General features: G+C 48.2%; 1 protein-coding gene and 3 long non-coding RNA genes across 6 annotated transcripts in view; 1 reads left to right on the top strand and 3 right to left on the bottom strand.

Annotated features, from left to right (window-relative positions):
• LOC103887758 overlaps nt 1-1,154 on the bottom strand; it is a 16,301-nt gene extending 15,147 nt beyond the window's left edge. The window contains exon 1 of the long non-coding RNA XR_002524458.2: nt 600-1,154. This is a non-coding gene — a long non-coding RNA (uncharacterized LOC103887758). The remainder of the gene's footprint in view (nt 1-599) is intronic.
• A 19,132-nt stretch (nt 1,155-20,286) lies between these two features.
• Nucleotides 20,287-26,094, bottom strand: LOC108580527. Its single transcript, XR_001891683.3, has 4 exons — nt 25,237-26,094; nt 25,047-25,132; nt 20,599-20,650; nt 20,287-20,503 (listed from the first exon to the last, which is right to left on the bottom strand). It is a non-coding gene; the product is annotated as an uncharacterized LOC108580527 (long non-coding RNA).
• Nucleotides 26,095-57,048: 30,954 nt separating this feature from the next.
• LOC103887761 lies at nt 57,049-111,625 on the bottom strand. 2 transcript variants are annotated; one of them, XR_001891571.3, is made up of 5 exons: nt 111,276-111,625; nt 69,536-69,650; nt 61,615-61,703; nt 59,112-60,480; nt 57,049-57,255 (listed from the first exon to the last, which is right to left on the bottom strand). It is a non-coding gene; the product is annotated as an uncharacterized LOC103887761 (long non-coding RNA). The 2 variants fall into 2 exon arrangements; XR_001891572.3 differs by having other exon boundaries at nt 60,054-60,480.
• EMX2 (empty spiracles homeobox 2) lies at nt 111,545-118,709 on the top strand. Of its 2 annotated transcripts, XM_003904309.4 has the most exons (3): nt 111,624-112,828; nt 114,788-114,972; nt 117,212-118,709. In XM_003904309.4, exons 1-3 carry the CDS (start codon nt 112,423-112,425, stop codon nt 117,377-117,379), a joined length of 759 nt encoding a protein of 252 aa, XP_003904358.1. In that variant the 5' UTR covers nt 111,624-112,422; the 3' UTR covers nt 117,380-118,709. The 2 variants fall into 2 exon arrangements, with proteins under 2 accessions (XP_009213719.1, XP_003904358.1); XM_009215455.3 differs by lacking the exon at nt 114,788-114,972 and having other exon boundaries at nt 111,545-112,828; nt 117,212-117,315.
• Nucleotides 118,710-142,779: the final 24,070 nt, after the last annotated feature.

Below are 142,779 nucleotides of genomic sequence, written 5' to 3'. Positions count from 1 at the left end.
TAAATTAAGCTCAACTAGGAAGACTAAACTTCTTAAAGATCCACCCCCTGCTCCAAGTAGTTTATGAAATCTGTTGGCACAAATTGAAAGAGTCAGAAGTGTGGTCTCTAAGCCTCCAAAATCATCTCTCTACATTTCCTCTGTGTGCACACACCATTTCTCTATCTCTGGTCATCCTATAATTTCATTTAGAACCGCTTTGCAAAACTAGCTTTCCTAGACCAGATGCTAGACCAAATACCAATAGAAACACAATAAAAAAATTATGAGGGAGTGAAAAGTGCGTAGTCTATTCCAATTGATATTAACAATAGCTTCCTTTAACATAGAATGAATGATGACTCACATTTTTCCTTCGGGATAGGATTCTATTCTTTTTTGAGACAGAGTCTTGCTCTGTCACCCAGGCTGGAGTGCAGCGGCATGATCTTGGCTCACTGCAACGTCTGCCTCCCAGGTTCAAGTGATTCTCCTGCTTCAGCCTCCCGAGTAGCTGGGATTAAAGGCACTTGCCACCATGCCCCGCTAACAGGATTCTATTTTTAAAAACCTGTTTGATATGCAATTTTCGAAGTTAAGTGGACTTTGAAGTTACTTACCAATGTTTATGTCAGAGATTTGAGTTCAGAGAAAAATGAGGAATGCCCTTCTCTGATGAGGTCATCCTGACAGTCCACGACAGAATCTCTGAGGCTTGAGAGAAATTGGAAACCAGAAGTGTAATTTGTCATCTGGTCATGCCTCCATCTGGTACTTGGAGGTACCTCCAAGTACCTCCTCACCAGTTCCACTTTGCCCTACCCTATCCATCAACACCCGCATCCCGGCAGCCCCAGCTGTGCAGCACTGTACAGTTTACAAAACTCTTTCGCATATGCATTCCCATTTGGCATCACCACAACCCTATGAGGCTGGCAGAGCAGTGGCATTAACCTCACTTCAAAGAGGACGAAGCTCCCGTGCAGAGAGCTTAAGGGACTTGCTGCAGGTGACACAGAAGCAGCACCAGGTCTAGAGTCAAGGTTTCTAACTCAAAACCCAGTATGTTTTCTAGAAGGCTATGGGGCCACTTGTGTTTTATTCTTTTTTGAAATTTATTTTTATTTTTTATATTTTTAGAGACATCATCTTATTCTGTCACCCAGGCTGGAGTGCAGTGACATGATCACAGCTCACTGCAGCCTAGAAGTCCTGGGCTCAACGGGTCTTCCCACCTCAGCCTCCCGAGTAGCTAGGACTACAGGTGCACATCACCATGCCCAGCTAATTTTGTTTTATTATACTTTAAGTTCTGGGATACATGTGTAGAATGTGCAGGTTTGTTACACAGGTATATATGTGCCATGGTGGTTTGCTGCACCCATCAACCTGTCGTCTACATTAGGTATTTCTCCTAATGCTATCCCTCCCCTAGCCCTCCAACCCTTGACAGGTCCCAGTGTGTTATGTTCCTCTCCCTGTGTCCATGTGTTCTCAGTGTTCAACTCCCACTTATGAGTGAGAACATGCGGTGTTTGATTTTCCGATCTTGCAATAGTTTGCTGAGAATGATGGTTTCCAGCTTCATCCATGTCCCAGCAAAGGACATTAGCTCATCCTTTTTTTGTGACTGCATAGTATTCCATGGTGTATATGTGCCACATTTTCTTAATCTATCTATCATTGATGGGCATTTGGGTTGGTTCCAAGTCTTTGCTACTATAAATAGTGCCACAATAAACATATGTGTGCATGTGTCTTTATAGTAGAGTGATTTATGATCCTTTGGGTATGTACCCAGTAATGGGATTGATGCCCAGCTAATTATTTTTATTTTAATTTTTTGTAGAGATGAGGTCTCACTGTGTTGCCCAGGCTGGTTTTGAATTCCTGGTCTTAAGCGATTTCCCTGCCTTGGCTTCCCAAAGCACTGGAATTACAGGTGTGAGCCACCATGCCTAGTGTGTTTTATTCTTTATGATCGTACCCCCTTACGAGGATGGCCCCCATTTCTCCTCCTGGCTCTTGGGTCAGCATTCAAATAACCATAGACATCTTGCAAACTGGCAAGGCCTTGACCTGTGTTACTTGGTATCTGACTGCAAGTTGCACAGTTCTCCAAAGTTAACAGCATTGGTAGCTGTCATTTTTCGCCACTCCTTTCTCTGTGTGAATGCCCATTCATTTTTGGGAAGAGAAAAATGAAGAGCTTCAGGCAGATAATTCTCTGTGACCACTGGATGTCAGTACTGATCTATGCTTGATAAGTGATCCTCTTCCCAGGCCAGCCAGAGCCATCAGCACTTGGGTTTATGATGAAGCAGGCGCTGTACATTGACTAAAACCAAAATGTACAGTGACTACATATTTTAATTAAACAGCTGGATTCCTCCTGCTCCCTCTCTGACAGGCTGCTGTTCTTGTATTCTTCCTCTAAATTGCTTGATTGAGCTGTTCTGGACCCACTCTCACCAGAGTGAGGGAAGAAACAGCTTTGCAAACACAAGCTTAGATCATCTGTGTTGTCTGATTAATTCCCTTTCCGAGAATGGCACAACTTCTAGAGAGCCTAAGTGGTCCTTTGAGATGGGGAAAATTGGAGCAGGAGCCTTGTAGAACTATGTGATTCATTACACTATGGGAATGTGTAGCTTTAAAAATAGAAACATAGAAGTGTGATAAAACGGCTACTAAATGGGGCAGGAAGAAAAAGGAAGAGTAGGAAGGAAGGGCTTATGGATTGGACACAGTGGCATTGGATGTGAGGATTTTGGGGACCCTGGACTAGAAGCTCTTGTTGCATTAACTCACTCATTCCTCCTTTAGTTCTATAGCAAGCCCATGAGGTGCTACTAGATGAGGAATTGAGGTTTAAAGAGGTTAAGTCCAAGAAGCCAGTGAGTGGTGGGACTGGGCTTCAAACCCAGTCCTCTATGATTCCAGAACTCATGCTCCTGACCGCAGTTATCATGTTTCCTTACACCTTCACCCACGTGGTCTTGGTAACTTGTCTAACATCACACAATGTTTGGGGATACAGGAAGTGGAGTGGGGCAGAGACTAAGTGTTGGGGTTTCCTGATGGTCTCATATGTTCTTCCCATGGCCTCACTGGGCAGAGTCCAAATGTCTGCATCAGAAAAGAGGTAAGGTGAGACCAAAGACCCCGCTCCCTGATTGAGTCTTGGGGAGAGGCCAGATGACTGTGGCAGCCATTTCGGAGAGGGAAGTCAGGCTCAACGCCTGCCCCCCTACCCCCACCCCGCACCCACCAAGCACAGCTCTGAGCAGCCCAGTGGGTAACTCACAATTCCTGGGACCCTCCGGCCTTTCCTCAAGTAACTTGCCCAATCCCCCGACCCTGGACTTATTATGATATTCCCAAACTGGCAGGTGACCCCCGTCTCCCCTATCCCTCCACCTCTGCTCCTGGGAGCTGATATTAGTTCAAGGCAGCCTTCCAGGCCTCTAATCTCTGACATTGTAGGCACATTGTCAGGGGTCTCTTTCTTGTAGACTGAAGCCTAGCGACAGGGTCTGCACATCAAGTACGTACCCTGGTGACTGGCAGCTAATCCAGTCACCCTGGGGCACTGGAAGGTTTCCAGACTGACCCTGGAAGCTTTCTTCAGACTGTTTGGTGGTTCAAGTCAGGGGACTCAAAGGGAAGAGAAGCCCCTCAATCCCCCATTAGTGACAGGCAGAAGCCCCAGACTCTTCATTGTCAAATGGCAGGGCAGAGCTGAGGGAACCTCCACGGCCGTCAGCTCTAAAGTTCCGTGTTTCCAAGGTAAGTTGAGTTTGGAGCATGGCCTGAGGAGTCTCATTGGGCTGATGTCATTCACGATGACAGAGGTGGGCAGAGTCTCGGCTCATCCTCGACAGTGGGTGAGATGTGGGGAGTAGAAAGGTGATTTTTATCTTTAATGAAATGAAAGTTCCTACCCACGTGACAGTTTTGGTTTAGGGGGTGAGAAGGCACCCTTGAGGTGATGACAAGATTGATAGGGAGGTTGGGTACCCTTCTAAATTCATTGCTGTCTCAAGGGAGGCTCCTAGGAACTGGCAAGAGGACTTGATAGGAACCTCATCATGGTGGAAACAGATGTGGCTGAGTGTCAAATTTGTGAAACTGATGGTATTGTGGGAGAGTTGTAGGAATAAGCCCCACGTGTTGAGAAAGACATAAAAGGACATTTAATACCACAGTGTGCACACGTGTGTGTGTGTGTGTGTGTGTGTTTTTAAACTATTATAGTTCCTGGTTTAAAACACACACACATACACGTGCATGCGGTGGCGTTAAATGTCCTTTCTGTCTCAGCCGCCCAGCTGGTCTCCCAGCTTCCCCACTACACCCGTCTTCCTTTCTGCACAGACCGAACAGCCTAATGCTCTGTTTTCAACTCATTACTCCCAGATCTTCTGGGACGAGCTTCCTACCTGCTCAGACTTCAGGCCTCCCATCCCTGGCTGCAGCCTTCCAGCCACCTTTGTTCTTTCCTGCTTCCCATCAGCACCCTACCTGCCACCACGGATTCACGCTCACACAGATCTCACACATTTTTACCCACCGGCAATTCTCTCCACATTCTTGCCTGTCAACCTATCCACATTCTCCCCTTTTGAAAATAGCTTTATTGAGACATAATTGACACACCATATAATTCATCCATTTAAAGTGTAAGATTCAGTGGTTTTTGGTTTTGGTATATTTACAGATATGTTCATTCTTCACCACAGTCAATTTTAGAATATTCTCATCATCTCAAAAATTAACCCTATACCCCTCAGCTATCACCTCCCAGGTCCCCCAGCCCCATGCTGGTGCCCCAGGCAAGCACTAATGTACTGCGGGTCTCTACAGATTTCCGTGTTCTGGACATTTCATATGCACAGAATCATACTTGTGGTATTTTGTGTCTGGCTTCTTTTGCTTAGCATAATGGTTTCAAAGTTCATCCATGTTGTAGCTCTATTGATACTTCATTCCTCTTTATGGCAAATATTCTAATTTCCCCATCTTTCAAGGGTCAGCTTAATCCTCATGTCCTCCAGGATGCTTTCGTTAACTCCTTGGGCCCTCTCGATGGCTCCCCCAGGGATATTTACAGTGTGGTATGGGGTTGTCTGCATCCTCTGTGAAAACCTTTCTTCCCCACTAGACTGTGTCCCAGGACAGTTCCCTGGGAAGCAAGTTCTGAGAAGGAGATCTGTGTTCAAGAAGATTCTTGAGGATAGCGCTTGGGGCCTACATCATGGGGGAGTGACCGATGCAGCAGAGGGCAGAGGGAGAAGCTGAGCTGCCATGCAATCCCAACAAAGGTCTCAGCCACCCTCCAAGTGATCTGGAGCTGGAATGGCCCTCAGAGTTGAGTGAGGGCTAGGTTGTAATACACCCGTATCAACAGTCAACGGTCATTGGATGCAGCTGCTTCAGGAAGGTTGTGTCCTTGGGTTGGTCATCTCATTGCAGCCAAGGACAAGCCCTGGCGGCACTCCCAGCAGCCTGGAGAATGTAGACACCATGGCATTCACTGTGGGCTAGAAGACCCTTGAGGACAGGGGCCATGTCATCCCTCCTGCTTGCCTCTCCCCTTCCCTAGCACCTGCATTTTGCTTGAATTCAGGCCTTGAGGTCAAACAAATGTGAATTCAAATCCTGAGGAACCATAGAAAGTTACCAGATCTTGTGGGTCACACCTGTAATCCCAGCACTTTGGGAGGCTGAGGTGGGCGGATGATTTGAGGTCAGGAGTTCAAGACTAGCCTGGCCAACATGATGAAACCCCATCTTTACTAAAAATACAAAATTAGCTGGGCACGGTGGCAGGCACCTGTAATCCCCGCAACTGGTGTGGCTGAGGCACGAGAATCGCTTGAATCCTGGAGGCAGAGGTTGTAGTGAACTGAGATCGCGCCACTGCACTCTAGCCTGGGTGATAGAGTGAGACTCTGTCTCAAAAAAAAAAAAAAAAAAAAAAAAGAAAGTTTCCATGTCTCTTTAAGCCTTAGTTTCCTTATCTGCAACATGGAGATGATAATAGTCCTCGCCTTATAGAGTTACTGTGAATATGAGGGAGTCAATGAATGTAATGCATTTAACAGTGTCTAGTACACACTAAGCTCTCAATAAAGATTAGCTTTTGTTATTCTTAGTAGAGTCTGGAGGCCATCTGATAAATGACTGATTTAAAGGGGTGGAAGCTAATATAAAGTTAGCCTTGGAAAATTATTTTTCAAATCAAAAAATATGTCAGACATAGAGAAAGACATAAAGAGTGATTTACTGAACACCCATGTTTCTACCATCCAACTGGATTTTTAAAAATACAAATATATTAGAAAACTTCTGTGCATCCCTCCCCTGCTTCTGAGGTGAATTACAAAGGTGATGTTCATCATTCCCAGGAATATCTTGATGCCGTTGCTGTTTGTGTATGAATCTCTAGGTAATACATAATCTTTTATATGTTTTAAAACTTTGTGGGCTGGGCAAGATGACTTATGCCTGTAATCTCAGCACTTTGGGTGGCTGAGGCAGGAGGATCACTTGAGCCCAGGGGTTAGAGACCAGCCTGGGCAATATAGTGAGACCCTGTTTCTACAAAAATAAAAAATTTGCTGCATGTAGTGGTACATGCCTGTAGTCCCAGCTACTTGGGAGGCTGGGGTGGGAGAATCACTTGAGCCTGGGAAGTTGAGGCTGCAGTGAGCTGTGAGTGCTACGGCATTCCAGCCTGGGTGACAGAGCAAGACTCTGTCCAAAAAAATTTTTTTGGGTATGTAAATAACATCATAGTGTATCATTCTTTTGCTTTTTCACTCAACACAATGCTTGATGTCAAATGTGAGATTTGCATGTTTTCACCTGCAACTCAAGTTCATTTATCTCCCTGCAGTGTAAGGCTGAAAATCCTATTCCCAAAATGTAAGAAGTGGAGGGAGAGAGGCTCTTTGTGACTGAACTGCTTGCCCTTGCTTCTTTCCAGCCATCCTCATCTTCTGGAGAGGCAGCGTAGCCTAATGGTGAAAGCCTCTAGAACCGGTTTTTTGGGCTTGAGTCCCAAATCTGCCCCTGGGTGGCTGGGAAACCTTAGGTAAGCTACTTAACCTCTCTGTGCCTCAGTTTCCTTGTCTGTAACACGAGAACAGTAATGCCTTCTACCTACTTCATAGCATTGTTTGTAAAACACTTAGTGCAGTTGCTGGTTTGTAGTGCAGTATCGGTAAGGTTAGCTATTACTCTTTTATTTGAGTTGTTTACAAGCAGATGGTATGGAACACAGCTCCATGAAGTGTGGTCCCAATCTCTAGGGCCTGATCCCTGCCTTGCAGGGAAGGGCAGCTACGTAGCCTGGGATTCTCCACATTTGAGGAAACTGGGAAGCTGACATTAGGAAAGCTGATTGTTCAGTTGTTCTGTTTGATATTTTGCCAGTGGCTTCTGGCGCAGCCATGAAGAGAGGGTTCCCAGTTTCTCATCTATCACCATCTTTGATCTACCCGGCTCCCTCATCTTTATTATTGTTCCCATCACACAGATGAGTAAATGGGCTCAGAGATGTGAGGTGACCTGCCAATAATAGGTGGCATCCCTGAGACGTGAACCAATCTGCTCATTCTTAATCCTGGGGCCTTTAGCCCTAGAGTGGGCCTCTCCAACTGCTACTGATTGTGTTCAGCCTGCTGTTTTCTTGCTTGAGGTCAGGGACAGGACCCTGGAGCTCAGAAAGGAAGAGAAGCACTTTTCAGGGCCTCTCACCCTGCCACAAGTATGATCTGCTGTTGGCCTTGCGTCCCCACCGATCAGATGGTAGAGAGCCAGTTTAGAACTAGAGGGAGCCAGGCACCGTGGCTCACGCCTGTAATCCCAGCACTTTAGGAGGCCGAGACAGGCGGATCACGAGGTCAGGAGATCGAGACTATCCCGGCTAACACAGTGAAACCCCATCTCTACTAAAGGTGCAAGGAATTAGCCAGGTGTGGTTGTGGGCACCTGTAGTCCTAGCTACTTGGGAGGCTGAGGCAGGAGAATGGCGTGAACCTGGGAGGTGGAGCTTGTAGTGAGCTGATATCATGGCACTGCACTGCAGCCTGGGTGACAAAGAGAGACTCCGTCTCAAAAAAAAAAAAAAAAAAAAGAGAGGGGGTTTTATATGTGCTTTTTTTCTCTTTCCTTGAACATTTTAGTCGAGTGGTTTAAGTGTACCTTCTGGCCAGGCGCGGTGGCTCATGCCTGTAATCCCAGCACTTTGAGAGGCTGAGGTGGGCGGATCATGAGGTCAGGAGATCAAGACCATCCTGGCCAACATGGTGAAACCAGGTCTCTACTAAAATACAAAAAATTAGCCGGCCGTGGTGGTGCGCACCTGTAGTCCCAGCTACTTGGGAGGCTGAGGCAGAGGAATTGCTTGAACCCAGGAGGTGGAGGTTTCAGCGAGCTGAGATCGTGCCACTGCACTCCAGTCTGGGTGACAGAGCGAGACTCTGTCTCCAAAAAAAAAAAAAAAAAGTGTACCTTCCAAATTCCTAACAAGCTGCATGGCAAGCAGGGCAGGTGTCAGGGGAATCTTTGGGTAGGTAACGACTGTGGAGGCGGATGGTGGTCAGCCCATGCGGCTTTCATTCATCCAGACATGCAAGTTTCGGCTTGCCTCACCTTGAGCTGGAATTTTCATGGAGGAAAATATGTCAAGGTAGACAGATTCTCTCCTTTATGAGATGTCATATGACCATTCTTGCATGCAGTTATTTCTTTTAAACTAATTCATAATGGCAGAGCTCACCACCATAATCAGTTTCTGTTTCCATTATAAATCCAATTTTGGAGGGTAATGGTGTCTGCCATTTCATCTTGCTTAGGGCTTCAGCTTTATTCTCTCTCTCTCTCTCTCTCTCTCTCTCAAAGGAAGCAGTTGTGTGCATGTTTAAAGAAACTAAAAGCTTGGGCATTTTGAGGATGGTTTAGCAACAGGATTTTAGGCAGGAACAAGGATAACAAATAGGTATCCTTGTGGACTTTAATCGGTTAGTAGTCAATGACTGGAGTGTTGTGTTGAGAAGGATTCTGAGGCCATATCCAGCATCAGTGCAAAAGAGCTGTGACTGACAAGTGATGTCTGTGATGAATCCCTGCAAGTGGGAGTGGAGAGTAGTGGAGAGAACCCTGCAAACAGTCATCCATAAACCAGAGGAAGCACATTAAATTTTCTCTTAATAGCAGCTCCTTACCTCTTTACAGCGTTGAATAGTTTCAAAAGCATTTTTCATGTGCTTTGTTTTCATTTAACCATTGCATCACCTGGGTGAACTCAGTAGGGCTAATCTGTCTTCATATTAATTTATCTGTTAAATGCTTATTGAACAATTACTGTAGTAGTAGGCTGTGGGTGACAATCTCGAAGAATGACTGCCGCCAGTTTCTTCCCTTGTTGTTGGTGCATGCCACCTCTCATTTACAAGTGGAGTAGTGGAGTCTAATTCCCTTCCTCTTTTCCTTTTTTTTTTTTTTTTTTGAGACAGGATCTCGCTCTGCTGCCAAGGTTGGAGTGCAGTGGTGGGATACAACTCACTGCAACCTTGACCTCCTGGGCTCAAGCGATCCTCCTGCCTTAGCCTTTTGAGTAGCTGAGACTACAGGCACATGCCACCATGCCTGGCTAATTTTTTTTTTTTGTAGAGATGGGGTTTTGCCATGTTGCCCAGGCTTGTCTCGAACTCCTGGGCTCAAGCGATCCTCCTGCCTCAGCCTCCCAAATTGCTGGGATTACAAGAGTGAGCCACTGCGTACCTGGCCCCCTTCTTCTTAAAGTTGGGTTGTTCTTAGTGACTTTCTTGGTGAACGGGATAAAGCTGAAACAATGTTCTGGGACTTCCAGTTTAAGGTCTTAAGAAGGCTTTCTGTTTTAGCCTTGGTTTCCTTTAAACATTTGCTTTTGGGGCCCTAATCTGCCACATTCAAAACATGACTGCCCATTTGAAAAGATCACATGGAGAGGCTGTGAGGCCAGAGAGAGGGGCCTGGCTGAGCCTGGACTTCCAGTTGCTCACTAAGGCTCCAGTTGTGTGAGAAGACGTGTTGGACCTCTCAGCCAAGCCTGGTGGCCAGATGAATACCCCTGAGTCACCCCTGTGGAGGCTGTGTGGAACAGAAGAATCACCAAGCCAAGTCCTGCTGAAATTCCAGATTCACAAAATCAGGAGGTGAAAAGATTGTTACTTGAAGTGACTAAGCTTTGGGATGGTTTGCTGGGCAGCATGTTATGTAGCAATAGTGTGTTATGTAACCAGAACATTGACACTGGGCTTTCAGGGATGAGTAAGACCCAGTTTCACTCCATAGAGAACTTCAAGTCTCCTGGGAGAGATGGACAGATGAACAAACAAATCACAATTCAGTGAAAACAAACATGTGCAAGAAAAAATGGTAGCCCAAAGAGCAGATGGAGCAGGAAAGGCTTCCTGAGGGAGGTGACGTCTGTCTGGTCCCTGGCCCCATTGTTCTTGGGACACATGGCCCACAGAAAGTCATTTTTTTTTTCTGGGGACATCCCCAACATGAGAAAAGGGTCCCCAGTGGCCAAGTTTATATTAGGTAACTCTGTTTTCCTGGCCATAGCTGATAGATCTGAAGGTGGATGAGTACTCAAGATGGGCCAATCAAGTTTTCTCTCCCAGTAAACTGAAATCTGGAATGGAGAGTTTCAGAGGCTGGGTGTCATTGGAACTAAATCATGGTGATGGAAGCTCTCTAGAGCAGGGTTTCTTAACCTTAGCACTATTGACATTTGGGCTGGCTCATTCTTTGCTGGGGTGAAGGGCACTGTCCTGTACATTACAGAATGTTGAGCAGCATCCCTGGCCTCCACCCAGTAGATGCCTGTAGCATCCCACTCCTAGTCACGTCTCCATTGCCAAATATCCCCTGGAGGACAAAATCACCCCTAGTTGAGAACTACTTCTCTAGAGTGACAGCTCCAAAATGCATGAGTGGTCCCATCTCTGCCCTCGCTGGGATGTGGCAATTCAACTCTTATACCCGTGAGGCATCCCAGAGCCTTCTGATCATCTAGAGTCAGTTTCTATATCATGCAACCAAAATAACCCTAGTTCATATGGTATTGAAGGTTGGAATGGAGTTTGTTACACAGTTGGGTCTTGGAAGGGCATCCAGGGGAGTAGAAACTGTTTGTAGGGAGCAGGAAACAGCAGTATGATGCTGTTGGGTGTGACTGGAGGGCTGCAGGGGCACAAGGGCCAGCCCATGCTTGGCAGACCACACTTACGTCTGCAGACCAGGGGGTGGTTACTCTGGGGACTGCCATAATGTACCCAAGTCTGTACTCTCCATAGAAGCAAAGGCCTCCCACCATCTCCCATTGTCTCAAGTGGAAGGAAGGTTCTTCTTCTTCATTTTTAAATTTTTTTGATATAGGGTCTTGCTCTGTCCCCCTGGCAGAAATGCAGTGGTGTGATCATGGATCACTGCAACCTCAAACTCCTGGGCTCAAGCAATTCTCCTCCGGAGTAGCTGGGAGTAGCCTCCAGAGTAGCTGGGGCTACACGGGTGAACTGCCATGGCTGGCTAATTTTCGTATTTGTTTTTTAGAGATGGCGGGGGGGAGTCTTGGTATGTTGCCCAGGCTGGTCTTGAATTCCTGGACTCAAGCCATCCTCCTGCCTTGACCTCCCAAAGTGTTGGGATTATAGGTGGGAGCCACTGCATCTGGCAGGAAGGTTCTTAAATGGCTAGCCTTCTAGAGTTTCGGACTCTAGAGGATGATGTTCCACCCATAATATTTCTCCTTGATGAAGAATCAATTGCTGTTAGATTTTATTTTATTGTATTTTATTTTTGGAGATGGAGTCTCACTTAGTCGCCCAGGCTGGAGTGTAGTGGTGTGATCTTGGCTCACTGCAACTTCTGCCTCCCGGGTTCAAGGGATTCTCCTGCCTCAGTCTCTTGAGTAGCTGGGACTACAGGTACCTGCCACCACACTCCAGTAATTTTTTGTTGTTGTTGAATTTTTAGTACAGATGGAGTTTCACCAAGTTGGCCAGGCAGGTCTTGAACTCCTGACCTCAAGTGATCTTCCCACTTCTGCCTCCCAAAATGCTGGGATTATGGGCGTGAGCCACCGCGCCCGACTGCTGTTAGATTTTAACCCTGTTCATGTTTCATAGACAAACTAAAGTGAGTAACTGAAGACATTAAAACAGATTAGGCTGGATCTCCCATATCTCCTCAGTGTGAGGCAAAAGTGGAGCCCTTTAGGCTTGAGTCAGTCAGATAAGTGTCCAATCGCCTCCTTGGCTATGAGTGCACGCGTTTGGATGTGTGACAGGGATATTTTGGGTCTCCAAGAACGGAGACAAATTCAGATGATTTCCAGCTACAGGGCACATTAAGAAGCACCCCTCATTCCTGCCAGCAGCCACGCCACAGCCACCTCATCCTTTCCTCTGCAAATTTAGCTCTTCAGCTTTGGTTTCCACTGTTCTTGCTACTACCTGGTAACAGATTTTATGCAAGTCTCAAGTTTGAGATCTCTGGGAGAAAGTCTCGTTGGTTTCAGCCCTGATCTAGGACAGAGTTTGGCTCTTGGCCAACTATAAACCACTGCTGTTGGGGGCTGTGTCTACCCTTGGTTGAACCAGATACAAAACCTGGCGGGCCCTTTGTGGAAGGACAGTCTCAGAAGAGGGTTTTGAGGAAGTGAGACCTCTCAGCTGCCCCGGAAAGGGAAATGTCCTTGCCAGGCACCATCCTGTGTGCCTGAGTTATGGCTGAGCACTATCAGTCCCCCTTGTAAATTACAGGCTATGGTTCTAGACCCAGAATTCCTGGTTTCTGACCAATCGGCCAAATCCAGGAGCCCTCGACAAGCTGCACCCAGGGGAGGGCACTTCTCAGGAGTGAGCTTCCAGGAATAAATTCCCTTGGGAAACTGCAGGCAGCTTAAACCTCAAGAAAGTGACTCATTAGGAGCTTGGGGAGCTGTTAATTGCCCTGTCCAGCCAAGATCCAGTGCCGCTGTGCCAGCCTGCTGAAAAATAATGAAGTCACTAGAAGTTCCAGCTCAGTCCCGGTCTGCCCAACTTCCCTCCTGTTTCCTCTTCTTCCTCTCATCCCAGACACTGTGTCCCCCTGCTGCTCCACTGCCCAGAGACCCTGACTGTGATGTTGAAACAGAACTGCCCTCTGAGGGACCTATCACTGCGGCAATCACATTCTCAGAAAGAACATCCAGGAAAACAGAACCTGGCAAAGGCTTGTTTTGCTGAACTGTAAATATATTCATTGGAAAGCTGTGTTTACCAAGGTATAAGGACTAAATCACATAGAGCTACTACTTATCCCTTCTTAGAAAAATGTGAAAGCTCAAGAAATTCATCCAGTCTTTGAAAAGCTGTGACTTCTGGTCGCCATGGCAATGCCACGTCTTCCGACTCTGGGTCCTACACTGTCATAGGCCAGTCGCAGGCAGGAGGACATTGGCTCGGGGCAGGGAGACCACTGGAGCGGTAGCTGGGAGGCCTGTGTGCAGCCCTGGCGCCAATACTAACCGGCCCTTCTGTGCTTCTGGATCGTTGAGTGTTGAACTAGTAGGTTTCAAAAGTCTTTTCTAGAAGGAACATTCCACAGTAAATTATCTGAGTGCAGGGAACCTTAGACCCTTTTAAGGGACCTAGCATGTGAAACCACTTGGTACTAGGGCGCATTATTCCACAGAGTGGGTTAGAGTGGGAAGGGCACCCCAGCTGCTGGAGGAAGTGAGAGTGGATTGGGACAGAGGCGGTCTCTGTGCTCTCGGCCACCAGGGGGCAGCACCTAACCTATGCTCCGGCAACTGACGCTTTCTCCTGGTACTTTCAATCCTGAGCGTGACCCAAAGAGGTGAGCTCAGGTAGAGGCTATTCAGGGCAGCAGATGAGGTGCCAATGCAGTGACCGGGGTGGGGAGCCGTGCCAACAGTGTTGCCTCAATCACGCTTTTCCTGTGTCATGAACGTGACTGTTCTCACTGTTAATTTCTACGGTCTTGCCTCTTTTGTCTGCTTCTTGTCAAATTTTGTAAGCAACTCAACGTTTTCAACAGGGATTTAGTGTTTTCTCTTTAGTTGGCCAGGGGTGATTTCTATTGTCTGAAATCAGGAATCTCCTCCAGAACCTTGGTGAACTAATTAACCCAGAGTTTGCTATTTATGATTGAAAGAATTTTAAGGTCTTACCTAATCCCAAAGGTGCTTATGGCTTCAAGGAAGTTGCTGGTATCAGCAATATCTCAACCCGAGGCTGCCATATAGACACCACCTCACCTGCCAGTCCTGCTCAGTTGGCAGTGGCTTTGTGGGGCACTGTGTTGAGGAGGATTCTGAAGCCAAAACTCATTAACAATGTCAGCCAGTGGGAGACAGTTGGCAGAGCCCCTCCTAACTTTCAGGGGGTTGGGAAGATATATGTTGATTTGGTTTGGCTCTGTGTCGCCACCCAAATCTCATGTTGAGTTGTAATCCCCATGTGTCAGGGAGGGGCCTAGTGGGAGGTGGTTGGATCATGGCGGCAGATTTCCCCTTTGCTGTTCTTATGCTAGTGAGTGCATTCTCATGAGATCTGATGGTTTAAAAGTGTGTGGCTTTTTCCGCTCTCTCTCTCTCCTGCTCCACCATGGTAAAGTGCTGGCTTTCCCTTTGCCTTCTAACATGATTGTAAGTTTCCTGAGGCCTCTGAGCCATGCTTCCTGTTAAACTTGTGGAACTGTGAGTCAATTAAACCTCTTTTCTTCATAAATTACCCAGTCCCAGGTAGTTCTTTTTTTAATTTGTTTTTTTTAATTTTTGAGGTGGAGTCTAGCTCTGTTGCTCAGGCTGGAGTGCAGTGGTGTGATCTTGGCTCACTGCAACCTCCACCTCCCAGGTTCAAGCGATTCTCCTGCCTCAGCCTCTCAAGTAGCTAAGATTACAGCGTGCACCACGATGCCCAACTAATTTTGTATTTTTTGTAGAGACGGGGTTTCACCACGTTGGCCAGGCTGGTCTTGCACTCCTGACCTCAAGTGATCCGTCCACCTTGGCCTCTGAGAGTGCTGGGATTATAGAGGTGAGCCACTGGGCCTGGCCTCAGCTAGTTCTTCACAGCAGTGTGAAAATGGACTAATACATATATTATGGGGATGGTGATAGTGGGGTATCCTGGATCCTCTTTACCCTGCTGCCTCTGTGGAAGGCAGCTGAGTGTCCTTTGCCATCATCCTTCAGTAGGGCAGCCTCTCTGACAAACCAAAACAATCAGGTCAGCCTCCCTATGGACCCTGGCAGAGGCAGACCCAGCGTATGCTATTCCAATGACTGCAGCTGCAAAGCCCGAGGAACCAGAGCATCAGAGCTGGTGGATCCCTTAGAGGTCATCGCACCAATGCTCCTATTTCACAGGTGGGAAAACTGAGGCCCAGCAAGGGGAGGGCTGACTTGCCTATGACTGTGCAGTTAAGTTAGTGGTAGTTGGGGTTTCACACATCATTTGACTTTGAGGCCAATGTTCTGCCTACATCGCCGCCATCTCATAGCCACCAGCTTCCTCCTGATATTTAGTCATCCCTATCTTTGTATTGGTTGCCTATCGCTGTTGTAACAAATGACCAAAAATGTAGTGGCTTCAGGCAGCACAGACTTATCTTAGAGTTCTGCAGGTCAGATGTCTGACATGCATCTCACGGGGCTGAAGTCAAGGTGTCTACAGTGTTGCTTTTTCTTCTGGAGGCCCTGGGGTCAAGTCCATTTCCTTGCCTTTTCCAGCTTCTAGAGGCTGTCCACATTCCTCAGCCTGTGACTCCCTTCCTTCATCAGTAAGGCCAGGCTTGGCCAGTTGAGTTTTTCTCAAATCTCACCTCCTGACGTCGACTGTTCTGCCTCCTAGTCATACCTGTAAGGCCCATTGTGATTACACAGGGCCCCCTAGATAACCAGGGATCATCTCCCTATGGTAAGGTCAGCTGATCAGCACCCTTAATTCCACCTGCAATCTGAGGTCCCCTTTGCCATGTAAGGTAATATATTCACAGGTTCTAGGCATTAGGACAGGGACATCTTTGGTGCCACCATTCTGTCCACCACACCTACCTTCTCTCTGAGGTCAGGGTTTCTCATCCTAAAAAATCATTTCCTTGATCTTACTGTTTCCCTCCAGGTATCACCCAGCGCTCCTTTTGGATCCTCTGCCAAGCACCTCCATGGAGGCTCGATTCTTGCTGCTTCCCTTCTACCAGCCCCCACTTGCTTTTGAAACTGAGATCATATTTACATAACGTAATATTTCCCCTTTAAAATGTATACTTTAAGCGGGGCACGATGGCTCATGCCTGTAATCCTGGCACTTTGGGAGGCCAATGTGGTCCGATCACCTGAGGTCAGAAGTTCGAGACCAACCTGGCCAACATGGTGAAACCCTGTGTCTCCTAAAAATACAAAATTTAGCCAGGTGTGGTGCTGGGTGCCTGTAATCCCAGCTGCTTGGGAGGGTGAGGCAGGAGAATCACTTGAACCCAGGAGGTGCAGGCTGCAGTGAGCCCAGATCTTGTCATTGCACTCCAGCCTGGGTGACAGAACAAGACCCTATTTCCAAAAGCAACAATGACAACAACAAAACAACAAAGTACACTTTAGTGGTTTTTAGTGTGCTTGCTGTGTTGTGCAGCCACCACCACTATCTCATTCATCACCCTGAAAAGAAATTTTGTACCTGTTAAGCAGTCACTCCTGATTCCCCCTTCCTCAGCCTCTGGCAATCTCTTTCCTGCCTCTGTGGATTTCCCTATTTGATCCTGGATACTTCATATAAATGTCATCATAAAATATGTGGCCCCTATATCTGGCCTCTTTCACTTAGCATAATGTTTTCAAGGTTCACTCCTTCTTAGGAACCCTCCCTGCAACCTGGCTTCTGTGAGCTGCCCCACACCTTCTTTGCTGAGCTCGCCAAAACATCCATTATGCAGTTCCCAAATTCCACAGCCTTTATCAATGCACTGGTGGGAACTTCCTCTGAGCATCCTTCTTCCTTGGTTTCTACCATGCTGTCCCTTCTTGATTCTCCTTCCATTTATATGATCTTTTCATTCTGGCCCTGGCCCTGGTCTTTCTCCTCTTGTCTCCTAAAAATGACCTGTCTCCCAAGGATCAGCCCAAGTCTCCCTGCTGTTTCCTGTGTCCCAGAGGTTCTAGTATTCCAGGACTGGGCTCTTTGATGAGATTCCCCCATCTTGAACTTGTAGACAACCTTTCCTGCATCCATCCATAGCTTTCCATCAGCTTCTGAAATGTGTATATGGATAGTAAAATGTTCAAAATCAGCTATGTAATCTTTCTGCCTTTGAGAGCTGAGTTAGCTAAGATTCTTTGGAGTGCAAGTGATAGAAACCCAATTCAAGCTGACTTGAAAAGAGAGAATTTAATGACTCTCATGCCTGCAGTAGCTCAACGAACTGAAGGAAGTGCTGTGGAAAGCACAGAAGCTTTGGGAGTTTCTGAGACTGGAATCAGGAACACGTTGCAGTCAGGATTCTCCTTCTCTCTATTTCTCAGCTCTGCTTCCTCTGATTGGCTTTATTCTCTCCAGCAAATTAGCTTCTTCATATTCCACAGAAGATGGCCCCTGGCATGTCTCAATTCCTTCCCACTTGGGGATGCAAAAGACAAAGCCCCTTCTTTAATTCCAAATTGAAAAATCCCCAGGAAGGACTCTGAGTGTCCCATGCTGAGTCATATCTTCCCCACTACAGCAATCACATGGCCAAGGGAGCTGCCTGCTGGGATGACCAGGGGTCCAGGCTTCTTATCTCCCCTTGCATTTTATGGGGACTGTCAGTCCTGCAAACACTCATGACGGCAATGGAGGAGGAGCAGTTGTTTGAAGGTGTATGTTATGTTGGACAGTCAAAAATGGCATGTGTCTCCAACCAGACCTCACCCATGCCCATCGTGTCTTCAACGACCACCTGTGAATGACTCCCACAGTCTCCAGCTGCCAGGTGCCTACTGATGACTACCTGGTTGGCCCACTGGTCTCCCAAACAGAGTATCTTTGGTGTCCCCAGTGGTTGTCAATGGCATCACTGCCCACCAAGTCTCTCAAGCTTCTCCCAGTTCCTTGCCTTCATGAATGGTGATACCCCACCCCTCTGCAAGGAGTTGCCAAGTCCCATTGATCTTAGCACTTTGGCATCTTTCCTAGCCATTGTTCTCATCTGCAATATTTCATTAGTGCCCCTGGCCTAAGCCACTCTCCCAGTCTCTTAGTGGATCTCTCTGCCTCCAAGGCAGATTCAGTTACTGGCTATGGAATCCCATGTAAAAAAAATCCTCATCACAGTTACATGAGTGGGATAGTGTTAGCACCACTTTACAAGTTAGGATAGTGAGCCTCAATAAATTAAGGACTTGCTGAAGAATGAGAGGTGGTGGAAGGATTTGAACTTGGGTCTCTAATTCCGAGTGTAGCATCTATTCTGGTTCTCCTCCATGCCTTAAAATAGTTGCTGAATGAATTTATGAAAGCTGGTTTTATGGTGATTTTTTCTTTTGCATCACACAGCTGTTCTGAAGCCTTTGGAGTTTACAAATAAGAGTCTTCAAGCAGTCTTGGGCCTTGCCCAGTGCTCACAAAGTGAAGGGCTGCTAAGCTCACCCTGGTATCTGGGCTCCTCTGAGAGACTTTTCAGCCCTTGTCTCATTGTGGGCACCTGAGGGTAGGGGGAAAAGCCTGTTTCCAAAAGGAGTTCAGCAGAAGAATCCGAGCCAAACGCTTAACACTGAGCCTGGCCCCTGATAATCACTGAACACTCTGAGAGGCCCCATGAGTTCATCATAGCTGGAAAGCAGAGCCCTGGGGTTGGGATGGGGTGGGGCTGAGGGTAGGGGGGCTCGCATTGTCCCGGCTGCCCCATGGAGGGGGTGCAGTGTGGCCTCCTCTGGGCTGCTTCTCCAGCTGAGGACAACTCTGTCACACGTTCCCTTCTCTGTCCACTCATTTACGTGCTCATTCTCGGGCTCTCTATGCTCCCCTCAAAAAATCTCCAAGCGAGGACCCTGCCTGTTTTCTTCTGCACCAGTGCTGGATACATGAGTAGCTGCTCAAGAAATAATTGTGGAGTGGATGGATGGATAGAATGGAGGGATGAGGAAAAGAGTTTCTAGTGAAAGTCCTGGAATGAGATATTCTGAATTATTATAACATCTAGTTATTCCACTCAAGTGGTGACGTATTTTCTACCAAGTTGACCAATGTGCCCGCATAGGGCAAATCCACAAGGACGGGCTCTGTAAACACTTACTGAAGGCTCCATGATAAAGGCCCTCCCCAGGCCCCTCCCACAGTTAAACTTCCTGCTACAGAACACTGGGCTGCTCTAATTGACCTTGAATGAGATGGTGTTTACAGCTGCGACTTAGCAGCCATTGATCTTGAATTGATTAAGCGAGCATTTTGCAAAGGAGAACTACAAGAACAGGGACAAAGAGCCCCATGCATTGAGGATTTCATGCCACCCATTCGCCCCCTTTGCTTCACACATCTAATGTGTGTGTGCTTTAAAAAAAAATAAACAAACAATGAATGAATTACTATAAAGACAGAAGAGGAACCGGGTCCAACTTTCTCTCAGCAGGAGGGCAAATTGGCTGCCCAGGGCCCTGAAAGGGCATTCCCAGCCCTCATTAGTTTTAACCGGAGGGGCCCTGTCCAATTCCCCTAAGAGCAGGCAGCCCATCAGAGCTTGGTGGGTTGGGACTTCGTCAGCGATTGTAAACTCTTTGGATCGGCTTTTTTTTGTGTGTGGCAGTTCCAGCACTTGGCAGGGCCCCCGGAAAGAGCAGAAAACTTGGGTTCTCCTCTTGGCTTTGCCTGGCTGAGCTTGACTGGCAAGACGTTTTGGGGGCCTCAGATCACTCAGCTGTAAAATGAGGGGGTTGGACAAGAAAAGTGATTTCCAAACCTTTTATTTTTTTTGTCCTGAAATCTGTTCTTTCCGCAAAGCCTAACTGGGCCACCTCTCCTGCTACAGTAAGTTAAAACAAACTTGGAAAAAAGATGAGGTGGGGAGAGGCAGCATCGTCCTTACTCCTCCCATCCCTGATCTCTAGTCTGAGAGGGGGCTTCATAGGATCCCTCAGCTCCTGCAGAATGCAGTTTACAAACCACTTCAGGATCTTATCCAGCTCTGATCGGAGCTGCTCCCCATCAGGAAACTACGCTTGCAGCAGTTAGGAATTGCACATAGCTGCTAATAGGAACCTGACAAGTGGGGGCTTACACAGATTACGGGGTTATTTATTCATTTGTTTGGTTACAAGAAGTCCAAAGGCAGGCGGCCCAGGGCTGGTACGGCAGCTGCACAGCGCCATCTGGGAGGAAAGACTCAGGTTCCTTTTCTCTTTCTCTCTCATCATCCTGGGCACATGACTACCATTTTCAAATTGGGCTCATGGTCCAAATGTGGCTGCTGAAGCTCCAGACATCACATTCACATTCTAAACAGGAAAAAGGAGGAAGGGGAGAAAGGCAGGCAGGAACATGGCAATTCAGTCTGCTCTCTTTACAAAGCTTTTCTGGGTGCACTACTCACGATTCCAGCTGTCATCTCCCTGGCAAGAGCTGTGTCACATGACTTGTTTTGGCTGCAAGGGAAGGCAGAAAAAGCTATTATTTTAAAACTCAGGTTATATTGGAATCCAGCATAAAACAAGGGTTCTGCCAATAATAATGATGAAAAGGATGGAGACTGGGTACACCCAGGAAAAAACACAACAACAAGCTAAAATCTGTCAAGCACTTACCATGTCCCAGGCAGCATGCTAAGAACTTGGTGTGAATGAGCTTATTTAATTCTCATAACTGCCTAGTAAGGTAAACTCTCATTCCCATTTTACAGCTGAGGATGTTGGGACACAGAGAAGTCATGTAACTTGGCCAAGATTCCACAACAAATAAGTGACCAAGCCGGGATTTTAACTCAGACATTCAGATGCTACAGCCCAGACCCTTCACCACCAGATTACTCCTTCATTGTGAGGACCATAAAGTAAATTATGCCCTGGACCTTTCAATGCTGTTTCAGCATCTTAATTTAATTATAATTTTATTTTGTTTTGAGATGGAGTTTCGCTCTTGTCTCCCAGACTGGAGTGTGATAGTGCCATCTTGGCTCACTGCAACCTCCGCCTCCTGGTTCAAGCGATTCTCCTGCCTCAGCCTCCTGAGTAGCTTGGATTACAGGTATGCACCACCACACCTGGCTGATTTTTGTATTTTTAGTAGAGCTGCAGTTTCACCATGTTGGCCAGGCTGGTCTCGAACTCCTGATTTCAAGTGATCTGCCTGCCTTGGCCTCCCAAAGTGCTAGGATTACTAGTGCGTGAGCCATCGCGCCCAGCCATCAGCATCTTTAAAAGAAAGGGGATACAAAGTACCCCACATGGAGTGCCAGAGCCTGCACCCCAGTTTCCTTATTGTCTTTCTCCTGGCACTAAGGCAGCAGTGACAGGCCAAACTGTCCACGTTGCATTTATGAGGAGGTAAGTGTTTCAAATACTGTTTGGAGGGATTTCAGGGGAAACATTTTCAGGGACTTGACTTACAGGAATGATTTAAGAAGAAAGATGAAAAGAGCTAAATATATATGGGCTGGCAAGTATGAAAAGAGCAAGAAAGGAAGGGAGGAAGGCAGCATAAATTAAAACATGCAGACAGCCTGAGTGTTCCAGAAATCCAGGGGAGGAGGGCCGCAATGGGAGGCAAAAGGAGGCATGACTCAGATCCAGTTGTAAAAGGAAAACACAGCAAGCCCTTGGCTCCATCCATGGAATGTGTCTCAGTGCTCACTCCATCATCAGCTCAGGGATGGGAGGTGGGGATGACCTCTGCCTTCATGGCGCTTAGGAGCCAGGAGGCAAGCTCAGTGGAAAGACACACTGTGTAGGTAGAACTCCGTCAAACACTTGGCCTCCTAAGGGGAAGGAAGCAATGTCTACACCGGGCTTTACATTTATTTATTTATTTATTTAATTTATTTATTTTTGAGACGGAGTTTCACTCTTGTTGCCCAGGCTGGAGTGCAGTGGCACAATCTCAGCTCACTGCAACCTCTGCCTCCCGGGTTCAAGTGATTCTCCTGCCTCAGCCTCCAGAGTAGCTGGGATTACAGGCGTGCACCACCACACCCAACGAATTTTGCATTTTTAGTAGAGACGAGGTTTTACCTTGTTGGTCAGGCTGGTCTTGAACTCCTGACCTCAGGTGATCCACCCAACTTGGCCTCCCAAAGGGCTGGGATTACAGACATGAGCCACTGTGCCCGGCCCGAGCTTTATATTTATAGACCACGTTGGCAACATTTTCCTCTTTTAATCATCACTATATTATCCCCATTTGGCAGATGAGAAAACGAAGGCAGAGCCAGCTTAAGTGACTTCAGGTTCAAGTGACATCACACAGCCCTAGTCAGTGACAGATCCAGGAATGGGGACAGCAGTGTTTCCACTGGTTGTATTTTCAAAAGCAGCATCTTCATTTGGCACAGAAGCTGACACAATAGGCGCACAATAAATGCCATCCCTCTTTATTTCATGTTGCTTGTAACTAAATGCATGATATGACCCCCTGTGGGTTGTGATTTTTCTAAAGGGAAATTCACTTTCAGTTTCAGCTCGTTCATCAAGAGAAACACTTACCAGTATTACCAGAAACTGGAAACGTAGTCCTCTAAGAACAAGGAGTGATGCAAACTAAATTCTCATGAACCAACATAGAATGAAACAGCTCCTAAGCTGGGATTTTATTTTCTAATCAGACTCTTGTTTGGCATGAGGTGGCCTTTCTGGGGTGTTGGTTACAGTCTATATCATGATTCATTTATGAGATTTCATTGAGCCCTATCATCTATATCCATTTTTTTTTTTTTGCATATACTAAAAGTTTCTTTTAAAAAAGCAACATCTGGTTGGGCGTGATGGCTCATGCCCGTAATCCCAGCACTTTGGGAGGCCAAGGCGGGCGGATCACCTGAGGTCAGGAGTTTGAGACCAGACTGGCCAACATGGTGAAACTCCGTCTCTACTAAAAATACAAAATTAGCCGGGCATGGTGGTGCATGCCTGTAATCCCAGCTACTCAGGAGGCTGAGGCAGGAGAATCGCTTGAAACAAGGAGGTGGAGGTTGCAGTGAGCCAAGATCACGCCATTGCACTCCAGCCTGGATGACAAGCATGAAACTCCATCTCAAATAAATAAATAAATAAAATTAAAAAAAATTAAAAGGCAACATCTTCAGCAATTTAGTGTCCTACGCCAGCATGTTGGTTAAGACTATGATGTGGCAGAGACCACTAGGGGTCTCCCAATTTTGTTCTCCTTTTCACATAGCCCGTTGGAATAAAAATGACATCTTCTAGCTTCTCCCACAACTGGGTGTGGCCTTGTGACAAGTTCTGGCCAATAGGATGTAAGGGAAGCATAGTGTACAACTTTCAATAAGTCACCTTAAGGCAGGTGACATGCCCTTCTTTCCTTCATTTCTCCTTTTTTGCTGGCTTGAAGTAGATGAGATGGCTGGAGCATGGCAGCTCTCTTGGTCCAGGAGGTAGAAATGGTGCTGCAGGTGGCAGCTTGGAGATGGCTGGTCCTGGGGACTGTGGAGCTCCCACAGAAGCCCTGAACTGCTTCCCTCCAGCTCTCTTGTACCAAGGGTCAGTAAACTTCTAGCTCTCTTGAGTAACTATTTTGGGTTTTCTGTTATTTGTAGTCAAACTTAATACATGTGATAGGCACAAGAGTCAGCTGATTTTGAGGAGGGGGAAGAGAGAATGGATCAGCTTCAACTCCACTGGTAAATGATTTGTTTCTTAAGCTGAATGGTGGGCATGAAGGTATGAATTATGTTATATTTTATGCCTCTTTTGCATATCTAAGAATCACTTATTAGATCTTTTAAAAAGGCAATGGTAGAAGCAGTGTTAGAGCAAGACCATGAGTAGCACAGAAAAGAAACAAATAGTGGCAACTTTTGGCTTCACCCAGGCTCTGCTCTCAGACTGACTTTGGAGTTAGAGTCGGAATATATCCTCTGAATAAGCCTCACGGACAGAAGAAACTAGACTTGAAAGGACAAGGGTGGGTGTATTCGTCTGTTTTAATGCTGTTGATAAAGACATACCCATGACTGGCCCAATTTACAAAAGAAAGAGGTTTAATTGGACTTACAGCTCCATGTGGCCAGAGAAGCCTTACAATCAGGGCAGAAGGCAACAAGGAGCAAGTCACATCTTACATGGATGGCAGCAGGCAAAGAGAGAGCTTGTGCAGGGAAACTCCCCCTTATAATAACCATCAGATCTCATGAGACTTATTCACTATCATGAGAATAGCACAGGAAAGACCTGCCCCCATGATTCAATTACCTCCCACCAGGTCCTTCCCACAACACATGGGAATTCAGGATGAGATTTGGGCGGGGACACAGCCAAACCATATCGGTGGGTTCAGCCTGTGGGTACCAAAGCCAGGGTTTAGAAGCAAGAAGGGACAGGGAAACGACCCAAGGACTGGGCACCACTCTTTCCTCTACCTGCCTCACACAGGATGTTCTTGCTGTAGGCAAGTCCTGGAAGTCTCTTTTGACCCCACCCTCCCACCCCATCCTGTTCTCCACCAATCGCCACCTTCATTTTAAGGGAAAAACAATATTTCAAAGAACACATTTTCATTGCAACCAGGTCAGCCAGATGTGATTAAAGTAAAACATGGACGTACCTCCCGGGCTCGAATCCTACCTCTCAGAGCCAGCCACAGTGAGCAGTAGAGCAAGCATGAGGCCAAATCAAAGGCTGGAACCCTAGAGGGACCAGGCAGACGTCTCCAGCCACTGGTATCCTCTGCTGGGATCTGCCTCAGATGCCAGAGGCTGCACTGGCTGGGGAATGGGCTTCAGCTGTAGTACTAGGGGAAGTACTAGGAACTCCTTGAACCTGTGACTCTGCTAACCTCTGGGATCAGGACATTTCGGGGAGGCTGACCTACCTCTTGCCTTGCCAATCAGGATTTCTTCCTGGGGCCGGGGCTAGGACTGGGGCCCAGGCCGCTGTGGAACACACAGTCCTTGTTTCCTGAACAGAATGGAGTTCTATTCAGCAAGAAAGAGTGTAGAGGCATGGACTGGGGAAGGGGATGGCTGTTGGGTAGGCAGCCAACAACATCTGCTACTCCTTACCTCTCCCTGCTCACGGAGGCAGGGGTTCTGGTGGAGTCAGCACAGTTAGGAAATTTCTTCCTTCCTGGCTTATTATGACGGCTTCAATGATGCAATAACTAGCCAGGGTCACACAGGAAAGGAGAAAGTGAGAGAGGGAGGAAATGGCTCCTTCGCTTCAACACTTTTGTGGCTAATGTGCGACATTTCTGTTTTCTCAAAGTGTGGTCTCTGACCATCTGGGCACCTTAAAAATATCAATTCTTGAGCTCCACACTGACCTACAGAGCTAACACATCTGGAGGTGAGACCTGAAAATGGCATTTAACAAACACAAGTGATTCTTAATATACCCTCGAGCCTAAGAACAATGGAATGAGATGCAACAAAAACGAAGAAATGTGCTCCAAGTTTTCCATTTCTCCAGCAGGGTGAATTTAGTTTTCTTATCATTTTCTTTTGGATCCTAGAGATTTGGGAAGATGGAAAATGCTGGCTTCAAAGTTAGCTCATGGGGCTAAAAAGAAGCAACTCTGCACATGAGTATTCTGTTGCCTGTGGAGCTGCCTGGAGGTGTCCTCACTGGAGGTGTCCTCAGCAAGGCCCTGAATCACCATCTGGGGAAGCTGTATGTGCTGGGCCAAGAGAGGTGGCCTGGGACACCCAGTCTGAGGAAGATGCAGGGCTGGTGTATGGGGTCACTGTGTGGCTCTGTGCATAAGTGCATGAGCGTGCCTGTGTGTATAGATGTTTGTGTGTGGGGGAGGATGCGGGGGTGGTCTTTTAAGGTTCTCTTGCAATACTGTAAGAAATATTAATTGGTCTCTACTCCTCGATAAGTGGATTTTTACTCTGGAACAAGTGACATGAAAACAGGCAGCTGAACACAGTGACTTTCCAGGCCAGGCCAGCTCCAGCCACTGCGCTCCAGCCTCGGGGCCTCAGCCTCCCCTCTGGTTCATGCTGCACGAGTGATGAGTCTGATCGTGTCCTGTCCCTGAGTCCCGGCCTCCCCACGGGCTAAAATACCCACAAGTCCTCTGGGATCTGCTCCCCTGAGTGCTCTGGCTAGTTGCTCATCTGCCTGCCCCTCTGCTCTGCCACACGGAGTATCTCGTAGTTTCCCAAATGTGTGTCATGCCTCTGTGCCACTGCTGACACTGCTTCCTCACCCTGAACTCATCCTCCAGTTCTTAAAATAGGGGCTTCTATCTAAGAAGCCAGTCCTGACCTTCTACCCAATGCAGGGATACCCACTCCCACCTTTGGGCTCCAATCGCATCGATGAAGACTTCTGTAAACCCCAAAGTGACCAAGACTGGTGTCTCAATTGATTAGAGGTTTATTTAGCTAAGATTAATGACCCATGGAGGGTTGGGGGTGGGGGAACAAATCACAGGAGCATCTGTGACCTATTTTTTTTGGGAACTTCATATTTAAAGGAGAAAGACCAAGCAGGAGGGGGTGGGGAAGGGTGGGAAGGTGGGCAGTGAGGCAGACAGATATATCCTTGTGAGGCTCTTATGAGCCTCAATAAATCTACATTTTACATGTGAAAAGAAGGAGTGGAGGAAAAAGTCAATTATGCATTGTCTTGGGCTCAATCTACATTTTACATAAGGTAAAGTAAACATGGGCAGGGCCCAGTAGCTCACACTTGTAATCCCAGCACTTTGGGAGGCTCAGGCAGGTGGATCACCTGAGGGTTCCAGAGCAGCCTGGCCAAGATGGCGAAATCCTGTCTCTACTAAAAATATAAAAATTAGCCAGGTGTGGTGGCATATGCCTGTAATCCCAGCTACTAGGGAGGCTGAAGCAGGAGAATTGGTTGAACCCAGGAGGCAGAGGTTGCAGTGGGCCGAGATTGTGCCACTGCACTCCAGCCTGGGCAAGGGAGTGAGATTCTGTCTTAAATAAATAAAGTAAATGTGCGAGAGGAGGTAGTAGAGGAAATGAGGCTGTGACCCCAGGTTGAGAAATTATAGCTATCTGTTTGGGAACAAAAGGAAGGCAGTGTTGGTGACTCACTTCCCAAGCTTAACTTCCCCTTTGGCACAGTGAGTTTGAGGGCCCAAATCCCTGCAGTTGCAGCCCTTTATTATGGGGCTCTAGGGATGTGTCTCCTCTGGCCCTGAAGAGTCCTTTGAGGAAAAGGCTTATCTCTATATTCCTTGAGCCTTCTGACCAGCAGGGTCCCGTTCAGAGTTTGTAGACTGACTGAATGAAGTGTTTCCTAGACATCTGTTTAGAGCCAGATCTGAAATGTCAGTGTTGTGGGAGAGTCTCTCCACCTCTCTGGGGGCCATAGCCCAGAGGAAGCGAATCCTCCCAATCACCACCGTCCTCTGATTCCAACAGGCGGGTTGAGGGCAGCCTTGTCCTCAGGCGTCTGGAAGCAATTCAGGAGGGGATGAGGCAGGAAGGACCAGGAAGAAAGGGGACATCATGGGACACCAAGGGGACAAAAACTTCACCATGCAGCATCTTCTCATTTAATCTTCACGAAAAACCCTCCAAGCAGAAGTCACTTTTCTCCCCATGTCACAGCGAACACCAGCTCAGTGCCCATGGCTCCACAGCAGGAAAAGGATGCCTGGTGTGGGCTAGTCTCTTTGTTTTTGAATAGGTAGAAGGTTGGGCCGGGGGAAGTTGTGACCACTTCTGAATGCCAGCTTGAAAGGGAAGCTGCTCACCTGTGTGGGGAGACAGGTCCACGTGAGCAGGAGGGCATTCCAGCCATGGGGTCACCTCCAGGATGGATCGGCCAAGGCTCCTGGGCCCCATGCCAGGCTTGCCTTACTGAGTATAGGCCAGCCTGGGGCCAGCCGACTAGTCACCCAGGGCATAGAGTCCAGCTAGGGAGGGAGAAGAATGGCCTGGCTGATTTACGAGCTCATTGTATGTAGATAAGCTGGAAGGAGCCACCTGCCTCCCCTTGGTCCCTGAGCCCTGCTGGCAGCTCTGGGTGGAGAAGGTGCTATAATGTCACCCTCGGTTCCCTCACTCTGATGGCTATTGTCTCAGGTCCGTTGAGCAGAAGAAAGGAGATCAAAGTAATTACGGGCAAAAAAAGAGCTAAATGAGGTCACTTTTCAAAGTCTAAGACTTGTGGGTTTCAATAACCTCTTCTATGCCCCAGCTTCCTTCTGGAAGCCATGTGGCAAATGCCAAACAGGCACAACCTGGGCGCTGTGTTAATACCTGCCCCCAGGCCCAGCTTTAGAGTTCCTGAATCAGCTCCTCAGGGCTGGCCCCCACCCCTCTGGCTGACTTGAGGACACAGAGCCAATTCCATGTCCCTTGGGTTTGAACCCTGGAGCTGCAACTGCCATGGCTTCTTAGAGCGGGGAAGCATCACTCACAGGACCGCTCTCTGGCCTCCTCTTCCCAGAAGTTCTGTGTTTTTCCATCAGCAGCTGCATTCTGGTTCCTCCCTCACGATGGCGGTCCTGGTCATGGCCCTTTCTTCCCTGGGGCAGGGCAGCCTGATACGACTTGAGGCAGGTTTGTTGGAATCATAAGATTCCCCCGATCCAGGAGTTTAGAAAGAAGAGAGGGAGGAGGTGAGAGGGAGGGAGAACAGGAGGATGGGCTGGGACAATGTGTCTGCGGAGGAAACTCCTGGTCGCCTGCAGGGCTCCTGGGAGAAGGGAGACTCCCGTCCAGCCTGCCCATCCCTCCTGTGTTTCCTGTTCTGCCCCTAGTTGCCCCATCACCACCTTGCCTGACTCTGCTCATCACACCCCTGAGCCCTGCCTTGTCCCCTGCCAGGAGCACGTGGGCCCCCGACCTGTGTCTACCCCCATGGAGCTCCCTTTTCCTAACACCCGGCACAAGCATGACCTAGTGAGATGCTCATGGCATCTCTTCGAGATCAGTGGCGTTCTCCTCATTCACTTTTCAGATGGCTAAGCTGAGGCTTAGAAAGTTATGATTTGTAAGGTCATGTTGGCTACTAACAGCTTAGACTGAATTGGAGCCCTGTTTGTCTGCCTCATGTTCTTAACCTTGACACCTCCCATAAACTCTTTTGACCTGTTTTGACTAAAAAAGAGAATGTTTCAATGACTAGGATTTGTTTGATTTGACCCCGGACGGCTGTAGTAACACAGAACATTTGGCTGAGTGCCTGGCACAGAATAAGCATGAAATGATTGTCAGCTATTAGAGTAATGAAAACAACTAATGATATAATAGGAACAACTTCCAATAGGGTCCTGATGTTTGACAAAGGGAAGTTTGGCCTCCACACAGTGGAGCTCTGTGTGGAGGGAAGCAGAGGTCCCCAGGGAGGGTTCTCTGCCTTCCTTCTAGTCACCTTCTGGGGCTATCTTTCCACCTCTCTCAGTGATAACTAGTGAGGTTGAAGTCATAACTCATCCCCACATCATTAGAAAGGTTCCAAACCGCTTTCATGGCCTCTGTCTTATTTGATCCTCACTACAAGCCTGTGAGGTGGGAAGAGTAATAACATTTTGTTCCCAGTTCTTGGATGGGGAAATTGAAGCCCAGATGGGTTAAGTGACTCTCCCAACATCACACAGCCTATTTGAAGCTGAGCTGGGACAAGTACTGCGAAGCCTTCCCCCTCTTTGTCCAAATGGGAGATGTTGACTTAGAGTGGCACAGGTTTTTAGAGCAGGGAAGACCCTCTGGGAAATCACCTCATCCAAGCCCTTCTCTGTTCGGATGAGTGAGCCGGAGAGCAGAGAGCGTCATGATGTGCCCAAGTTCAAAGAGCTGGCTGGCGGGGAAATGCTGAAGAGGGTTTTCCTCCTACTGCTGGTGGTGTGATATGAACAAGGACACGCAACAGCAAAGATGATGCTTGCACACACATCTGCTTTAACTACTGTTATAACAAAGCACAGAGCTCTTTGGTTCTGCTGCTAAAGGTTGCAAAAGGAAACATATACAACATGAGGCCAGGCGCAGTGGCTCATGCCTGTAATCCCAGTACTTTGGGAGGCTGAGGCAGATAGATCACTTGAGCCCAGGAGTTTGAGATGAGACTGGGCAACATGGTGAAACCCTGTCTAACTTAAAAAAAAGAAAAAAAAAGCCTGGCGTGGTGGCACATGCCTGTAGTCCCAGCTACCTGGGAGGCTGAGGCAGGAGGATTGTAGCAGGACAAGCTGCAGACAAAACCCCTCAGACACCAAGTTAAAGAAGGAAGGGCTTTATTTGGCCAGGAGCTTCGGCAAGACTCATGTCTCCAACAACTGAGCTCCCCAAGTGAGCAACTCCTGTCCCTTTTAAGGGCTCACAACTCTAAAGGGGTCCGTGTGAGAGGGTCATGATTGATTGAGCAAGCAGGGGGTACGTGACTAGGGGCTACAGGCACTGGTAATTCAAAGGGAACAGAACAGGCAGGGATCTTCACAGTGATTTTTTTTTTATGCAAATAACCGATTAGGTCAGGGGTCCGATCTGTAACTACCAGGCCCAGGGTGTGGTGTCTGCTTGTGGATTTCATTTCTGCCTTTTAGTTTTTACTTCTTCTTTCTTTGGAGGCAGAAACTGGGCATAATACAATATGAGGAGTGGTCTCCGCCCTTAATGAGGCCATGCACAGTGGCTTATGCCTGTAATCCCAGTAGTTTGGGAGACTGAGGCAGGAGGACCACTTGAGCCCAGGAGTTTGAGATGAGCCTGGGCAACATGGTGAAGCCCTGTCTTTACTTTAAAAAAAAAAAAATAGCCTGGCGTGGTGGCACGTGCCTGTAGTCCCAGCTACTTGGGAGGCTGAGGCAGGAGGATTGCTTGAGCTTGGGAGGCAGAGGTTGCAATGAGCCGAGATTGTGCCACTGCACTCTAGCTTGGGTGACAGAGCAAGATCCTGTCTCAAGAAACTCAGAACAATCCAACAAAACAAACAGACAAAAAACATGAGCATGCTAGAAAATGCAGAAGGAGACCTCTCCTGGAGAGGAGAGGTTTTGAAATCAGATGACCTGTGCTTCTCAGCTGAGTGACTGTGGGTAAATGACTTCATCCCACTGAGTCTCATGGAAATAACAACGCCCACCTCACCTAGCTATTTAAAAGATTTAATGTGCGTAAAGCACTTAGTTCAAGCTTGGGCCATAGTAGGCACTCAGTGAGTGAAGCTATTATTAATGCTGGTTAGTGTTACTATTGATATATATTTTTGCCTCCTCCAAGCATCCTGCAGAGTGCTGAGCCCAGAGAAGGCAGGAACGGTCTCTGTCTCACTCACCTTTGCATCTCTGGTGCTCAGGTATTGCCTGGCACAAAGCCGGCACTTGGTAAAGTTCGTTGGGTTGAACTCAAGACTTGCTATTCTTCATTGTTATGTGTCTCTTTGCACTTTTCCAAATCCTCTGAGTACAGTATCCCATATGAGCCGTGCCAGATGCCTGTGGGGCAGGCAGGACAGATGATGTTGTCCTTCCCATTTTATAGCTAAGGAAAATTGAGGCTCGGGGAGATGATGCTTCCTGTCCAAGTCACAGGACTGAGATGAGATGGGATGAGTCTTCAGACTCTGGGTTATGTGGCCGCTCTGTGTAAATAGCATCCTTGGGAGGGAGCTCCCCAGAGAGACCGTCCCCTTTATTAAATCCAAGGGCTTCTTGCCCATAGATTCAAAAAGGGCTTCAGAGAATGCTTGAGTGAAATTCATCAGGTCACACTGATCTTGGCCCCTCTTCCTACCCTGGCTCAGCCCTGCTGTTGAAACTGCGGTAGAGCTGGACGCTCTCAGCCCAGCAAAAAGGACCTGGGGAGCTATGCAGATTTCAGGCAGGGGCTGCCTAGAACCCTCAAAGGAGCTGGAAGAAAGAGGCCTTGCCCGGCCGCAGAAGACACCCAGGTTCTACATCCAGGCCTGGCTGACAGCCTCACTGACAGGTTTATTATCAAGTTTTACGACTTTCAAGCTTAGTCACTGCTTAAGTCAGCCTGCCCAGAAACAAACACATAGCAAAGCCCTGACCCAGATGCTGACACCAGGAAAGGCGCACCCTGCCCCTGGCAGAGTTGGTTCCTGGGGCCAAGTCTGGGGAGATAGCAAGGCTGTGGCCGGTTGAGATGTATTTTGGTGATCCACATGGCTGTCCTTTGTTTTCCTCGAGTCTCCACTACCGAGCTTGTGGGGTGTAAGAGGCAGAGGCTGTCTGCCTGCAGAGACAGCCTGACACTTACCAAGGGCATCTGATCCCCTGTTCCCCAGGCCTCCCTTGAGAACTAAGCCTCTGACATACAGCTCACACCCCCTCCTGGCTTTCAGATCACGAGTGAAAGATGGAAGCCCAAACCTTGACCCAAAGCCCTTCAATCTCAGATTCCAAGTCCCGTTGTTCCTCTGCCCACCTGCTTTCCCAGCATGTGGCCTCTATTAAAGCCAAAACTTCCCCAGAATCTCTCCAGCCTTGACACAGCACTGCAGTTCTTCCTCCCTGAGGCTGCAGCAGGCCTGGGTGGAGTGGCAACAGCCCCTCTGCCCAGCTGTGTGTGGCAGAGCCCGGGGCAGGGGTGGGGCAGGGCAATGAGGAGCCCTAACAGTGGGGCAGCCTCTCCTGGTGGCTGAGGCTGCAGGGATGTGGGGACTTGCTTCCTGCTGGTTGCTTCTTCCTCTGGTTCATTTAGGGCCCCTACTCAGGCTGGAGAAGAAATGAGGAGCCGAGTTAACTGGAGACGGGCTCTGGGCTGATTAACTGCGAGAATGTCCTCACTGATCTCCCACTGGAGTGAGAGCCGCACTCCAGCCCCTTGAATTGAAGAATAATAATCATTTCTCCTTTTTCTCTTGGGGATGTTTACCTTATCATATATAAACCATTTCCTTCATTCTCTGTCCCAACATACGCTGACATTTTATTCTACAAGTTACTCTTGCTCTCTAACTAATTATAATACAGTAAGATCTACTGTAATGCTATTAAATGGGGACTAAAACTTAACACACATTAAATGTGAGGTGGCATTCTTGAGAAGTTTTGGGGATGACTGGGTGAACCTTGTAGCTGGGCAGCTCTGGGCTCTAGAGGTCTGCTGTCAATTGTATCACATCCAAAGTTACATCATCACAAGTGTGCATCAAGGCAGGGTTTTGTGGGAGCAGCACCAGTACTTACATTTTGGACTTTAGCCCCAGAAAGTCCTAGATGTAAATCCCAATTCTGCCACTTACTAATTTTGTGACACGAGCCTATGTAGAAACCTCAATTCTGTTTTTTTTTTCATCTGTAAAATGGGAGAAATAATACTTGCTTCTTAGAGTTGTGAGGTTTGAAAGTGTATCAGCTAGCTATTGCTGTGTAACAACCAGTCATCACCTTTCAGAGGCAGACAGCAATGAGTATTCATTTCTTATGTTTCTGAGGGTTGGCTAGGACCAAGTCTGCTTCCAGTGGCAAGTCTGGCCGGCTTAGGCAGATTCACGGCTGTCCCTTGAATCTCACTGTGAGCCAGGCCAAGGTGGCAGCAGCTGCATGGGGGAATATCTCCTTATAGCAATGGCAAGACACAAGAAGAGAGCAAACTCCACTGCTGAAGCACATTTCGAGCCCCTGCTTGCATTTTATTTAGCCACATCCTATTGGCTAAAGCAAGTCACATGGCTGAGCTCAAAACCAGGAGTGGGGAAGTACACTATGACCACTGGTAGACCACAGCAAGAGCAAGGATGCAGGGAAGAGTGAGGAATCAGGACTAATAATTCAATCAACCACAGATAGCTCATTCAAAGAATGTCAGCTTCTGGAATGTGGTAGGTGCTTAGGAAACTGCAACTATGATCATCGTATGACTCGTTACAGTTTGTGTAAAGCCACATATCTCAGTCTCATTCTTGCTAAGTAGCAAAGTTAGGAACGGAATCTGGGCCTCAAAACATCTTGCTATCATTCAACATTTTCTAAATTATCCCATCAACAACTTCTCATGTATGACTTGTCACAGCCTCATACATGGATGGAGGGAAGGAGATTTGGAAGTGGGGTTGTAGAAGGGAGAACTTTGGGCTGTAGTACATCCCAAGACATGTAGAGTGAACATCGAAGGGGAAACTGATGAGTTCCCCCATTCAATTCTCCTTTGCGTAGTAAGGGGCACTGGTTGGCATGGGAGAAAGGGTAAGGTCTTGGGCTTGCGTCTGGTTTTGGAACTGGGTGACTGTAGGCTACCCCAGAAGGAAGCTTTCCTTGAGTCCTTACCCACAGTAGACCCCCATGTCATGGCACCCCTGGACCTTTCTTTACTGCGTTTCATGGGGATGTGTAATTGCATGTTTATTTGTGGGCTTGTTTCCTTAATGCCAGACTTGCTCAGCAGACTGCACAGGGCCCACATCTTTTGGGGTCAGTTATCACCCAGGGCCTGGCACGGTGCCTGGCGTGTTCTGGTTGGATGAATGAATGGACCAACTCAAACTCTCTGAGGTTCACCATCCTCATGAAATGTGAGATAAGAATATATTTTTTAAAGAGTTTAAAAAAACAAATTTAAAGCGAAATGTTATGAAACACCTTCCACAGGAGCTGGCCTGGTCCACGGTATGTATATCTTTAATTCTTACCATTGAGTGGTTAAGAACACTAAGTGTAGAAGATGTCCAAAACAGATCTGTGCTCCTAGCTTCTCTTGGCAGCTCATTCCCAATCTCCTCAGTGGGCATGAGAGGCCTTGGTTCTAGCCTCCTGGGGCTGTTCCACTTAGCTGCTGCTCTCCAGCCAGTAGGAAGAACCCTATGCTTTGGGCCCCTTCTGTCTCCCCTCCTTCCTATTACTGCTCAGCCCCTCGGACTCGGGGCTGCTCTTCAATGAGAACATACTATTAAGGCCTCATTGTGATTAGAAGATTGAAACCCTCTTATACCAGGTGGCAAAATGCATGACTTAATGAGACTATCAGCTACCAAATAACACTGCCCACAGCAGCCCCGGGGAAGTCACCAGGCGTGAGAGTGGTGCTAGAGAGGATGGTGGCAGCCGTGGGAGGTGCCATGTGGGCAGAGGCAGTGAGGGTAAATGCCATACCTGCCCACCACTCCAGGGCAGCCAGCATTGGTGGGTGTGACACAGCAGGAGGTGGATCAGGAGGCCACTGTGCCCGAGGCTCTCTGTGTCCAGACCATGTGGTAGGTGTGTGTTCCCAGGCAAGATGTGTGGACAAGGCACTGTGCAGCTCTGGCTGCAACAGAGCACCAGGTGCCAGGGACTTAGTGACCATCATTCTACTGGGAATGTCCTTGGAAGAGTTTGAGGCAGTCGCCATAGTCAGCCATGGCTCAGACAGGAACTTCCCACATATCAGTTGGTAATTATTACAAGGATTCAATGAATAATTTGTGCTGCAGTGTTTATCACTAACAAGCAGTTTCAGCATATAGTTTCATTTAGAGTATAGGAGGTAAGATCCTTTAAAATTCTGATTGATATGTTAATGAATTAATTACTACCCAGGTTGTAAATACTTTGCACATCCCCTGACCCTGGGGTGCTCCTGGGAACCCTCTCCATGGGGCTTTTCTTACTTTGCTGTCACTCAGGGACACCTGCCTGGGCACCTGCTTTGGCCTCAAGCTGGGACACTGGCAAGACAATCAGGCCTTTGTCTGTGGCTGTCTCTTGCATAGCATTTATGTGTTTTTATGCTAAGTGGCCCATTGTCCCTTCTTTTTCCATCTCAAGCCCTGTGGTGGCTGATTTCTTCTTCTTCTTTTTTTTTTTTTGAGATGGAGTTTCACTGTTGCCCAGGCTGGAGTGCAGTGGTGCAATCTTGGCTCACTGCAAACTCTCTCGCCTGAGTTCAAGTGATTCTCCTGCCTCAGCCTCCAAAATAGCTGGGATTACAGCCATGTGCCATCATGCCTGGCTAATTGTTGTATTTTTAGCAGAGACAGGGTTTTGCCATGTTGGCCAGGCTGGTCTCAAACTCCTGACCTCAGGTGATTCACCTGCCTTGGCCTCCCAAAGTGCTGGGATTACAGGTGTGAACCACCGTGCTGGCCTGATGGCTGTCAACTTGACAGGGCGACAGGGTGCTCAGATACTTGGTCAAACATTATCCTGGGTGTTTGTGTGAGGGTGTTTTGAATGAGAGGGACATGTAAGGCAGCAGACTGAGGAAATCAGGTGGCCCTGATGTGGGTGGGCCTCATCCAATCAGGTGAAGGCCTGAATAGAACAAAAGGTTGACCTTTTCAAGAGAAAGAGGGTCTGTCTGACTGCTTTGAGCTGGGACATGGGTCTTTTCCTGCCTTTACAAGAAAACATCTCTCTTCTTGGGTCTCAAGACTGCTGGCTTTTGGACTGGAACTTTCTACACCATTGGCTTCCCTGGTTCTCAGGCCTTTGAACTCTGGCTGGGTCTACACCTTTGGCTCTGCAGGGCTCTGGCTTGTTGATTGCAGATCTTAGGACCTCTCAGCCTCCAGAGTCACATGAGCCAATTCCTTAATATCTCTCTCTCTCTCCCTCTGTGTATATGCAAATATCTCCTGTTGGTTCTGTTTCTTGGGAGAACCCTGGCTAATCCAAGCCCCGATTCTCCAGGTTCCTAGCTTTGGCATATATATGTTGGTGCCTAGCAAGGGCAGAGAAGAGAACCTTCCCATCTAAGGCAGTTATGGCTGCAGGTATCTTAGCTCTTAGTTCTTCTGTACCCTTCCTCTCTCATTGCCTCCCCACTGTGTTGATGGGTCCGGCTGTGTGGGCAGTGTGTTTCTGAAAAGGTGGCAAATCCTCCCAGAGGCTTCCCCAAAAGCCTTATCAGAGCCACAGGGAGAATTCCACGTGAGCTGGGTTTGATGGGTGCTGATTTAGGTCACTTTTCCCAAAGACTAGAGGCTGAATGTCAGGGCTGCTAATCCGTCTCTGAATAGCTCTGGGCTCAATCCGCATGAAATTCAATCCAGAATTAAAATTCAGAGCTTGTTCTGGACTGGAAGGGCAAATTTAGCTCTTTCCCTCAGGGAAAAAGAAAAGCCCAAGGCTGGCTTGAGAAGGCAGTTCGGATCGGGGGTCTGCTGGGTTGATGGACTGTCTACTGAGTGTGGAGAGGAGACAGAGTCCCTGTCACTGTCACCATAGGGTTTACAAATGCAACAGGGGAGCCTGGAGCGGGGATGGGAGGCTAAAGAACCCTCACATAGGAGGCTAAAGAACCCTCAGATAAGAATCCCAACACAGTGGAGAGGCACCCAGTTCCCACCCGTCAGCTCTTCCTGCAGGCTGGGGTACCCACACTCTGTCCTTATAGCTGCCACCTTCTCCCTAGCCTCACTCTAGTTGGCTGCCTGTTTTCCCCCCATTTGCTGTTTCCCCTTCCAGAGGCTGCCTGTGTCCATGGCAAGAGGAATGCGTGAGCCAGAGAGAACCAGGTGGAAGGATGGTCTGCTTTCTCAGCCAGCAGAAAGCCTGCTTTCCTGCCACTCAGTCATGCCTTAGGCCAGTGTGTAACCCAGGCCTAGGGATCCAGTAGGGGATCCACTTATCAAAGGAGGTGGCACAGTGGAGTTGACTGTTTGGAGGCAAATCCCAGCTTTACCCTTTAGAAGCTCTCTGACCCCAGGCAACATAGTTCACTTCTGTGTGCCTCACTTTCTCCATCTACAAAATGGGAAGGATAATGGTTCCCCTCTTTCAGGGTTGTTCCAGTTAATGTCATTAATGGATTAAAAGAATTCATACCATAAAGCTCAGGGGCAGGCTTATCATAGGCACTTGATTCTGTTGATTATGAAATCATAATTACTTATGAGTAGTTACAGAAAGGCCACCCTGACGTTTCTGGGTTTTCTTTTCTGTTAAATGAGATGATGCTTGTAGGTTGCATTAACATTAGTTCATTTTCACACTGCTGTGAAGAACTGCCTGAGACTGGGTAATTTATAAAGAAAAGAGATTTAATTGACTTACAGTTCTGCATGACTGGGGAGGCCTCAGGAAACTTACAATCATGGCAGAAGGGGAAGCAGGCGTGTCTTACATGGCGCCAGGTGAGACAGTACAGGAGAGCAGGGAACATTGCCTTATAAAACCATCAGATCTTGTGAAAACTCACTATCACAAAACAGCATGGGGGAAACCACGCCCACGAGCCAATCACCTCCCTCCCTCGATACGTGGGGATTCAGGTCCCCCCCTCAACTCGTGGGAATTACAATTCGAGGTGAGATTTGGTTGGCGACACAGAGCCAAACCATTTCACAGGTGTTGCCTTGTACAGGCTCTGGAGCAGGTTCTAATTGAATTCTCATTCTTTCCTTTTCTCCTTTGTCAATGTCTTCTCCTCTTATTGTTGGCTGTTTAGAGACTCAGCGTTAATCGTTTATGCCAAAGAAGTGTCATCAGGAGTGTTGTTGGTCTAAACTGTGGCCTTGTCTTCAAAGTCCCTGCTGCTGGGGGCAGGCCCTGCTTGGTCTCAGGGCTGGCAATGGAAACTGTTGCTCAAATGTCTGCTCTACGAATGGTCACATCCCAGGGCCTGCAGGCCCGACAGAGTTAACTTCTCTGCATGTCATGGTCACCAGCCTGCAGTGAGGCACCCAGTTCTCAGTTCTCCCTTGCTTTGGGGTGAGTGCCACTCTTTCCCTCCTGATTTGGAGATAATCTTTGTCTCCCTTTTCTTTGGGTACTTGGGATGATTAATTTCATATGTCAACTTGACTGAGCCATGGGCTACTCTGATATTCGGTGGACACTGTTCTGGGTGTGTCTGTGGAGGTGTTTCCAGGGGAGATGAACATTTGAATGGGTGAACTGAGGACAGCAGATGGCCCTCCCTAATGTGGGTGGGCTTCATCCAATCAGATGAAGGCCTGACTAGAACACAAAGCCTGCTGCTTCTCCAAGGAAGAGAGAATCCCTCCTGCCTCACTACCTTCGAATGGGGGCAGCAGCATTTTCCTGCTTATCGACTAGAATTGAAACGCTGGCTCTCCCTGGGCATCCTCCAGCCTGCTGGCCTTTGGAACGGAACAACGCCGTTGACTTTCCTGGGTCTCCAGTTTACTGGCTTACCCTGCAGATCCTGGGACTTCTTAGTTTCCATTATTGTGGGGCCAATATCATAAACCTGTCTTCTACATGTTTGTTTATTTATTTTTTTAAGACAGAGTCTCCCTCTGTCACCCAGGCTGGAGTGCAGTGGCACGATCTCGGGTCACTGCAGCCTCCATCTCCCGGGTTCAAACAATTCTCCTGCCCGGCCTCCCGAGTAGCTGGGATTACAGGCGCCTGCCACCACACTCAGCTACTTTTTGTATTTTCAGTAGAGACAGGGTTTCACCATGTTGGCCAAGCTGGTCTTGAACTCCTGACTTCAAGTGATCCACCCGCCTCAGCCTCCCAAAGTGCTGGAATTACAGGCGTGAGCCACAGCATCTGGGCTCTTTTCTATATGTTTACATCCTTTTGGTGCTGCTTCTCTGGAGAACCCTGACTAATTGGGTGCCCTGGAGTAGTCACCTGGGGGCCCTCCTCTCAGGCTCACAGCCTTTCCACCCTTTCTCCCACGAGGTCCAGGAGCCTCCCTGCGTAAGAAGCTCCTCTGGTGTCCCAGGGCTCCCAAAGGGGCATGGATCTGATGCCCCCGTGCCTGTGGCCTCTCCTCACCTTTAAATGCCCAAGTGTTCTGGGAGCTCCGCTGGGCATAGGTGGCAGCACACCGCCAATCCCTGCTCCCTCCTGACTTCACTGACCAGGAGGGAGCCGCAAATCCAATGAATAAAACCCATCAGAGAGTCCTGACCTGAGTCTTGGTCGGAAGCTCACGTGAGAGACAGCAATGTTACAATTAAGTAAATGGATGACCTCAATTCGGAGACCGTGTTTGTCGAATTGAATCTGCAGTGGGTTAACTTTCCTCATATGAGTAAAAATGATATTTGGGATTAAGTTTTCACTGCACTGAATGCATTACTGGATTTCTGCCTCTCGTCATTAGAAAGGGGACGTAACCTTCACTAAGGCGGTCTGCAGGGACCAGGATGGCTGGCATAAGTGCTGAGTGCTGACTGACCACAGGGGATTAGGGCCGAACACAACTCATTTCACACTGTAAATAAGCTGATTTGTTTTTGTTTTTAAATAAGCCTTATTAAAAACTGGCTGCCACTCATGGAGGATCTGCAGCAATATTGCAGGGCAGGGCTTTGACTTTCCTGGCTTGGCAGACACAGCAAAGCCGCTTTCAAACAACTGCTTCTGCCTGCCTCAAGTTTGGGAATAACTCAGAGGGCCTCCCGGCTGTCCAGGGCCCTGGGGAGGTCCTGGAGCCATGGACCTAGGGAGTGGTGGAGTGTGGGCAGCTTTGGGGCAAGCAGCTTAGCGCTTGCCCAGGACACTGTACACAGGTCAGGTGGGCATGGCGGGGTCTCTTGGGTTGTTCTTTCTGTAGCACATCAGCCTTTGCTTAGCTCCTCTACGTGTATTCTGGAAATGTGCGGAAGTTCTTTGGAGTCTTTCAGATCTGTAAAGTCAAAACTATTTTCATAAGAATATAATGATGTTGCCGAGTGCAGTGGCTCACGTCTAATCTCAGCACTTTGGGAGGCTGAGGTGGGAGGATCACTTGATATCAGGAGTTTGAGACCAGTCTGGCCAACATGATGAAACCCCATCTCTACTAAAAATACAAAAAATTAGCCGGGTATGGTGGCACATGCCTGTAATCCCAGCTACTCGGGAGGATGAGGCAGGAGAATAGCTTGAACCTGGGAGGTGGAGGTTGCAGTGAGCCAAGATCGCGCCACTGCACTCCAGCCTGGGTGACAAGAGTAAAACTCCATTTCAAACCAAAAAAAAAAAAAAAAAAAAAGAAAAGAAAAAAGAATATGATGATGTTATTTGCCCTTTTCCCTTTCGTTTTGTCACAAGTGTGCAGTGGAGGTTTTTGGAGCCTATGTGACATGGGATGATGTCATCACTCTGATGATGGATGGAAGTTGCACCTGTGTATTCTTGTTGGTTAAACATTTCTCAGTTTTTATTTAGCATGTGAAAAATATAGATAGCTATAAACCACATAAACATGAACTCTTTGGAGTTCTTAATTATGTTTAAGAGTATAAAGAGGTATTGAAACCAGTAAGTTTGAGAAACTTGTTCCAGATTTTTTCTTTTTTTCTTCAAGATAAAGTGCCATGTGCATTGTGATACTTATATGCTCTCTCACCACTGAACATGTGCAAAACTGTGCTATCATTATTATTAGATTCCTATCTTTTCAAAATACGTAAATGACAGTCTTTGAATGTTACAGATCAACTCTATTATTCCCATGAACCCTGTCATTTTCATTGTGCAATTTAAAAAAATTATTTGTGATGGTGGCAAAATACACCTATTATAAAATTTACTATCCTAACCATTTTTAAGTGTGGAGGTCAGTGGCATTGTGTATCTTCACACTGTTGTGCAACCATGACCACCACCATCTCCAGAAATTTCTTCTTGCAAAACTGAAACTCTTTACCATTAAATGGTAACACCTTCCCCTCACCTCCAGCCTCTGGCAACCAGCATTCTATTTTCTGTCTGTGGATTTTGCTTACCTCATGTAAGTAGAAATAGACAGCATTTGTCTTTCTAGATCTTTCTTGATTCCCTCCCACCTGCAAAACTACCTAGTCTCAGGGTCCTGGGGGGGCGATGCAATACCAGAGCTGAGAGCTCTTGTCCTGTAAAGATGTGTCACCATACTCTTCCTCCATGTCACTTGTGTTGTGGTGGCCAGTCCTGTTGGTATTGGCATGTTGGAAAGATCATAGACCTTAGACAGGCCTAGTTTTAAACCTGGGTCCTCTGCTTTTGAAGCTGTGTGGCCTTTGCATGGGACTTAAATGCTTTGAGCCTTAGTTTCTTCATCTCTACAATTAGGATACAGATCCCCTCATTGGGGTGGTTGTGAGGATTACAAAAATGTGTGGAGGAGAAGGCAGGGGCCTTCTGTGGGTGGTCCGTGGTTGCCAAAACCCTGCAGTGAGGGAGAGGAGGCCACAGGTGGGCGAGGAGATGGCAGAAGCTCAATTTGCCAAGTATAGAGTGGAAGGTGAGGAATTACATCATGGAGGGGCTCATGGCTACTTGGAGAGACTGGACTTTTTTCTGAGGGCAATGGGGAGCCACTGAAGGTTTTAGGTGAAAGAGGACAATCAGATTTGCGTCTCAGGAGGGTCATTCTGCCAGTGTGTGGAGGACGCATTGGTGGGGGACACAGTGGGAGAGCAGTGGAGACGCTGCTGCAGTGGCCTCGGTGAAAGATGGCACAACACAGCAAAACACCAGAGATAGCCCTCGAAATGCCTTTATTCTTTCCTCAAAGTTTCTGTTTCTTGCTTCATTTTTCCTTTCTTTGAATCTACAGTCTCTAGAAACTTCTTTATTATCCCAAGCAATCCCGCTTTTGCTCTCAGCTCTCACCTCTGCTCAATGTCAGCGAAACGATTAGCTGGATAGAAACCATCTCTTGCACCTCACACATGGCCCCCTGGGGGTGTCTCCCCAAGCCCATACCCTCCACTCCAAGAACTTATCAAAGCATTCACCCAAAGCAGTCAGCTATTGTGAGGAGGTCTCTGACAAGAGACGGGGAGCTGATATATTCGTTCCACATTTGCTTCTGGTTTTGCCTGTTATCAGTAATGTTCCCTGCATTTTGGCACATGGATCATCACCTCGAGAGAGGATCATTAGAGCACAATGCAGAGAACGAGAGCTAAATGTTTGGCTTTGAGTATTGAAAGCCAAGATCCAAGTATGGGAATAAAAGATCTGGAAAACTGTGATTGCCCTGAGCCAGTTCCCCCTGCTCTTGGAGAGGAGATCAGGTATGCCTCAGCAAGGGGTAGGTGGAGGGCAGGGCGTGGGAACACAAGGCTGTAGCTATCTGAGGGCTCCTCCTCTGTGGGCTGGGCCCCTGTGTATTTTTTTTGAGCAGGGGGATTCAATGGGACCTCGAGATAGGTTTGGGGAGCTGAGGGGCAGAACCCCAGAATGAGCCTCTGTTCAGCGTGATGTGAAGTGGAAGAAATATTTGTATAGTTAATGATAACAGTACCAGATGCCCCTCATTGTGACCCCCTTGAAGACGAATGGAACAGAAAATAATTTCGTGTATTCTTTGGGATGTTTCTTTTGCAAGTAACAGAAAACACTCCTCCTGTTGACTTAAATGAGAAAGAGAGGTTATTGGCTCATGTAAATGAAAAACGCAGTGATAGGGCGGTCTTCAGGTGCAGTTTGATTGAGATGTTTCACAGCATCAGTGTGTGGCTCCATTTCTCTCCCATTCTCCTGGTTTTGCACTTTTCCCCATGTAGGCTTTGTCTTCAGCTCATGCTAGCAAGATGCCACACGTTTCCTTGCTCGTATCTTGGTGGAAACAGGAGAGAAAAATATTGCATTTCTCTCTCTCTAATTATCGGACAAAAGTCCTGAATTTTGCTCTAGTTGGACCAACCTAGGTCACAGGACTTGAGCGAGTGTGAGTATGGCCTACCATGAATGAAGGGGAGAGGTTGAGGGGGGTGAGTTCCTGGAGGTGGGCAGGGGCCATATCTGGGGCGGCAGGGACTGGAAAGCCAGAGTAGGGCCTGGACTCTATTCCAATGGCTTGGAGGAGCCAGTGGGGATGGAGCAGGGGTGTAATATAATCTAATTTACATCTTTAAAAGAACACTGTGCTAAGAGTGGAGAATGGATTAAATGAATGAACCTTTTTGGTGTGGAAAGAAGTGAAAACTTTTTGCTACTTACAACCCCTGCTTCTTTTTAAGGAGAGTAGAGTCCATTGTATGAAAGACCCTTTTGTCTTGCTCTGGCAAAATCTGGGAGTAAGGGCTGGGCAGAACTGAACTTCACTGTGCAAGAAAACGGAATCCTTTTTTTTGTTTTTTGAGATGGAGTTTCATTCTGTTGCCTGGGCTGGAGTGCAATAGTGTGATCTTGGCTCACTGCAACCTTCTCCTCTCAGGTTCCAGAGATTCTCCTGCCTCAGCTGCCTGAGTAACTGGGACTACAGTTGCATGCTACCACACCTGGCTAATTATTATTATTTTTTTTGTATTTTTAGTAGAGTCAGGGTTTTACCATGTTGACCAGGCTCGTCTTGAACTCCTGACCTCATGTGATCCGTCCACCTTGGCCTCCCAAAGTGCTGGGATTACAAGCATGAACCACCATGCCTGATGGGAAATAATTATTATTGGTAGTTGTTCTTCTGAGAGAGAGGACAGAGTTGTGGGGAAAGAGATGAGGCCAGGTATGATGGCTCACACCTGTAATCCCAGCACTTTGGGAGGCCAAAGTGGGTGGGTCACCTGAGATTAGGAGTTCAAGATCAGCCTGGCCAACATGGTGAAACCCCCGTCTCTACTAAAAGTACAAAAGAGTTAGTTGGGCGTGGGGGCGGGCCTCTTAATCCCAGCTACTGAGGAGGCAGAGGCAGAATAATTGCTTGAACCTGGGAGGCCGAGATTGCAGTGAGCCGATATCGTGTCACTGCACTCCAGCCTGGGCAACAGAGTGAGACTCTGTCTTCAAAAAGAAAAAAAAAAAAAAAAAAAAAAAGATGGATCTAGTTAAGATCAGAAATCTAGAGCTTCCATTTCAGAAATGTTTGGGAAGGGGCCATAGGAGATGGAGGATGGGAGTGGATCCCTAATGAATAGATTAATGCCATCCTGAGGGAGTGAGTGAGTTCTCAGTCTTCCACGAATGGATTAGTTCCTACAAGAGCAAGTAGTTAAAGAATGTGGCTTCCCCAATTTCATTCTCTTTCTTGTCTTGTGATCTCTTTGCACGTTTCCTTCCCTTCTTTCCACCAAGAGTGGAAGCTGCCTAAGGTCCTCACCAGATGCAGCAACCCAATCTTGGACTTTCTAGGCATCAGAATTGGGAGCCAAATAAACCTCTTTTCTTAATAAATTACCCATCTTCAGCTATTCTGTGATAGCAACACTAAAAGGACTAAGACAGGGCAGTTTTAGAAACTGGTTTATTGAACTTTGAATTTTAAGTTGTTTGTGTCCTAAGATGATGTCCTTCCAGGTCCTCTAAAGCTTCAGTAGTCTGTACACTATGAATAACTGTATGCGAGGAGGGTGTGTGCATATGTGTGTTATAGAAAAGGGCACAGACCCAAGTCTAGGTTAATGTGGCATGGACAACCACAGCATGTGTGGGATTATGAAATGAACCCAAATGGAATGATTTCAGGCCCCTGCCCACCTCCAGGAACTCACCCTCCTCAACCTCTCCCCCTTATTCATGGCAGGCCATACTCACATTGGCTCAAATCCTGTGACCTAGGTTGGTCCAATTAGAGCAAAATTTAGGACTTTTTTCCAATAATTAGAGGGAGAGAAATACAATCTCTTTCTCTTCTGTTTGGAGCTACAGTGAGGAGCTAGAAGCGACTTTAAAACTATCAACTCCCCCACTTCTCACCCTGCATCAGGAACTTCCACAACGTTGGGTGAGGCAATGGCTTAGGGAAATTCTGTAGAATGGAGATTGGAAGTGCTATTGCTTAGAATTTAAGGAGTAAGTCATCACTGGCTGACATCTCAGTTGTAAATGCTTTAGAGTTTATAAACTAATTTCATATGTTTTATCTAAATATAAAGCGAAATCCAAAAAAGGCCTTCCCTGAGAAATTACCACCCTCTGGTTTGGGAGTTGAAGACTTATTCTGAAGGGGTGTGAATTGCAGGATCTTTCTGAGATTTCTATCTGGCAATGTCTACTGCAATTTGAACTCACGTTTCCTCTGACGCATAAATCTTCTAGACCACTTTTAGAACTTTGTCCTACAAAATAAAACTCCCAGTACAGCAGGAGAGATGCATGGTAATTATTACAGGGTCATTTATAATAGTAGAAAACAAACCAACAAACCAATACAAATCCCCAAACCTGAAACAATTTGAATGTCCATTAACAGAAGACTGGTTAATAAAATTATGGCACATCCACACAATAGGATGCTATGCAGCTGTTAAAAAAGAGTCAGAGTCATATCTCCTGAGCTGGAACAATGGCCAGGATATATTGTTAAATTTTTCAAAAGCTAATTGCTTGTCCCAGTTTTGTTTGGGGGAGAAAAGCTAACAGGGGAATGTGTATTCATAAGCAATTCATTAAAAAAGCATAAATAATAAAATTAATGATACACATTAAAATAGTTATCCTGAGAGTGGTGGGATTAGAAGGAAAGAGGAGAAGACCATGAACTTTAAAATCTATATATTCCTGTATAAAACTCTACATAGTATGTGATTTGGTTCTATATTTATACAATAAAGCAGAGAAATTTCCAACTTACTCTGAGGAGGAGCTGCCATTCCAAGCAGTGGGAAGTATGTTTCAGAGCTCTGCGGATGGCTGCTATTTTTCTCGGGGTCAAATCACGACATCCGAATACCTGATTCTTTGCTCAGCCACCCAAGAAACATTTTCTGCACAACAGCGTGTGTGTGTGGATGTGTGTGTTGGTATGTGGGTGGAAGGGAGGCCATTCCTCCAACCAGTCCCTATAAACTCCTCATCTCACACATCTTAATCCACAAAACCTCCAGGATAACCAAAAACAAACAAACAAAAAGCATGGGTGGGGGTGCAGAACCCCTGTTGGGAATGGAGTTTCTAAAATGGAGGCGGAGTTTCCATACACACAGGAAGTAGGTGGAAAATTTCACAAAACTCTGGAGATGGCTAGCAGAGACCCAGGAAAAATGAAATTATCTCCAGACTTGAGTTTTTCTGGTAGAGGCTTAAAATCTCCTCATCCTGTTGCACGGGGAGCACAGCTGGCAAAGGAATGTTGTCCAACATTGGCCCCTGCTGGATACTCCACTTCCTGTCCCTCCACTTCCTGTCTCTCTGCTTCCTATCTCTCCACTTCCTGTCTCTCTGCTTCCTATTTCTCCACTTCCTGTCTTTCTGCTTCTTGCCTAATTTGCCTCTCCTTAAGTATCCTAACCCGCTGCCCAATGCCCTGGGGCTGGCCTGGGAATCCAGACCGCTCTTGGTCTCAGCCCTGGTAGAGTTGGCTCCTTTGTGGGAGAATTGTGCCCAGGTGGCCCCCCTCTGCCTCCACAGAACAACATCACTTGGCATTTGATCAACTGGAGTACTTTCCTGGTTTTGTTTACTTTTTCCTTCTCTTTTTAGCACCAGAGTGAGGAGAGGCTAGGAGGAATACGAGACTTTGAGAAGGTGCTTCTTTGCCAGGTGAACTAGGACTTGGACTGGAAAGGCAAGTGAGTTTTCTCAACCCTGCAGGTTTAATAGGAGGCAACTGGACACTGTCTCCTCAAATGGTGCCTGCCAGGAAGGTTTCTAAATCACACTCCCTGAGGGCCCTGGACAGAGCCTCAGCAGACTTGGGCTTGGGTCATTCAGCATAAAAAAATATGAAATGAATGATGACTTTCTGCAAATAAATGGCAATGTTCCATTGGGGAAAATTTATTTTCCACTTGAAAAGCTAATGAAAACCAGTTATGGTGAAAAACCCAGCCAAAAAAAGAATTGAGGCTTTCTTTTCTTCATGAGGAGAATAATGCCGAATTCTGGCTGGTTCTTTGTGGAATCCAGATCCCAGGGAGAAGAGGGGCTAGGCCACCTGGAGTCCCTCAAACCCTGGTTGGAAAATATGTCTTGGGGTCAGACAGGAAGCTTGATGGGGTGGGCAAAGGCTGGGGGAGCCCAGGAAACATGCTAACTCTTCTGAGGGGGTGTGGGACAGCCTGAGCAGAGAATTCTGGAACATCTAAATATAGCATGAAAGGGAGAGCCCAAGAGCCCGAGACAGGAACTCCGTGGATTTAATACATCTGATACTTTCTCAGCTGTTTCTTTTTCAGTTTGCCCATGCTGAGGTGGAGGCAGGGAAATCCAGGACTTGAGTCTAAAATGTTCCAGGTTTCATGTGCCATGTTCATGGCTTAATTTGACCATTGCCTTTTCCTATCAACATGCTGCCTTCATCTGAGCATTGGGCCTAAGTGGAGTGCCCTGCCTCTAGGAACCTTGTTGGCTCACTCTACCCGTGTTCTTCTCTCCCATCACTCAGAGCCCTGACAATATGGTTTACTTCTACTGACCTGTGATCTTTGAGATGCTCTCTCCCCCTGCTTAACAACCTTCAATGGCTCCCTATTGCCTCCAGAAGTTCTACTTTTTAGGTTTCTGTTCAAAGCTCTTGCTTCTGCCTCCCTTCACAGCTATGTCTCCCACCATTACCGTGAAAACCTCTTAGATTTTAGAATTGAGCAAATAGCTCATGCCCCCTAACTGTGTTCTTTTACACCCAGGTGTTTTGCGTATACTATCCTGTTCCAGAAATTCCTTGCCTTGCCTGGCCTGCTGGAGACTGAGTCATTTAAGAAGCGCCTCAGACACTGTTCTTCCCTGACCACAATCTGCGCTGCTCTGAAGTCAGTCTGAAGCTCCCAAGGCGATGTGTGCAGGCTCTAGTTAGAGCACTTTGGACACCGAGTGGTGATTATTCAGACCTTGGACACATTCCAGAGTCTTAGGTTCCTTGTCTGCAAAATGGGGATACTAGGATCTCCTGCATGAGAGTAAGTGAGGATTACAAATGAAACAAAGCATGCAAAGCCCCTGGAAGCCCTCAGTTGCTGAGTGGAATTATATTATTAGATGGTGAACATTTTGAGGACAGGGACAGTGTCTCATTCATTTTTGTATCCTTGACTCCTAAGGCAGAAGCTGGTTGGAGAGTTTTGCTGTGCTTGTTTGTTGAAGAGAGGGATGGCTGTCTTGTGGTGTGTTATTTGTCTCTCTCTCTCTGGGTGCATGTCTCCAACTAGGTCTGAATCCTTCCTGACGATTCTTGTCCTCTTTCCCCCACAAAGTATGACTTACTGCAGGGGCTCAGTGAACGTTAGGCCAGCAAAGAGAGGCAGGGAAGGGGAAAGAGACAAATATCCTAGTGCTCCCTTGGAAGGCTCCTCTTCCCCTCCTCAGACACCTGGGGAGGCACTGTTTCTTCTCTCCAGGGAGCCAAGACTGGGGACAGTGACCAGCCCTCCTAACCAGGGCTTTGCTTGATTCTGCAGGGGAATGAGAGGGCCCCTCAGACTTTTTTTTTTTTTTTTTTTTTTTTTTCCTGAGATGGAGTCTCACTCTGTCGCCCAGGCTGGAGTGCAGTGGTGCGATCTCAGCTCACTGCAACCTCTGCCTCGTGGGTTCAAGCGATCCTCCTGCCTCAGCCTGCCGAGTAGCTGGGATGACAAGCATGCGCCACCATGCCCAGCTAATCTTTGTATTTTTAGCAGAGATGGGGTTTTGCCATGTTGGCCAGGCTGGTCTTGAACTCCTGACCTCAAGTGATCTGCCTGCCTCGGCCTCCCAAAGACTCATGCTGGGATTACAAGCATGAACCACCGCAGCCAGCCTCCCTTAGATATTTTGAGTCTCCAGCAGGATGAGACAGGGGCAGAAATGGCAGTGGCAAGGAGGCACTTCCTCAAAAGGCAACAGTGCATTTAATCTTTAGTAAGAGAGTAGCCTCTGTGCCCACAGGCCACCAAGCATTGTGTGTACATTCTCTTGTTGACTCTCACAAGTCTTATGGGGCAGGCACTGTTATCCTGCCCATTTTACAGATGGGAAAACAGGCTCAAAGAGTTCAAGAGGCTTCCTGAGGCCAGCTTGTTTATAGAGGGGCTGGGAGTTGAGCACAGGCCAGCCTGAATCTATAAATTGGGCACATACATGCCAGGTATAGAGCAAAAGGAAGGCATTGTTATGCCACGTGTGAATGTACCATGCGGATGGCAAGGGCTTTAACCTGAGCTAGCCCGTTTGCCCGTCTGGTGGTGAGGGCTTTAACCTGAGCTGGTCCGTTCGCCAGTCTGGTGGTGAGGGCTTTAACCTGAGCTAGCCTGTTTGCCCGTCTGGTGGTGAGGGCTTTAACCTGAGCTAGCCTGTTTGACATCTGGTGGTGAGGGTTTTAACCTGAGCTAGCCCATTTGCCCAGCTGGTGGTGAGGGTTTTAACCTGAGCTAGCCCATTTGCCCAGCTGGTGGTAAAGTTGCTTTTTAACTCGAGCTGGGCCCGCTTTGCCCAGTTTTCGGGTGGTGGCTTTGAACCTGAGCTTAGCCCCATTTGCCCATCTGGTGGTGAAGGCTTTAACCTGAGCTAGCCCGTTTGCCCATCTGGTGGTGAAGGCTTTGACCTGAGCTAGCCCGTTTGCCCATCTGGTGGTGAAGGTTTTAACCTGAGCTAGCCCGTTTGCCCATCTGGTGGGGAGGGCTTTAACCTGAGCTAGTCCGTTTGCCCATCTGGTGGTGAAGGCTTTAACCTGAGCTAGTCCGATTGCCCATCTGGTGGTGAAGGCTTTAACCTGAGCTAGTCCGATTGCCCATCTGGTGGTGAAGGCTTTAACCTGAGCTAGTCCGATTGCCCATCTGGTGGTGAGGGCTTTAACCTGAGCTAGTCCGATTGCCCATCTGGTAGTGAGGGCTTTAACCTGAGCTAGCCTGTTTGCCATCTAGTGGCTCCAGGGAGGTTCTTTCCAGCTCACAGATGAAGCAAAGGGGATTTGTACCAGGTGGACCTGTTGCAGTCCAGCTGCCTCCAACCACAGTGTCTTCCTTGCAGACCAGGCATGACCTCCCAGGTCCTGGTAAGCTTGTCTTTAGGAATCTGACTCCCACCACCATCCCAGTCACCTCTGAGAGTGCTCGCCTGCTTCCACCTCTCCAGGCTGAACCCAAGGATACAAGCCTCACCTGCAGCCAGAAGGCACTTAGGAACCCTGAGGCTCTCCGGCTGAGCTGCAGGCCAGCAGCCTTCTGGGCTGTGGCCCCTCCTTGAGGTGGGTCTCAGTCACCTGACTCCAGGCATCTCCATCTTCCTTCCTAGGCACAACAACTTAGTTCCATCATGGGGCTTTGATCTCGGGCTGATTCTTTCTCAAGGGTCACAGTGCCTGGGCTCCTGCGTCTGTGTGGGGGTGTCCTGCCCAGTGCTGGGGACCAAACTGAGCCCTGGATGAGCAGGTGCTTCCACTGGACCCCCAGGCCCTGTTTTCAGATTGGCTGCCCTAAGATGTGTCCTTAACAAGAGGTGAAACTCTCCCTGGGGTGCTGGTGGCTGGGAGGGAGTTTCACCTGTGGCCTCTGTTTAGAGGTTTGAGAATGGGCCATGTTTATAATTTTAAAAAAGTATAATCTGGGTGTTTGAGACTAGGGGCAGGGGATATTGGGGCAAAAGGAGAAGGACAGATTGTCATAGAATGGCAAGGGAAGCCCTTGAATACTTTTGCAAAGTTTAAAGTGTACAGGAAGAAGCTGGGGGTGGTGGCTCATGCCTGTAATCCTAGCACTTTGGGAGGCCGAGGTGGGTGGATCGCTTGAGGTCAGGAGTTTAAGACCAGCCCCGCCAACATGATGAAACCCCATCTCTGCTAAAAATACAAAAATTAGTCAGGCGTGGTGATGCATGCCTGGAATCCCAGCTACTTGGGAGGCTGAAACACCAGAATCACTTGAACCTGGAAGGCGGAGGCTGTACCCCAGCTTGGGCGACAGAATGAAACTCTGTCTCAAACAAAACAAACCAAACAAAAAACAAAGTGTGCTAGAGGAACACAGAGCCAGTTAGCCACTCTGAGCCGGCTGCTCTGAGCCCCACCTGGGACTCAGTGATAGAGGGCTGACCTGAGGACTGACCAGGCAGGAGTCCGGCTTCTACAGCCCCGCTTTGTGTGATAGCCTGGGGTTAGCTGGGAAGGCCCCTGTTAGGGCTGGGACCCCAGGGCCCATCCCAAGGCCAACCTCTCCCATTCTAGAGGAGGAATCTGAGGCCCAGAGAAGGGAGAGACATTCTGAGGTCACTCAGGCAGGTGAAGCCAAGGCTGGCTCAGACCTGGGAGTCCTGCCTGTCGTCATGATACTCTCTCTAATGCCTTGAACCATGCCTGAAGGTGGTGAGTGAAGATGATGAATGATGAAGATGATTAGTAAAGAAGACTCTTGGCCAGGCACAGTGGCTCGCACCTGTAATCCCAGCACTTTGGGAGGCTGAGACGGGCGTATCACCTGAGGTCAGGAGTTTGAGACCAGCCTGGCCAACATGGTGAAACCTCGTCTCTACTAAAAATACAACAATTAGCCAGGAGTGGTGGTGGGCACTTGTAATCCCAGCTACGGGGGACCCTGAGATAGGAGAATCTCTTGAACCCAGGGGGCAGAGGTTGCGGTGAGCCGAGATCGTGCCATTGCACTCCAGCAGCCTGGGTAACAAGAGCGAAACTCCATCTCAAAAAAAAAAAAAAAAAAAGACTCTTCACTAACAGGTTGGGAGTTAAAGGTCAAAGGTCAAATTATCATCAGGATGCCACCCCCATTCCAAGTCCAGTGACTCAGGTCAGGGGATGACAGATCCACACTGTAGACAGCCATGGAACATGCCTTCTGCTGGCTTCAACTGCTTGTTGTGAAACACGTTCACAAGGGCATATTTCCCTCGGCATGGGACTGCTTTCCAGAACTTCATAGACACTTACATCTTCTGGACAAGTGCATTTCACAGAGAATTCTGGGAGTTTGCCTACTCTCCCAGGCAACAGGATCATGGTCACTTTTGGGCCTCCGTGTGGGTCAGTGTTGAAGAGAGATGCTAGACAAAGCATGCAGGCCTAAAGACAAGGATTTCTAGAATTTCAAGAGCAGAGGGCAGGTAGGAGCCTGGGTTCCACGGACGGAGGGAGAGTAGGTAGGCAGTGGTGGCTAGGGAGCAGAGACCAGCCCAAACAGGATTGAAGTGGGGTCAGAAGATTCCATGTGCTGGAGATGGGGACACACGTTCCCCATCACATACATTCCGGATGAGAGGGCCCGCTGGCAGAACGTCTTAGGAGGGCACTGTGGCACTATCTAACAGAAGCTAAAGGGCACATACCTGTTGGCCCAACAACTCCACTTATGGGTATTCATCTGACACACTCCCACATGTGTGCAAAGAGGTATTCACAAGGCATTCTTTATTTAGGTGAGAAATGAGATATCTCATTAGCCCACCTCACTAGGGGGCTGAGGCATCAGTCATACAATAAAATGCCAACATGTGATCCGGTCGAAAGAATGAGGCAGCCTCATGTAGGTGGATCTCTAACATATATTAGGTTGAAAAGCAGAGCAAGTGAATGACAAGGTGCAGGATAATGTGCATAACATGCTCACATTTTAATAAGAAAATCCTATTGATGTGTGTGCTCGTGTATACATGGAAACACCTCTGGAAGGACAGCGAAGATGCTGGGGACAGTGATTGCCTCTGAGAAGGTAACTGGGAGGCTGGGGTGCCAGGAGGGAGGAAGATGGGCTTCTCACAGTATGTCCTTGGATTGCTTATGTTACTTTTACCATGTTCAGTCCACAACATATCAGATCCTTCTTTCATGCCCCCTTCCCTGTCCCCCGACAGCTGCAAGACAGGGAGGGAGTGATGGCCTGAGCTAGTGAGACGTGGTACACAGGGCCTGACTGATGGCCCCTAGGTGAGGGTGTGGGTGAGGACACACCCAGCGCAGCAGTGTCTGTTTTGTGCTGATGAACAGATTTGTCACTGGCACTTTTGCAAGACTGCAATGAAATTCTGGCTCAGGACACAGTCACCCAGCTGGGGCCCCAAGGCTTTTGGAATTCACCCATGGACAGCTTGTCAGCAAATCTTTATGGGGCAACAACTCTGTGCTAGGTGCTGAGTACACAGTGATGAGCAGAACATGCAAAGACTGTGTCCTCTTCAACTTGGATGGCCAGGGGGGATTAGGAAAACAAATCGGTCAACAGACCCACAATACAGTTAGTGTTGTGTTCAAGTAGGCTATGCAGAGGGACAGGAGGGCTGGAGGACTGCTTCATACAGGGTGAGGATGGAGGGGTTCTGAGGAAGGACGTCGAGGCTGAGACCCAACCGGCGAAAAGGAGCTGATAGGGAGAGATGGGTGGCAGCCAGGAGTGAGCAGAATTACAGGTGGAGGGACCGTGTTGGGAGGCCCCACGGAGGACAGTCTGGAAGGACTGAAGGGCAGCCAATGTGGCCAAAGAATAGTGAGTGTGAGAGAGGAGGAGCCACGTGAGGTTGGTGGGGAGGCCATAGGAACGCCATGCTCCTGCTGCCCTGACTGTGGGGTACGGGGTGGCAGTCAGGCCCGTAGGTCACCCACTTTCTCAGGGCCTGACATTTGCCTTTTCTTGCCCTGCCCTTCCAGCTGGATGCAACCACTCCATGACTCCAGTGGAGGATGAGACCCTGGGATCAGTTCCTGCCCTGGCCACAGGCTTTGCTCACCATATGTTCTAGATGATCAGTATTTCTGCAACAACATCTTGCAGAAACAGTTTTAGTTCACCCACGCTGAGGTGGAGGCAGGGAAAATCAGGACTGAGTTGAAAATGCTCCAGGTTTCCTGTGCCTTTTCCATATTCTAAATGGTCAAGATTTCTGCAATAATATCCTGCAGAATTAGGTGATGTGGACAAGAGGGTTTCAGGGTGCATCAGGCAACATTATGTTTGGCTGTATGGGACAGAAAATGCCCGATCATGTAGCTTAAAGAAGATAGAGTTTTATTTTTGTAGATAAACAAAGTTTGGAGGTAAATCTAGACCCCTGAATTAGTCCTACATCATCCATAAGAAGCTACCGCATGGCCCAAGATGGCTGCTCAAATGCCAGCAATTGCATCTGCATTTCAGACAGGAGGAGGAATGTGTGGGGAAAAGAAGGGTACACTTCCCTTTAAGGTCCCTTCATGAAAATCATATATGATTTACTTTTGCCTGTATTTCATCGTCCAGAATTTATCCCAGGGCTGCCTCTAGCTGCAGGAAATCTGGGAAAGGTAGTTTTTATTCTGGGTGGTGATGTGCCAAGCTAAAAACATCAGGGGTTCCATGTTAAAGGAAGAAGAGGGAAATGAAGAATGCTAGACACTTAGCATTTTCTGCCACATATGATCAAACAAATTTGAGAAATACTTGGTTAAACAAAGTGAAATAGGCTTCTTTACTGCAGAATCTCTCAGGCTTTAGTGCGCTCACGGGCATTGCTAATCGGTAAAAGGGGCTGTAGTAGTATGTAGCCTTTCCAAAACATACTACGTTATAGAATTGGTGTGTGTGTGAAGCACTTTATGGAACTGGTGTTTGCAGAGGATATTCGGGTAACACAGTCCTTGATGAACTACAGAGTTCAAAACTAACCAAGCCAGGCAACACGCTTTCATTTTAAAGACTAAATGCCATTCCTTCAATCAACCTAGACCACCTACCCTTGATCTGCCAGGCCCTGGCTAAGTGCTGAGAGAAGTTCCTCTGAGGTGGGTCTGAGCTCCATGTGGGGCCTCTTCCTGCTGGCAAAGGCTCCCCATGGAGGCTGCTCCACCAGGCAGGCAGAGAAGGGCCTGTATCCATTCCTGAGGGCTGCCATGATGAAGGACCACAAACTGGGTGCCTTCAAACAAGGGAAATCTGTTCTCCCATGCTTCCGGAGGTCAGAAGTCTGGAATCAAGGCGTCAGCAGTGCATGTCCCCTCCGAAGGCTCTAGGGGAGGCTCCTTCTTGCCTCTTCCAGCCCTGGGGGGTTGCTGCCAATCTTGGCGCTCCTTGGTTTGCAGCTGTGTCACTCCGATCTGTGTCTGCGTTGTCTCATGGCGTTCTCCCTGTGTACGTGTGTCTCTGTGTCTTTGAATGGCTTTCTCCTCTTTGTGTGTCTGTGTCCAGATTTCTCTTGTCTTATGAGGACACCAGTTCCTGGATTAGGGCCTGACTAAGTCCAGTGTTGCCTCATCTTTCCTTGATTACATCTGCAAAGAGCCTGTTTCCAAATAGCACAGAGGTACCCGAGGTTAGGACTTCAACAGATCTTTTAGGGGAACCCAATGCAACCTAAACAGACAGTTTTCCCTCTTCAGCTCACACCTGAGCCAGCCTGGGGCCATGGAAAAGACCCAGCGCTGACGCTGATCCTGCAGCTCTAACCTCCAGCAAATCGACAAATCCCGCTTATCTCTAATTTATTAGCCTTTGCATGAATCTAATGCCCTTCAGTGCAGAGCCCTACAAACACACACTGTTTTCCTACTGACTCCCAGCCAGATATGTGGTGGGGGAGCTGGGCCAGCTGGCAGAGAGCATCACCCACGGCCAGGGAGGCAGGCAGGGATGTGGCCAAATTTTCTTCCTGGGTGCCTCCTCCTAGCCACAGGTGCTCCTTGGCAACTAGGCAGCAGGGCAAGCTGGCTCTGCAGGCAACCCAGGCCCACCTGGAGCCCATCTCCTGCCCTGGCCCTCCGACCTTCTCATGCGGCTGCATCACGTTGAACAGCTTTGTAAGTGATGGCCTGGGTTGGTAGTGATAGGGGCACTTCGATTCTATTAATTTCAACAACCGTGGCCAGTTTGCTTTCTCTGTGCATCACAAATTCCTACCTGTCCTTCAAGGCTGTATTAGCTCACTAGGGCTATTGTAACAAAGTACTACAAACTGGGTGTTTAAATGACAGAAATGTAATATCTCACAGTTCTGGAGGCTGGAAGTCTGAAATCCAGGTGTCAGCAGGGTTCTTTTTTGTTTTGTGGGATGAAGTCTCGCTCTGTCGCCCAGGCTGGCGTGCAACGGCGCGATCTTAGCTCACTGCAACCTCCGCCTCCTGGATTCAAGCGATTCTCTTGCCTCAGCCTCCTGAGTAGCTGGGACTACAGGTGCACGCCACTACACCTGGCTACTTTTTGTATTTTTCTGTAGAGATGAGGTTTCACCATGTTGGCCAGGCTGGTCTCGAACTCCGGACCTCAGGTGATTCGCCTGCATTAACCTCCCAAAGTGCTGGGATTACAGGTGTGAGTCACCGTGCCTGGCCTGCTTCTTTTGGAGGTTCCTTCCTTCCTCCTTTTTGCTGGGAGGGAGAATTTGTTTGAGGTCTCTCCCTGGCTCTGGTGCTTTGCTGGCAATCTTTGGCGTTCCTTGGCTTGTAGCTGCATCAGCCCGGTCTCTGTCTTCATCTTCTTGTGTGTCTGTCTTCAAATTTCTGCTTTTTATAAGGACACAAGTTATATCGGATTGGGGTCCACCCTCTTCCACTATGACCTAATCTGAACGAATTACCTCTGCTATGCATCTACTTCCAAATAAGGTCACATTCTTAGGTACTACAGGTTAGGATTTGAACATCTGAATTTTGGGATGGACTCAATTTAGCTCATAACAGAGGCCCATCAGAAATCTCGCCTCCTCCAGGAAGCCTTCTGCACTCAAAATCATGCAATCCCCCTTTCTGGAACTCCCATAGCACATAATGTCTGGGGAACTCAGTGGCCCAGGGCCACTTGGGTATTTATATTCTGTCTCTCTGAGACTGGACTCAACTCTGGGTCGATGGCATTCCTAGTTTTTGAACACAAGCGCAGCACAGCAGAAGCCTTTTTATCTGATGTTATTAGGACTGGTAGTTGGGTAGTAAATTGAAAATCCAAAAGGAATGCCAGCAAGCAGCGTGGCTCAGCATGAGGTAGGCGGCAGATTGATGCAAGAGTAGACAGCAAAGGTTAACCACTGTGTTAGTGAAATCGACGTTGGCTAGGAGAGATTCTCCTGCACAAAAAAACAAACAGCAGCCACCAAAGCCCAAGAAGGATGAAATCCGGATGCGAAGTTATCCAACTTCCCACTGAGAGTGGATTTCCTTTTAAAGGAACCATCAAGACTCTGTGCCATTTAAGACTCCTGTCTGGTTTGGGTGTCAAGGGAAGTGGCCATACAAGCTGTTTGGGACTCTAAAAGTGGAATGGAGTCCAGGACACAGTGAGGGGCCCCTAGGGAACCTGAATGATTTTGTTTTTGTTTTTTGAGATGGAGTCTTCCTCTGTTGCCCAGGCTGGAGTGCAGTGGCACGATCTTGGCTCACTGCAAACTCCGCCTCCCAGGTTCAAGCGATTCTCCTGCCTCAGCCTCCTGAGTAGCTGGGATTACATGTGTGTGCCACCACGCCTGGCTAATTTTTGTATTTTTAGTAGAGACTGGGTTTCGCCATGTTAGCCAGGCTGGTCTCAAACTTCTGACCTCAGGTGATCTGCCCACCTTGGCCTCCCAAAGTACTGGGATTACAGGTGTGAGCCACTGCACCTGGCTGGGAACCTGAAAGATTCTGGAAAATAAAGTTGTCTTTTGAGAGTTAAACTATAAAACAAGCATAATAGGCCCAAAGCAGGGATTGGCAAAGACTTTGTTTCACCTGTTTCGCAGTGTCAACATACCCCCAAAAGACTGGCCATCAGAAGAGTGTGTGTGTGTGTGTGTGTGTGTGCGCGCGCGCGCGCGCGTGGGCGAGTGTGTGTGAATGTATGTATGTGTGTTGTGCATGGCAGTGTATGCATGTGAATGTGAGTGTGAGCATGTCTGTGGGCATGTGGGCTTGGGTAATGTGTATGATCATGTGCATGTGTGTGTGAGTGGGTGTGGATGTGCGGACAGCCAGGGAGGCCAAGGAGAGGGAGAACATACTGCCTTTGCCTAGCAAGGTGTAGCAAAGCCAAGCAGTGTGTCCCTGGCTTTCTGCAGGGGAAAGAGGGGGACACTGGGCCAGAAACTCATGCTCCTGGCCTCTGCTGAATCTCTGTCCATTCAGGGGAGATATATGCATGAAGTCATTGCAATGTGACACCTCTGTACTCACCAGATCACCCACGTCATCTAATGCACTCCCATCACATTCCAGACTCACTCAGTGCTGCCATCAGCTCCCAGGAGCTCTCCCTCCAGGGAGGGAATGTGCCCACCAGCAGACACTCAGTCGGAGCACGTGGGGACAGAGGCTAACAGCCTGCCTGGCCATTCCTCCTAGTTCCTCTCCTCGGACTAGCTGGTGTCCTTGTGCAAGTTACTTACCCTCTCTGAGGTTCAGTTCCCTCCTCTTTGAAGTGGGTTTAATAATAGTAGCTGCCACATAGGTTGTTGTGAGGATTGATGAGATTACCCGTATCATGTGCTTAGCACAATGGCTAATGGACGGCAGGCTTTCCGAAAGTATAAGCTACCATTATAATGATCAATATGATAATAAATCAAAACATCCATATTGCTTTTCATATGTGCTCCAGCAGGCTGACTGGGAGCACAATCTGCCGTCCATCCTGTATCCCCAGAGATGAGCTCAGGGCCTGGTGGACAGCATGTGCTCAGGAAGTGTTTGTTGCAGAAATGAATGAATGATAGTGAGTGGCAAGTCATGTTTCTAGGCCCATAGGTCCAGGGCTGATAGCTTTGCACAGGTGAGCCATTCTATACACTTGCACTTGGTGACTGGGCCACCTTTCCCTGGGAACAGCAGACCTCAGTGAACTCTGGCACATTACTCACTCTTGGAGGGGAGGCAGGAAGGGAAGGAATTTGGAGATGGAGCTCCCTGAGCAGCCACCTGGTCACCAGGCCAGGGCTTGGGTCATTATCACCAAAATTCTCAGGCTGTTGAATTGGGCCATTGATATCTGCTTTTGTTTTATTTTAGTTTGGAGGGAAGCACAAGCATCACTGAGGAAAGTCAGTATCCTCCTATGCCTTGCTACTTATCCTAAGTGTGATTCATGGACCAGCAAAATGGACCTCATCTTGGAGCTTGTTGGAAATGCAGAATTTCAGCCCGACCTACGGAATCAGAATCTACATGTTAACGAGATCCCCAGGGGCTGTGTGTGCATGTCAAAGTGTGAGAGTTTTCTGTCCTAGTGCCACTGCTTTGAGAACTACAGCTTGGTCATCTCTAGAAGAAAATCTAGCATTTGTGAGTTGCCACTTCTCCTGCACTCCAAAATGCACGTCCCAGTTCCTGACCCATTAGAATGAGGTTGTCCAGGGATGTATGGTGCTCTTGCTCCTTCTGGCCATCTCATCTCCCCTCTCCTCTTCTGAAGCTCTTACACTGGTCAGCAACTGGGCCCTTATTTGCCTTTATGATGAGAAACTTCTCTGCTATTTGCTGATTGAACTGATATTTGTTTTCTTGAAAAGCGTGTTTTAATTCAAGACAGTTGTTGTTAAGGCAAATCTGTCTGCTGTGAGTTTTATCTCCTCTCTGTTGCTTCCTGGTGGTGCCACCCCAGGTCCTGGCATGCATCTTCTGGAGCCCAAGGGGCAAACAACACCCTTAGACTTCCAGACAATCCCCGGCTTCTCCTCCACGTCTTGCCTCATCTCTCCAGCTGTGCAGGGCTGGCACACGGGCATGCCCTGCCTGCATTCTTCCCAGCTCATACCTGCTCTGGAGAGAAGACAAACATATGTCAATGACAACACATAAAACCCGATGACAGCCCAAGAACTCCTAAATCTTCCAAATTGCCGTCTGCACTTCCTCTCTCTTTATATCCTGGCATGCCGGAGCTGACCCGCCCCCCGGATCCAGTCCCAGCAGCTGTAATCATGTGTTCGTGTCTTCCAGCTGCTTTGGGAAACGCTGGGGCTCCAGGTACCAGCCTCTTCCCGGCTGCACCTCTCCAGAGTTGGAGACAGCTAAGGCGTGAGGGTCGCTGGGAATTGGGAACAGAGGACAGGGCCTAGAGCACCTCCAGACCCAAGTGTCCTTTGACTTTGCACGTGGAAAACCAAGAAATGACTAAATCCAGTGAATTAGCCACAGGAATCCCACTGCAGGAAAAAAGAGAACCCCTAGTTGGAAGAGTTATGGCAAAGAGACAGCGCCTCCTTCTCCAGCAGCTCTGTGCTAAATACGGAAACGCCAAAGAAGGGTTACAATTTTCCTTGAGCATCTGGAAATTAGGTTCTGCTCTCGGGCTCAAGTTAAAAACAGTGGTTGGAATTCTGGTGTCAACTTTGCCAGATAAGGGGGGATTGGGGGAGCTCCTTGGTGGTGAAGTGACATCCTGGCTGGCCTCTGTGCCTCAGTATTGGTGAAGGACTTTGGGAAACAAAGGCTCCAGGACAGCCCATTTGCTCATCACAGGTGCAAAGAGGCCAATACTAGGCCTCCAACGTTTTTTAAAACTCTAGAGAAGAATCTTTCCCTTTGGCTGGGGAGAAGCAAAGGCATTTAATAACTCATTTCTTAATGAAGAATGAATCATTTTTAAAAGCTTTCCGCCTCTTTTACCAACTGACCCTATAATTAGAAAAAGCATTCATTTCCTTTTTACTGCTGGCTCCCTAAAGCGAGATCTAGTGGTCAGGGACTATCAGGAAACAGAAGCACACTCAAATTAGGATGCTTTAAGGAGTCCCTTAAAAAAAAAATGTGTATCCTGCCCACACCTGCCTTGACTAAGGTGTGGGCAGGGTATAGGGAAACTGAAAGGGCTGGTGCGATATCCTGGAGCTGGGATCTCAGTGCAGGGCTCTTACCACCCCTGGGCCTAAAGTGCCGACAGGAGAGAGTTACCGAGTCTGGAAGGAGACAGTCAAGCGGAGAGGTGGCATTGACAGGAGCTGGGATCTTCAGCTAAGGCATGCAGCCAGCCTGAGATGACCCTGTGAGAACAGAGACACAGGAATAAATATGCCAACTTCACTGACCGACTTCCTTCTAGTCTATCAGAGACCCCATTGACCAGACCCAGCCCAGAGCCAGAGCGGGAGCAGTCTATTACTATAGGACAGACAGGTCAGTCTCGTGGGGTAGAGAGCAGCGTGGAGAGGGGCAAAGGGTGGATCTGGAGAGGCTGAGAGGAGTCACCTGGGACCAGAGCTGCTCTTACATTCCCTCTGCACCCCGCCTGATGCATTCCTTCTTAAAACTGCTGCCATGCAAGCATCTTGTCATTTTGCTCTGGAGCACCCGTTTGTGGTTTTCATTATTATATATTGCCTGGATCTGTCTTCTGCCAAGCCAGTTTGTAAGCCCTTAGAGACAGAGATTGCATCTCTCTTGGATTTACCCACTGCCCTGGGGTACATATGTTCCAAGTCTCCTTTGGCTTTTTACATGGAAAACCAACCAAGAAATGAATAAATCCAGTGAATTAGCCACAGGAATCCCATGGCAGGACAAAAGAGAATTCTCAGTTGGGAGAGTTGTGGCAAAGAGAGAGTACCTCCTTCCCAAGCAGCACAACGTATATACAAAACATATGGACAAGTGCGTGTGTGTGTGCTTGCGCATCAGCGAGGAGAGGGCAGGTGACGTTGCAGGTAACAACCACCTGATCTCAGCAGCATTATACAATAAATATTTTCTTTTGTTCACATTACCTGTCCACTGCAGGTCAACATGGAGTGGTGTGCGTGTCATAGTTAGTTTGGGACCCCCGATGGTGTCTTCTCAACACACACATCCCCAATTACAACAGAAGACAGAGTATGGAGTGAATTACTCACTGGCCCAATGTGTCCCTTCTGTACACGTTTCACGGGCCAAAGCGGGCTTGTGGCCATGCCTAACTGTCACAGTCAGGGAAGGAGAAGCCTCACACGCTCAGAAAGCAGGGAACTAGAGACATTTGGTGAGCAGTCTCCCAAAGTGGCTGAGGTTGGTCTCTACCAGGGGTCCATGGAGGAATGAATAATTTTGAATTAAATGGAACAGTGGGTGTCAATACAAATTAAATGAATAAAAAAATCTATGCCTTTTGACATAGGAATTCAGATCAGTCAACTCAGCAACAGAAAAAAATTAGCCAATCAAGTGTCCAGGAATTATAGAAATCAAATGATTTGTAAGACACAGACTAGTTTATATTACAAGACCCCATTTCTGGCTGGTTTCAGCATAGCCTATGTTGTTTGACATGAATTGTGCCTGGGATGTGGATTCTTCATTGGGGGAGAATCAAATTCTCCCCCAATTTGATTATGTTATTGTTTTCCAGATTCTCATGTCCTTGGCTATTCTTTAAGATTCGGACAGACTGATAAAGATCTGCTCACTGATCCTGATGCCCTCTGTGGCTCAGCTCCAAAGAGGACATAGCTGCTGCCACATCCGCTTCCCTGCCTTTTGTGGGACATCCCCATTCATGGCATTCTGCACTACCCCCAGGCATCGGTTCATAAAATTGCCTTATCCTGAGCCCTCCAAAATCCCTGGACCTTGCAGGAAATCACCTCACCTCAAAAGCAGAAAAGGGTGAAAAAACATTTTCAGATCTGGGCAATCACTTTGTTGAAAAAATTGAAACCAAGTTTTCAGGAGTATTTTCAAAAGTGGAAAAGCATGTTCACTCATCTTTAGAAACTGTCTATACCTAAAAACTGTTTAGGTAGTGATGCAGGTTGGTTGAGTTATCATCAAATTGTCTCAGCCACTTGGCTTCCCAAAGAAATTGCCTTGAAAAATCATGAAGAGACTGAGACTAAAGATGTAAGAGATGGCAATATTTTTTTAAAAAAACAAACAAGACCAAAAAACTACGATCTCTCTTCTCTGTTCCCTCCTATTTTTAAGTAATCTTTTGCCCATCATGAACCCTGAAAACAAATGCTAATACTGCTTCTCAGAGTAAATTGTCAAAGTAATTTTGATGGCTGGACTTAGGCAGATGGACGTTTTATTTACAATGCCAAGCCAGATATCCTGGGATAAACACTAATTCATGAGATCTCTAAGGACTTTTGTGTGCCTAGAGGAGAAACATGAAAATGATCTTGTGACTGAAAAGGTGCATGATCTCATTGAGAAAGTTATTGTCGCAGTAATCTTACAAGCCTACAAAAGTTGGGTGACTAGCAAGGTCCTTCCCTGTCTTCTGAGGGGTCTGGGTCAATTCAGCTCTGGGACCTTCTTAAGGGCCCTTTGAGGTCCTGTCATCTTCAGTATTTTTTAGCAACTCACATTCTGATATGACCTGCCAGGGAGAGGGTGAAAACAATCAGCAATGGCAACTTCCACTGTTATAATTCCTTTTCCTGATGGTAAAAGCAGGACATGCTCATTGCAGAGAATTTGGAAAATATAAAATAAAAAGAAAATAAAAGGTAACCATATTTTCCCACCCACTTATAATCACCATCAACTTTCTGGTGACCTCCTCTTCCTTTTTAAGCTCCAGTTTTTCGTGTTTTGATTTTTAAATTATTTCAATCATTCATTCATCCTTATTTATTGAGAGCATACTATTGTTCTGTTCCCATCATCAGTGATGTAGCGGTAGAATAAATAATGTCCTGTTCTCATGGAAATGAAATAATATCAGAGACAGTTACTAAAATTCAGAGGGCAGAAAGACCATGGGAAAATCTTCAAACACTTGGAAGTTAAATGGCATACTTCTAAATAATTCATGGGTCAAAGAAGGAGTCTCAAAGGGAATTAAAAACACATAGAACTCTGAGATGCAGCTAAAGCAGTGCTGAGAGGAAAATTTATAACACTAGATGCTAACATTAGAAGAGGAAACATCTGAAATCAATAATCGAAGTTCTCACTTCATAAAACTAGAAAAATAAGAAGAAAATTACACCCAAAGCAAGCAGAAGAGAGGAAATAAAAATAGGAGCAGAAATAAATTGAAAATAGGAAAATAATAGAGAAAAATCAATAAAACAAAAAGATTGTTCTTCAAAAAAACCAATAAAATTGATACATCTCTAGAAAGACTGACAAAAATAAAAAGAGAGAAGACACATTACCACAATCTCAGAGTTGAGACAGAGGATATCACTACAAATCCTGTAGTTGCTAAAAATATGATGAGCAGATGCTTTGAACAACTTTATGCTCATAAATTCAACAACTTAAAAGGAATGAACCAATTCTGTAAATACTGCAACCTATCAAAACCCAACCCAGATGAAACAGACAATCTGAATAGCTCAAAAACTATGAAAGAAATGGACTTTGTAATTTAAAAAGCTTCAGAGATGGTTTTTCTGGAGAATTCTTAAAAAAAAAAAAAAAAAAAAAAACAGGAATTTTACACCATGTTATTCAGAAACTAGAAGAGAAGGGAATACTTCCCAATTCATTTTATGAAGCTGGTTTAACCTTGATTCCAAAGCCAGATAAAGATTTTACAAGAAAAGAAAATCACAGACCAGCATCTCTCATGAACTTAGATGCAAAAATCCTCAACAAAATATTAGCAAATCAAATCCAGACAGGAATACACATACCTTAGGGAAGTAGGGGTGACTTAACAAAATGAGCTAAGACTTCACATTTAGACAGACTTAGTTTCAATTATCAGCTTCCCATGTGATACAATAACTCAACCTCAGTTTACCTATCTGTAATACAGGGGCAAAACACATATTTTAGGATTGGTTCATGTATCTAGTAAATGAAATTATATGTCAAAAAAAAAAGTCAATGGAAGTTATATTATTTTGTCATATTTCTTTTTTTTTTTTCTTTTTTTGATAGAGATAGGGTTTTACCATGTTGGCCAGGCTGGTATCGAACTCCTGAGCTCAAGTGATCCACCTGCCTTGGCCTTCCAAAGGGGATTACAGGTGTGAGCCAACACGCCCACCAGGTTTTCTCTTATGGAGGAACTAAATGTTACAGCAGTAGCTGGTATTTTGTTATGGCAGACCAAGCTGACTAACACAGTCATGGCCCTTAAACATGGCCCACGAGACCCTGCACCTTCTGGCCTCCCCTCTTTCTGATCGCTACCGTGACCTTTCCTCTGTGGCCCACTCTCTCCAGCACCACAGGCTTCCTTGGTATTCTCTGAATGACACGAGCACATTCCTACCCCAGGGCCTTTGCACTCTCATCTCCCCAGACAGCCTCACTCTTCCTCCACGGAAATTTCCCTCATTTCCTTCAAGCTTTTGTTCAAAAAGCTTCAGCCTTCTCAATGAGGCTGACCCTGAAAACTCTTTACAACTCACCTTCCCCCATTGAGCACTTCAACCCCCCTTACACGTTCTACTTAAAAAAAAAAATCTTCCCACATATTGATCACTTCCTAACATATGGTATCATGTATTTGTGATATTGTCTATTGCCTGTCACCCTCTGAAAAATGATAAGCTCCAGAAAATCAGGTATACGGGTCTCTGTTTTGTTCACTGAATCATTCCAAGTGCCCAGGACTCTGGCTGACACATAGTTCCTGCTCCAGAAAACCTGTTGGCTGAGTGAATGAACCTCTTCCCCCAGCGAGCGAGCCTGTCGGCCGAGGAGACCACGCCATACCAGGATTTCCCAGCAGGTGGCAGCCGACGCACGCCAGAGACGGCTGGGCGCCCACACTTTGAACTCAAGGTTCTTCCAATTAAGTGCAAAATAAGGAGCCAGGAGAGTCATCAAGTTTGGCTTACTCCCGACGCAGACTTGCACTGGAGGTTGTGTGGAGGGGATGAGCCAGTGAGTTGATAAAGCCTTTATCTAATACAGGAGGCTGTTTACCCACAATTCAGGGGTAAAAAAATGTAAACAGCTGTTGAGATGAAAGAAAGTCAGAGTCCTCCCACGGTGGGGAAAAGGGGCAGAAGAAAGCCTGTGGCCACGGATTGGCATCACTCCTGTAGATGGAAAAGTGACATTGGACAACTACTCAGGGAAAAAGGTGAGCCCCTAACACACCGCCGGTGCCGTGGACATTTCTAGTCTTATTATTATTATTATTATTTGAGACGGAGTTTTGCTCCTGTTGCCCAGGCTGGAGTGCAGTGGTGTGATCTCGGCTCATGCAACCTCTGCCTCCCGGGTTCAAGGGATTCTCCTGACTCTGCCTCCTGAGTAGTTGGAATTATAGGCGCCCGCCACCATGCCCAGCTAATTTTTTTGTATTTTTAGTAGAGAGGGGGTTTCACCAGGTTGGCCAGGCTCGTCTCAAACTCCTGACCTCAGGTGATCCACCCGCCTTGGCCTCCCAAAGTGCTGGGATTACAGGCGTGAGCCACCACACCTGGCCTAATCTTACTGTTAACACACCAGAAGATGCTTTGTTATGAAACCTTGAATCTCCCTGTGGGCCTCTGCCAAGCTGCCCTCCTCCCAGGTGCTTCTGTTATCCATCCAGTCATGGAATTGAGTTGCAGTAGTAAGGAACCCTTTGAAAGCCAAGTGCAAGGTGAACCTGCCTTCCAGCAAATTCAGCATTTGAGTGTATCCGTTTAGTGGGAGGCTCCCAGGCAGAAACTGCATGATAATCTGAGTCTACAAGCCCAGAAAAAATCCATGTCAGCTGATCAACCTAGTAACTATCACAGTGACTACAAGAGCTAGCATCCATTGAGCGCTGCCTGTGTACCAGGCATGTGCTGGAGATGTTTACCTGCACTATCTTATTCATTGTCAGTGCCAACCTCTGAAGTTCACCCTCTTCTCATCCCCAACTCACAGATGACACGAGAGAGGTTGTCACTAGCCCACGGACCCAGTTTGGTGCTTCGGATTTCACCCTCACCCCTGCAGGGGAGGAATCCGCTGAGATGTACCAAGGTGTCCTGATAGACCTCAGAGAACATCTAGTCCACCACTCAGTGTTGACAGATGGGTAAGCTGAGGCCCAAAGAGGGGAAGGGACTGGCTAAGTTTACACAGAAGCCTGCCCAGTCCCTGTGCAGGAAGAGCAACCCAGTGCCTTTAACATTCCCAACCAATGTCAGGAGGTCAAGCACAGGCCTTTATTATTTATTTGTTTGCTTGTTTATTTAGAGACAGTGTCTCGCCCTGTTGCCCGGGCTGGAGTGCAGTGATGCGACCATAGTTCACTGCAGCCTCGAACTCTTGAACTCAAGCAATCCTTCCTCATCAGCACTCCCCATCCCCAGTAGCTGGAACTACCGGCACATGCGTCATCATGTTGTATTGCTATGTTGCACAGGCTGATCTCAAACTCCTGAGCTCAAGTGATCTTCTCACCTCGACCTCCCAAAGTGCTGGGATTACAGGTGTGAGTCACCGTGCCCGGCCAATCGCAAGCTTTTAGTTTGCTTTCCTCAGATTCCACATTTGCTTCAGTCCTTGCTGGCACTGAACACTTTTGCATAAGAGCTTGTGAAAATAACACCACCTCTCTTATTTTAGGAGTTTTATCAACTAGTAGACTGTCCAGCTGGAATCACTGGCCTCTCATAATGTGAATTCTGGCTTCTGTGGCTATTAGCTGGTGACTTTGGTCAAGCCACTCAACTCTGAGCTGGTTTGTTCATTGGTAAAATGGGGGTAGCAATATATATTCATGAAAGGCTAGATTCTAAGCTAGTGCTGCCCCGTACAAATGTAATGATAGCCACATATGTAATTTTAAATTTTCTAATAGCCACATCAAAAAAAAAAAAAAAAAAAAAAGTAAAGGGGGAACCAAAGCACACACCATGATTAATGTTCATAAATTGTTTCATTGAATGCAGTAGCTTCCAAATACCATCATTTCAACGTCTAGTCAATATCCAATTGTTAATGCGATACTTCGTTTCATTTTCACATGAAGTCTTCAAGATGGGGTGTGTGTTTTGCACTTACAGCACATCTCAATTTGGACTGGTCACGTGGCAAGGGGCTGCTGTGTGGGACAGGACTGTTTTCCCCCTCCATAGCATTTTGAGCACATGGCTCTGCGCTTTAGGAGGATCTTTGTATCTACACCTTGTCTGTAGATGGTCATCATTTGGGACCCTAACAGAACAGAGATGGCCGCCTTCCTGGCCTAACAAGTCCCCAGTACTCCCCTGTCGTCAGCAGGCCTCTGGGCTGTCTTTGAAAACCTTCCCTTCTGAGATAGGTTTCCTCCAACACCACAAACAGGTCTTTCCCATTCTCTGCAAATGTTCATGTCCATTTTGTCCTGGATGTGGTGGAAGTGTTCTTAAAAACTGCACAGCAGACTAAGATACATTAAGAGAGAGGAATGCAGAGGATGGTGGGGTGATGCGGGAGGTGGAGAGATCACATCCTCCCTCGGGATGGGCTTGGTATTGTGGCACCCTGGGGCTCAGGGATCTGGTCTGTGGAATGTTGTCTTTGCTTGCCAGCTTAGAGCCCCACCTCGCCGCGCCCAGCTCAACTCTCTGGCCTCAACGGAAACACCCTCATTACAGGAGTGCCCCACCTCCGTGACCGCGACTTATATTTGATAATAAGCAGGTAGAAGGGGTGCAATTGTGCATGGGCCGTGCTCAGAGAAACATGAAAAGGCTCAAGCCACGCTTCACCCTCAGGGGCCTGGGCTGGGAGATGGGAGCCAGCGTCTGCTTGGGTTCTCCTGACAGCAGTGGTCACTGTGGCTCGTGGAGAGTGACAAATGCAGGTGGGGTAGCTCAGACACAGGGCTCTAGGCTCTCTAGCGGGTCTAGGGGTGGTAGAGACCCCTCTAACTCTCCCCTCACTCCAGCTCCCAGACAGTTCCTTCCTTTTTATTTTTTCTGGAAGGCAGAGGTTGAGGGCCAGAGCTCTGCATTCAGCCTACCTGGGTTCACAGTCCAGCTCTGCCACGTCCTGTGTGGCTTTGGTGAGTGATCCAACCTCTCTCTGCATTGGTGTCTTCCTCTATGAGTGGGGTGGTAACTCCTTCTTGGGGTTTTCTGAGGAATAAATGAGGCAATAAACAGGAGACTCAGCATCAGACCAGTGTACCATGATTATATTTTACAGGGAGAGACATGGTTCCTAGTACTTTGGCTTGTCCAGAATAGAGGCATCTTATTTTCCCCAATCAATTAATTTTATAGTTAAAAAATACAATATTAATAAAATCTATGCTGACAGAGAACAATCTCTGAGATGTACTCTGAAGTGAAAAAAGCAAAGTGTATAATATAGGCCAACATGGAACATAGACACGTGGCCTGTGTTTGGGATGGCACAAAAGTTACTGGTAATGGGTGACTGGGGAGGGGAGCCGGAGACAGCAGTGCGAGAGAGCTTGACTTTTCATTCTCTAGCCCCTTGTAATATTCCCATTTTACCAGGAGTATGTATTCCTGCTTTTTTTTTTCGTTGTGAACATGAATTAATTTTTTCAATTAAAAAAAAAAACTAATTCAAATATCCCCCCCACCCCCACCAATGATAAATGATCATTGTAAAAAATTTCCCAGTTCTGAAGAGAGAGCCTGAAAATGCTGTACCATTTCATTGCTGGGTGTTAGAGGATCCAGGGTCCCTGCCTGGGAAGATGGTTTGCTCCGAAATTCATTTTCCATGTATCACCATTTAAGCATCTGTCGGGGTTTAACTGGGGTAAAAGGAAAGCAGCTACTCAGGCATGTAACACGTATACACCCAGCAAACACAGCGCTTCCCTCTCACACACGCACGCACGCATGCACACACACACTTACACAACCTAAGGACTACACATGCACCCCTCACCAACCAAACCACTTCATACCCACATACTAACAAATGAGCCACTTCACCTATCCGCATCCAACCCCAAAAGCCCTTTACACCCACAAACACACAATGCCCACCCCGACAACCAAGCACTCCACACACCACAACAGCCTTTACACACATGCACCCAATGACCAAAGTACTTCACACATGCAACCCAGAGATCAGAAGCGCTTCACGCATCTGCCCAATAAGCAAAGTACTTAATATACACACGCACAGAGCTTTACACACATACGCACCCCAACCAAAGGGTCCACACACACACTCACATGCCCCAACGCCCAAAGCACTTCACACACACACCCACATGCACACCCAAACAGCTTTACTCCTTCAACCAACGTGCATCATACACAGTCCCCAACAACCAAAAATATTTTACCCCCATGCACCCCAACAGCCAATGCTCTCCATACAGACCCCCCTTCAAAAGCCCAAAGTGCTTCAATTGGTTCGATGCAGAGGTAGATACTTGAACACCAAGACATTAGACTGCGACTTTCTTTTCAGATTAATGAGCAGAAAAAGATTGGAGGAGGGAGGGGGCGAGAATGGCGGGAGAGAGCAATTACACCCAAATCTTTTCTCTGTTGATTAGGGATTCCTTCTCTAGCCTGCTTTGGCTCCAGCTAAATCTTTTTCTAATGAGATGTGGCTTATCCAGATCAAGGCCCTGAGAAAAAAGTTGCAATTAACTTTAAGAAGAAAAAGAGTGAGTGAGAAAAGGAAGGAAGAGTGGAGGGGGCGGCCAGGGGTAGGGGGTGGGGGCAGGGCCAGGGGCCTGGACGGTCAGGCTGGGAGGAGCCCAGGGGCTGGAGCAGGCTCCCAGCAGGTGGAGGGGCGCAGGCCCCGGCTGTGCTTCTGGAGTTTAGGGAACGGCCCTGTGATGCCTCTGCCAGCCTGGGTCAGGCCTCGTGGCCACTTCAGGCTCAAATCAAGGTGCAGGAATGGTGAGTGCCCTCGGGTTTTGGCTTTCCCGGCTCTGCACCCCAATCCCTGGCAGCGGCCTCTCTCCTTTCTGTCTGCCTACCCTCTGGAGGACATGGGCCCTCCTCTGTCCACCCAGAACCTCGGGTGGTGTCTGGTCAGCACGACTCTGCTCTTGGGAGCTGGTGGGTTCAGCAGTCCTCCTGCGGCCGGGAGCCATGGGGAGCTGGTGGGTCCAGCAGTCCTCCGGCGGCCGGGAGCCATGGGGGAGCTGGGTCCAGTAGTCTTCCCGGGCGGCCAGGAGCTATGGTTTGTATTGGCCTCAGCATCGATGGCTGCCGCCGGTGGGTCCTCTCGATTTGCCTCACTCTTTCCATCTGGGAGTGAGGTCTTGAGTTATTTTAATGTGAGTCACTTAGCAGGGTGGACAGGGCCTAGGACTGAAGGAGACACTTCATATTGAGATGCTAAAAACACCTCACGATCCTAGAACTGACACAGATTGACCTTTCTGTGTTTCTCTCTGGATAAAATCAAGCTAGACCCAGTCACAGCTGACGAATAGTCACTTCCTCTCGCTGATGCTCAGTTTCGTCACCTGTTAAGAAAACGAAAGAAGTGGGGCAGTGGATCTCCAGAGCCTCTGCCAATCCTGACACCCCCAGATCCAGCAGAAGGCACAGATGCAGACTCCACGTGTCCTGATTTGAGTACTCACGGCTCCCTCCCTGATTCCCAAGCTCTGCTCAGCACATTCGCGGGACACTTACACCTTCCTGAAAGTTGTTTTCCGTGCAGAGATTGGTTTTTGCCCTATTTGGCAAGAAATATCCAGCAATGCCTGAAGGCAGCTTTCACAAATCTTGAGGTCTGTAACCTGGCGCTTGTGGTGGGGTCTCGGCTAATAACTGGACATCTGTATGCCAGCCGAGCTGGGGAGCCCGAGCCTGGATTGGATGGAGTTAGGATGGGTGGGGTGGATGGGGGCGCAGGAGTGGGCTGCAGTCTCCTTTCTCTTTGGTCACACACAGCCAGGTATGTGGAAGGGGTCTGGGCAGATTATTTAAAGCTGAAGTCCTTTATTTTCCTACCCACAGCATTTCCTTTTCCCGTTCTGTGCATCTCCCTGTGCAAATTAAAAGGGATTTTGATGGCATGCTGGTGACTCCATGGGATAAAGTGAATCTGGGTCTCTGCAACTTGCTTGACTTCCAAAGAAGCGGGGCCCTTGCATGTTGGTGGCCGCCCACACACACGGGCTTCCTCCGTGGGATGTCTGGGTGACCCCTTGCCAAATAAGCCCCCCCCCGGGCCTGGGCACAGATGAGCTGGGCCCGTCTTTCCTGTGTCTAAGTTCTAGAGAGGTCACACAAGTCCCCACCTCCAAGCCCCAAGAATTTCCTTCAAGCCTGGTTCCCGGGTCCCCAGCCAGCCCTCTCTTCTGTCCCTGCCCTCCACAGTGTTGGTTGCTGGAGACAATCTGGGCTTTCTCCTGTGTCTCTCTGGCTGTCGCCAATGTAATAAGCATATGTGCTAGAAATCCTAGCTGCAGTGCTAAGTTAGAAATTCTTCTTAAACATATAGCAAGGTCAGATGAAGGGGAAAAAAATAGAAAACAAAACACAAAACCCTGAAACAGAAATTGGACACAGGAGGGCAGATGTAGACTGAACAGGAAGTGCTGGCCTGAGGCTAAATGAAACAGCTGTCACCATTGTTCTGGACTGAAAACTGCCTTTGCAAACTCCATGCGGTCCAGGCTCAGAAAGCAGATGTTAATAATTACAGCACATGAAACGAAGGGCACAGGATTAGGCAAGTGACGAAAAAGAAATGGTACCAGTAGATTTATAACTCGCCTAGGCAAATCTGCTTGCTGGTGTGGGGGGTGGGCTGGGCGGCTTCCCTGCAGAGGCCCCTCCTCAACCCCCTTCCTAGTTTGGCATTTTGGCTTCCGGGATGATCTCAGAATTTGGGGATTGTTTTATGGTGGGGGGCCATGGAGACCCATTCAAGCTGCCTTTCCAGGGACCCCATGACTCCAGGGCCATAGACGGTTGCCTCTGACCTACAGGAAAAAGGATAAAATCTCTAATGCTCAGCCCAGGTACAAAAAGGGTATCTGTGGGCAGAAAATCATTGGATGGGTTGCTGCAAGCCGGGACTCATGCGGACACAAAGCTGGGCAGCCATTCTTGGAGCTCTTGTTTTTACCAAAGGGTTCACGTCTAAAATCCAGGAGCTCAAGTTCTTTACAGCTGAAATTGATTCACACTTTAAAATCAGCCAGACCCTAGCGCCTTGGCAAGGGAGCTCAAGGAGGATGTTGGGACACTTAAATAAAGTCAGCAAGGCGAGTTTCTTGGGCTAATTACATAAGTAGAAAAGGCAGAGTCTTCACATGTTTTCTGAACATTCCTCAGTGCTTTTCCATGTGAGCCAGAATTGTAAAAAAACAAAACAAAACAACACACTCGCATCCACAAAAATTCCTCCCATCCCACCACCCCCTAGAAAGGACGTCTCTAGGAAAGGTTAGGAAGAAGGTAAAGCATGTGTTTGGCATCTTTATGCCTGATATGGAAACCATATGCTTAAATACACTAGCAAACATACTTAATATAACACTCTCTTTTATTAAATGTGGTTTTATAAACGCTCTCCCCAGCCAGGGCACCTTCCCCATGCTGGAGGCTGGAACTTGGCAAAATAATCTTCCCGCTGTTACATCTATTGATACACATTTTTTGAAAATGAGTCTCGGACCCTTGGAAAATAGACTGGTTCTGATTATTATTGCAAGAGGGAAGGGGCACACGAGGGCATCTTTTTTCCTCTGATAAATTAAAAGAACTGTAACGGGTGCTTTCTGCAACCTGTAAAAGGGCAGAGCCATCTGTGATTCATTTAGCAGCTCCTTATAGAAGATTTATTTGATTAATTCGGTCAGAAGAGAGAGAATATGGATTTTCCCCTTCTCTGAAAGGCACATATACACTCACACATGCACACATGCACCCACCCATGGGTAGACATCTCAGGAATGAAAAATGACTAATCGTGTTATTGGAACTGGCGAACGCGGGGCCTCAGTGGTGAGATAGCAAGCTCCCGCCCTGCCAATGGGAGGGCCAATTACAGAAGAGATTTAATATCCTCAGGCCCAATGCCATCAAAGAGTGAGCCCAGAGGATAATACCGTGAACTACTGGATCGCTTTGCTTAGGCATTGATTACTGGGTGCCAGGCACTGTGTTGAGCATTTTGAATGCATTATCTCATTACATCATCACAAGGACCCTTGCGGGAGGTACTGTCGCCATCACCACTTTATAGACTGGGAGATGGCCCCATTCCCGGCAGGCCTCAGCTCAAAATTCTTTTCACTTTTTCCAGTGGAATTTTGCTTTCTCAGTCCTCCGTGCCTACAACAGACAGATGGAGGCCACGCCTTACATTTATCTAGTGGTGGGTAACCTTGGAAGGGGTTATCCGCATTGGCTGTGCTTTATCCCTATAGGTTTCTGTTCAGTGTTGATTAGAGAAACACTCTCCTTTAGGCTTATCTCTAGTCTCAAGGAGAGCTCTGGCCTCCTCTGGCCTTTGTTGCCTCTAACTTAGGTGACCCAACCCTATAAGCAATCATCTCTAGACCACTGTCAATTCCTGGTTGGGGGAGGTGGTAACAGCCCCTTAGAGAGGTCCTTGCAAAGGGCAAAGAAAACAGTACAGGTGAAAGGAATCATAAAAGCACACAAGATCTGACCCAAAGAAGATTTTGGATGTCAATGTCAGGAGTGGCAAATATATGGTAAGTAAATGTGTCACTGCTGTCTTTCCCTTGCTCACAGCAGACATTGCTAATTGATCCCAGGTCTGTCTTCTACTAAGCCTCAAAATCCTCAATACAGAACTCCAGTCAGCCTCTACCAATAGATCAGAATTAGCAAAAATAGTTGAAAGCTGTTTGCAGTCCCTTTCAGTTGAATGTTTCATTTTGTGGAGGGAGAAACAGGGGCCCGGAAAGAAGTCAGCTACAAAAGCAGTCAGAGAAGGTCAGTTCTCAGCCTCAGATCTCTGACTTTCTCTGCCCAGTATTTTCAGCATCCACACCAGTGGGGCCAGTCCAAGCCAGGGTGCAGTGGGTCAGAAGCCTCTGTATTTTGCTGGGTCTCTGCTGTCACCCCCTCCCTGCAATAGAACGTCACTGAAGCTGCTCTGCAGACAGGATAAAAGGCATCCTTTTGAAGGCTGCAGAAGATTGAAATCTTTGTGACTTTAAAATAATTAACCCCAAACCAAGATGGAGTGGGGCAGCCTGAGCCCATCATCTGTTACAATCCAGGGTCTAAGATTCTAGAAAGAAGTAGAAGTTTTCATTTTGGAAATACTGGCATCAGTAGACGCTCCTCATTCTCTCACTGGCTGGACCACAGGAAATGCCTAGATCAAAGGCAACCAGGACTCAATAGGCTTAAGGTATTGAGGGCTTGTCTCGGCTGCGGGGCTGTCACCCCGGCCCTCAGACTTTTCAGCTGGGCGGAATTTCTCTGTGGAAAGAATAACAGGATTTTGTGAAAGGAAGAAGGAGGCTTCAAGTTCAGAAGTTCCCTCCAGAGCTCTTTCCTGCTGCTCCCTTGCTAGGACCTAATCTTCAATGTTTCTCAGCCCGACATGGCTCAAGGGGGATTTTGTGGCTCACTACTTAGTTCTGTTGAATATCTGATGGGTGGAGACAAGCTTTTCCATAGAAGAATAAGACTGAGTACCAGGACTTAGGTTCAGAGAATCAGAGGGTGAGTCTGAAATCCAACATATTTGGAAGGGAGGCAGTCATGGCACATTCAGTATGAAGAGCGTTTTCACTATCCCATTGGCAGGGTTGCCTGTGGGGTCTTTAGGGAACCTGCTTAAAGAATAGACAAGAATTGTGTGCAACTTGCCTCTCAGCTCTTGGGTTGATCCTGGTACTTCTGCTATTTTGAAAACACTTTGTTTAAACCTGCCTTCTACAATCCTGTGTATACTACGAATTTCCATTATCTAAGAAGAAAATTTTGCTAACTGAATCAAACTCTAGCCCAGCCTAACTTCTTGAAAAGATCACAAATATTGAACTAGTGAGGTCCCAAATACTGAGGATTTTACGGGCCCAAATACCGCCCCTTGAGGGGGTTTGTTGACCAACATCATTTGTTGAAAGAAGATGCTTGTATTACAGAAGTGGTTTTCCAGAATATTCCTGACTGGGTGACAGTTCAGAGAAGGAGCGAAGTTGGGGGGCAGGTAATGAAAAGAGAAGGTCCTCTGTGTACCTTTTTCTTTTTTTTTTTTTTGAGACGTAGTCTCACTCTGTCGCCCAGGCTGGAGTTCAGTGGCGCGATCTCGGCTCACTGCAAGCTCCGCCTCCCGGGTTCAAGTGATTCTCCTGCCTCAGCCTCCTGAGTAGCTGGGGATTACAGGCACCCATCACCACAACTGGCTTTTTTTTTTTTTTTTTTTTTTTTGTATTTTTAGCAGAGACATGTTTTTGCTATGTTGGCCAGGCTGGTCTCGAACTCCTGACCTCGGATCATCCACCTGCCTCAACCTCCCAAAGTGCTGGGATTACAGGTGGTAGCCACCATGCCTCGTCCCTCCCTGTGCCATTTCTGATTCCACTTATGGATAAACAAGCAGGCTGAGGTGGGTATGCATTACCCTTAAGACACAACTCAAAAGAGGACTGTGTGCCTCTGGGAATTTCACTTAGTGGCCAACCAGATCTTCACTAGATGTGTGATTTTGGACAAGTTAGATAACATCTCCTATTTCCTTCTCTGTAAAACAGGAGTAACAATAGCACCTACCTCACAAGGTTGTTGTGAGGATTAAATGAGATAAAGCACTTAGAATAGGGACTGGCACAAAGTACCAAGAAAATATTATCTCCCCAATGTCCATTGGCTGATGAATGGATAAAGAAAATGTGGTCTATCGATGCAATGGAATATTATTCACCCATAAAAATAAACGAAGTGCTGATACACAGTACCATGTAGACGAACGTGGAAGACATTATGTTGAATGAAAGAAGCCAGACACAAAAGGCCATCTATTGTATGATTTCATTTATATGAAATATCTAGAATAGGCAAATCTACAGAGACAAAAAGCAGAATCATGATTTCTTAGGGCTGGTAGGGGATGGGAGGACGGGGAAGTAACAGCTAAAGGGTATGGGATTTCTTTTTGAGATGATGGAAATGTTCGAAAATGGACTGTGGTGATGGTGGCACATATCTGTGAATATACTCAAAACCATTCCATTATATACACTTTGAGTGACTTGTATGGGATGTGAATTATATCTTAATAAAGCTGTTTAAAAGAAAGCTTTTCTTTTAGGTGAGTGTGGTTACAAAAACGGGATGATGGAGCCTTTGACAACTAGAGAGTGGTTGCTCTACCTACAGACATTCGGATAGAAAATAAAAACATGCCTGTGGGCCAAACTCAGCCTCAGTTTCCCCATCTGCTAGACAGATAGAAAAAAAATAGAAGTTCCTCCCTCAAAGGGCTGTTGAAAGGAAAAATGAGATAATTCATCTACAGCACTTAGCATGGAGCCTGGCATATTCCAGGCACTCAGGAGGTAGCAGTAGCATTGCCATTATTCTTTTAGACTCTAGAATTCCATGCTGGAGGAGTTTGGGGGGCAGGCTGGCTGGAAAGGAAGTGGGTAACTAGGTGTCATGTCGTGAAGCTACATTTGCAAATGAAGCCTATTGCATTAGCTTAGGTCATATGTTACAATGAAAAAGACATTTGCAAAGTTTTCTAAACATGCCTTTATTCACACTTTCATAGGGTTGAAAACACACCTGTAATCAAATAATAACATTAAAGTTGAAGTGTCTTTGATGAGAGGCCCATGAGGATTTTGGCTGATTCCATAGGTGCCTGATCCCATAGGTGCCTGATCCCATAGGTGCCTGATTCCATAGGTGCCTGATCCCATAGGTGCCTGATTCCATAGGTGCCTGATTCCATAAGTGCCACTACTATTGTTAGAATTAATATTTAAGTGACCACATGTGAAGGGCACTGGACAGAGTGAAGAGGCTGGGCTCTTGACGACTCAGCCACTCACCAAATGTGCAACTTAAGGAAAATACTGTTATTTCCCTGGACTTCAGTGTTTTCAACTATAGGATGAGAAGATGGTGGGTGCAACCTCTGAATATCCTTCAAGCAAAAAACTTCAGAATCCATGATAATGGCCCAAATCTTATCACCACCTAGGTAAGCCAGATTGGACTGCCTGAAGGATGTCTCCCATAGACTGGAACTTGTCCTTTCTATTCCAAGGGTCTTGAGTTCTAGAATTCCAGGCCGAAGCTCACAGCACGCTTGGTAGAGAAGAGCCTCACCACTACCTCCATTCTGATTCCCCCTTAGGCTGAAGTGCCAACATGGTTAATCCTCTCTCTGGGGCTGGAGACACTGAATTGAAAAGTATCACCCCTAAATTCATGTCTACTGGATCCTGTGAGAGCCACCTTATTTGGAAATAGGGTCTTTGGAGATGTAATCAAGTTAAGATGAAGTCATACTGGATTAGGGTAGCTCTTAATCTAATGCTTGGAGTTCTGCTAAGAAGAGGGAAATGTGGAAGACGTGACACAGAGGGGAGAATGCCATGTGTAAGTGGAAGCAGAGATTGAAGTGAAGCTGCTGCAAGCCAAGGAAGTCAGACTGCTAGCACCAACACCTAGAAGAGAGACATGGAACAGCAATGTGATCATCCCAAGGGCACGGCCAGAATTTCGTGGCATCAGTGATGCTGTAGCTCACGCATCTGAACTTGCTTCACACAGTCCCAGAGCAGCTTCTACACCCCACCAGCTTTCTGGTCCTCCATGTTTTGGGGGCCAGACACCAACTGGACAGTACCAAAAGCTATCCTATTCTCCTTCCCTACTTTGACTTGGTGCTGAGCCTCGCCTGTGGGTTCTGCAGCAGTGAGAAAGGATGGGGCTGAAGGCTTGGCAGTTCCTCAGCATGAGGGATAACCATGGTTATTGAAGAAGAATGTCTAATGACACAGAAAAGTGCTCATGGTTCATTTGTTCATTCATTCAACAAATATTAGTATTACTTGAGTACCCGCTCTGTCACAGGCACTGTCTCAGGCCCTGGAGATAGAGCACTGCTGGCGGGAATGGGGATGAGCCAGTCCAGGGATCCTGGGGCTCCAGGGTTGGCTGAGATTGTTCTGTGGATCCCTGAGCATTTTTGCAATCTCTTAATATCTAATGGAGATTGTATAGTTACTCCTAGCAAGATCACTTGGGCTGACATGTCACCTTCCTTTGCAGGAATCTGGAATGACATCAGCTGGAAACGGTGATGCTAAATATCTTGTGGTGGTCAGAAGCTGCCTGAAAGATAGGACTGCAGTTAGAAATAAGTTTCTTTTCTTTTCTTTTCTTTTTTTGTAAGATGGAGTTTCATTCTTGTTGTCCAGGCTGGAGTGCAATGGCACGATCTTGGCTCACTGCAAACTCCACCTCCTGGATTTAAGTGATTCTTCTGCCTCAGCCTCCTGAGTAGTTGGGATTACAGGCAACCGTTACCATGCCGGGCTAATGTTTGTATTTTTAGTAGAGACAGTGTTTTGCCATGTTGGCCAGGCTGGTTTCGAACTCCTGACCTCAGGTGATCTGCTTGCCTTGGACTCCCAAAGTGCTGGGATTACAGGCATGAGCCACCATGCCCGGCCAAGTTAGAATTAAGTTTTTAAAATAGGAAAGCAATTAATACATTATAAGTGCCTTGGCTTGGTAGATGAACAACTTTCAAAATGTAGAACTAGAGGAAAGGGCCAAATAATTGAAAGTGTTCGTGAGGAGAGGAAAGCCCTTTATTCAACTTAATATATTGACTAAGTTTATTTAATATATACCTTTGAATAGAACCTATATGCCAGACCCTATGGTTGGCAGTGGGTACAGTGACACAACACAGAGAAGGTCCCTACTCCCACGGAGCTGAGGTACTTACCACAGGAGACAGTCAATAGGCAAACAAAAGCCACTTTCTTAGGCACTCAATACATGACAGTTATTCATTGGAAACAGTGAATAACTAGAATAACTATCATGTACTGAGTGCTTAAGAAGGTGGCTTTTGTCCCACGCAGGCACAACCCTGGGCTCTGGAGACGAGCAAGGAGCAGCAGAGGCCAGTTCAGGCCGACTCCTTGCTATCCTGAAACTTACATCCTATCAGGGCTGGCAGCTAAGAAGCAAATGGGGGAAAAAAAATCCAAACAGGAAAAGGTCAGATGGAAACATCAGTGACATGGTTGAGACTTCCAGGGAGATGGGAGGGGGCTACTTTAGCAGGTAGTCAGGGAAGACTTCTTAGAGGAGGTGGTGAGAGAACCCCAACACTCAGTTCTTTCAAGAGGCAAGGTGAAGGAAGGAGAAGCACAATTTGTGCCTAGACTTGGCAGGTCCGAGTTTTGTAGGAACAAGCTAGCTTTGCTTTAGGGCCACAGGTAGGTAAACTGAGGTGATGTGATCTGTCTAGGGTTGCTCAAGAAGTCAGTGGCAAAGCCAGGCTAGAACTCTGGGTTTGGGCTCCCTGGGCAGTGCTCTTCCCATGCTGTGTACCATCCTGCCTCTTAGGAAATGACTTCCTGAATGCTTTCATGGACCTCTGGCCACACAAAGGATGTGTCTGTGTGTCAGGCGGGTCTCAAGGATTTCTGGAAGTCCTACAATGTGCATGGTGCTATGCCAGGAGCCACAAGGAGTGTGACAGACCAAGCTATGAGGGATCTACACTGGCATAGGAAGATGAAAGCAGCAATACCAGAGGGTGTGGGTGTGACAGTGTCCCAACGTGCTGCTGAAAGAAGCGGTGGGTTGAACGGGTTCCCGGGAGGAGAGGCCATGGCAGCTGGGCTGGGAGCTTAACCTCTCATTTACTCACAGACAACTTCTCAGCCTGCATTTCACTGTCCCCCCAGCCCCTAGAATGGGGGCCCAGGGACAGGAGGAGGTCTTGGCACAGCTGCGGCTGGAGGTCTCTGCCTTGAGCCCCGGGTTGAGGTGTCTGACCTGCAGAGAGGCCCCTGCCCAGGGTTCCTATGGGACTAGCCCTGCCCCTGCTCACTTCTGTTCCTTGTTGCTGTGCCACCCCCCACTGGCTTTGATGTTGATCCCACTCAGCTTGGCCCAGCTTTGAGGTCTCCTGCTATGACGCCCCAGGATGGCTCTCCAGTTCGCAGGGACTCTCCCTCTCTGTATCACAGCCCAGATCTGGCCTCCTCCTTGCTGGGTTGTGGCAGCGGGATCACTCTGGGACCCAGGGAGAAGTAACGAAGGAAAAAGATAACTTTGGGCCAGACTGGGGAGGGTTTTATAGGCCTGGGGTCGCTAGGCAGATGTGCTCTGATGGATGACGGGGAGCCCCCCATCCCTGGCCATCTGAGTGGCATGTGAGGCCTAATGGGGGCAGTTGGAAATAATGATCACGAGTTTCCATTTCCTCCCTGAGTAGCCACGGTCAAGTTCCCTGGCAATATCTGCCTTGTTGACTTTACTCTGTGCCTCAGTTTGCCCATCTGTAAAATGGCGATAATAAGAATGGGTAATTCACAAGGTTGTTATGAGGACTAAATAAGGATGTGCCTGAGTCACTGTACTCTCTCTAAACTGGAGCTGTCATTGATGCTGAAGTCTCTGATGGATTTGGGAGGAATTAGCCCTGTGGAAGCACAGGTGCAATGGTGCTTGGAGCCTCTTTGCTGCCTTCTGCGTGACAGGAGCCTTCCTCCCCTGTCTTGCGTTTGTGTTTTCCTCCTTCTCTGGCACCTGGCCCAGTTTGGCCCTAATAACCTTTGAGGGACCCTCATAGCTGACCCCCAGCCTCTTTCTGCTCACAGCTGCCTGATGGATCTTCCAGCCCTGCTCAAAGTCCTCTATGGCTCCCGGGGGCTACACAGCAAATATAGCCACCTCCTTAGTCTTTATTTAAGATCTTCTGCAATCTGACCTTTGTCTTAACCTTTCAGCCCCATGTGGATCTGGGGAGTCCAAGCCTGAATTTGAGTCTGGGTTCCATTGCATCTGAGCTGTGAAACCTTGGGAAATGCATGTAACCTCTGTGCACCCTGGTTTTCTTATTTGTGAAATGAAAATCATTACTCCTTCCTTGTGGACTTCACAAGGATGTTTGAAGATCAGATGAACGGGGATGTGTCTGGTGTTCGTAACCCAGAAAGCAACTTGCTGTTTGGGGGCCATACAGTGGTTTCCTTTCTCTTAGACCTTTGTCCACACTATTCCTCCACCTGGAGTTCCTTGTCATCTTCAGTTACCATTGTCCAAATGGGTATAGCGTTCAGAGCCCAGGGCAGACGCCATGTCTTGTCTGTAAAGACGCCCTGACTATTCTGCCTGAAGTGTATGTTTCCTATATCTGATCCTCACACCTCTCACAGACACGTCTTCCTGTATCTGCTGTCTCCTTCCTTTGGGAGCTTCTAAAGGGCAGGGCAATACCGAAATCAGCTCTGCTTTTTCCATTGCACCTCGTACTCCACACACAACAGATGCTTGATGAGTACTTGGTAAAAGGATGGGAGTGTGTGTGGATGAGTGAGCGAATTTGGGGAGAGTGATGGTGCACTGAAGCCAAAGGGATGGCCCCATCCCCCTGGGACCTATTTCATGGCCCTTGGTGACTGTGCCTAATGGACAGCCATTTCCCACACGTGGCTCAAATTTTCACAAATGGGATAGATCCATTCACCTCTATAAGGAGGGTTTAGGGGCAGAAATCTGATTGGAAGTTGGTGAATGGGCTTGTCTGGACATTGTATTATGCAGACCAAGCATATGTTTTAAAAAATTATATATATAGCTGGGTGCAGTGGCTCACACCTGTAATCCCAGGACTCTGGGGAGCCAAAGTGGGAGGATTGCTTGAACCCAGGAGTTTGAGACCAGCCTGGCCAACGTGAAGAAACCATGTCAATACAAAAGAAAAAAATTAGCCTAATGTGGTGGCACATGCCTGTGGTCCCAGCTACTTGGGAGGCTTAGGTGGGAGGATCACTTGACCCCTGGAGGTTGAGGCTGCCATGAGTGGTGATTGTGCCATTGCACTTCAGCCTGGGCAACAGAGCAAGACCCTGTCTCAAAACAAACAAACAACAACAAAAGAGAACCTCAAAAAAAAACCCCAAATCAAACCACACACACACGCACACATGCAACACCCCTTCAATGTGGATGTGGCGGGGGTCAGAGGCACATCACACAACTTAGATCAGAGAGAGTTGGGGTGAGTCAGGGCAATACCTCCCTTCTCCCAGGTTGGTGTAGGGGAAGACTGGGGCTACGTGGGAACTGAGGAAGTGACTCTTGGTGACCTGAATTATGTTCCACACTCAGGAGCACCTGATTTATTATCAGGGACTGAAACACACAAAAGAACAAAGAGCCCTGGGGACATTTGTGACCCATCTGCTCCTTCTCCACATTGCACCAAGGCACTGAACTCTCAGCAGTTCTCAGTGTCTTTGCATCTTTGCGGGAGCCCCTCCTCAACCTCCCCCTCCCCCTCCCCACCCACCCCACTTACATTCTAGGGCCACACATTCCTCAGGCCCTGCTGAATCCTAAGTATTTTAATGCCTGATACCTATCTCCGTATGGATTTTTGTTTTATCATGAGGCCACTGGAAAGTTTTTTGATATCTCTTTGAAACAGATGTCAGCAAAAGCTTCCAGCACAGATCAAGGGCAGGTTAAGGCCTTTGAGATGGGTCTGAATGTCCCTTTAACATCGTTCAATCTAATACCCAAATATACCTCGAGTCATTACCCTGTTTTTATAAGGAGCTCTGAACCATATGTTCGGGAACTAATTAAGCATACAAATCAAGCCCTGGGATCAGGTGGCGCTCTGTTTAAATATCTTAACCTTTTATGATTATCTTAATTTAGAGAAAATTCAAAACACATTCAGAAGTCTTAGAAAATGAGTCACTAGGAATTTACTGGCCGGCTTTTTTTCTTGATGTTGGAATCCTTTCTTTACAAGTCCAGCCGAGATTCCTGGGGAAGTCCTCCGAGCTCACACCTCTCAGGAAATGTAGACATTTGCCGGCCTGGGGGGCTCAAAAGGCCACACCTGTCTTTACCATCCCCTAGCAGCCTCTCCCAGCCAGAAACTCCACCTGTCCCCACCTCCCAGCCCACATGGCCCCCATTTGCCAGAAGGAAGGGGAGAAAAAGGGTCGACTCTGCACTTGGAAGTTTTACCTTCTTTTTAGATAAAATAAGGTATGAAATGAATTGAGGGGAAACATTCCTGTAGCCCATGTTATTTTGGGAGAAGCCATGGGAGGAGCTAAGGCAGAGACTGAGATGTGAATTACACAAACCTGGCTCCAGAATGGCTACAGGTGGCTGAGAGGGAAGACCAAAGCTGGAAACCATCCTTGTTTTGGATTCTGGGTGATTCTGGCAGTGGGAAGTGGGGGCTGGGGTAGCAGGTGGGGATCTGTCTTCTTACCTACCTCAGATAAAGGAGATACTTGATCTGGAAGGCATGTCTAAAATGTGTACACATACCAAATTGAATTGACTTGTGACAAGGTCTTCTAATCTTTTACCTGCTCAGCCAATATACCTTTATTGAGCACCTACCATATGCCAGGTCTGTTCTAGGCATAGTCTTTACAAGGACATTAAACTGCCTCTGACACAAATGCCCAGTTTACTTACAAAGACTGGACTGGATCTCAAAAACACTCTTTCTTAATGTTCTCAGGACCAATAAACCTTTATAACAGGGTTTCCAGATAAACTGCAGGATGTTCAAGTTTAAATTTCAGATGAACAACAAATACTTGTTTACGCTAAGTATGTCCTGAATTTTGCATGGCACACACTTATACTAAATCATTATTCGTTGTTTATCTGAAATGCAAATTTAGCTGGGTGTTCTGTGTGTTTATTTGTTACATCTTGCAACCTGACTTTAGAAAAAGATAAAAATAGATACAGGTGCTGTCTCACAATTGGATGTTAAATACTAATTTTGGAGGAAGGCAACAGAAAGCAGTTTTGTACCAGGCCCCCTTACGTATGTGACTTCACTTAGACCTGTGTTAGTCTGTTCTCATGTTGCTAATAAAGACATACCTGAGACTGAGTGATTTATAAAGAAAAAGAGATTTAATGGACTCACAGTTTCATGTGGCTGGGGAGGCCTTACAATCATGGTGGAAGGCAAAGGAGGAGCAAAGTCACGTCTCACATGGTGGCAGGCAAGAGAGAGCATGTGTGGGGGCAACTCCTCCTTTATAAGACCATCAGATCTCATGAGACTTACGCACTGTCATGAGAACAGCACAGGAAAGGCCCGCCGTCATCATTCAAGTATCTCCCACTTGGTCCCTCCCACAACACGTGGGAATTATGGAAACTATGACTCAAGATGAGGTTTGGGTGGGGACACAGTCAAACCATATCAGACCTCATCACAACTCTAGGAAGGGGGTTCTGTGATCATCCCCATTTTGCCTGTGAGTGAGCTGAAGCTCACAGAGTTTGAGGGACTTACCCAAGGTCATCCAACTTTTTCTCTAGCCCAGCTCTGCTGGACTTTGAAGCCTGGGTTCTTTCCAGTAACAAGTTGATGGTTATCTTTCCAGAGTTCTTATTTTCCTATAGCTTTCCCTGGCTTCTCTCAACTTCTTCCCCTCTTTCCCACAAATATTCAAGGAGAGATTCACTCCCGTCAGATCAATGTCACTGCCATAATGAAAACCACCACCCGAGTTCATGAAGGATGAGATCTGTCGAACCCTAATGAGAATGGTTCCGATTATGCAAAAAGCAACCTCATGGTTATTCTAATGTTACAAGTAAATATAAAACATTTAGAAATACTTGGCTTGGATAGTTTTTTCAAGCACAGATGTCTGACTCTCTGCCAGTTTGTTATTAAAAATGCTACGGTGGTTTGGGTACAAAGATTGTTATAAAAATAAAAGCTAATGCACTCTGAGCATTCGTTTTGTCTTTGTGGGGACATCAGCCATGGTAAGGCCAGAGCAGATGGTGGCTAGTGGTGGCTCTTAAGCGGGCACCCCAACATTCATAGCTCTGTTACTGCCCTGCTTAAAACGCTGCAGGAGCTTCCTGGTGTCCCTCAAATCCCAAATCTGCTCCTGCTGGGTTCCAGCCCTATCTGTTCCTGCTCCCTCTTGCTTACTGGCTTTTTCTAGCTCACCTCATTTGCACTTGCTGTGTCCTCCACCTGGTGTGTTTCTCCCAGCTCTTCACCTCTCTGGCTCCTTCTCTTCCTTGGCCTTCAGGTCTTCTCTGACCAACTTCTCTGTATGGCTGTCCTCTTGCCTCCACTTACTTTCTGTTGCAACTCTCTGCTTATTTCCTTTATTTCTCTTATAACTCTCTGAAGTTATCTTGTTCACCTTTTGTCTTTCCCACCAGTAAGTCAACCCAGTGAAGGAAGGGACCCTGTTTGTTTCGTTAACATATGTCATCTTCAACACCTAGAGCAATGTTAGGTACATAGTAGTTGCTCAATAAATATTTGTTGAACAAGTGAATGCATCTACCAAAGCACCTGAAGTCTTGCATTGCTTAATCCCATCTGGGGCCATAGGCCAGAAGAAAAGTAGCAGCGTCTACAATTTTTTTTTTCTTTTGAGACAGAGTCTCACTCTGTTGCCCAGACTGGAGTACAGTGGCATAATCTGGGCTTACTGCAATCTCTGCCTCTTGAGTTTGAGTGATTCTCCTGCCTCAGCTTCCTGCATAGCTGGGATTACAGTTGTGTGCCACCACGCCTGGCTAATTTTTTTGTATTTTTAGTAGAGATGGGGTTTCACCGTGTTAGCCAGGATGGTCTCGATCTCCTGACCGTGTGATCCGCCCACCTCAGCCTCCCAAAGTGCTGGGATTACAGGCGTGAGCCACCAAACCCGGCCGCGTCTACAAATTTTAATCAACTCACGGAAAACAATATAACTTGAGAGAATCCTAAACCCCTGTGAGTGATGGTTTTGAGTCTAGCAGGAGTTTCCAAGACTGTGCTTCAAACCATGGCAATGAAAAACTTATTTGCTATAGCATTTGCCTATGTGTAGAAGGAGAAATGTAAACAGCAAACTGGGGGCGTTCAAATGCAGCAAGGAAAACATTGTCTCCCTAATAATCTTCCAGACAAATGTGTTGATGTGAACAGAATCATTTTGGGCTCATGGGACGGGGAGTACTCCTTAGAGGCTATTCTCCTTAGCTTGGCATTTGAGACTTTGCACACACTTGCTGAGACCTGCCTCTCCTGATTTCTTCTGCCTCTCTCCCTGCAGCCTGCCTTCCGTTGGTCCTGGGTTGTCTGTCACGCCCCCACTCCTTGCATGCTTTCCCAGGCTTGCTCCTTTATCTTGCTCTGAAGAATGCTCTTCCCTATCTGTGCATATTCAAAGCCTAATCACATGGGCCTGGTTCAAAGGTCGTCTCTGCCCCCATCTTCTGTCTCACCTACCTCTACCTAGTGGCAGCCTTTCCCTCCTTTGAAGTCTCTGGGCATTTTTTTTCTTTTCTTTTCTTTTTTGAGACAGGATCTTGCTCTGTCACCCAGGGTGGAGTGCAGTGGTGCAATCATGGCTCACTACAGCCTTCACCTCCCAGGCTCAAGCGATCCTCCCACCTTAGCCTCCCAAGGAACTGGGACCATGATGGTGTGCACCATCATACCCAGCTAATATTTTATTTTCTTTAGAGATAGGTCTCGCTAAGTTGCCCAGGCTGGTCTCGAACTTCTGGGCTCAAGCAATCCTCCCACCTTGGCCTCCTAAATTGCTGGGGTTATAGGCATGAGCCTGAGCCACAGTGCCTGACCTCTGGGCAATTTTTTCCTTTTTCTCATCACCTTCTACTTGACATCAAGCCTGACTTCAAGCTGCTAAAGGACAGGAACTGTGTCTCATTTTTGTGTCCTCCACTGCCCCAGCACGGTCATTTTTGTTAATAATGAGTTAATGATGCTTTTTAGGACACACAGCCCCAAGTCTTTAGCTCCGGACAATAGTGGTGCAGTGTCAGGAAGCTACAGCCAATCAGAGTCCATAACATTACCTGCCCCCACCCCAAGGCATGAAGGAGAAGTGATGCGGTTTATGGTGTGGGCAATGTAACCCAGTGTCTGCATGACCCCACATGTCCAGATGAAAGGCCCAGGGGGCCAGAGATCCAGAAAACAGACTGAACTTCCCTTTTCCATTCAGATGTTTTCCTGTTGGGTGGCCCAAAGCCTGAAACAGCTGAATTCCTGGGCGCTCTATAAACCTCTCCCATTCCAACCTTCCCAAATGTTTTCTTCCAAAACTCTGTCCAAACAAAGAAACAAAAAACTCCTTCAAGAAACTCAAGTGCTAACACTGAACACATGAGCCCAAGAACCAGAGGTCCAAGGGGAAACAAATACCCTGTTTCTGCCAGACAAACGTTGTCAAATCTATGAACATGCAAATATATTTATCTCAAATGAGTTATAAGGAGAGTCACACAGGGTCCAAAGCCACTTGCAAAAGATGGCAATCGGTTTTGGAGAATCTCACACATATTAACCTAAGGATCCTCCCTTTCTACACGATCTAGGAGATTTGGAAGTGTTCTGTGAGCAATGTGCTTTTCAAATGAAGCCCAGTACAAGCTTTTGATCTATATAGGATAGTATGAAGCCCAGTACAAGCTTTTGATCTATATAGGATAGTATGAATTCATACGCAGTACTGATGAATTGACAGTCCACATTTAAACATTCCCCTCACGTACACAATCTGGATTTATGATTTTGTTTTGGTGCACACATATCCTTTGAGTTTCTACGTATATGACACATGGAGAGGCAAGGAAGGAACTCCTGGTAATCTTTCTAAGGCTGACACCCAAGTGTGATCTTGACAGCTTTGGGGCCATTGTCATATTTTTGACAAGCAATCGCTGTTACAGAGGGAGCTAGTAAAAATGTTTCCCTGAACTCATCGTGGATTGCAACAGGAGGAAGCACTCCATCACTGGAAAGTGACACTAATGCATTCTATTAGATTTGCTTATCATGTTAAAGAGCATATTAAAAGGAAATGTTTGGAAAAGAGATGCCATAAGTTGGTATGATGGGTTGCAAATTCCTAATTTGGAAAAAATGTGCTAAGACAACATGATTGATGTGAGTGACCTACTTTATTTCATAAGAAAGTATGAGTTGCCTCGGGCCCATTGGTACACATATTTGGAAAAAGTTGGTTTTTTTCCACATTAAGTTTTTATTAACATTTTCAAAAGAGCAAAAACACCATAGAAGGATATAAGTTGTAACTTGTCAATGCAGATGTGTTTGTAGTCATTTGCTGCTGAGAAAAACATATCCCCCTTGCTGGAAGGGTTTCTGAATTAGGTGAGTTTCTTGCCAAGCAAGCACTTGATGGGAGAAATATGAGTCTTTTCTCTGATAAAAAATGACAGGGAAGAGGCGTTTTTATTTAAAGCACAAATGACTCTTCTGCTACTTGTAGTAGTGATCTCTTAGAATGATTAACATTTCATGGAGCCTCCCGGCCACCTTTCTGTGCAGGCGGCAAAGGATTGGGGCTGAGTTAACCGTTTTAGTTCTGCTTGAGAAGATGGAGTTCAATGCCCTGATCCTGTTCCTCAAATGAAGCCTCTTGGTTTGGAAGTCAGGAGCTCTTAGGTTTATCTCAGGCAACGGAAGGGACAGCTGAGGGTCCAACAGAGGGTTGGTTCTGTTACCATTCAATCAGTATTGCCACTGAGTTTAAGACCTCAGGAAATGCCTGTGGTACAATGTTTACTGAAGAGAGTAGGATTAAAAAAATATATAGGCCTGGCACAGTGGCTCACGCGTGTAATTTTCTACATTAAAAAAATAAGAAGAAGAAATTAGCCAGGTATCATGGCACATGCCTGTAGTGCCAACTACTTGAGAGGCTGAGGCAGGAAGATGGTTTGAGCCTAGGAGTGAGTTCAAGGCTTCTGTGAGCTATGATCATGCCATTGTACTCCAGGCTGAGTGATAAAGCCAGACCTTGTCTTAAACAAAACAAATATCTTAATAAATGGAAGTGGGAGAATAAAGTGGCGCAAGTTTTCTGAAATGCAATTTGTGAATTTGTCACAAAAGCTTTAGATTGTTGCATACCTTTGGACCTAAAAATTCCACTTCTAGAAATTTCTTCTAAAAAACAACTATGAATATTTACAAAGATATAGCTAATAAGATGTTTACTATAGAATTATTTATAATATTAAGCGATAGACTCAATCTAAATGTCTGAAGTCAGAGGATTGCTTAAATAAAGTCATGCAATTAAAACAGCCGTTAAAATGATAATGTATAATGTATAAGAATTATGTGGAAGAAGGTTTGTAATATTTTATAGGAAAAGTGGGTTACAAAACATGCATATTACGATGCTATTTGAAAACTATACATATGTCTCCTTAATTTTTAGATATCTACATATGTCTACTTCAGTAGATACATGTATAGTTATGTATATATTCTTATACTGTCTTTAACTATATGCATATATATGTGAAGGACATTTATCAAAATGTTAAGAGTAACTGTTTCTGAAGTAAGTCTTCCAGGTAGTTTTGTTTCTTTCCTTTTATATGTTTTCATTTTCTATGCTAACCATGGTTTACTCTGATAATAAGTAAAGCAGTTATTAAATGGAAAAAATCCAAGAGATTTAACTGGTTACTTAACAGAAATAAGAGAATTCACAAGGATTACCAGGCATGAACTAGTTTTCTCATGTAATAGTAAACAGGTTAAAATATAAAATGAGAAATTATTCCATTCACTATAGCAAAACAAAACAAAACAAAGCATAAATCATCCACAAAACTGAAAATGCAATGACTAATTCATGCAAGAAACATCCAAGACCTATTTAGAAGAAAATAATGAAGTACATCAAAGAAAATCTAAATAAATTATTGTGTTTCTGGCTGGAATGACTAAATATTTTAAAGATTTCAACTCTTTCCCAAATTAATTCATACATTTGGTACAATTCCAATAATAGTTCTGATTAAAATAACTGGGAAGTTGATTCTAAATATTATCTAGGAAAACAGATACATGAGAACAGTTTTCCTAGATGAAGAAAGATGAGAGCAGCCTGGCCCTATTGGATTTTAAAAGATACTACAAAGTCAGGGTCATTAAGCAGTATGCTAATTTTTTTAGGAATATCAAATATATTAATGAACAAAATAGAATGCAGAATAGAATAAACAGAAGAAAATATAAGAATCTAGTATGTGATAAAGGTTGTATTTCCTGTCAATGGAGAAGGGCTATATTGTTCTGCAAATGATGTTGGAATAATTGGTTATCCATTAAGAGAAAAAAAAGTGGGTCTTCACTTCATGTTACATTCACAGAAAAAAATCCAGATGTATTAAAGATGTACACATTTTAAAAAATTATAAAAGTTATTTAAAAGACTAAAACCAATAATTCCATAATCTTGAGAATGAGAAAGACTTTCTTGAACAGAGATAAGCCTCAGACTCCATAAAGGATAAGACCAACAATTTTGCCTGCATAAATATTTAAATCTTTGGTATGAGAAACATACTATGAGCAAAGGACAAACTAGGAAAAAAATGCAACTTGTATGACAAACAATAGATTAAGAGCTTACTATATAAAGTGCTGTTTTCAGATAAGAGAAAGATTATCATTCCAATAGAAAAATTGGGAAAATAGAAGCAAAGCTTTTTATAGAAAAAGAAATATGAACATACAAAAAATGCTGAACCTCGCTAATAATCAAACAATTTAAAATTAGAGCAATAAAATATGATTTTCACTCACCACTGTCAAAAGTTTTAAAAAGCGAATGATCATATTTAACGTATTAAGGGTGTAGAGAAATACTTTGATGCAGTAATTTCATCTCAGGGAATTTACTCTGTGTAAAGATTCAGAAAAGGGTTCCAAAAGTCTGGAATCCTATGCAGTTGCTTGAACAAATGAGGCAGACCCGTGCACTGATGGAGGAAAGTCTGAGGTGTATGAACACATGAAGAGAACTGGTAGGAAAACAATATAGCCTTGTGATCCCAACTTCTGCTTAAGAAGCATACATAGCTATTTGTACATTTAAAAGAATTTTTATAGCAGATGTTCAATGGCAGTAGGATTAGGGGGTGATATGGTTTGCGTGTGTCCCCACCCAAATCTCATCTTGAATTGTAGTTCCCATAATCCCCACATGTTGTAGAAGGGACCTGATGGGAGGTACCCAGTGGGAGGTAATTGAATCATGGGGATGGTTACCTCCATGCTGCTGTTCTTGTGATAGTGAGTGAGTTTTCATGGATCTGATGGTTTTATAAAGGGCTTTTCCCCCTTTGCTCGGCACTTCTCTCTCCTGCTTCCATGTGAAGAAAGACGTGTTTGCTTCTCCTTCCGTCATGATTGTAAGTTTCCTGAGGCCTCCCCAACCATGTGGAACTGTGAGTCAATTAAACCTCTTTCCTTTATAAATTATGCAGTCTTGGGCAGCTCTTTATAGCAGCATGAGAATGGACTAATGGTGAGGGGGTGGGAAGGGAGCCTCTTCATTTGGACTTTCTCCTCTTCTGTCATATTTAAGATTTTTATGATCATATATCACTTATATAATAAAAAGCAACACACATCTGACAAATCTGCCTAGGGAGGTGAGGTGACTTGCCTAAGGTTAATAGCACATGAGGACCAGAAGCCGCTGGGTCTCCTGATACCCAGCCTCTTAGTGCCCCCAAAGAGTCCCTTCTTCTTATTGAGGAACCCACGGGACCATGGCATAGCCTCTCTCTCAAACGATCCCACAAATGCCCTAAAAATGCTATTTGCAGCCTCCTGTCAGGCTGCAGATCACCCCATCCCCTGGGCGTCTTGGATGGGAGGAGTTCACATATGCAGAATTGGGTTGATGAGTTTCAGGGTGGGACCAGTGCCCTCAGTAGTGGTGAGGCTGCTCCACCCATGCCAATGCCAGGTTGCCCACTTGCCTTGTAAGGGGTCCTTGGATGGACCCCTCTAGCCCACAAGTGGTGAGCTGGCCAGGGATTCCTTCCCCAACCCCCATGATTGCTTTTGCACCCACCATACTGGAAACCTCACACAACAGACCTGGCAAAGCAGGATGGGTCAGTTAGGAAGAAGGAAGATGCATCATTTCAAAGTACAACAACATTAGCTTATATCTTAAAGTGCTTTATAATTTACCTTTCTACCCATCACCTTGTTTGATCTTCAGAATCATCATCTGAGAGAAGAACAAGTGTAACTGTTATCATTCCCATTTCATGGAAGAAGAAACTGAGGCTCAAGAGGCTGAGTCATTGACCTGGTCCACACGGCAAGGAAGTGTGGAGAGAGAAGAGGTTGGGTCAGCTTGGCACGAATTCTCCACTTTTGCCACACTCCCTCTTTCCTCTCTCCTGGGGAAACCCCTACCCACCCTCAGCCCATGCAAGCATGTTCCCCTTAATCCAGCTTGGCCTTGACCAAGGGCACTATGGCGCTTCCTGCCATAGTACAGTTTGACTTCTGACCCCAGCCTCTGACTCAGTGTCTACTGCACCTGGGCCTCCCCAGCAGCCTTCTGCTCCTTGGGGGTAACACTGGTTGGGGAAATTCTCTGGAGCCCCCAGAGAAGGGCACAGATCTGAGAGTTCTCTAACTGAGGACACTGTCCTCTCCAGGAGAGCTTCTAACCACTCACACCCTGGTCTGTAAGGATGTGAGTGGTTAGAATTATATATCACTTTTGTAATAAAAAGCAACACACATCTGACAAATCATTCCATTGATTCACACTTGTGCTCCTACAATCTAGCAAAGCACCTCGCATACAGCAGGTGATCAATAAAAGTTTGCTGAATGAGTGAAGTGGCCAGAGGACCCCAAGTCCCATCACCAGTCCACCTAGAACTCCTGTGACTTCAGGCCATCTCTGTCCCCAAGCTGAGACTCTTTATTCCCTCCTGTATATGGGTGTGAGTTAGTCTCTAAGGATCAGAAGTCACCCAGCAGAGGGAGAGGCTCTACTAGTATTGCGTTTAGAATAAAGGGACTGGAGGAACAGAGTCCAGTTTTACCCAAGAGATCCAGAGGCAAAGAGTGGAGAGGGATCCCCACACATCTATTCTGAGTCCAGTTCTGAGAAACTATCTGAGTTTCTAGCAGACCCACCAGCTTCAATATCTTCAAGAATTTGATGCCACCACGAGCAGCTCCTTAAGGCCAGAGGCTGTGCCACCTTGCTTCTCTGTCCCCAGCACATAAGCAGGTGCATGTAAATGAATGTACGGATGGAGGGCTCCTGTAACAACTTGTCATAATAGAAATAAAAAGTTTAGGACAGAAAATGACATTATAGGCCATGTGGTTCAACTCCTTCCACTGGAGACCGAGAAACAGCAAAGACTTGTCCAAGGTCACAGAGACAGCCAATGGAAGAGATTTGGGTGGGATACATTAGCTGGTTTTCAGGGATCAGCCAAAGCTAAGGCCAGCTTGCTTGACTTGGTTCAGAAACCAGGGGAATCCTGTTGGGAGCCACTCCTCACACACTTGAACCCCCACGTTGGCTCCACCCAAAGCTCAATTACTGCTGGGAGAGGCCTGATGCTCTCATAATGAAGTCATATCTATCACAAAGATCCTTGAGGCTACTTAACTGTGAAATAATTACATGTGCCTCAGAACTGGGAGATCAAGGATTTCCATCCAAAATCCCATGATGCTCTTAAAAAAGGTTTCACTATAAACTGCAGGAGGGGTGGGGAAAGGCGAGATTTTCAAGCCATGTTGCCATGTTTTAATTCCACCTTTTATGTGTTGGCATCATCCCATCTATGTATATATCTCGCTCCATAGACATATTAAAACAACATCAAAGGAGATTAAAAGAGTAACAATTGTCATCCATAATCATATTGCTATAACTAAATTATACCCACATGCATGTATCTGTCTCCCTGTTCAATTATGAAAGCAATATGTGAATGTATTCTCATCATCAGAAATCAAGAAGTATACATTGTAGTCAGAATAAGTACCAGGACCACACCAATTCCTGCAAGTTCCACTCTCTTCTCCTGAAGCAATGCAGTTGTCAGATTGGTATGTATTTTTCCAGAACTTTTCTCTGAATTTATATCTACGTATACACATGTAACTATATATTAGTATGTGAATACACACACACACACACACAAGCACGAACAAGTAGTATTTATTTTAAGCATTAATGGGATCATATCATGTATTGTCCTGGAGTTCGCTTTTTCTCTCCTTAATAGGTCTTGGAGGTCTTTCCATGACACTACAGAAAAAGAGCTACTTCTGTCTTTGCAATAGCTATATTACACAGTTTTCCATAGTATGGAAACATGCTTTAAAAAAAGTCCCCATTAAAAAACATTTAGTCCCCTGGGTTTTCCAATATTTCAAACAGTGAATATGTATGTATAGAGTGTATATATACACTCTCTCTATATATATACACTATATATATACTATATGTAACTGTATCTATATAACTATATATATAACTACATCTATATAACCGTGTGTGTGTGTGTGTGTGTGTGTATATATATATATATATATATATATAGAGAGAGAGAGAGAGAGAGAGAGTGTTCAGCCTTAAGCACTGTTTCTCACATGGCTGATCAATCTTTTTATTCATGTCTGCACACCGTCCTGCTGGGGAAATGTCAGCTCCACCAGGGTAAAGATTTTGTCTGCTTTTCCCCGTGCTATATTCTAAGTGCCTGGAACAGTGCCTGGCTTAGAACACAAGAAATATTTGTTGAATGAAGACCAGCAAGGGGAGAACATAGCTGCAAACTATTTTAACAAATAATGCTTGTCTAATGCCTGCATTTTCCAAAGGCACTTTGACTCTCGAATCACATTCTACCTGCAGAACAACTGTGGGGGCTCAGTAGATCCTGCATTGTTAATACCCCGTGCTGAATTGTGGACTGAAGTCAGGGCTTAGGAATCAGACAGAGAAAGGTTCAAATCCTAGCTCTGTCACTTTCTCTGTGTGTCTCTGGAGAATTTACTTAACCTCTGTGAGCCCCAATTTTTTAATCTGTAAAAAAGTGGATATACATACCTTCCCTTGAAGAGTTTTATGACAATTAAATGTGGTATTATATGTGAAGTACCTGAAATACAGTAAGCACTTAATAAATGCTTGTTCTCTTTTGTCCCTTGCTCAGTATATTCTTTCTACCTGCTCAGGTCAATCACCCATGGCCCTCCTTGTAATGTCTTACTGTCTACCAATTACTGAAAAACCTTACAGTTTTTCCTAAAAAATATCCTGGTATATCAGTTTTCCTCCACCCACAGGAGTTTCTTGGGAAAGAAACAAAAGAAATACTTTCTTGTCTGTGTTACTTAAATGTAACATCAGTAGCTTTTTCCTGAGCATTTTATGTTTATGGACTTATCATGTTCAATAGTATTTAGCTGTCTAGTTCCCCAACTGGTTCTCAAGGGCAAGGACCATGACTGACTCAATTTTTTAACCCTGTTAATTACAGGTCAATTGCAAATTTCCTTATAAATGGTAAATGCTCAATACTGGTGGAACTAATAAATGATCTGAAAATACTGCAAATATCTGATTTTAAGTGATCCCATACGTTCATACTTCTGGGAGCACAGGGACTCCTAAACCACTCTGCTCTCATGATAGCACCCAAGCTGTCCTGAGTCAGCTTCATCATCCAGTGACTGATGTGGGGAACTGAACTTTTGTTTCTTTTCCAGTATTGGGGTTTATGCTTTTTCCTTCCTCCATACTCAGTCAAATCCCCTCTGGCAGTCCTTCTCCTGGGTTTACATACCTTTTAAATGTTTTCTTTTCCCTTTGAAATTGCAAGTTTTGCTCACCTCTACTCCCTTCAGATAATTTGAAAGTCAAAAAACAATCAACCCACCCCAACAGTGCTTGAGAAGTTAAACTGTATTGGTCTTGTTGTAAAAGAAAGAGACATTTGGAAACAGCATTAGATCCAGGGCCATTGTGCCCATGAACCCTGAAAGTCTCCCTAAAGGTCTTCATCTAATTCCTTACCCCATCAGCCCTCCCTGCTTTAAAATTCCTTTCCCCTTGCCAACCAACATTCACTTCTATTTTTCTGTTTTGTTTAACTATAACGACCTCTATCACAAAGCCTGTGAAGATTTTATTGTGCTTACATATTTACAAGGTTAGCCTTCCTCGGCTAGCTTCTTGAGGGAGGATATCATAGAATTTTTCATTTTTGAATTTCAAATGCCAACACAGTGTCTGGTAGATAGGTATATTTTTGGGAAAAAAAGAATATTGTTTTCCTCTAATTTTATTTATTTTTATTTTATTATTTATTTATTTATTTATTTATTGTTTTTTGAGACGGAGTCTCGCTCTGTTGCCCAGGTTGGAGTGCAGTGGTGCGATCTTGGCTCACTGCAAGCTCCACCTCCTGGGTTCACACCATTCTCCTGCCTCAGCCTCCCAAGTAGCTGGGACTACAGGCGCCGGCCACCACGTCTGGCTAATTTTTTTTTTTTTTGTATTTTTAGTAGAGATGGGGTTTCACCGTGTAAGGCAGGATGGTTGCTATCTCCTGACGTCGTGATCTGCCTGCCTTGGCCTGCCAAAGTGCTGGGATTACAGGCATGAGCCACCGTGCCCGGCCTCCTCCCTTTTTTTTTTTTTTTTTTTTTTTTTTATGACACACAACCACTATCACTCAATACACTTAGGAAACACAGTTTTTCCTAAAGAATCTCCTAGTATATCAGTTTTCCTCCACCCGCCAAGCTTAAAATTCTATACTTTTATGAGTAGACATTGAACAGATTTTTTAGGGTGGCATCTTGACCACCCTTTATAACATTGCTTCTGAGAGACCACATTCTGAGTTCCAGAGAGTGGCTAAGAAAGAAACTTTTGGAATCCTTTTTGAAAGCGAAGGCCTTTTACCTTCCTTCCTGACTCAAGCATGGATTCTTGTTACATTCCAAGGGACCCTCACCCCATCAGGAAATGCAGTGCCTCACTGTGAACATGGCAGAGTGTCAGCATTAAAGAAGAGGGAGGCTGGCAAGCGGTGAGGCCCAGCAGGACCTTAAGACTGTATTACCCATTTAAGGATCCAGCCCTCTTGGATGTACCTGCAACCTACCTAGGAGGACCTCTGAGAGGCTGGAATGGAGGGGAGCCAAGCTTGGCCTTCCTCTTTGTAGAGCTCCAGGTATTGTGTGGCTGGTGTTAGCTCAGCATCTCCTGCTTTTTTGGTCAGTCTTTTGCTACTTCATCTCTCTCATTTGTTTTTTGTGATATAATATTTGTCCAAGATTCTTTCTTTTTCTTTATTAAGGTATAAACATTTACAAAAAAATACTTTAAAATCTTAAGTTTGATGACTTTTTGCAATTGTATACATCCATGTTACCATCACCCAAATCAAGACATAGAACATTCCTAGCAGCCCAGAAAGTTTCCTGGGCCTTTCTCAGTCAACCCACTCCAGAGGCAAACACCATTCTGAGTTCCATGTCCATAGATTCGTTTTGCCTGTTACTTCACATAAACAGACTCACATAGCCTGTTTCTTCCCTTTCTTTTAGTCACTAAAACAACAATAACAATGTTGTTAGATATATCTAACAATATTAGATGTTAGACAAATGTAATAATAACAATATATAGGCATAACTTAATTCCTTTTTTCTCTTTCTTTCTTTTTTTTTTGAGATGGAGTCTCACTCTGTCACCCAGGCTGGAGTGCAGTGTGGTGTGATCTGGGCTCACAGCAACCTCCACCTCTTAGGTTCAAGCTATTCTCCCGCCTCAGCCTCCTGAGTAACGGATTACAGGTGTGCGCCACTATGCCAGGCTAATTTTTTGTATTTTCAGTGGAGCTGGGGTTCACCATGTCGCCCTCCTAAAGTGCTGGGATTACAGGCGTTGAGCCACCACACCCAGCCCTAATTCCTTCTTTTTTTTCAGTTAACATCTCAAATTTTTGCTATATAATTTCATAATAGCAAAAAAGCTTCTTCATGGGGTAGGAGAGCATGGCTTTTGTGAAGAAGTAAACAAGGGGTAATTTGCATGATTGTTATTGACTTCTTTACACATTCTGGCATAACGTTAAAATATATATATATATATATATATAACATTTCATGATAATGAGGAAAAAAAGCTTCTTCCTGGGGTAGGAGAGCATGGCTTTTGTGCAGAAGTAAACAAGTGAGATTCAGAATGAGCCTGATGAGGGAGCTTTGGTTGTCCGAAGGCTGAGAACATCCTTCCCTGGCAGGCTTTTTCTGGTGGCAGGAGATTTCTTACAGTATCTCAGGATCAGAGACCCCTTGAGCCACTTCCTGTCTGCATTCTTTTTTATCTCTTTGAACATGGAACTATTTGACCAAAGAATTCCTTCTGCCTCAAATTCTTCCTCTTGGATCTTAGCAAAGAGAAAACATTGTCTAAAGCGAGAGTTAACTGTACTTTGAAAGTCATGAAACACACACACAGAGACATACGATTGAAAACCCTTGATCACACATTTGGGTTTGAGTGATACAAGTAAGGCAAATGATAATAGAACAAAATATACCATTATTGATAAAACTTACACACCGTGAGTATAGGTCTCTGAGTATCATCTGACCACAGATAAGGGGCAACTCCTTGTTCTGTTTCCTTGATGGCTTCACAATACAGATGGATACATACATGGAAAAGGTATGAGTCTCAGAAAGGCATAAATGCAGAGAAAGTTGGATCCTGAAATAATATTTGCAGAAATACTTAAAACATGACAAAGAGAAAACTTAGCAATTTCACAGCACAATGCAAGGTCTAACTTCATTGGTTAAATAGTCCCATATGTGGTAATCTACAAAGCTGGGAGACTTGGACTGGGACAGCCAGGGCTCTGTGCAGAATGGATGGGGAGTGAGCAACTTGTGCAACCTCGTTGAGTTCATTCCTGCCTCTCTAAGTGGGGTAATAATGACAGTGTCCACCTCACAGGGCTGGTGGGAGAGGTGACGGAAGTGAGGTGTGGTCAGGCTATTTGTAAACCATCCATGCTGTCCATGTGCCAATAGTCTCTTGTCTCTTTCAGAGTTGGAATAAATGCTCTGGAGGGGATGTGGGATCCAGACTTTATCCTATGGTCATTGACTTTTTGGAGGACTAAAGAGCAAAGTGTTGTCTTTTTCCTCACCTGTGACTTCCTCTTTGGGGAAAAGTCGGCATTTTGATAGGAAATCAGATGTAGGGAAGCAGAAAACCTGTTAGAGGCAGAAAGACCTGGGTTGGAATCTAGACTTCCTCATTTACTACCTGTGTGTGTGACCTTGGATGAATGTCTTAACATCTTAGAGCCTCCATTTTCTCATATGGAAAATGGGAATAGACTTCAATGGATTCAATGGATTTCTGGGAGGACTAGATGAAATAAATCCTTGTAATGGGAGCTCAGCACCGTAGATGGGACTGGTGCTATCACTGATAGAAATGAATTACCTCTCATGTGAGATACTCTGGCAGCAGATGAGAAATGAAACAGTCTATCTTGCTTTCGGCACACCCGGGCAGCTGCCCTTTAAACCAGGATCATGGGGGCTCAGAGAACAGGGCAGAAATAAGGAATGCTGTTGCTAACACAGAATAAAGTTCTCCACTACACCGGGCAGGGAAGAGATGGATCACCTGGATGCAGAAAATGCTGCAGACGGGCCAGATGTGCCCAAGCCCATCTGGGGAAGACCCACATCCACATGGTTGGCACTGCAATCCACTCCTCATCTGGAAGGCCTGCCATTCTGTACGTGTTCAGACGCCTCCCAGTGCCGCCAGGGCCAGAGACTGCAGCCATTGGGGTGAGGAGAGTGGGTTGTTTTATTTTTAGCAACAAGAAGACATTCTCCTCCCTCTTCTGATCTCAGCCCCTCTACCCACTTCCCAGCTCATCCCAGCAGATGCCTGGGAGCCCCTTCAGGGACAGAGCAGGGAGGTACAGTCTCTACTGCTCCACACCCACAACAACCTTTCCCAAGGCTGAGAACTGGACCAGATCCCAAGTGGGCTCTGGGCCTCACTGAACCTCAAGTTTTGCCAGAAGTGGGGAGCCTAAACTGCCTGTTTCAGGTTTTAGCCAAGTTTCTTTGTTTTGTTCTACAAGATGTTCACCAGGTAACCGTTGGGGGGGTTTTGCTTTTGAGAAATAAACAGCCCATGGCATCCTGACAGTCTCCTCTCCCTCTTGCCCCTTCCCTGAGCCTACCCTCCCCACCTCCCCACCTCCCCACCCCAATTTCCTTCCCCAACTCCCAAGTCTCTGAGTTAGCAGCCTCCTGTTTATTAAGCTGTAAAGTTAGGACGGTTTTCATTTCTGATCTTTTCGTTGGCTACACCTGACTTCGTCTCTTTTTTGCTTTTTCCCTCCACCTCCCTAAACTAAATCACTTGCGCGGTTCTTGCCTTTTAACTGAGCGATAACGTCAGGACATCTGAAATTCCGACTTTATTTTCCTCCAGCACACCTGGCCCCTGCCCTCCAACGGGAACTCCCGTCTGCTTGCTTATTTTAGCTCTCAATTGGTATTAAAAGCAGACTGTAGTTGGGACCATCTGATCTGTAAACGATGCAAGCCCCGACAGCTTTTCCTAGTCCGGGGTCGGGGCGGGCGGCCGCGAGCTGTAGCAGAGGACCTGCGGGAGCCCACGCAGCGCCTCCGCTCTGCCAGGCCCGCCCGCATCGTGCACCTAGGCTGGAGCCCCGCAGTTTGTCGTCTGCAGCCCGGAACCCGAGGTGAAAGGCTTCCGCTGAGCTCCCTGACGCCTCAGCGGAGCATATGCTGCACTCCTCACATTCATTTTTAATTTATGACATCAGTTTAGGGATCACTAGAGCCTCCAAACGGCTTCTCTCAAAACCAAAACAACCACCATAACACAAGCGAGGACAGGAGGCGGCCACGGAGTCCAGAACATCGGCTCCTCTGTCCCCGGGGAATAAACATTTGGAAAATCACTTTCCAATGGGGACCTGCTGTCCCTCACGGCAGCTACCTTCCCCCTAGCTTTGTCCTGGAGCCGACAGTGGATCCCAGGGTATTTTGCTATAAAGACATAGCTGGTCTCAAAGTGGCTTCGATTAGGACTTTATAAAGTTACATTAAAATGATCAAATGCGTACTTGCAGGAAGATTAAAGGCTCTCCCAAATACATTTACACACACACACACACAAACACACACATCTAGAATTGTATACAACATACATTGTATAATATATGATAAAACATTATGTTAGATAAGTAGTATAACAATATTATATAGGAACTGGATGTTATTTATGATATGAAACCACATCATACATATTATATGTTGAACAGTATATAATACAAACGGACCATCTATGTTATAGATTGTATATACGAGACAACATGTCCTCTGAAATAGCCCAGGTGCCAATCTCCTTGTCGCCAAGCACCAACTCAGTACAAGGAGCTGGAAGGGAAGGAGCGAAGCGCATCAGGGTCTCCCCATAGTGATGCAGTCACCCCAGCCCTCACCCTATCCCAGTTCCACACACGCCCACGTGTCTTTGGGGTGGATGAAAAGATCTCAAACGACCAGCTCCTCATTGGGGTAAAGTAGTGAAAAGATGATCTCTGATAGAGGTCAAACTCCAATTGGGAGGAGGGCGCAAATTCTGTAAATGACACCCGAGGGCACACTCACCAGGTTCACTGCAAGCCCTGAGCGTTTTGCGTTTGGTGCCCCAAGTGTAAATCTAAGTATTCTGTCTCCGACACGTAAAACAACTTAAAGTGCCATTTTCCAATGGAGGCATTTAGAAGCAATTTGAAAATTGAAACGAATCTTTATATGCAAGACTGGAACGTTCCAGAGGCCCTTTAAAGCTGCGGTTAGCAAGGCAGTTAGGGAACTCAATGATGGGCTGCAAGGAGACGATTGAACGCACAGCCAAATGCACAGTTAGAAATTTGATATTAAACACGCTCTCGCAAGTAATGCAGTTTAATGATAATTGCTGCATGTTTACTCTTCACTGGCAGGGGAAATAGAAGAAACATTTTCACAGAAAAGTTACCCTAAAGAGTTACACCGTTTACAAGGGGAAAATATCTCAGTGGCCGCTGCTGGCTTACTAGCAACCCAAAACAGTGTGTGGGGGCATTAGTTTTCCTCCAGAGCTACCGAGAAGGGGAAACCCAACATCAAGTGTCTGGCAGATGAGAGTGTGTGTTAAGTGAGGGCTGTTTTCGTTGGGAACGCATAGCACAGCTCCCTTCCTCCGAGCCACCTCCAGACCCCTCGGCCCTCCCACGACCCCCAGTTCCCGGGTCCGAGGTTCTGGGCCAGCGGCGGCCAGCGCGCCGCGCGAGCAGCTTTTATTCGCAGTCTCTTTAACTCGCCCTTTCCGGTTCTCTTCCCTTCGAGCGCCCTGCAGCGGAGTGTTAGACAAGCCCTGTTGTCTGTGGGCTCTCACCTCAGAGTCAATATTATCTCAGATGGGCACAATAGACTGGAATGAAAAGCTAATATTGAATCAATGCTGTCCCTGTCCGCGCCGCCGCGATGCCACCCTTTGTTGCGCACGCCGCCCCCGGCAAGCTGCTGGCGGCCGGGGCTAAGCGGAGGGCGGCGGCGGTCGGGCCTCTCCCGGTCCCCGCCAGGGGTGGGAGGACACTTCGGACCCAGCGTAGAGGAGGCCTCCGAGGCCCAAGCCGGCTTCGGCTGCTGCGGGTCCCCAGAGGCTCCCTCGGGCCTCACTCGCGGCCTCTCCTCCAGACGCCAGGGGCCTGCCACAAAGCCGAGGGCTCCGCATGGCCGTGGGAGAAGCCGGGTGCACGGAGCCTCCCCGCGCCCAGACGCCAAGGGGATGCAAACAGGAGAGCCAGGCCTGGTATGGCCAACCTCCAGGCCCGAGGGGCCCCAGAATATGCGTGTGGCCGGGGGAGGGGGTAGCTGTAGGGGCCAGAACCAGAGGATTCCTTCGCTCTCCCCTGGGGGCCGGGCCCCAGGAGTTGCAGCAGAGCCTATCTGTAATTAGGGCCTCCTGGTCCGGCAAAGCTGCGGTACTCCTAGAGAGAGTTGGGGTCTTCGAAGGGCATGCGATGGGGTCGTGGTCGCATCAGTGGTCGTGGTCAGACTCTCGTGAGCCCCTTCGGAAGCTCCTAGTCCCTGTCCATTCTTCTGTCCCCCAGCTCTCTCCGCGCAGGCCGGGCAGAGCCGGGGAAGCAGAAGACGCTGGACAAGGGGTCTTGGGGCCGCCTCGCTGGCTGCGGTTGGAAGCACCAGTTTTCCTGCCCGCTGGCGCAGGCGCTGCTCTGTGGCCACCAGCAGAGGTTTCCCGGCCGCTGTGAGTCGCTCACGCGAACGACGTGGGGATACTGGGCACACGGAGTCTCAGCCGCCGCCACGCAGCGCCTGCCCTGCCCGCGCTTCCGTTCACTGGCAGCTGCGAGGCCACTAACCACCCTCCTCCCTCCAGTCCTAAACTCGGGGCTGGAGTCCGCAGGAGCTAAACCAGGAAGAAAAAAAGGGCAGGGCCTGAGGCCCGGAAGAGCGGCCTGGAGGACAACGGTGACCGGGTGCATAAGAGGCAAGAGCCAGAGTGACATTAAGTGGGGCCGCCCGGGCGAACCTTGCTGCTTGCACCCCAGCCCACCTGCAGGGCACTCTTCCCTGCCTTTTCCCCTTGGCTTGAGTGCGAGAGGCTGATTCCTGTGGGCGGGGAGGAGAGGGTGGTCTTCCTAGGGCTCCAAGTGAAGTGAGCACTGCACCCATGGCTAGGAGGTGGGGGTGCCCCGAGTGACTTTTGTAACTTCCCTAAGCCTCAGTTTTCTCATCTGAAAAGTGGGTATCATGACTGTTTCCGTAACTCACCACACCAGATTGTGATGTTCACTGAGATCATGGGCTTGAGCACACATACTTAAACAAAAATGCTAAAACTCGATACAGGTGAGAGGAATTGTTAGCCTTCTTGTAAGTCTTGCCCCAATCTTCCCCACGTTTCAAGGAGGGCCGCAGAGTCCAAAAGAAGAAACCTACAGTTTCCTTTTTTTCCTCAGATGGCAGGATTTCCTCTTCAAGTCCAAGCCCAGCCCCCACATCCAGAAAATGGGGAAATACTAAAGGAAGAGATGATTAAGTCCCTGAGAGAGGGGCTCCTGGGACGCCAGCGTTTCAGAAGTAGCATAGGCTCCTAGATGGACGCTGACAAACCCAAGGAGCGCCTTACATTGTCAGGCAAGGACCAGACTCCAAGTTAAAAGACCGGCCGGGCCATCAGTGGCAGAGAGCAGAGCCTCAAACACGAAAAGCCAGAAAGTGCTGCAGAGGCGTGGAAGGTGCGCCCCGCTTCCGCTCCCCATGCTGGTCCTCTGGGAGCCCAGGAGCCCGTGCACGCTCTGGTGGGCTCATAGTTTGTAGCTTTGGAGGCGATGGGAAGGATTTGCCACGCTCCCACCCACCCCCCATCCCGAGAGAGTGCAAGGGAGATGCAACTGTCTTTACCCCTATCCCCGGCAGGCGCCCCGAACTACAGTGTACTTGTTTCCAGCTCCTGCACCACCGTCTGTGTGTACGTCTGTCGGTCCCCCCCAGTTCTTGCTTGGTCCTAGGCTTTCATTTGAAGGCAGCTGAGGGAGAAAGAAACTGGCTCTGTTTCCTCGCTTTCAATAATGAATCGAGACAGCGTGTGTGTGGTGAGGGAGTGACGAGTTTCAACGTGATGAAGGAGATAAAACCCGACGGCGGGGTCCTGCCGGTGGCTTCATGCGTCACTGAAACGTTGGGTCTCAAAACGGATAGATCTCCGGAGACGCAGACGTTCGCGCGGATGTCCAGAGGAGGACAGCGCCCCTGCAGCCACCCGCGGAGGCCAGGGCCAGGGTCAAGACCCTGCCGCAAGGGCTCGGAGCTCCAAACAGTTATGCTGAGGGCGCCGCTCCCAGGCCACCTTCCTATGACACGGGTTTCCAGTGAAGCCCAAGCGTATTCCACGGCCTCACATCACCAGAGGAGCCAGGCTGCCCCGGGACGGATGGGGTACGCGCGCTCCGAGAGGAATGGGAGAGTCATCAGAACCCCGTCGCGGCGGCCCAACGTGCGCTGCTAGGAGTGTGTAGTAATTAATCGCCACCCCTGCCAAAACCAAGGACCCCCTGTGTCGGGCGTCCTCCGCCTGCCGCGAGGGGGCGCAGATATGAGAGAGTCGCACCCCGGGACCCCAGCTCTTCCGACTCCACCCCAGGCGGGGTCCGCGCAGGCCGTCCCAGGCCTGTTCTCTGAACCACCAGGGTCAGGCCGTGAGATATGGGACCTCAGGCATGGAATTGTGGCTGCACAGGTGATCACGGCTTCCTAGTCCGTCTTAGAGCAGAACCTGTCCCATCCCAGCCCCTCTCTGCGCTCCCTTCGGAAGGAAGCCGGACTCCTACTGGAGCTGGAATTCCTCTCAAGCCAAGAGCTGGAGCTGAGGGAGGCAGGAGGGACGCACTTCCAAGCCGTCCGGGCTCCTCTGTAGCCAGTGAGCCTCCTTTGACCCCTCCGCTGGCCTGGATGACGGCCTAGGCGAGACCTTGGCAATGCGGCGCAACCCCAGCACTCCCCCGCCCTCGGGCTCGGGGGCTCGGTGGGTATCGCGCCCGCGCCCAGCCCTCGCCACTAGGCGCCGCTGCGCGCACGTCAATCGGGGCCCCGGGCCGCTGCGCCCGCCTGGCGAGAGGCCTCTAGGGAAGACGCCAGAAAGGGATTTGTCGTAATAATTTTAAAAAAATGTTTTTAGGGCATTAATTATACTTTTCGTTTTCTCACCGCCACCCTACGCGTTCGGAGAGGCCGGCGTGACTGGGGATCTCAGTGGGTTGGAGGAATTCTTAACGCCCCCCAGGCCTTTCCAACTTGGGACACCATTAGTGCGCCTTGGACTGGGAAAGGGCTCGCCCTTCACGGCCGTCGGTGAGATCCACGGCCCGCCGCGGGAGCACAGGACGGGCTCAGCGTGCTGGCTCAACGTGAGGACCCGAACCTTGGCGATCAGGGACCAAGACTTGGCAGAGTGCAGTGGGTAGGTTCCACGGCACAAGGCCATGACCTAGCAATAACTAAAATGTGATGAACGCTAACAGTGTGCTAAATATTAGCTCACTCACTCCTCTCAACAACCGTTAACACATCGCTATTTCCTTTTGGCAGATGAGTCAACCATGGCTCAAGAAGGTGAAAGTCACATAGGTGGCGACCCCAGACAGCTCCCACACACCTATTCTCAGTTGCAGGAGGCCATGCACCCACCTCAGGTACCTCAGGCCTAGCACGGAGCGCAGCGATGGAGAAGCACTGCCCTTTGCTCCTTTGAAGCCCCTAGTTCATTATGTGCCAGACACTGTCTAAGCACTTAGCTTTGTTTATGTCATTGAACAAACCCAAAGCAAAGGTACTATTATTTATTCCCATTTCAGAGAAGAGGAAACAGAGGCACAGAGAAGTTAGGTAACTTGCCCAAGGTCACACACTTAAGCTGTAAATGCAAGTCTCTCATCTTGGGGGATGGGGGCAGGTGTATTAAAGTATAATTACATATAGTAAAACTCACCCTTTGTAATGTACGGTTCTGTGAGTTTTGAAAAACATATAGAATCATATAAATACCACCACAATCAGGAAGTAGGATAGTTCTATCATCCTCCAAAACAAGTCCAGTGCTACTCCGACTGCATTGGCTGTATTTTTACATATGACAAAATGAGGTCGGGAGGTTTCCATGTTGCCCAAGGTCATTCAGTGACAGATTCGGAATTAGAACGTTTGAATGTGTCTGCTAGTCCAGCTACCTGCAAAGGTAGATTCCTTAGTCTACAGAGCCCAAGAGGCAGCAGTGGCTTGGGGCACACATAGGACAGAGGGAGGAAGCCCCTTGCTCTAAGCTGGAGCCTCAGAAATCCCCACATCTCCCACTCCACGCAGGGCTACTTAACCAAACACCCACTCCATGGGCAGCTAAGGAACAAAGGTGGCCGTATTCTGCAAGGCCTAAATCCACAAGTAAAGTTGAGCAGCAGGGCAGCTGTGCCATCTAGGAGCTCAGGGTCCAGTCCAGACCACAGTGCCCAGTGCCCTGGCACGCCTCCACTGGCCAGTCTGGTTAATGAGTTACTATCCTAGTTAATTTCCCTGCACATCGGGGCTAGACCCCGTGAACCTTCCCGGGCTCCTCAGGCCAAGTGCATGAATTAGCATAGATTACCCAGCTTCTGGGGTTCCGAACTGCCCGACTCACTAGAAACCCACTTCTCCTTCAAGGGGCTGGAGAGCAGCTTGGGTCTAGTAGCACTTGGAGCAGAGGAACTAGCATGCCCCGCTGCCTTCAGGAAGGGGGACACCAGACCTCAGACCCCGCTTCCCCTTTACCCATGCCTACCTGTTGGCTAGCTAGAGCCCCTGGGGTAAACCTGGCCACAGAAGGACAGTTTATAAAAGGCAGGTGGCCTGCAGAGGATGCCAACCGACTAAAGTGGGACTGTGTAGCACTCTACCCTCTACTACAGCCAAATGTCCCTGCCTGGGGCAGAAGGCTGAGGGGTCCGTCTCCAGTCCAACACTGTCCTGGTTAAGGGAATAATGACTGCACCTTAGCACCCAGGGCTGCAAGTTTTAAAAGAGGGAAGGCACCCATCACCCTTACACATCGCAAACCATCTGGGTCTCAAACCATCTATCTCCCAGACAAACTGGATTCCCCATGCCCTCAAGGTCAATGACTTTTATGCCCCCACCCAAGATCACTAAGGGTGGAGCTTTCAGTGGCTCCAGTTTGCAACCCCTGAGTCTCAGGCTGAATTTGGAGGGTCTGGCCTGAGGGCACTGCCAGAGGCTGGCCCTCCAGTCCTCCTTCTGAAGCTTGCATGAAAGGTGCCCTCTCCTGCTTGCCAGGATTCGGGATCCATAGTCTGCCTAAGCTGGGTGTTTGTTTCCAGCCTCAAAAACCCGAGGGCGGACCTCTAGCTCCACCCTGGGCTTACTGACTGGGCACAGCCAAAAGACCTCCCCATTCTGCCATGCCTTCAGGCTCCCTGCTGGCCTAGGAGAGGAGAGGCCTCTAACCCCACAGCCTAATTGAGAGAGAGATTTCCAAACTGCAGACAATATTTTGGGGGACAGTGGTCCAGGCCCAAGGGAGGTGCATCTTTAAATGCACCCCCACCCCAAGGGCTGGATTCAAAGCCCAGAATCTTTGGGCCTGGAAAAAGAGGAGGAGGAGAAAGCAAAGTCACCTGGAACTGACAGAGGGACAATACTGGGCCAGGACCCCAGCCCAGAGCTTCGAAGCCTAAGGGAGAAGCAGGTGTCTCCCACTGTAAGGGCAAAGCTGAGGCGCACACCTGTCTCGTGTGAAGATGTGTATGTATGTTCCCTGGGAAGGTGTGGAGTGGGGGCAACAAAGATGATCTCTGCCAGTTCCCCACGAATCTCTCTGGTGCCCTGACGACCCCGGAAAATACTGCTCCCAACTCCTCTCTTGCCTGGTTTCCCAAAAGAGGTTTTCGGACACCTGCCCCAACACAACATTTTATCTGGAATAAAGGAGTAATTGACACAAACATAAATATACAGTAGATGAAACCAAGGGAGGAAGCAGGTAGCTTGTCCTGAAACCTGTCCCCTCAACTATGCTTCTGGTGGCAGTGCAGCCTGGCTCACGGTGGACTTCACTCTTCTCCCCCCATTCCCATCGGCTTCTCCCAGGTCTCACGGCAACCTAGTCACCAAACACAGGCATTTCTGCATTCTTAGGAGAAATGACAGGGGCCTGGGAGTAATAGTTTTAAAGGACGCTAGACTTTTTTTTTTTATTATTATCATTAATTGTAAACGTGCAAAATACCTGCTGGTGCTTCACTTTAGAAGAATGTAATGGTAAAAAGAAAAAAAGGAAAAAAGAGGCGGCTGATGAATAGATAATAGATCTTTAACCACCAATAAACAGAGAGCAGCGCCAGCAGCCTGGGGATGTGATCATAATTATGCCGCCGCGCGAGCCAATGGGGACGAGGGAACTCGGTCCTAAAATCATCCCAAAACCGAAGGCGAGCTCGAAAATGCGGACACGGCCTGGGACCGGAGAAACGATCCATAATCCCTAGTTGCACTGGGTTTGCACAGCAACCCCCCCTCCCCGGGACAACAGATGGCATAATAATAATAGAAATAATAATAATAAAATAATAGCATCCATAATAATAATAACATTGACCACAGTAACAAAAATAATTACGTCGGAACCATAATAGTACGGTAGCACCACATCAGGCTCTCCCCTGACCTCGGACTACCGCTCCCAGATATTCCAGAAGGAATTGTTTTGGGGAAGGAGGTGAGCACCCTCCCAGACAGAAAACGCTGGAGACCGTGGGGCGAGAGCGGGAGCGAGTTGGAAGCCCACTGCTTCAGCGGGGTCGGCAGCTCCCGGTCTCAACTCGCAAACGAACGAGCCGGGTCAAGACTCGCGAACGCACCGACCCTGGGACCTCGAGGCTAAGCGTGGTTGGTGGGATGGGAGGATCCCGCACCCCCCACTCCAGGATCCCTCCTGGCCTAGGAAATCGCTGGGAGTTTTGCTAAGGGTGGGGATTGGTATAACCGAACAGCGCCTTTAGCCCAGGAACCAGCCCCCGCCCGCTTACCCTCGCGTGCTCCTGGGACGATCCCAGTTCCCCCGACGCAGGGCCGCGTAAGGCAGCAGCGGCGGAGCGCTAGGCGAAAGGAATCTGTTTGTCCGTCTGTCCTACCAGCTTGGGCTCAGCAGGCTCCGGATTCAGGGGGCCGCAGCGGAGGCGGCGCCGGCCAGGGACTCTGCAGGGACCGGGGTGCCCCGGAGGGAGTGGTGCTGGTGGAGGAGGAGGCGGTGGCTGAGGGGGAGTAGGTGGGGAAAGAGGAGGAGGAAGAAGAGGAGGAGGAGGAAGAAGAGGAGGAGGAGAAGAAGAAACCGGAGGAAGAGGAGGAGGCGAAGGAGGAGGAGAAGCCGCAGCGGGCGCCGCAGGAGCGCGTGAGCTGGAAGCAAGGGGCGAAGGCGCGGAGAAGTCCGGCGGCCCGGCGGGCGGCGGCAGGCTCGGCCGAGGCGGCGGCGCCGACTCCGTTCCACTCGGCCGGGATCCAGGCCTCCGGGTTCCCAGGCGCTCACCTCCCTCTGACGCACTTTAAAGAGTCTCCCCCCTTCCACCTCAGGGCGAGTAATAGCGACCAATCATCAAGCCATTTACCAGGCTTCGGAGGAAGCTGTTTATGTGATCCCCGCACTAATTAGGCTCATGAACTAACAAATCGTTTGCACAACTTGTGAAGAAGCGAACACTTCCATGGATTGTCCTTGGACTTAGGGCGCCCTGCCCGCCTTTTGCAGAGGAGAAAAAACTTTTTTTTTTTCCTCCCCCGAGAACTTTCCCCCCTTCTCCCCCCTGCCTCTAACTCCGATCCCCCCACGCCATCTCGCCGCGTCAAAAAAAAAAAAAAAGAAAGAAAAAAAAAAAAGAAAAAAAATTACCCCAATCCACGCCTGCAAATTCTTCTGGAAGGATTTTCCCCCTTCTCTTCAGGTTGGGCGCGTTTGGTGCAAGATTCTCGGGATCCTCGGCTTTGCCTCTCCCTCTCCCTCCCCCCTCCTTTCCTTTTTCCTTTCCTTTCCTTTCTTTCTTCCCTTCCTCCCCCCCCCCCCCCCCCCAACAAACGAGTCCCCAATTCTAGTCCGTCCTCGCCGCGGGCAGCGGGCGGCGGAGGCAGCGTGCGGCGGTCGCCGGGAGCTGGGAGCCCAGGGCGCCCGCTCCTCGGCGCAGCATGTTCCAGCCGGCGCCCAAGCGCTGCTTCACCATCGAGTCGCTGGTGGCCAAGGACAGTCCCCTGCCCGCCTCGCGCTCCGAGGACCCCATCCGTCCCGCGGCACTCAGCTACGCTAACTCCAGCCCCATAAATCCGTTCCTCAACGGCTTCCACTCGGCCGCAGCCGCCGCCGCCGGTAGGGGCGTCTACTCCAACCCGGACTTGGTGTTCGCCGAGGCGGTCTCGCACCCGCCCAACCCCGCCGTGCCAGTGCACCCGGTGCCGCCGCCGCACGCCCTGGCCGCCCACCCCCTACCCTCCTCGCACTCGCCACACCCCCTCTTCGCCTCGCAGCAGCGGGATCCGTCCACCTTCTACCCCTGGCTCATCCACCGCTACCGATATCTGGGTCATCGCTTCCAAGGTACGTGCCACGTCGCGGAACTGCAGAGCGCCGTTCCCGCCGCATCCTTTACTGCCCCCGGCCTGCTCCGGGTGGGCGCTTGACAAGGCCTGGGCGGAGGTTTCTCCGGCTCGCGGGCCAGCGCGCCCTGTTGGGAAACTAGGCGGCGCGGGGCCGGTGGTGGTGTGGATCCCCAGTTTCCTAAGCTACGACCGGTTTGAAGTGATAGCCTGCGGGCTGCTTGACCATTTGGGAAGGGGTGCGAACGGAGAAGTTGTCCCCCAGTGCGCTCGTATCCGAACAGGCTGTGCGTGCCCGGCGCCGCGGAGCCCAGAGCCTGCGGGGTCCCCAGGCTCCTGGTACCCTCGGCAATGCCCCCAGCCGTCCTGGCTCCGAGGGGCGCGGACAGGACTCGGCCGCCAGGCTTGCTTTCGACTACGTTCGACCTTGTTCACCACCCACTTTGCGCCCCTTCAGTCCAGACCCACCACTTCTTGATCTTCCACCCTCTTCTGGAGGCGAGAGGACCCTCGCGCCCCCGGCGAAAAATATGGGATTTGTTTTTTCTTTCCTGCTTTTCGGAGGCCTGGGGAGGGGCGGGAACCCGTGCGGGAGGAAAGCTCCAGGGCTCGGCGCTCTCGCCGCGACCTGCTTAATTGGGGCGCCGAGCAGCCACAGCAGGAAGGCAGGTTCGGTCTGGTTTTTGTTTTTCTTTCTTAAAAAAAAAAAAAAAAAAAAAAAAAAGAACCTGGTCAGAAACTGTCTTAGAGGGAAATATCTGTTCGCGTGTTTTCATTTATTGAGATTTTGACTTGTTTTTCTCTGGGTACGGGGTGGGAGGAGGAGAGTTAAAACTTCAGAAAAAGGGATAGTTTACCGATCGGAGTCGGTGAAAGATCTACCTCCGGCGGCAGCCGATCAATACTCCAATACTCCGCGGCTTGTCCATTCATTAACCCATTGCGTTCCTGCCGGAGCCTAGAGTCGGGTAGATGTCACCCCCCTCCCCATATTTAAAAAAATCAAACCAAAGGAAGAAAAAAAAAGAAAACCTTTTACCCTTAATCCCGAACTAGATTTGCCTGCATCCTGCCTGGGCTGTCGGTTTGTTTTTCTTTGTTTGGGTTTTCGGTGAATCGATTTCCTATCCTAATGAGTGAACCCCAAACTCTGAGGCTTTGCTCGAAAAGTTTAGGGTTGCCCTTCCTCATTCTCTATCAGTCATGCTCATGGTCCCCCCACCAGACCCGGAGCCGCTGGGATCTTCCTGCGTTTCACACTGTCCCGGCGGTGTCTGCAACTCGGTAACCCCCCCGCGGGTTTCGATCTCTTCGCTCGCTTTTCTCTTCTAGTTCTCCGGAGCCGGGAGCCCCGGAGCCCAGTTCTCGAGAGGCAGCAGCGGCTGTAGCCGGGCACACCCGCAGGCGAGATTTCTGTCCCGATCGGGCTGCAACGACTCGCTCCGCCTCTGTACTTTTCCAGAGGGGCAACAAAACAAATAATTTAAAAATAAATCTCCAAGAAAACTCTGGAGAGCAGCCCGCCGCCTTTCCACCCTGGGTCAAAGTTCCCGGAGAGGTTAGAAAGAAGAGAAAGTCGTTTCTTCGGGCTGTGGGCGCCAATCCCCCGGCCAGGCTCTGCGGCTCCCTCCCCTGCCCACAGCGCCCGGCGAGGAGGTGGGGAGGCCCGCGGCGCCAGGGCGGCTGCGGAGCCGGCCGAGGTCAGGAGCCTGGGGGACTGGTCCCGCCGGGGCAGCGGCTGGTTGGGTGCCGCCCAGGTGGACACCCAGCGTTGCGGGCCGGGCAGCTGAGCCGGCGTTCCCTTCGTGAGCCCTTGGGAGGACCACCGACCCCCGCAGGTCGAGCGGCGCCAGCTATGCGAAGGCCCTGAGCGCGGTGACTGGCCAGCCCGGCTCGGGAGAAGTGCGCGGCTCTGGTCAGAGCAGCCCCCCTAATGGGATTTCTGCTGTGCTCCCCGCAGGGAACGACACTAGCCCCGAGAGTTTCCTTTTGCACAACGCGCTGGCCCGAAAGCCCAAGCGGATCCGAACCGCCTTCTCCCCGTCCCAGCTTCTAAGGCTGGAACACGCCTTTGAGAAGAATCACTACGTGGTGGGCGCCGAAAGGAAGCAGTTGGCACACAGCCTCAGCCTCACGGAAACTCAGGTGAGTGCGGCCCGGGCGCGAGGGACCCATCTGGGCGTGCGCCCCCACCCCAAATCTGGCTCTCAAGCACACCCATGAGCACGGAGCTCTGTGAGGGCCTTCCGCACAGGTCCTGGTAGCTGGTTCCACGCCTGGGTTCGGGATGTATGTCTCAAGGTGCTTGGCTTTGTTGGGTTCCAGAAAGGGGCTGTAAGTGCCAACCTGCCCCAGGTTCTGGGGAAACGCGCCGAGTTGTATCTCTGTCCAGTTGAGCATGTCCTGGCTAAGACATCCCTGCATTTCTGGTGAGACTTTTGATGAGAGTGTGAGGACCCTGCTGGGGTCCAGGAAGAGGGAGAGCACAGTGGGGTTTCTGGGTGTTTGGGGCTGGAGACTGGTAAGGACAGGATGTGGGTTAAAGATGAGTTCTGAGCCCATGACTCACACCGTCGGCTCCAGTGACTTCGCTGAAGGAGATGGGCGATCAGAAGGTGGAGGGCAAGCGTCCTGTGTGTACTCTACATCAGAGAAATAAAGCTGGGAGGCTGCAGAGAGAGGGGTCTGCCTCAGGGCACAGGCCTTCTGCACAGCAGGGTCCCTGGGCGGGCCTGGCTTGGGCTTATCCCAGGGTGGGGAGGGGGTTTAGGACTACAGTAGGCGCTACTGTACACGGAGCCGCAGGGCGGGGTCAAAGTTCCCAGCAAACAGTAACGTTTTTGGGCAGATTAAGTTGTAACACTTTTCCTGGGCAGCGCAGAAAGGTCGAGCCTTTTGTTTTAAAACGTGTTCCCCACCCCAAAACCGAGGAGGGCCTGGCGGGTTTGTGCGGAACCCGGCACAAGGCGCGGCCCGGCTGATTTCTCCTGGACAGCCGAGGCGGCGGTGGTCTTTGTCCGCCTCGCTGCCCACGCTGCCTGGAGTCTTTGTGTGCGTGTCAAGCCCCGAGAGCACCGACGCGCGCCTTGGGCCAGCGCCGGGGAGAAATGAACCGTCCTCCCCCTCAATTAGCAAACTCAAAGCAAATTAAATTCAGCCTTGTTCCCGCTCAGCTTTTTCACGGAGCACTTTGGGGGACTGAGGCTTTCCGGGAGAGCAAGACGGACCGACCAGCGGCCTCAAAGGAGGGAATGGAGTGGACCCCAGGGGTCCAGGGACTGGCACTGAGCTAGGGTACTGTTATCCAGATAGGATAGGAGTTGTGGGGAGATGGTATCAGAGGTGCAGTCTCTGCCATCTCCCTTACCTGTACCCCCCTGCTGGGAAGATTGGACCTTGTTACTGTCTGGTGGCTGAATGAGGTCCCACCACTCAGCTTTCCCAGGGGCCCATGGGATGGCAGCTGACTCCCACCTCATTGCTCCTAAGACCTCTCAGAGCCACTCCGGTTAGGCCCAGCCTCCAGCCCCACCCTGGTGGGAAGTGATGGGACTGGGGTCCGAGGCTGTGTGACCAACAGCTTGTTCCGGGGCTGCTTAGGAGGAGGGAAGAGGGAGCTTGCTGTCATCTTCCCTCCTCTTAGTTTCTCTCTTACTTTCCGTGTAACTGACGGTCTTTCAGAAGCTTTCAGTTTTGAACCCATTTTCCTAGCTATAAAGGTACAGCTGGGTTGGTCTGGAGGCCTGCACACTCCATGCCCCTCCTGGCCTCCTCCAGCCCTATCCCCTTCCTGCTCACCTGTGAGAATCCCCTGCAGGGAGGATGCAGCGCAGGCAAACCCTGATCGCCTACCCAGGGCCCCCGCCACTAAGAGACGACGCTATATTTAGGAAACACTGCCCAGATCAGCAGAAAATAGAAAGCACATTGGGCCCTGAGGGAAGCTGCAGCAGCGGCGGACTGAGGTCTCCCTTGCACTGGCTTGCTGGAGGGAGTTAGGGACATGTCTCTTTTTATTTTTAATCACTTACTATTTTTGTAGGGGCTTCCCATGCTTTGCAAGGCTTTGCTCTCTGCGGGATATAGATGCCATGTGCAGGGCCAGGAGAGAGGGGACTCAGAGCACTGCGGGCCGCAGGGCCCTGGGGAAAGGCTCTTCAGGAAGGCTCAGAAGGGCAGGGAGCTGGGCTTCTTTTCCACCAGGCACTAAGGGCCCTGCTCCCTGAGGGCAGGCCTTGGGGAGGCTGGACCTTAGGACTTGCATCTGGGGGACTGGGTCTTTGCTGAGTCTGGAACTGGAGTCTGGGCTGGGTGAAAGGATCAGGCACTTGATAGAAGGGTGCTCTGAAAGAACTAACGCACCCCATCGGCCTCTCACCCGCAGGTAAAAGTATGGTTTCAGAACCGAAGAACAAAGTTCAAAAGGCAGAAGCTGGAGGAAGAAGGCTCAGATTCGCAACAAAAGAAAAAAGGGACGCACCATATTAACCGGTGGAGAATCGCCACCAAGCAGGCGAGTCCGGAGGAAATAGACGTGACCTCAGATGATTAAAAACACAAACCTAACCCCACAGAAACGGACAACATGGAGCAAAAGAGAGACAGGGAGAGGTGGAGAAGGAAAAAAACCCTACAAAACAAAAACAGACCGCATACACGTTCACTGAGAAAGGGAGAGGGAATCGGAGGGAGCAGCAGCATGCCGCGAAGACTTTGGACAGCGAGGGCACAGGGTCCCAACCCGAGGCCGTGCCAAGATGGCAGAGGATGGAGGCTCCTTCATCAACAAGCGACCCTCGTCTAAAGAGGCAGCTGAGTGAGTGAGAGAGACAGAGAGAAGGAGAAAGAGGGAGGGAGGGAGAGAAAGAGAGGGTGAGAGAGAGAGAGCAAGAGCTGAACGTGCACTCTGACAAGGGGAGCTGTCAGTCAAACACCAAACCGGGAGGACAAGATGATTGGCAGGTATTCCGTTTATCACAGTCCACTTAAAAAATGATAATGATGATGATAAAAAGCACGACCCAACCAGGCACAGGACTTTTTTTTTTTTTTTTTTTTTTTTTTGCACTTCGCTGTGTTCCCCCCGATCTTTAAAAATAATTAGTAATAACAAATGAAAATTCCGTGTCTAGCCCCATCCCACATCTGTTTCAAAACCTTGAAATGCATGTAGCAGTTGTTGGGCGAATGGTGTTTAAAGACCGAAATGAATTGTAATTTTCTTTTCGTTTTAAAGACAGGTTCTGTGTGCTTTTTATTTTGATTTTTTTCCCAAGAAATGTGCAGTCTGTAAACAATTTTTGATACCTTCTGATGTCAAAGTGATTGTGCAAGCTAAATGAAGTAGGCTCAGCGATAGTGTCCTCTTACAGAGAAACGGGGAGCAGGATGACGGGGGGGCTGGGGGTGGTGGGGGAGGGTGCCCACAAAAAGAGTCAGGACTTGTACTGGAAAAAAAAAAAAAACCCTAAATTAATTATATTTCTTGGACATTCCCTTTCCTAACATCCTGAGGCTTAAAACCCTGATGCAAACTTCTCCTTTTAGTGGTTGGAGAAATTGGCCGAGTTCAACCATTCACTGCAATGGCTATTCCAAACTTTAAATCTATCTCTTGCAAAAACTGAAGGACTGTAGTTAGCGGGGATGATGTTAAGTGTGGCCAAGCACACGGCGGCAAGTTTTCAAGCACTGAGTTTCTATTCCAAGATCATAGACTTACTAAAGAGAGTGACAAATGCTTCCTTAATGTCTTCTATACCAGAATGTAAATATTTTTGTGTTTTGTGTTAATTTGTTAGAATTCTAACACACTATATACTTCCAAGAAGTATGTCAATGTCAATATTTTGTCAATAAAGATTTATCAATATGCCCTCAGAGTAGTCGTCTTGGGAAATTGAAGTAGATCTTTAAAAATGTATCTCAGTAATTTGAGTGTGGTCCTTCCCCAACTAGGCTCAAGAAACCCAGGCTCCTCACCCACAAAAGGGCCAGTTTGGTGGATTCTCAGGCATTTTAAAGAAAGATGAGGGTGGAGAAGGGAGAAGATTAGGAAAACTTAAGTCCTTCAGAAAAGGGATGGGAGAAAAGTTTTCCAACCAGACCTTTGCCCATTGTATGCCCTACTGAGGGAGTTTAGTTTGAACTTTGGGTTAAAATGCTTACTTCTCTTAACTTCTAGTTATTAAAAAAATACTGGACATGTAGTTGCACATTGAAGACTACTCTCCCAGAATATTGGGGAAAACATGTAGCAGAATCAGAATCTTGCAACTTCTAAACTTTCTGACTTTAAACCCCGAAGTACAAGTCTTACTTTTCCTTCCTTTCTTTCCTTCTCTCCTTGGCTCCAATCTGCCAAAGGTGATGGGCCGAGCCCAAGGGCCTCAGCAGCCTTATAAGGCAAGCGTTCCGAGAAACCTTCAACTCTTAATTTTAACATTAAAGAAAAAGTTGTAATCAGACTTGGAGGAAACTTAGCTTTTTTCCCTCCCTCCTTCCCCCTTCTGGGGGTACGAGGTTGTTTTTGCATGCTTCATTTGCTTCTTATCCTGATAGGCTGCATTAATCAGTTTTATTTCCATTGATAGAGAAACCTCGTCTGTTCTGTTCGAGCTACAAAGCGTCCTGCGAGCTTTTGTGAAAGTGCAAATCAGTTTAAGCAATTATCATACCAGGAATATGAAGGGGAAAGAGGAGGCCTTGCCCAGTGGTCTCCTTTAATCTCTTAATCCATGGATCCAGGGGGGCTGCCTGGACATAATTTAGGACAATCTCCCCACCCTTTACACTGTGATAAGGCCAAGTTACAATGCAGGGCAAAAATACAAGCTTTGTTAACATCCTGCCTTGAAAAGTTAAGATTAGACATTCCGTGCACGTGTGGGGACTATAGGGCACTATGGAAATTTTTTCTTTCTTTTTTTCCTCCTCTTCTCTAAAGTAGAATTCGTTCTCCGTCTCTTTCTCATTTCCCCCATCTCTGACTGTCTAGCCCTCCCCTCTTTTCCCCCATCTCTGTCCCTCTGTAGAAACCTGTTTGCTCGTAGTGCATTTTCACACAGACCCCTCTTGGAAGGTGTGTGTGCTGTGAGGGCTACTCCACCGCCGGGAGTTGCTGGGGGGAGGAGGGAGACGGGGTGGCCTCAGGAGACCCGGGCTTGCGTCTCACAGGGACAGGTGCGCCTCGGGGTATCCAGGAAACCCTCGTGGGGCTTCCAGGCGCTTTGACAGCACGACCCTCGGTGACCACTAGCTGTCTCAAGCGCTTTGCAGTCAGCGCTCCCGCAAAGCATCCCTTTCTCTTCAACAAGTACAAATTACCTTTTCCTTCCACTCACCTTCCGAAACCCGGAATACCTCAAACACTGAGCGCATTCTTAAACATTCTTAAAATTCAGAACGGTCTGTCCAGAAAAAAATTTTCCGTCTTAATAAAAGGTTTATTTCTGCCAAAATTATATACTTTATATTTTTTAAGTACAAGAAAAGGGGGCTGGTGAGGAAGATTTTTCTTTTTTTGGGTAAACGTCCTGTGTAGTGTAACAGCAATAAAATCATCAGAGAATACTATTAGCTTTGAAAAAAAAAAAACTAAAAGCTTTATTACAAACCAAGCTTTGAAAATAGGGGGGATTAGGCGGCTGAAAGGGTCCCACAATGGTAAGAAGAAAAGGTTTCATGCTAATGAGGTTAATGCCCTTTGTATCTCAGGCCTCCACATCTTCATTACGCGCTATCTCGGGCTGCACGGAGCGGCTCAGAGAGCCGCAATCCACTCCAACGCCCCCCTTCCCGGCCCAAAGAAGGATTTGATAGCAGCTCTGTTCAAACTAGATAATTATATCTTTTCAAGTCGGAATTAAGATAAAGAAAGTGAAGCAGAGGCGGCTCGCCTTGATCCACTGCAAACAAATTTGGCGCACTTTCGAGTCCTTCCTCCGCCTCAAAAAGGCAGGACAGTCAGCTTATTAGCCGCTCGTTTGCTTTATTAATTCATCTATTTAAAGTGGCAGGATTAGAGCGTCTAATGTGGACGCAGGCTGCCGTGGCGCTGAGGAATATAAATATTTGCGAGATGCCATCCCACGATGACTATCTGGGCGTGGGGCGCGGGGCAGGGTGCGCGTGTGCCCTGCCTCTGAGTTCCCTTCGCAGTGTGCGCCTGCTGGGCTGAGCAGGGGGGTGTGGGAGCCATGTGCCCCAGGTCTATGTGCCCCTTCGTGCTCCGTGGGTGCCAGGCCTGGATGCTCCCGGGCAGGTCTCAATGGGCAGCGTGGGTCAGATTCTGCGCTCCTCCTGGGACACGGTGAACTGTATACATGTTGCCATAGGGTCCTGTCTGTGACCTCGAATGGGGGTATAGGATACAAGTTTGATCCATGTTCCCTTTCCTTGTTAATTACTTGTGGACCTTTCCTGTAGGACCCCTTGGCCAAGTGCGTGTTCGGGAGAGGCACGTATTCTCCGTTTGCGCTGCCCTGAGAGGGTCAAACCGAATCTATTACGCGCGTGTGCCGCGGCTACGTTCTCCTGCGAGGTACACATGGGTTCCGTGTGCATTTCTCGCGGAGGCGCCAGAAAGTCCTAGGGTGGGAGAAGCCTTCGACCTCCGAACTTCCTGGCTTTCTTTCTGTGTGTCCAGTGCTCCAAGCTCCTTCTGGCTCTGGTCCTGGCAGGCAAGCCGAGCAGGAGCTGGCGCATTGGCTGCGGCCCGTAACCTGCCGGGCCACTTTTGTGCGAGGGGCGGATTGTGGCTGCCTGAGAGCCGCGCCAGGCGGGTCAGGCAGAAAAGGGACTCGGGCCTGCGCGCGGATTTGGAAACCTCGGCTCCTCCCCGTCCCCGCCTCGAGTCGCAGGAAACAAAGTCTGGGACTCGCGGGCCGGTTGGGGAGGGACTCTGGCTGCTCAGAGGCCTGGCCCGGGGCCCCGCTTCGTGGTGGGGGTTTTAAGGGCTGGTCCAAGTCGGTGTAAGGCTGGCAGGGTGAGGGTCTGTTCTTGTATGTTTGTGTAGGGTGAGAGCACTAGTTTGTGGTATAATGGCATTTGTGTGGATTGTGGAATAGAATTGTGTGTCTCAGCTAGGACTTTAGTCAATTTGTGTCAGTGCTAATTGTTTGAGTAAGTTAAAGGCTGGAGCGGCCGGGGCTACTTATGTAGATTTGGTCAAGATGTCTAGTTGACCTTGTGCGTCTAGATTGTTTTGAGTTAGGGCCAGCACGTGCAGTTGTGAGGCTGCAGAGTGCCTATGACGGTATGGAAATGCAGTTTATTGAATTTGTGTGCCACGATCTAGTTGCACTGTGTATCTGTGAATTCGTCTGGAGTTGTGTATCTCAGAGAATGGGGTGACTTCGGTGTGTGTGTGGCTTGCGGGGACGTTTCTCGGTGTTTGGATGGGGGTCCCTGTGATGGATGTCCATGCCTGGCCCTAGGGCAGCATCTGCATGTCTTGGGATCGAGGCGTGTGTGTCTAGTGAGGAGGCTTGGGCTGGGATGTCATCCGGCAGCGCCCCACTAACTCCGGAGTCTGGCAAACAACAGCCGTTTTGTGTAACTGCGCATTTTTCTAGACCAATCTTTATTATTCCAGCAATCAGCGCTGGAATTACTGGGGCGCCGCCTCGAAGCAGCCGCGGGCGGGGCGGCAGAGGATGCCGGCCTCCAGCGTCTGGAGACCGCGCCCGAAAGCCGGGCTGCGTTGCGGGGCCGCTCGAGCCTCGCCCGCAGCTTCCAGCCCGCACCCTCAGCTTGGCCGCCGGATTTTCTTGCCCCAGCCAGCCCCGTAGCCAGGGGAAAGTGGGAGTTTTGAGAACCCTCTGACCCCAGCCGTGACCCCTCTCCGGGAGTTGGCTTCTCCCACATGACCCGGTGCGCCAGAAAACTCTAGGCGGCGCCACGCTTGGAAGCGCAAGGTCCATTCATCAGCCGCGCCCCAGCGTCTAATTGGCCTTTTGTTTATTAGTGTTTGTTGCCCGGCGGGGGGTCTCGGGAGGGCACCGGAGCTGCAAGTCGGGGTGCCAGAAGCGGGCGGCGGACCGGCGCCCAGGGCTGGGGTCCGGGTAGGGCAGAGGCGCATCGCACTCCTCTGAGGGGGCGCCAGAGCGCGCCAAAGATCACGCCCACGTGCGGAGATGCACGCATGGAGGCTGGACTCCGAGTGCCAGAGCCTGGTCCTCCCCGCTGCTAAGGCCCCAGGCTTCGCCCCTGCCCCCACCTCCACCTGCAGGCCGAGCCCTCCCCATCTCTCCACACCCTCAGGATTTCAGACCCGCCTTCCTGCCTCTCCTAAGTTCCCATCCTAGGCGCTGGCCTTGTGGCTGGGTTCCGCTCACGTCCCGCCGTTCTTCGTTCTTCGTGCTTCGAGTTCATTTGTCGTGGCTCCGCCGATTACCCCGGGGAGTAAGCTCCCGGTTTACTCTGGGTTTCCCTCCCTAAATACCAGCCCGGCAGTATGGAGCCAGCATCCGGCTTCGCTGGGTGGTGTGATTGAGAGAATGTTTTTGGCAAGGCAGGGAGAGAGGGATGAGACAAGTACTCAAAATTCCACCTTCCTCACCAAGTCAAACCTCACCTTCCGATCCCTATCTCCCACCCCCGTGTTCAATCTCCATATCCAGCCTCGCCATCCTCCTACCTACCCCACATTTACTGCCCCTCCTGTCACTCCTGAGAGACAGTACAAAAGTAAGGTCTCCATTCCCAGCACAAGCACAAGGCCAAAATGCACCTGGGGGTCCCGGAGGTGCTTGGGATGGGCATGGAGTCTCATTTGGAAAATGACTTGAGGAGGATTGGCCTCGCCTGGCGGTGGCCTGGCTGCCGGCAACGTCTGGAGGGCTGGGCCTCAGCCTCGCCCCAGAAGTCCCCTGCTCCCAGCCAGCTCCAGGCCCTATATATAGCACGGGTCTCCATAGCCCTGGCTGGACCCTGACGTCAGAAAGAACTTGATCTTGCCTGCTTCGCTCCTGCTTCTGAAACTGATCCTTGAAATGAGAGAACAGACTCTACACAATTCCCATGGCCTTGACATAAGGTACAGCGATAAATATACACCACTAATGAGCAATTACCATATAATCACCTTCCAATTAGCTCGCATAATGATGAATTAAACATTCTAGCAGGCGGGATTAGGTTTCTTACTTTGTATATTATTTACGAAGGCTATAGCTTCTGCAAAGAACCAAATATCAAATTAGATGGGGGAATTTTCACTTGGGGGTAATTATGCATTCAGGCCAGCGGCTGTGTTCTGGTCACTTGTCAACTGAGGCCTCCTGCAAGGTAGTGACCAGTGCGTTTGGGCATTTATTTTCCTTTTTTTCCTTCTCTCTCTTTAGGTTGCAATTGCCTTTTATTTTTCCTTTTACTACTCTGGCCCCTGGGGTGAGAGGTTGGGGACACCAAGGTGGAGGACTAGGTGGGGTTTGGGGAGGGACCTCAGAGAAGATGTGGTGCAGGCATCAGGCCCTGTCCTTCTGGCCCCATTCGCTTGGCCCTTGTTCCTGTTTCTCTCAAGCCCAGGAAGGATGCCTGAGCAATTGGCTCTGCACAGCTAGGGAGCACAAGGCCAGCATGGCTGCCCACTCACCTAATGCCACAGGCTTCCTCCCACTGCACCTGGTGCCGCTGTCTCACCTTCCTTAGGCCTCCTCGGGGCTTCAGTGCAGTCTATTCCAACTTTTACCCCTGCTCCCACCCCAGTAACAGGGAGAGAAAGGATACCGCGAGTTGAGAAACCAATGACAAACCTCCACATCGCCCGCAGCCACCTCTCTTGTTCGGAAATGAATTTTGGCAAGAGATTAGTTCCTAATCTGATCTAACGCTGCTGACATTTGGGAAGAAGATGAAAATGGCAGCTCAATTTCATTCTGAAACAGGGTCACTTCGCAGGGCTCTGCTCTCCAGAGAATGTGGATGCCCCTCCCCTCTCCTAAAACCGAAGAGCTGGAGGGGCAGCCATGCCAGGGACTGCCCATCCCCAGGTCAGCCAGAGCCCGTGGGCCCTGGGCCTGTCTGCAGTAGAATGGTGGGAGTGGAGGGAGGCTGTCTGGGCTGGGGCCACTGCCTCTGTCCTCTGCTGTCTGCCTTCAGGGCACTGTGCTTGTGCACAGAGAGGGGCTTTTGGGCCCCCATAGAAGACTCTTTAGGCTAGAGAGCCTCTTTCTTGTAGGGAAGGTAAGAAAGTTTCAGGAGTCACCAGTGGAGTAATTAAAGGAAGGTGCCCCAGGGCCTGTGGGGGTTCTTCCCCCTGTACTTCCTGGGTAAGTAAAAGCACAGCTAGGGCTGGGTGGCTGGCATTGGCTGAGGGTCTGGCTTATTTGGAAGCCATGGGTCTGGAGACAGCTGCTCTGGCACTTGACTCCCTGGGGCTGCAAGGTCCTCCTGGAGGCAGAGTTCTCCCTTTTCCCTGCTTCCCTGCTTTCTCCCAGACACATGCTCACCCATTGAAAACCCAAGAGGTGGGTGGGCCATGTTCTTGGTCACCTAGCAGAGCCCTCCATGTCAGCCTTTGTCCTCCACAGGGGCCACTCTGGCAGTGGCCTCATCCTGGGTCAGGTAAGAGAGGGCAGGTAAGTAAGTTGTTGTGGGACCTGCCTGGTCACTGGATTTTGTTCCTGAGGGATCAGGCACTTCTGAGGCCTTGTCTGTGGGGCGCAGGGCCTGGAATGGGGGTTGAGGACAGCAGGAGAATCTGTGCCTGGGTCCCTAGGAAGGGGTGTGCTAATGAAGAGAGTTCTGTGCCATGTACCTTGCATGCTGGTGGCTGCATATGTATGAGTGGCTATACCTGAATATGCTTGTACAGCATGTAACTTTGAACATGTGGATCACAAATATGCATGTAAGTGTGCACGTGACCATGGGGGTTGGGGTTGCGGTAGCCCGTAGTGTGTCTTTGTGCAGCTTAGCAAAAGGCATCCCTTCTTCTGGGTGGAAGGCATCCCTTCCTCTCCTGTGGCTTGCCAAGTGGAATGTGAACTGGATTTCAGCAGAGCACCCCGTCGCCCATCCTTTTGGCCAGACTTCTTAGGCAGTACACCGTCTGGAGTCCATAAACTCAAATTCTGGTGGAGACATCTGTGTGTTGAGTGTGGTATTATCCAAGGGTGACTTTATTATTGAGAATCAGCTTTATTCCTAGGAGTCCCTCCTTCAGTGGCACCTAGCTGGGGACTGCCTCTTGCCCCCTTTGCAGTACAGAGGACCTGAAGAGCAACAGCCACCACCGTCTTGGACCCTGAGCAGTATGCAAGCCTGGTAAGCACAGGTACATTTGCGCTTGTGAGTGGGGCTGAGTAACAGAGTACATGTGTATGGATGGATGTTCGGAAGTGTGAATATTTGTGTGTGTGAGTGTAGGTGGGCCCAGGTGTGACCATGGGGGTGGAGAGAGCATGACTGGACATGTTTGTGGGAGCCACAGTGAGGTGCATGGTTGTGGGGTACGGCTGGCTTCTCTGTGTTGCCTCCCCCAACCACGCACAGGCAGAGCCTCCCTTCAGCCACGGTGGTCTGTTTCCTGAAGGGCTCACTGCCACTCCTCTCCTTGACCCACTCTAAATGACTGCGGTTGGCTGGGTGCAGTGGCTCACACCTATAACCCCAGCATTTTGGGAGGCTGAGGCGGGTGGATCACGAGGTCAGGAGATCGAGACCATCCTGGCTAACACAGTGAAACCCTATCTCTACTAAAAATACAAATACAAAAAATAGCCGGGCATGATGGCGGGCGCCTGTAGTCTCAGCTACTCAGGAGGCTGAGGCAAGAGAATGGCGTGAACCCGGGAGGCGGAGCTTGCAGTGAGCTGAGATCACGCCACTGCACTCCAGCCTGGGCAACAGAGTGAGACTCCATCTCAAAAAAAAAAAAAAAAAAAAAAAAAAAAAGACTGCAATTGCAACCTTCCATGAAAGCCAAAAGTGATGTCTACTACTGTAGATCACTTCAAGCGGAAGGCCACTGCTTTGTTAAGTAAACAGCACCATGTTGACTCAAATGTTGCTTCTGTACTTGCTGTTTAGGGGCAGCACAAAGGGACTTAAGCAGCTCCAAGGACCCTTGGGGTGGTGGTGTCATTCAGGGTTTATTGAAAGCCAGAGCCCTCTAAAGAGCCCCCTTCTCTGCCCACACCCTATGGCACCCCACAACCTGCTTCTCTCTCAAATCTTGAGTTTTCATAGCTGAAAAGGAGACTTTATTTATAATATACTGAATATGCTACAGACCACATCCACTTGTCAGCCTCAAGAGGGTAGAGGAAGAGAGCATGTGTGGGCCTATGTGTACACACGTGAGGTGTATGTGGATGTACCAATGATCTCAGCCCATCAGCTGTTCGTGGAAACCCCAGGAAGAGTGATCTCTAGAGGGGTCACTTGGTTCTTTGCCCCAGGGAAGGGAATAGGTGAGCCAGGAGTCTCTGGGGGACTAGCATCCAAGCCTCATGCTTGTTTCGGAAGCTCTCTCCCTGCCTCTGGCCCTGGGTTAGATTGTAGGCCAGCCTGGGGGCAGGAGTAAATAGCCACTGCTTCTGCTTCAAATGCCTACTCTGTGCCACCACTTCATGAACATTGTAGCTGTCTGCCCCCCACCCCTACCCCCACAGGTCAGGCCCTAGTTACCTGCCTTCCCTGCTCACTGCCCTTTCTGGCCTCTCCTTCTATTGCAGACCAGTGGGTGATGGAAGGCACTTAGGTAGGGAAAGGACCTTGTGGTAGTTCCTTCCCAGTCTCATGACTCGCTCTCTCATCCTGGGGAAAGGGACCAAGCCAATGGGTGTACAGGTGTCACTATAAAGAGACAGGATCCGGGATAGTTCTGTCCAGAACCTTCCTGCTGCCTGTCTGATTGTGATTTTTCGCTCATTTCTCCATGTCTGCTTGCTTGAGGTCACAGAGGTGGCTGTACCCAGGAAGGGTGGAAAGTTTTCCCGAGCCCTGTACCTTCTCTCAACCATCCAACCAACCTCCCTCCCTCCCTCCCTTCCTTCCTTCCTTCCTTCCTTCCTTCCTTCCTTCCTTCCTTCCTTCCTTCCTTCCTTCCTTCCTCCTTTCCTTCCTTCCATAATATTTGTTTAACTTAGATTTATTCCACAAATGAACTCATTCATATGTGAAGTGACATATATGTAAGATGATGATTATTATTATTTTTGAGATGGAATCTCGCTCTGTTGCCCAGGCTAGAGTGCAACGGTTCAATCTCAGCTCACTGCAACCTCTGCCTCCTGGGTTCAAGTGATTCTCCTGCCTTAGTCTTCCGAGTAGCTGGGATTATAGGCATGTGCCATCACGCCTGGCTAATTTTTGTATTTTTAGTAGAGACGGGGTTTCACCATGTTGGCCAGGCTGGTCTGGAACTCCTGATCTCAGGTGATCTGCCCACCTTGGCCTCCCGAAGTCCTGGGATTATAGGCGTGAGCCACCATGCCCAGCCTGTGTGAAATTAATTATTAAGTGCTGTTAGCTATAGGGAAATATTTGAAACAGTCAAAATGATCATTGCTAGGGGATTGGTAACATAATTTACCCTAGGATGGGATGTTATGCAGTAGTTAAAAACAAAGAAGCATAATCTGTGTTCTAATATGGGAAACTCTTTAAGATATGTAACTGTTAATTGACAAAAGCAAAAGAAGTTTCCTTGGAATATGATTACTACAAAAGAAATACATATGGGTGTGTATTTGTTGTGAAACTTGCTTATAATCTTTCTAGCAGGATACAGGAGGGACTGGTAAAGTAGATTCCACAGTCTTTCTTGAATGCTATGGCACGATTTCCTCCAGCACCTGGTCGCTCCTCTCCAGATGCAACTCTGTCCCTCTTGAGTGGTTAATATACCATTTGCAAAGGGATTCTCAGCATGGAGCACCATAATCCAGCTGATCCATTCCGGTTCTATGTAGAGCAGGACTCTCCCATCCCTTGCCTTTAGCCACCGTCCTGTTAATGCAGTCCACAACGGCACTGGCTTTTTTTGGCAACCAAGATTTTAGACAAAGTTATAGAAGTTGGCCAGCCCAGCTTCCCCTCCATGAAAGAATCCTACAGGAGGTCCCACTGGTGGTCATGCAACCTGGGCTTGGATGTTTTCGTGCTGAGAAGCTCTCTACCTCCCACGGTTGCATAGTCTCTTCTAAAACAGTAGAGTTTCAGGATTTCCCTTGAGCTCTGGAGAACAAGTTTTACCTCTCTGGAGTTTAACCTGGAGTTGAGTCAGTTGTTTGAAGCACTGTTCCCTTGTTTGCCTACCCACTCCACCCATTATTATGAAGAAAATGCAAATTTATACAGCAATAGAGTGACTAGTGTAATGCATACATCTCCCATCTTCAGTAATTATGTGATGGATTGAATTGTGACCCCCCCTCAAATTTATATGTTGAAATCCTTACCCCAAGTACCTCACAATGTGAACTCATTTGGAGACGAGGGCTTTATAAAGGTAATCAAGTCAAAAGGAGATAGCTAGAGCAGGCCCTAATTCAGTGTGACTGGTGACCTTATAAGAAGAGGAAGTTTGGTGGCTTGTCTTGGATCACACCTGTAATCCCAGCAATTTAGGAAGCAGAGGCAGGAGGATCACTTGAGTCCAGGAGTTCAAGACCAGCCTGGGGAACATAGTGAAACTCTCTATCTAAAAAAATAAAAATAAAAAAAGAAAAGGAAGCTTGGACACAGACAGACCCAGAGGGAAAATGATATGAAGATCCAAGGAGAAGATGGCTGTCTACAAACCCAGGCCTGGAATAAATTCTTTCCTCGGAGGGACCAGTCCCGCTGACAACTCTGTCTTGGATTTCCAGCCTCCGGAGCTGTGAGAAAATAAATTTCTGTTGTTTAAACCACGCAGTCTGGTGGTTTAAACAACAGCAGCCCTAGCTTGTTAAGTACAAATGATCAAGTGAAGGTCAATCTAGTTCCATCTACCCTTCCCAGTGTCTCTCCAGCCCAGGCTATTTTGGAGCAAATTTCAGACATCATATCTTGTTGTTAGTAACCATGTTAGGATGTATCTCTAACAAGATTCTTCTGAAAGCTTAACTGCAATTCCATGGTTCTTTAATAATTTGACCGTCCATGAGGGGTTGTCCCACAGGACGAGCAGACACCTGTGTGGTGACTCCTGCCCAGTTGACCTGGGCTCTGGGCTCTGCCCAGAATTCAGTCTCCACGTTCCCCAAAGATGAGATCTCTGTTGGATCCAGGTAAACCAGACTCTCCAGTCCTGGTCCTGGGAAGGGGGCTCTCCTCCTGGGTAGAGTCTGGTGATGCTGCCCATTTCTGCCCCTCCCACCCTGCCCAGCTCCCCTGACCCAGCTCATGTAAGTTCAGGTATACAGCAAGAACACTTCTAGGGTCTGTGGGTCTCATTTAACAAGATGCTTTCCGAAATTTCCAGAAACATTCCCCAAAGCAGCACATGCTAAGTAGAACTAAGAATACGTATGCAATTCTGGCTGGGCGTGGTGGCTCACACCTATAATCCCAGCACTTTAGGAGGCCAAGGTGGGTGGATCACTGGAGGTCAGGAGTTCAAGATCAGCCTGGCCAACATGGTAAAACCTGTCTCTACTAAAAATACAAAAATTAGCTGGGCATGGTGGTGCACACCTGTAATCCCAGCTACTCGGGAGTTGGAGGCAGGAGAATTGCTTGAACCCAGGAGGTGGAGGTTGCAGTGAGCTGAGATTGTGATACTGCACTCCAGCCTGGGTGACAAAGTGAAATTTTTTTTTTCTTTTAAATCAAAGCAAACAAACAAACAAAAAAGAAATATACAATTATTTTGGGGTCTGGGAGGGAAGAAGGTATGAAAAAACCAAATGCACCCAGAAGGAAGATCTGTTACACTTATTTGAAAACTTCAAAAATAGTAGAAAGAATTGAATCAAAATGAATGAACATAAATGAATAAACATCATGTTAAGAGCTTTGTCTATTGAGTGACTCTTGTATGCCATGTACTTTTCACTCGTTGTAGTTATTTTTCACATTGATACTATGAACGAAATACCATGAAATCATCCCCATTTTGCAGATAAGAAAATAGACCAGTTAAATTTCTTGCCCAATGTCTCAGAGCTGGAAAGTGGCTGAGACAGTACTCGATGTGCGATGAGTTCACGGCTTGCTCGCTCTCGTTCTCTTGAAGGAGAACATACTTGAGTGATTTTATGGTCCAAGGTCTGAGCTAAGTGCTTTATGTACATGATTTCCCTGAATCCTCGTAGCAACTCCGTAAGGTAGGTTCTATGAACAAAACCCATTTTACAGATGAGGATACTGAGGCTCATGAGGTGAAGTGATGGCTTCAAGTGGCAGAACTGGGACTTGAATCCATGGCTGTCTGACTCTGACATCTAGATTGTTAACCCTGAAGCCTTTATCTCTTATGTTTCACATCTCAACTAAGTCTACTTGCTGTGGCTTGGAGACTTTCTGGTGACATCAGGAGACAGTGACACAGTTGCAGGCCTGCGTGTACCCTTCATTGGGTGTAAACACCCCAATGAGGAGGCAGCCAGGACACAGGTGAGCCCATCAGAAAACACTGGTGCCCTCCTCCTCCAGGAGGAAAAGAAGACATTTGGACACTAGTTCCCTTCTTCAGAGAGAAAGGACTTCCTTCCCACAGAGGCCTCTGTTGTGTGTGTGTGTGTGTGTGTGTGTGTGTGTTGTGTGTGTGTGTTTAGGGGGAAACGTGGATGCCTCCCCCTTCCTCTGTGGGACATGAATCTTGATGTTGCCAGTCTGATCATACTGTGGACATCAGCAGGGCTCCAGGGATCTCAGGAGGAGGGCTTTGCTCTCTTACATGGGGCCTTGGGTGCCTGTGGTCATGGTCCTGTCCCCCTTGGGTGCCAGCAGCTTTAGCCACTACCTCCCCCACTGTGTCTCAGCACAGATTAACCATGGGAACCAGGCCCCAGCAGGAGATGGCAGCCCGGAGTAACCAGGATAGCTGAGGCAGAACCTAGGTGGAGTTGCTCATGCCCTAGAGCTGCCTCCCAGAGAGGGCCCACTGGCGAGGAACCCACTGGGAGGATTAGCCTGAGAGTGTCCTCCTAGTGGCTCTGTGAACACCTCTGATAGACCTGTTTAAGGTTTCTGGCATGCAGGTTGCTTCCAGGGAACAGCTAGAAAGCCAGGTCTGCCTTCCGCTGTTCTGGGCTGCTGGGGGGTCTGTGGCCCTGGAAACCACAGCTATGGGGCTGTAGCCTCTCTGAGCTGAGTCAAGTGAGGCTCCAGTCTCCCCTGGCAGTGGCTGCATTGTTAAGTAGTGTACAAGCAATTACACCCATGGCAGCTCAGTTGCACCCTAAGCAAATTAGGTGCTGATCCAAAGAGGTAATTAAGCAATAGTGAGTGCAATTTAGCAGTTGCAAATGCCTTCCTCACTAGTACAGCAATCACAGGCCCATTCAAAGACCTGTTGGAGGCCCATTTTGTTTCTACGACCCTGCCTGTGCTAAGTCCAGGTAAAGAAAGACCTTGAAGCCAAGTTCTGTTTGATTTCTAAATATTCGGGGAGAACCTTTGGATGTGTCAGGGTGCCAAACATAATTAACATTCCTTAGAAACAAAACACACAACAAGCCTGCTATTGTTTTTTAAAATTATATGTCTTCTGATATAAAACAATCCCTGGGTGTTGGTGATGTGTTGATTAATTATCCCAGACAGTTCCTTTTGAAAGTTAGGAAATGTGTTTCTTGACCTCCTTCTCCATTTCAAGGTAGCCAACCTATCGAGTTTCCTCAAGTGCATTGTCATTACCTGTGCTGGAAAAGAGGAGGGAGAAATGGATATCCCTGGGGGTGGTGGGGCCAGGCTGGCCTGTGGGCTTTCAGGGGCTTTGTAGGCCTTGGAGTTAGGGGTCTGGGTGGCTTTTCAGGCGGACCCAGGGGAGCCAGGCCTGCAGCCCCCATGTGTGCCCTAGATAGAGGGCCCAGTGCTTGTCTTGCCTGGTGGGTGAGGACGGAGCAGTGTGGCATTTGTTTGCAAGCTCTGGACCCTCCAGTCACAAAGTCCCTGGTGACTCACTGAGCAGACTCTCCCATGGCCACTCCCTATGGACCACTCCTCACTTTCTGCCACCCTTTTCTGAGTTTCTGAGCCCTCCTGTGAGCCTCTGAGAGGCGTGCCAAGGTGAGGCTGCAGTTTACACAAGACCTGACCGGAGGGAGCCACAGGGTGGCAGCCAGGAGAGGGGCCTGAGAATCTTGGCAGGTGTGTGAGGAGCGACTTGCTGTAAATTGCTGAGGGGAGGGAGGAGCCCTCAGAATAGCCATGAAGGTGTGTGTGCGTGCACATGCACAAATGTGTGTGTGTGGGGGGATGCATGTGGTTGCTCATGTGTTTATATAGGGGACTGTGTGGATGCGTGGTGTTGTGTGTATGGATGTATGTTTGAGCATGTGTATGAGTGTGCATAGGTGTGTATGTGGTATGTGTATATGGGTGTGTGGGTGTGTACATGTGTGTTTACATATGTGTATAGGGGTGTCTGTATGAGTGTGCCTGTGTATGGGTAGGTGTGTATGAGTGTGTATCAGTGTGTGGGGATGTGTCTGTGTGTATATGGATGTGTGCATGTATATACAAGTAGGCATGTGGGTGTGCATGTGTCTGTGGGTGTGTGGGTGTGCACGTGTGTGGGTGTGCATGTGTGTGGGTGTGCATGTGTGTGTATGGGTGTGTGGGTGTGCGTGTGTGTATGGGTGTGTGGGTGTGCATGTGTGTATGGGTGTGTGGGTGTGCGTGTGTGTGTGTGTGCGTGTGTGTGGGGGTGTGTGTGTGTGTGTGGATGTGTGTGGGTGTGTGGGTGTGCATGTGTGTCTATGGGTGTGTGGGTGTGTGTGTGTATGGATGAGTCTGGGTAGTGTGTAGGGGTCTGCGTGTGTGCAGGGGAGATGAGTGAGGGGGGGACATTTTCTGCTGAAGTTTCCTTTTAAGCACCTGGTTTCGGCCTGGCTCACAGGGGCCTAACATTCCTGCCTCTGCCCTCACGGGTAGCACTTCCTTGCCTTGCCCACCATCATTTCCCTACCCTGCTTCCCCCAGTGGTTCCCTCCCTCTAAACCTGTAAGTCCAGTCTCTCCAACAGGCAGTAAGAAAGTGGCACGAGGGAGTGGGGCCGGTCCTTGCCCCTGTTGGTTGCCCTTTGGTGGTCAGTCCTTCTAGGGGCGCTCAGTCTCTCCTCTTCTCCTTCCTGCCCCACTGCCCCTCCTCCTGTCCCCGCTCTCAGCCCTGTCTTCCCCATCACCTCTGCCTGTCTCTGTGTGGCTCGCTAAGTGTCTACTTTTCGTACCTGATTACACAAAATATCTGAAGTGGCCCTCAGGGAATAGAATTAAAATTTATTAATACATATATGGTATAAACACATTATAATGTAAAAATAAAACAGCAAGAAATCAATATAGAAAAACCATAAATTAAACAGTCAAGACCAGGGGAAAGTTAGAAGGCAGGTATAAGATTTTGAGTATTTGCAGAGACAGTGGTTGTGACCAACAGCTATGGAATGTGCTCTGTGCCATTCAATTCTGAACTTTATGTGCATTCTCTCATTTAATCCTCTTGATGATGCCCCCAGAGAGGTAGAAACTCTCACCAACTCCGTTTTAGAAATGAGGATATTGGGCTCAGAGTGGCTGAGTACCTTGCCTAAGGTCACACAGCTGATAAATGGCAGATAAGGGATTGGGGTGGAGGTCAAACCTAGGTGCTTGCAGGAGGCGGGAGAGCACATAGACCCAGCCAGAGCAGTCTTAGAGATGAAATCCCTACCCTGTGGGGCGGCCTGGCAGCTCAACAGCAGGAAGCAGAGCCCTTTGTGACCCCTCCTCATGGGGGAGGCCTCTCCAGAGAGGGAAAACAGCCTTGTCTTAGGCACACCTGGCTGCCCCACCAGCCCGGCATTGGATTTCAGGAGTGCCAGATAACATGCCAGGGCACTTCCCTGGGGAGGGGTCTGGTACACAGTTCTCTGCCCATATCCAGTCCCCTTAACTGGCTATCAACCAAAAAACTACTTACTTTCTTGAAGGCAAGTGAGCAAACAGTACCCCTGTGTGGTGTCGGGCGCTGTGACAAATGGCTGCTGAATGCAGTGGCTGGGCTGAGCTGAGAACAGAAAGATGGAAAGATGGGGTTGCGGGGGCAGGGGGTGCACAGGGAAGAACCATTCAGAAGGAAAGGAGGGAGAGTGTCTTGTCTCAAGGGGAGAGTTGAAAGGCAGGGTTTACAAGGGAGCAACATGATCACTTCCTGTCCCCTGTCCCAGGCATAAGACTTGGAAAATCTCTTAGTGAGGTGAGTTTAAAGATCTTAGCTGAAATTGATGACTCAGGCAAGAAAAGTGGCCAGGAGATATAGCTGCCCTTGGCTTGGAGAAAGAGGGTTCAGATCCTGATAATTAAATGATAACCCACCTTCACAGGCCCTCACTCACAGCAGCCGTTGAGGCACCTGAAGAACTGGCTTACAGAGCCCAGTTTATTTAGCACAAGGAAGCCAGTTTCCTACCTTGGTTCAAAGTGCACATCTGGGTAAAGTGGCCACTAACCTTGCCGACTGTGTGATCCGGGGCAAGTATTTTGGCTTCCGTTTCTTCACGCATAAATGAAGGCCATAGTAAAATTTACAACCTGGGGGTATTGTGTATATTAAATGAGCCTAGCATGCCGTAGGAGCTCAATAAATGCTAGGCACTACTATATTCCTGCAAGTTGGGAAACAAATGGCTGCTATTGAACTCTCAAGAGTTCAGCTTTCTTTTGACTGTGCCCTGCTATCAGAAACAGTCATTGTAGGCAGTGGACAAGCCTTGAGCTAGATCTAGGAGATGGGGATCCCAGTTCCAATTCTTTCTCTGATGGCTATGTGACATCAGGCAAGACCCTTTCCCCCTCTGGCCTTCAGTTTTCTCACCTGAGCAGTGAAGGAGTTGGACCAATGGAGCTTCTCAGCCGGGTAGGTCCATGATGAGGCCTCCTTGGGCACCTCATAGAGCAGTTTCTCTTCAGCATCCGAGGGAGGCTTGGCAGGATGAATCCGAAGCTTATCAGGAAAGATCCCAATGGGAAAGGTGATTGAAACATTTTTTTGTCTTAGAGTAACTCAGCGAGACCCCTGGTGTGGCTGCCCCTATTCTGCAGGCTTTGTTTAGAGTTGGGTGGAGATGACTCATTCTCATGCCTTCAACAGACTTCTGTCAGTGAACATACTGAGCATGCTCCCACTGGGCATGGAGGGACACAGCTAATGCACACACGTAGCACACGTATGTATATACATGCACACACGGACATGCACAGAGCTGCTTCCATGGTCTGTGTAGAAATGACTGTCCTGGGGATGCTCTGATTGGGAGTCTCAGAGCACCTGGACCCAGGAGTAGCATTGCCAGATTTAGCAAATAAAAAGATAGGATGCCCAGCTAAATTAGAAAAATAGTTCTAATGGCTGAATTTTTGTAATTTATTGACAAAAGCTGAATACAGGGTGTTAATTATGGACCATTTTGACAGTCTATACAGGAGCTGGGTCACATAAGTAAATATGGGACACGTCCTTGTATATAAAATACCTGGCAACCCTACCCGGGGGGTCCCCAAATCAGCAATGAATTGGACTGAAAGCTGGATAACTTCTTGGCTTAGAAGACAAGTAGTTTACTCAGGAGGCTCTCAGATTGGGGGTTGGAGGAAAAAGGGAGAAAATAAGGGGAAAAGTCCAGGGTAGGGCTTAGGACTTTGCTAGAACCCTGAGGGCACTGAAGTCCTGGCTACACTGTCTTCCAGATCTGAACCCCACCTCTCCCTCACTGACCAATGCCTGGCAGCCCAATCACATTAGCCTGTTGATTGGGGGCAGCTGCCCGGGCACCACTGCTATTTCAGGATGGAACTGACTCATAGCAACAAAAAATGGACAGAGGGAAGGACCTAACTCAGACCCCGCCCCCAAACCCCATATAGGTGTCCCAGCTAGGATCAGCCTCTTTCTAAGTCATTGTTCATCCACCCCTTATTGGGCAGGGACCCTTTCCACTTTGCAGACGAGCAAATGGAGGCTCAGGGAGATCTGCTGGGCCTCTAGGATGTTTGCTGTGGAACTAGAAAAAGGCCACTAGTCCCCAGTTGAGCCCCAGCTGGACTGGATTCTGTTGGTGTGTGGGCTTTGAGCCCGCCTAGGAGGGGTGGGAGCTGCAGTTAGTGGGCACCGTGGTGTGCAGGAGACTGGCTGAGCTGTGTAGCAGAGATGAGACTTGGGGAGGTGAGTTAATGAGGTAAAATATTTTGTCCAGTGTTCACACAGCACACGGGGTGGGGGTAGATGATCATTATTGCTATATTAATGCTAATCAAAGTGATATTATAACTATATTATTTCTGTTCACATTTATAGAACAGTTTTGATAAACCAGGCACTGTGCTAGGGGCTAAGGGGGCCCTCAAAGAAAGTACGCAGTGCTGCCCATCCCCTAGGAGCTGCTGAGAGTCTAGGTAAGGATCTATGCAGGTCACACATGACATATTACATGAACAAGGCAAGTGGTGGTAAAGTCATGTGACTTGGCCTTAACATTTAGGAAGATGTCAAAAGAGAGGGCTCGTCTTACTCACCAATGCTTGGCATTGTGTGGTGATCAGGGAAGGCTTCCCGGAGAATGTGAGCATCAGGCTCTGGTCCTGGCCCACTCTCAGCCCAGTGTGTTCTGTTCAGCACCCTGAGCTTGCAGGCATGTGGCACAGGGGTGACACTCAGAGAGTGGTCCCAGGGGTGTGTCCAGGGCTGGACAGAGGGCCTAGGTGGGAGAACCTGGGAGCGAGTGTCCGTGACCTGGCCAGAGTTTTGAAGGGCTGGAGTGACATCAGTTCTTTACCTGCTCCATCCTCCTCTTAGGCTCCAAGGAGAAGAGCCAGGTAAGAGCTGGGTGTTGCTCATCTGTGGCCCTGGCTGAGAAGCTGACAGCTCCACCCTGTCCACAGTGACCCTAGATGCCCATCGCAGCCTTTAGCCTACTGCACAGGAAGGAAAGATCCTTCTCTGCATCTCAGGGATTCCATCTGGTTTTTATTTTCATGTGTAGCAGTGACGAATGTTGCCGCAAAAAAACAGAAAGAGGCAAGAGAAGCATACCTCCTCCCGTGTAGGGCGTTTCATCGTGTCGTGTCTGTGCTGGCTGACTGATGGAATTTGACATTCCGAGCTCATTAGCTCAGGAGTCACTTACAGCGAGCAGTTTGCACTGGGAGGTTGAAAAGGGGCTTTAGTTTTGGCATCAGTGCGAAATTTGGCTTCCAAGGAGAAGCTGTCTGGCGGGGCTCATCCCATCCTGAGGCTTTCCCTTCCGCTGTGCTCAGGCTTGGCTTAGCTGGGATCTGTGTCCCCTTCTCCAGGGAGAGGGCCAGCTGGGGCCACCCTCCCCATTTCATCTCCCAGGCCAAGACACTCGATTGTCAAAGTTGGAAGAGAAAGTCTGACTCCAGCAATTTGCAGGGTAGCAGGGGAACTGAGGCCAAGAAAGTGGGGGGCGGGGGGCTTGCCCAAAGTAGCCCAGCATGTCAGGGAAAGAGGGGCTGTAAATAAGAGTGTGGATTCTGGAGGCAGAAAGATGATGCTTTGAAGCCTGCCTCTGTTCCTCACTGGCTGCGTGATCTTGGCCCGCAAATGCCCTTGTCTCAGAGGACTGCAAAGAGATGAAGGTAACATATCTGAAGAGCCTAGCATGGTGCCTGTTTCAGACCAAGGACTCAACACATGCTAGTTATTGCTATTCTCATTCTTGTTATTATTGTGGTTCAGCCCTGACTTCCAGACTTGCAGTGTGGCCCATTAGTTCATGGTGAGGTCTTTTCTCTGCCTTCACAAGTTGCCCAATGAGAGTCAAACGGCAAAAGCAGCCTGGAGACTGCTGGGGGCAGCTCTGCTCTGGCTTTGCCCTTTGGCCTGGAATTAAATGGTGAAGTCTCTGGAGACCAGGCTGAAGGGAGGCAGAGCTTCAGTAGGAGGGGAGATGTCCTTGGGGGGCAGCAGGATGTGCCAATATCAGTCATCAACCAGGCTCCTGCTCCAGAATATCCTTACTGAGTGAATGAGTGATGAAACGTTTGCCCGTTGTTGATTTTTCTAGACCTGGGCCCCTTGGATGCTCCCGTCTAAGGCAGAAAGAGCATGAGTGTGGGAGCCAGCTGGCCTCAGTTTCTTCATCTGCAAAAGTGGTACTGTTTCTCTCTTGGGACTCAAGGAGATGGTGTGGGTAAAACATCTTGCACGTAAGCCTCATTCTACTTCCACCTGCACAGAAAAGCTCCAGCTTTGAGGTCACCTCTCCTGCTATTGTGTTCCTCAAACCCTTTTGAAGAGGTAGGAGAGAAGTATTACCACTCCCATGGTGCAGGGGAGAACACCGTGGCCCCATCAGGGTGGTTGACTTGCCCAAGAAGCCATCAACAAAGCCGGGACCTCATGCCAAACCTCTTGGTTCTCAGGCCAGTACCCATGCTGCTATGATGCTTCCGTTTCAGCAGCTGGACAAAAATATGGTTGAAACTAAACAACAAAGTCAGCAGTTTCTCAGCCCTTCTCTTCACTCACCCTGGGGATTGGTTGAACTTTCCTCTTCCAAGACATAAACACTCCCCCTGGGTTAAGGGCACCTTGCATCTACGCCATAGACCTGAGTCAGACTTCAAACAGGGCTGGGTGAAAGGGAAGGGGTTCTCAGCCGTAAGATGAGTCACGTGGGCAGGGTGCTGAGACCCCAGGCTGTGGATCCTTCCCAGGCAGACCTTCTGGGCAGATCATGTAAGCGTAGTTTCCTCCCAGCACCTTTCAGGAAACCCTGTACAAACAGCGCCCTCCCCACCTGGCTAGGAGTCCTGGTGATTAGGATTTAATGAGCTGGCTGCAGAGAGCTCAGTGGGGTGGGGTCAGTCTTCCAGGCCTGCGGAATGCACCTCTGCTGGGCTGGGGCTCTGAGTTTTGTGTTTTGGGCCAACCTGATCCTCATATATCTATTTGGAACCAGCGAGTCCCCCCAGAACATTTTATCAGGTTATTTTGAGTTAGGAGTTTAATAGACATGGAAGCCTTTAAGGAGAGTGAGTAAATGAAGTTGGCAAGGGGGAGTAGGCAGGGGAGAGAGGAGGAAATCACAGGCCGAGTTTTGGAAGAGGGCTTGATTATGTTGGTGACAGCAGGCTGCATCTTCCAGGACAGGAATCTCCTCATGGTTTACAAAACACTTCCCCTCACATAATTCTATTTAATTCACACAACAAGCCTGAGAGGTAGGGAGGGTTCATTTGCCTTATTATCCTGCGTTTACAGATGGTGAAACTGAGGCTCAGAGAGGTGCTGAGATCACACAGCAGACCATGGGCAGGGCTGGGATTCTGGACCAAGCTTGGTTTTCTTTTCCTGGCACCACAGTATCCTCTGCAAACCCTCTGTGTTTTCCACTCCTGAGTTAGATGTCATGGTGGTGCTGTAGAGGGGGCTGCTGGAGCACTGTTCTTCATGTAAACGGGGGTTCCTTTTGCCCTTTTTGTGTGCCCACTCAAAAGCTTCTCTGTGCTCTGCTTCCCTTTGCTCTTCAAGATGCTACCTTAGAGCTACTGGAGCCACTTTGTTCAGGCAGAGGGCTGTACGTGCCCTAGGGCTGATGATCTCCCTCTGGGAAGGTTTGCAGCTAAGGACTGCCTGGAGCAGGGATATGAAAGCCTAGCTTTCTCGGCTCAAGGCAGGACAAACTTAGAGGTATAATTTAGCCTTTAGAACTCCCCATGGGACTGGTCCCCAGCTGGGGCTGGGACTTCACCTGAAACTGCACTCTTCTTGCTTCTGTCCGTCTTGCTCCCCTACCATGTCCTTCCTCCAATCTTTCCTGGGAGCACTTCCTTAATTTCTTATGAATCCAGACCTTCAGATGAGATACATTCTTTTTTTTTTTGTTTTTGAGACGAAGTCTCACTCCATCACCAGGTTGGAGTGCAGTGGCACAATCTCGGCTCACTGCAACCTCCACCTCCTGGGTTTAAGCGATTATTTTGCCTCAGCCTCCCTAGCAGCTGGGACTACAGGCGTGCACCACCACACCTGGCTAATTTTTGTATTTATAATAGAGATGGGGTTTCACCATATCGGCTAGGCTGGTCTTGAACTCCTGACCTCAAGTGATCCGGCAGCCTTGGCCTCCCAAAATGCTGGGATTACAGGCATGAGTCACCGCGCAGGTGTGGTCAGATAGATTCTCATCTAAAGGTCTGCTTCTGACCTGGACCCAAGACAGGTGCTGAACAAGGGCAGGGCTCCAGAATCAAGATCATGAAAGGAGATGAAATTAGAAAGGGAGGGGAGCTCCTTCACAGAAATCTAAGCGTGAAGGGAGACCTTTTTGAAGCGTTGGCTGGCACAGAGGTGGGGAAGAGGTCATCTGAGAACGTGCTAGAGTGTATTTGTGAATGAACCATATCTTAGAGACTGTGATCTCATTATCTCTTCTGAATGACAAGGATAAGGTGTTGGCCCATGGGCCTTGGCTATGAACAGGGACACAAACATGCTGGGGACTGCATTGGGTCTGAGACACAAATTAGCATGCAGGACATTGATTAGGCAATGCACTTAGGAAGAAAACCTACAAACAAATCAGGGAAGCAGGATGGGGTGGAGGGAGAAGTTGGGCTGTGATGCAGTTGCAGCCAAGGACCCGGCAGACCCCATGGGACTCTGGAGCTGGGATGGCATTTCAGAGATGACCTGAATGACGCTGGGGGCTGGGTCTTTGTACTCCTGCTTGGACCAGTCCTTGAATGCTAGCTACCCCAGGGAGGGATGTAACCTTGAACTAGGCAACTTCCTCCAGCTGAAGGAAAGTTCTGGAGAAGGACTCAGCTGCAAGGGATGTGGGTGGTACAGCGCAGGTTTCCACCGACGCTCATGGACTGTCTGTTGGGGGGTTTCCACCTGGCATTTTCTTGTCCCTGGTTCATCCAATCTTTGGGTACAGAGGCTGTAGAAAGAAGGGAAACATACCTGCTTTCAATTCCATTTAAGTTAACATGGATTTCTTGAGGAGTTCTTATATGTTGGACCCTTTAAGGCCTGATGAAGAAGAGAAGGTCTTTGTCTTCATGAAACTTCAGTCCAGGTGGAAAGATGCAGCTTTTGCATGTTTGAGAAGTGAAATGATAGTCCAAAGGAGCGGGTGTCTTGATGACTAGTGTTTATCAAGCACTTACTATGTGCCAGGTACTATGCTGGGTACTCAACCCATTTATCTTCTCGTAACAATTCGTGATGGCTTTAGAGTATTCTAGCCTCATTTCACAGATGGGTTCAGTGGCTTTCCTGTAAATACTAGAAAGTGGTCAAAATGAGATTTGTAATTTAAGCATTCTAACTCCAAAAGCCTCAGTTCTAAAGAACCACTTTCCACTGTGTGTGTGGGAACTGAGAGGATGCTGGAGCTTTTTGCAGAGTAAGATGAGGATTGTCAGGGAAGACTGCCTGGAGGTGATGGTACCTGGAAGTGGTGCTATTGACAGCATATGTGTTAGGGGAGTGGAGTTTGCACCAATGCTATATAGAGAGAAGGCAATCTCTTATTGTAAATTGGTTTATGAAATGCTGTCTTCTGTGTGGTCTGCCTAGATCAATCAGAGGTTTAATGGTGAGTGGTACCCTCTCCTGAGTGGAGGAGGAGTTTTTCTGTTTTCCCTTTTCAACTTTTGTAGTGATATCTGTATCCTGACAGTCACATTCTGCCTCTGCGGTACCCTGACTTGTAGTGTTTGGCAGTTTCTGTGGTATAAATACACCACCATGGCCGATTCATGACTAGTGTCATGAATAACATGTCACTGGAGGTGGAGTTGGGAAGAGACGCCCACAATTGGCTCTAGGATCACTGCAAGTTAC

Source organism: Papio anubis, chromosome 11 (assembly GCF_008728515.1).
Source record: "Papio anubis isolate 15944 chromosome 11, Panubis1.0, whole genome shotgun sequence".
NCBI lineage: Eukaryota > Metazoa > Chordata > Mammalia > Primates > Cercopithecidae > Papio > Papio anubis.
Note: the sequence above shows the minus strand (reverse complement) of the source record. Positions and strands in the feature narration are given on the sequence as shown.

What these genes read in the sequence shown, in the direction of transcription:
- EMX2 (XM_003904309.4), top strand. Translation starts at nt 112,423, where the DNA reads ATGTTCCAGCCGGCGCCCAAGCGCTGCTTCACCATCGAGTCGCTGGTG. An exon ending in TCTGGGTCATCGCTTCCAAG is followed by an intron (nt 112,829 to 114,787) that starts GTACGTGCCACG and finishes TGCTCCCCGCAG; the next exon opens with GGAACGACACTAGCCCCGAG. An exon ending in TCAGCCTCACGGAAACTCAG is followed by an intron (nt 114,973 to 117,211) that starts GTGAGTGCGGCC and finishes TCTCACCCGCAG; the next exon opens with GTAAAAGTATGGTTTCAGAA.